Raw genomic sequence first — 123,363 nt, 5'->3', positions numbered from 1 at the left:
TGATTTATTTTGGATTTCCGTTGGCACTTATGGTAGTGCCATAAGTGCCAACGGAAATCCAAAATAAAATCAAGTAAAATAATCATTTTGGGCACTTATGGCACTAATAGTGCCATACGTGCAGCACAAATACAGAAACAAACATCATTTAAACCCTAAATGGAACATCTAAATTCTAAATGGATAATCTAAACTCTAAATGGAATATCTAAACCTCAAATGGATAATCTAAATCCTAAATGGCCGGAATATCTAAACCCTAGGGGGAAGTGTGCACTTATGGCACTAATAGTGCCATAAGTGTCATACGTGCAGCACACAGATCAGATCAGATCTGCTATGGCTGAAATCGAAGGAGGCGGAGATCGGATCTGCAGATGGAGGAGGCGGCGCAACGATCAGATCCACCGCCGCCGCCTCATCAGACCAAATCTGCCGCCGCCGCGCGCTGGAGAGAGAGAGAGGGAGATGAGAAAGAGAGAGGAAAGAGCGACAGCCGCTGGAGAGAGAGAGAGGGAGGATCTCCTCCACCACCGCCGCGAGAGCTCCGACGAATTCTCCAAGCTCGGCGCCGCTGCCGCGCAGCCGCTGGAGAGAGAGAGATAGAGGGAGATGAGAAAGAGAGAGGAGCCGCTGGAGCAGAGAGAGGGAGATGAGGAAGAGAGAGGAGTCGCTGGAGAGAGAGAGAGAGAGAGAGAGAGAGAGGGAGATGAGAAAGAGAGAGGAGAGAGAGAAGGGTAGAATAGTCATGACATACAAAAAATGGCCAAAATTTATGTTTTTTCAAATGATGGACAAAATTTGATGTTGTATGTTGAATAGGGCCATTCGGCCCTATTGTTTCTATTTTATATGTACATTATGATATTAACTATGTATACTTAATTAGGAGGCGTTCGATTACTGAGATTGAATTGGCCCAAAGTTATTCGAGATTGAGTTGGCCTGAGATTAATTTTATCATAAGAATAAGCTAAGACTATTCTTATGTATTGTTATTCTGAGATTGAATATCGGGCTGTATTTATTCAATCGAATAAGATATTATAAAATTAATCTAATCTAGTACTACTATTTAATTATTCAAATCGAACAGTCCCGTAGCATATAATGGATAAAATCAGACACAAGATTGGTAACCTTGTGTGGTTTAGAGGTGTTAAGTCCACTTCTGGCTTAATACTAGATTCAGATAATCAGTACTGTTTTTTTTTTTTGACTGAAAAAAAATCTCCCTTGTTTTATATATATATATATATATATATATATATACTTATTATAGAGATAATTCCTTCGTAAGTAAATTTGCTTAATTTCTTCAGATTGATGAAGACTGAAGAGCGATAACCAAGTATCGAGTTTCGCCGCTACAATACCTATTAAAAATTTAAAACTTTTTTTAAACAAAAACATTATAAAGCTTAAATATGAACTCTTCAGCAGCCTCAACCATCTTTGCTTCTTCTCGTTGAGATGTGAGAAGTTCCCTCCTAAACAAATAAAAATATATATATATATATATATATATATATATATATATATATAAATTTGGCAATTGTTTAAATAAATATGAAATTCTCCAAATCAATAGATGAGCTTTTTGCAGCAAATTGTCTTGAAATTACATAGAGTTAGTATATATACATATTTCTTTTGAAAGTGAGACATACTGAAACGAGCTATTATATTAAAACAAATATTTCTGATAATAATGAATCATGTTTAGGAGCAACTGAGCAAGCCTTGACAATTAACTCTTGAAATAAAAAATCAAGCAATTTTCTGTTTCAATTTGTACACTTGAAATCCAATCAATTATATCCACCAACTCAGTTTACTAATGTTATTTTTTTTTTCTTTTAAGTTTATCAATAAGTACTATTGACTTGCCCAACATAACAAATTTTAACATACACGACGAAACATTCTAATAAAACAAAAAAGTTAGATTAAAATACGAGGAGATCAACAAAATCCGTTTTTTATCTGACATTTTTCCATTATGCGGAATGGAATTTAGAAACATACGTCGAATAAATACATATTTTTACTAGATGAAGATCTTTAACTTTTTTTTAAAGATCTTTAAATATTAAAATAGAGTATCCAACTAAATCCAATATGTTCATCGAAATTTATTTATATACATTTTAATTCCAGTAAAAACTGTCTCATTTAAGAATCACAATCACAACAAATAGTACAAAATACAAACACAAAATCTTCAAGAGTAACCCAAATAAGGCACAGAATTTTGCTGCCTCAAATCCTTATAAAATCTCATAATAAATTCTTCAGCAGCTTCATCTACGTAACTATCTTCTTCACCGTTTCTTAACGGAAATGGAGAGTCCGTTATCCTCAGCTGCCTCACCATCGGGCTCGGGCCGAAGCCCGGAAGCTCCGGTGACGCCGCCGCGCTGTGGAATATCTCCACCGCCGCCGCCATTAGCTCTTCCTGGGTGGGCTGCGAGTGCTTCCTCTTGCTGAGGTGGAAGGGGATGTGGAAGCCACGGTGCGCGGGGGTGTTGCTGCACCTGAACTCGTATTCTAGGTGGTGGTCGGAGGCGGAGGCAGTGCCGCCGTGGTGGTGGTGGGACATGAGGCTGTGGATGGCGGCTTTGCCGGCGATCTTGCCACGCTTCATCAACATGCTGAGATCGGCTAATATTTTTCCTTTTGAAATGCCTTTTCTCAACATGAAATATAACACTTTTACTATTTTCAAGAATTTCTTGGCTATGATTGGTAGATTCTGCTCCATCTTCGGGGTGGCTTTTGATGTTTGTTTGCAGAGAGAGAAAGGTGTTTGGGTTGAGAGAGAGAGAGAGAGAAGTTGGAAGTAGGATTGTTTTGATTTGATGAAAATGGAGGCCTATGAGGGTGGTATATATAGAGGCATGTAAAGAGGGAACGAGGGTTGTACTTCCTACTTTTGAAGTTGTACTTTGAGGTTCATGTATTTTGATTAAACAGTCTTCACTAGGGAAATATCTTTCAAGTATTTTTACTCAGTGATTTTATTTGCTCTACAAAATAAGTATTATATAAAATTAATAACTAACAGGGCTCAAGGTTGGTTAGTAAATGCATTAATTCGATATTTGATATTTTAAGAATTAAGATTATAAATAATTATTTTAAATTATGTGGGAGTTTTGATCTGGTATATATGAACTATTGAAAAATAATACTACTAATTTATAGAAAGATAAAATGAGTGTAATTAATTCGTTAGTTACAACACCACATACTAATTGCACTGATATTTTTTTTAACAGAAAATTAAAGAACTCTTTATAGAAACATTAATTGCTGTTCTAAATTGGGACAGATAACAGATTGGTTATTAATTTTGATTGAGAATTAATGGTTTGGTTAGTCCAATCAACATTGCTTAAAAAGGTGGAGATAAAATTTGAATTGATCAAAACCTATGGGGCCGACCACTAATGTAATTAAATTAGTTTAAAATACTTTCTAATCCTCGAATTAAGTTGGATGAAATAGTAACTATTAAAGCTAATCAATCAAAACCTTGAACTTTTATTGAATTCTGTATACTCTTCTTCGTCTTTGAATAACAGTCTCCAATTGTCAAAAAAAATCGTATACTAAGATATTAATTTAATATTATTGTACCATGAAATTCAGAAATATAAAACTAAATTGAAAATAAATTTGATTTTTAAATTAACACTCTAATTCAAGAAAGGAAAATAATTATCTATCATACTCACCAGCCACTCCACACCATTGCTACAAAGCCTACAATAACATTGAGATGACTGATGTATGAAGAAAACATTAATGTGCAAAAAAAAAAAGTAGGGTGAATTTAATATAATTATATCGTTTTCAACCCGACCAGTAAGGAAAACAAGTGTCGCGTTAATTTGACTCCAACTTATATTTTGGAATAATTTAAACATATTATAGGTATTGTCCAACACCAACAGCATGGTTTACTTAGCAAGAAAGGTAGCTGAGGGACACGTGTCGGTTGTTGTCCAAAAAACAATTTCACCTAAAATAATTTAAAATTAATATTTGCCAGAGGAGAATGAAGAAGCCCATTGTCGGAAGGAGAGTACGTAGTATTTGGCGTGTTGCTGGTGAGAATAAACAGCCAATTTGTAGAAATACAACAAAAAATGTATAATTATATTATATATATATATATATATATAGGGGCGGAGCTAGGGGTGGGGCAGGGGGGTCACTGGGCCCCTCTGGGATTTTAAAAAATAGAAGGGGTATTTTCGTAATTTTATATTAAAAATAAAAAACATATAATTTTATCTACATTATTATTATGTTGAGCTTGTAATTAGTATATGCAATATTTAGAGTTAAGACGTTTTGAAGAAGTGAACGCATAATTAATTTATACATATCATGATTGGATTGGATTGGATTGGATTCCAGATATTTATTTTTTTAATTTGATATTGAAAGCTACTTTGTCTTACAAAGTTTTATGAGATTTTTGCAAATAAAATCACATTCTATTTCAAATTTGTAATTTTAACGTAACTTTTGACTGTGGCGAATTAAATCACTATTTTTTCAATTTTTTCAATTACGTCCCCTATTTTTTTTTTTCGATCGTCAGAGTGTTGAATTGCAGCTCACGTGGATTAGTAAAGACGACGTCGTTTTTGTGAGGCCTAAACGACGTTGTTTCGTATAATTTCAGATAATTTTTTTCCCAAATGAAAAGAGACAGTATCTTGTATTTGCACCATAATTTTTAATATGTAGTAATTTTATTGCAAAATACATCGTAACACGAATATTACATGGAGAAATAATTCACACAAACTTCAAGTTAATAATTCGACAATCGAAAAAATTGGGGGATGAAATTACAAAAATTAAAAAAGATGAGTGATTTACTTCGCCACACTTTCAAAGTTACGTTAAAAAGAATTTGGACCCCCTGAATCGAAAGTCTGGCTCCGCCCCTGTATATATATATATATATATATATATATATATATATATATATATATATATAACATAGAGTATAAACGACTAATTAATATGCCATATATCATTCGTGAGCACTTATTATCCTCAATAACGCTGATGTGTCATCTTAAAAGTTTTCTTTAGCATTATTTTAATTCTTATATGTTGAATTTATATGATAAATCAAGATCATTAAATATAAGTAATTTGTAACTTTGATCACCCTAATAACAATTCACGAGGCATACACGAAAAAAAACAAGAAAAAAATATTAATATGAACTACATGTCAGTATGTTTGAAATGCTAGGCTTGTGCTTGGAATGCTAGCACATCTTTTGAGCTTTGCTTTGTGTTTTGGAGTGTGGCCGTTCAACATTTTTTCAAGGTTCTAGTGCGCTAGTCCCTAATCCCGATCGGCTCAGTCTGGCTCTTTGCGTGTTTTCTCTCTCTTGTGTTGTACTCTCTCCGTCCCATTTCAATTGACACGTACATTTGCTTTTTTTGTTTGTCCCACTTCAATTGACACTTTCCTAAAATAATATGCGGTCCCTACTTAATTTCTTTACTCACATAAAATAAGTGGACTCTACCTACTTTACACTCTTACCCTTTATTTTTAATCTCCGTGCCCAACTCAAAAGTGCCAATTAAAGTGGGACGGAGGGAGTATGTGTTATCAGGCTTACTCGTTTGCATCACTTTTCTTGGGTTTTCTTGCTTTTTGCTTTGTAATAGATTGATACTCTTTTTCCTTGATCGATTTTTTTCCTTTAGATTTTTGCTGACAAGATTTTAGCGAGGTTCGACCCCTTAGTTAGCATCGTTGTGTGCTAATTGGATTCTTAGGTTTTTTCTTCTTTTTTTTCAATAAAATTTTATTTTATCTATCACATGAACTACATATATGTCAGTGACACTCATTAAAAATGCTCATGATTCGTGTATATGTGACATATCAGTCCTGTTATAACATGATACCATGGTCTTTAAACAAAATTTATAAAATATTGGATATGAGGCGATGTGATTTACTGTTGAAAAAAATACTTAATTAACTTGACTCTCAGTTGTTTCAAAAAGAGGAAAATGAAGATCTCGCGGAGGATTTATAATTAATTTTGAAAAATATTAAAGGAGTACTACTTTGTAAACATGTTATCCAATAATGTTTCAAATGTGAGAGACATGCACTTCTCGTATAGATGCACAAGCAACACGTATATACCAATTATTGCTCTATTTCAAATTTAATATAGGATAAAGCTAGCTGTACAATTGTACTCTTTTAATTATAAGCTTAATTATATCTTGCTATTGCACCCTAATTAAACAGCAACAAATGTATTGGTTGCAAATTTGGAATCAAGCATTTAATTAAATGCATATATGATTTGCATAAGTTGCTTTTTTGACGCTGATGAATATGGGGTATAAGTCTCGATCGGTTCACTTTGTGTCAATATTTATGCATTTCACCCGTTAAATTTATTATTTTTAAAAATAATTATAATAAAGAAATATTATTAATTATTAACTTATTACTATAAATTGAATAGAGAGAGAGAGAGAGAGATAGAGAGCTGTAGGCTATTAGTTCATGCATGAAATTCTGCAGCTCACAAAGTGCATCTCTAATGGAAACCCTACTTTTTTCATCGAATGGACTAATTAGAAAATGGGGTGGAAAGCTAGTTTCCAATCAGAACTCAGAAATCTTTCCACCAAACGTGGCCTTAAGAATCGCTTAATCAAGCTATTTTAAAAAAATGCTTTTAAAAAAGAATACAAAAGCATGGTTGGAAAATATACTTAGCATATACGAAAAAGTGAGGAGGAATACATATAATATAGGCATGTTTGGCTTTACGGAAATTAAGTGCTCTGAACTCTAACAGCCTTTTGCCCCAAGTTTTAATACTAGTGTACAGCTGTGATAAAGAAACATAAGTTGTACCACGACACACACACAAGAAAAGAAAGAAAACGAAAGTATTATCAAGTAAAGTTATACATTGCTCAATCCAGTGTTTTATTTATATTTAATTTTAATTAGCTATAAACAATTCAAGCTTTGTACACAAAAAATCTCGGTGTGTGAGTTCGCGATTATAATTTGTTATTAATTCATAGTCAATTAAGAACTAATTAAGGGTTAACTAAGATTTTAGTTATATTTTGTTAATTTTAAATAAAAATTTGTAATTAAATGAAATAAATAAATTTAAAAATAGAATATAAAACAAGGGCTGCACTGTCCGGATTAACTTACATCATTATACCACTCTATTTTATCCCATTAATTCGTTTTCATGTTCATTATACAATAATATTAAAGTCCAATTGACATTAGTGTAATATTAAAGTCTAATAAAATAACTAGAGAATAATGTGCTTTTTTTTTCTTTTAATGTTTTTATTATAGTGTCTTTATTTCTTTAGCACGGGTGTTACGGAAGGAAGGAACGAGGAAGTTGCACATAAAGTAAGGATTTGGATTTAAACAACATACATGCAAATGCAAAGATTCTGCTTGCTAAATTGAGCTCAAGCTGCAATAAATTACAACAAAATAATGTCATCGAGTATATATAAATCAATCATTAGATAAAAGGAAAAAATCAATTGGATAAATGATCTATTATTACAAATACTCATAGATAACATATATACCTTGGCACGGACATATTATGTTCTAATAGTTGATCAAATAAAAATGATGAAGTCACGTGTTTTTTAACATACGTAAGAAAATGTAAATCTTTTCTGTGTGATTTAGCTATAAAATTTTGGATTGAGAGATTTAATTTTTCTCGGAAATCCTATTCTCATAAGACAACAAAGAAAGAGAAAAGAAAGTGAAGAAACGGGGGGGGGGGGGGGGGGGGGGAACCAAAAAGAGAGAGAGAAGAAATGGAAATGAATTGTATATGCATTCTCCTTGGCCTTTCTGCACAAGTCTTGTTTATTTTTGCCACGTGAGTTAGAAACCTCCTCTGCTAAGTAACCTTTTGCTAGTTTGGTGCAATGGCACATGGGATCCCCTGTCCCACGATTTTGTGTGTATCACCGTGTGCTACTCTTAATTTATTGTAATTTTTAATTATATTTTTTTTAATTTTAATTTATTATGCTTTAATATTATAAAAAGATAATTAACAAGGGTTCACTCATCCAATTAGGGTTTATAATTATTTTTTATATTTATTTGAATTAATAATTGATTATTTGGGTTCATTAATTCAAAGTTAGGGTATATAATTTTTAAAAATTTCAATTTTTAGTGATAAATATTAATTAGAGTTCATAATATAATAATATTTTTTATTTTTATAAAATATAATTATAAAATAGATAAATTAAGAGTGGTACACGATGGTACACACAAAATAGTGGGACAGAGGATCCCATCTGGTGCAATGGGGATGCCACCAAAGTTCTCATTATATGTATATTAAAAAGAAAGATAAAAAGCAAAATAAAAAGAACTAATTGTGTTATATATGTATATATATTATCAACAAGATATTGATTTTTTTTAATTAATTTACATTGTTATTTCGATTCAAGATTTTGAAGTTTGTTAATTGTTATTTTTATTAATTATATCCGTGGATACTTTATTTAGATATATGTGCATCCGCGCTGGTTATAAATTCACAGTGCACGATATGTTGATTTTGAAAATTGTTAATTAGTAAAATTCGTAATTTATGATCGATTGTTCATCAATAAATATAGTACTCCTTACGTCTCACTCCAATAGGCTAATTTTTTTTCTTTTTGGGATGTCCCATTTTAATAGGCTCGTTTTCCATTTTGAGTAAAAAAATGTGTACTTAATTGGTGTGAACTACACCACTTTCCTACTAAAAAATAAATCATTTTAATCTCCGTGCCAAAAAAATTGAGCCTATTAAAGTGGAACGGAGGAAGTAATATATAATTGAGATTGAAACCTTTTATTTTTGAATTAAGAGGATATCCGGACATTTTGTACAGACATGACTTTGGTGATTTGGCATCAATCATTAGTAAAGTCTATATTATTCCTTACAAAAGTTTGAAATTAGGTGCAGCATGCACTATGTCTCATTACTATACAACAAGTTTCATGTGCCCTAATTTCGAGGTCTTTTTCCGTGCAAACAATATGATTTTGTATATAAAAGAGCTTCATTATCGAGAAAGAGAAAAGTATATTAGTTATAGAAAGACTCTAAAAAGATACTACTATTAGCTGTCAAATTTAATTTAATTTAATTCATTAATTATTCAATAGGTTGATGTGTCTATCATAACCTCATATATAGTTCATTAATTAGCATAACTATTTTTAGCTATAATTAGTTACCCATAAAATCGTGGAAGGAAGACTATAGTTGCGTTGAACGTTTGTTTCATTAACTTTGCTTTTATCTATATATATTAAATTACATAATGGCGTCATATATAAATTAATATATATATATATAGGGAATGGCTAAAATAAGAGCATTTCTTAAGATATAAAATAAGAATCATTTTCAGCCCTTAGATCATCAAGATCTACGGTTGATTCGTAATCCTATTGGATGGATTTATGGTCCTGAGTTCGAATACCAAAAGTAGCAAAAATTTATTTTTCACAATTCAAACATTTATACAGCAGATTCATACGTGTTCTACATCAAATTCATACATTAAAAATTGATCTTATTTCGGTAACCCATCCTAGGGGAGGGCTAAAATAAAAACACTTCTTAAAATATAAAATATAAACAATTTTCAGCCCTTAGATCATCAAGATCTACGGTTGATTCGTAACCTTGTTAGATGAATTCGTGGTCCTGGGTTCGAATCCCAAATGTAGCAAAAATTTATTTTTCACAATTCGTAATTATGTTGGATGAATTCGTAACCCTGTTGGATAAAATTCGTACATTAAAAAACGTTTATATTTATATTTTAAGAAGTGTTTTCACTGTAGCCCTCCCCACCCATCCTATATATATATATATAGGGGTGGGCTATAATAAAAACACATCTTTTTGTAAAAACTAAAAACGGCTGAATTCTATGTAGAATACGTATGAATTAGCTGTATAACTGTATGAATTCAGCCAATTCATACGTGTTCTACATAGAATTCAGGACCTTTCGCAATTCATATAGTTACACAGCTAATTCATACGTGTTCTACATAGAATTCAGCCGTTTTTAGTTTTTACAAAAAGATGTGTTTTTATTATAGCCACCTCTCTATATATATATATATATAGGGGAGGGCTAGAATAAAAACAATCTTAAGTGTATAAAATATAAATAATTTTCAGCCCTTAGATCATCAAGATCTACGGTTGATTCGTAACCCTTTTGGATGAATTTGTGGTCCTGGGTTCGAATCCCAAAGGTAGCAAAAATTTATTTTTCACAATTCGTAACCATGTTGGATGAATTCGTAACTCTGTTGGATAAAATTCGTACATTAAAAAACGTTTATATTTATATTTTAAGAAGTGTTTTTACTGTAACTCCCCCCTATATATATATATATATATATATATATATATATATATATATATATATAAAATTTGTAACTATATTTATAAGGAGAATATAATACATTTATCGTAAACACCCGATCTAGATCCAAATTGAAAAAGATCCTCGTTTAATTAGTCCGTTTACATTCTATCGTATTTCAGTTTCGTGCATTAATTGCAATTAAAACCCCTCTTTAACCAATTTATTATGAGAAGATTAAACAAAAAAGGAAAAGGAAAAAAAAAGTAGGAAAAGGAAATAAAATCATAGATAAAAAAAGATATTTTTGAGTCTCCCCGTGCAACTTATTGAAGTACAATTTCGTGTGTCATCTTCCTTCTTGCCTTGCCCTTTAAATACCACTCTCCTCCACCTCATCTTCATCACAATCACATTCCAACTCCTCTCTCTCTCTCTCTAAACCAACACCCAAAACTATCTCACAAATCACCATTGAAAAAAGGAATCAAAAAATGGAGCAAAATACAGCAAGCATAGCCAAAAAAATATGGAAAATAGTGCGAGTGGTGTATTTCATGCTGAGAAAAGGAATTTCAAAGGGCAAACTACTAGCCGACCTCAACATGATGATGAAGCGCGGCAAGATCGCCAGCAAAGCCGCCTTACACAACATCTTGTTCCACCACCACGGTGCCAGCCGCCGCTTCCACGACCGCCACGTCTCCACCTTCCCCGCTTCGCTCAACGACTACGAGTTCAGCTGCAGCGACACCCCTACCTTCCGCCTCCCTTTCCACCTCAACAAACGCAAGACCTCCCACGCGCCGCCGTTCGACAGCGACGCAATGGCGGCGGCTCTCGAGATGTTCAGCAGCGCGGCCGCGTCTCCCGCGCTGCCGGGGTTCGGGCCGAGCCCCTTGGTGAGGCAACTGAGGATCACCGATTCTCCGTTCCCGTTGAGAGAAGCTGAAGAAGATAATCACGTTGATGAAGCTGCTGAGGAATTCATAACCAAGTTTCATAACGATTTGAAGCGCCAGAATTCCAAGATTTTTTTGGATTATTATTGAGAAATTCTTGATTTAATTTGGAGCTAGAGATTTTCAAATCTGATTTTCATTTCCAAAGCCAGAATTTCTTCAACCCGTTGTTTGAAGATATTTGGAGAAGAAGACTGTACAGATTGAGAGCTTTGAATTGAAGAGTGCATGAATTGAAGCAGACACCTCTATATATCTTTATTCTCTTGGAATAAGAACAATATTTTCTATATATATGCAATATGCAATAAAAAATGTAGCTAGCATCTTCATCTTTCACGCTGCTGCAGGAAATTATAGAGAAGATTACTGTGTAAAATCTTGTTATATATGGACTAGGGGCATTCTATTTTTGATTGTTTGTATTAGGGATCTAAATGAATCGAGTTGAGCTGTATATACTCGAATTTTGCTAAGTTTTTATGGAGATTTATGAATAATTTGTTATAGCTTGTTTGGTTAAAGCTCCAGTTAAAAAAATTATTAGGGATAATTAATGCTTCCTTCGTCCTCATAAAATGTACTATCTAATTTGTCATTTTCGTCCGTCCTCATAAAATGTATCAAATATATTTTTGGTAAATTTTTCAATCATAATAAAATTATGAGACCCTTACTTTTTATAAGGACGAAAGGAAAACCCGTGCCATTTACAAATGATTACTTTTTATAAAGACGAAGGGAGTAGCTTGTAAGCTATTGAACTTTTGACTAAATTTTGATTTTGCCCACTAACTTTAAAATTTGATAATTTACTATTGATGAAATTTTAGTAGTTTATATGTATGTCAAAATACAATTAAGTGTCAATAATTTACGAGCGATCGACGTTTCGGTAAATTAAAAAACATCTTTTAATATTCATCGATCGATTTGGCCACCTCAAATTATAGGAAGCCATAAGCACAAACAAAATAAAACAAAGTTGGTGGGCAAAATTATACTCCCTCCGTCCCAACTTTTAGTATTCAACTTTTCTTTTTTGGCCGTCCCACATTTTAGTATCCATTTCTATTTTTGGTAAAAGTAGGTGGGGCACTTATTCCACTTTAATTATTTTAACTCTCACATAAAATGTGAGACCCTTATTCCACTTACAACACATCAATCACTTTATTAAAATTCGTGCCGTTCTCAACTGGACACCAAAAGCCGGGACAAAGGGAGTACTAATTTAGTCCAAATTCAATGATTGACAAGCTATTTTCCTAATAAATAATATGCATGTGGTTGATCAAGAAAAAAAATGCATGTGGTTGATTATTTTACTATTGTTTACTTGTCAAGTTGAGCGGATATTTAGGTTATTTTACAAATGGATATATTTATTGAATCCTAAAAAAAAAAGATATTGAATATATATTTTATAATAATTTATTAAATCAATTATCAAATAATTTATTTCGACCCTTATTCTTGTATGTATATACCGTAATACAGGCTCGTTTGTAGAAATGAAAATATTTGAGGTCGTCATAGAAAACCCTGATTTTAAATAGTTACTCCCTTCGTTCCCAATAGTAATGTCTTATTTCTTTATTGAGAGACGTTCCAATACAAATATCACATTCTATTTTTAGCAATATATTATCTCTCTATACCTAATATTTAAATAATTTCCATCAATTCACTTTATCTGCTTTTTACACATTTCTTAATCTCCGTGCCAAAAAGTTTTGAGACACTACTATTGGGATGAGTAGTACTGTACAAATATGAATGATTTATCCATTACACCTTATTAGAACGTATATAATTTTTTTTTAAAATCAGAAATATGTACATGATTTATATATATATATACATATATATATATATATATGTGTGTGTTATATAAAAAAATTGTGAGTTGTTCTAGAAATTAGAGGATTATTGAATTTGATTCCTGAGCTGTCTGAGATTCCATTATGGATGGTAAAGTGGATCTCTTATAGATCCCTTTCCCTTTAAAGAAATCTAGCTAAGTGACCTGTTTTTAGGTCTAGGTCTTTAAACTTTTCATTTTTCCTATTTTTCTAAGATTTTCAGCCAAGCAATGTTCCTTTTGTATTGCTTGTTGACATGGTAAACATTGGCACCAATTCTTTTAAAATTTTTGAGATTTGGATTTGCAATCTTTGAGGATTTAAAAATCAAGATTGTTATACGTACTAAAACAAGCTTATTTTTAGTTAACTTGAATTACTGAAAACCTCTTAAATTAATAAATAATAATACTCCCTCCGTCCCATTAGTAATGTCACATTTCTTTTGGGCACGAATATTAAGGAGTGTGTAAAAAGTAATAAAGTGGGTTGGTGAAAATTAATTAAATATTAGGTATAGAGAGATAATATTGCCATAAAGAGAATGCGACACTACTAATGAAACAACCTAAAAAGAAAAGTGGAACACTACTAATGAAACGAGGGGAGTAGTAATTTTTCTTGTCTCGATTGGGACACACATAAATTTCTCGAGTGTAGCTAGAGCCTAGGGACATGTGCGTACAGTAGTTCTAATATTAATTTATCAAAACTAAGTAATAATTGAAGTCATGAAATAAAAAAAGTCACTATTTAAAATAACTACTCCCTCCGTCCCATAAATAATGGCCTGTTTTCCTCTTTGGGTTGTCCCAAAGATAATGGCTTGTTTCCTTTTATAGAAATAATTAGGGCTTCATTCTCCTTAATTAACTCTTCCTAATTTAAAGTTGATTAACCGTAAAATAAATAAAAAAACAGCTCATCTCTTTTGCCCTCTATTTCTCTCTCTTCGGAATTTGGGGAGTCGAAAATCCCTAGTTTCGCCGCCGCCCCTTCGCAGACATCTCCACCGTGCGCCGTCCATTACCACCGATCTCCACCCTCTGCATCCACCGCCCCCGATTTCCTCTGTCTCTGCTTTCGATCTCCTTCGCCTCGCATCTCTCTCACCCTCTGCATTTTGGGGTTTTCTTGGTTTTAGGGATCTGGGTTTTCTCTGTGTAGAGTTTGGAGAAGTGGTGGGAGATGGTTTTGATGGTGGAGGGATTTGGGTGGCGGTGGCGGTGGTGGTGGCCGTTGCCGGAGGAAGGGTTGGGTTTGGGTGTTGGTGTTGCAGCGGTGGTGATGGTTCAAGGCTTTACACGAGCTGTCAGCTCTGGTTCTGGATATAATCAGATCTCCAGCAGATGACTCCGGCGGGTTTCTTTCGGCGGTGCGACTGAGGCCGCGTGAGGTGAGACAGCGTGAGATGCCGCCGGAAGGGGCGGCGCTGTCGAAGGCGAGACGCAGCTGACGCGGCCAGAAACAGATCTGCAGCGGCGATATCGTCGGGATGAAGGGTGGCGGCGTAGTTGGCTTAGAGAGAGAGAGAGAGAGAAAGTGGTGGTTGGCCGAATTGTTGAGGTTGGAGGAGAAGTGGTGGTGGGCCGTTCGTGCGACAGCTACTTCGACGTGGTGGTGTCGGCAGCGTTCGTGCACACGGTGGGGAAAGAGTTCGGGCAGATGTCGGCGGCTGCGTGGTTGGCTTAGAGAGAGAGAGAGAGCGCACCGATGAGAGGGGAGAGAGAGTGAGGAGAGATCATTAAAAATATTTAAAACTAATTAACAATAAATTAAACATGTGGTCCCTACAACTTTCCTCCCTAATTCAACACACGTGCCATTATTTATGAGACGGAGGGAGTATTTAAGTTTCCTCAAAAAAAAAAAAATACTCCCTCCGTCCCGCTTCAAATGACCCTATTTCTATTTTGAGTTGTTCACTTCAAATGATCCAACCTAAATTTAGAAATATTTAACACTACCTTTTGGATGGTCCCATCACTACTTTACATATTTATCGTGCCGAAAAATTTAGGGTCATTTGAAGCGGGACGGAAGGAGTAACTAGTCTCTGTTAATTTGTTTATACGAGTATATAACACATAACCTTAATTATATTAGTGTGCGATATGATCTACATGTAATTAAGTATATCAATCAACCCTTCGTATTTAATTGAAACGATAAAATTAACCAGACTTGTGTGGAATCAAAATCTCGTTTCTATTGTTCAATCTTCATTATTTACGTCCCATAGTTTTGTTATATTTCCTTCAATTGCACGTTTCATATATATGCAGATTGGATTTCCCTGCCTAAAAGAAATTTTCGTTTCCTTATTAGTCCTCAAAATACAATTCAACTTGGGGAAATTGACAATAAATCGAAAATTAATTATAGTTAAAAGCCAAAACTTTAGGTAACACTTTGTCATGCAAAAAGACTAAAGTGAGGAGAAAAACACATTAATGTTATTAAAAGATAGTGTAAGTTTTTGATTTTTGAAGCCTTTCGCTTGTCCTTTTTGTGTAGAGTAGTTCAATTTTGGAGTTGCAAAGCGGCCTTCGAGAAGTCACGACATTTTCTTTATTTATTGTAGCGACTTAAACCATACTTATATAAATATTTAATCAGGTGAATCACGCATCATTTAAAAGTATAAGTTAGATCAACGTCTATTAAAGCCATGCATCCTGATGAAAGCAGACCAAGCGATCGAGTATTTAGAATTATTGGTGATTGAAATTGGGTGTAAGTGATGGAAATACGTTAGACGTAAGATTTTACATAATACTTTCATTAATTTGAAATAAATTACGTACTTGGTGAAGCATGGTTAAATGGAGATGGATTTTATCGGAGAATTATTAGGGAATCGTGGACTGTACCTAGTTTTGATCGGAGAAGACAAAAGAGAGTAATTGAAATTTTAGAACACGAGAGAAAAGTTGCTGCTTGATAATAAAAGATCACCTAAAATTACAAGGAGCACGTAGGCCACTATTTATAGATTACACGTAGAGGGTAAAATGGTAGATTCAACATTGGAGCATGCGTCTTGCGTGGTCAGGGGCATAATAGTAAAATCGCCTTCACGCGGGAGATTTCCCCGCGCTTCCGGTGATTCCTCTGGTGAAGACCATTCCTCTGGCGAGTATGATTCATCTGCTAAATGTGATTCCTCTGCTGAGTGTGCTTCCTCTGATGAAAGCCATCTCGCTGCTCCCCGTGATTCCCCTGGTAAAGTCATTCCTCTGTTCCGCATATATTACTCCTCATCAGTACTTTTGCCTAGTCTGATCTTTTGATGCCTTATGTTACATATTAAAAAATTATTTTATCTCTCCTATTCTATTACTATAAATTATTTATTATTTATTATCTCTTAACATTCGTGCTCGATGTCTCTAGCCTATATTGAATTGGGACAATTGAAGTAATTAATATCAATGTCCATATATCTTGTGAAATTTAGATTCAAGACTTCAAAATTGCGTGTAAACTAAAACTTAAAGAGTACCACACTTACGTACAGAAAAACATTATACCTATTAAATAAATGCAGCAGCCGTGAAGATTTTGATTTTGAAAAATTCAATAAATCAGCCTCAAAATTTATTAAACATATACACCTAATATTTTTTATAGAAGCATCCAGAGATCCAATACAATCCCTATCAGTACATAAATAAAGATCAATTAATCATATCAATGATTAATCATACAAATATTTAATACGTTGGTCCCATTAAACTCAGATGGACCCCCTTTTTCGTTTTTTATTAAACCCTAGATTAATTTGAGGGTAATATTAAACCACATGTACAATCCATGTATCCGATAACATTGGATGTCTTTTTCAATAGTCTCAATCCTAATTTAATATTTCAAGAAACATATACTCAACTGTGGAACTATCTAATCTACGTAATGGAATTCTGATGAAAAATTATGAGCCAGATTAATATTCTAATTGCATGAATCATGATACAGTACTGAGTTGGCAGTTAATAAGTTTATATCACTTCCATCATATATAGATTAGTTCCATGTAGGTTTGTCTAAGCTCTAAATAATGACACTCCCAAAAAATTTATATATGGTAATACAGTTTTAAGATAAATTATAAGAGATTAAATAATAAGGGTTATTGTATACGTAGTTTATGATATCAACTTTGAAATTATTTGTAAAAGTAGTATGAACTTTAAAATAGCATGAATTTGAGTCATTTTTAAAATGATCCGAGCTTTATCAAAACATAAATACTCATGTGCAACCGATTGCACCGTGCAACTGGTTTTCAGAATGACATTATTTCATTTGGGGAAATGACACTTGAACATTTCTGAATGACATTACTTCAACATACAAATGTCACTTGAAGATCTTCAAATGTCATTTGTATGTTGAAGTAGTGTAATTCAGAAACCAATTATACGGTGCAACCGATTGCACGGGAGAGTGCCTCTTATAAAATTACAAAAAATGACTTAAACTTTCATAAAACTTGTAAAAATAGCATGAACTCAAATTATGACGTTGACTCTTGTAGTTTCATGAAAATTCTAATTAAATTAATTTGGAGCTAGGAGTATTTGTATGAGTTTTCAATATCGGGTATACTCGATCGACCTGATTCGATACCTGGTCATGTATTAGGGTACCCGATACCCAAAAAAATGGGGACAGTTCGGTACTGAGTATTGAGTTTGTATTGAATTTCGGTATTGAATATACCGGATTACCCATTTTTTAAAAAGTTTTAAATATTTTTAATGAATTTCTTTTTAAAAATACAAAAAATGACTTAGTGCATTTACGCATCTAATATTTTGTTTTCGTTTTTCAAAAACATAAATAAAATATATCTAAATGCTTAGGAGACTTCCAATTATAGGAAAAACCAACTATTACAAAAATGCTTGTTTCTTAATAATATTTTTATAACTATGGGCCTTCTATGTCATAATTTGAGCCTAAAAGTGTAAAAATCAATGTCATATTGTCATTTTGAACTTTCGTGAAAGTTTGGTCTATTTTTTTTTTTTAATTTTTAAAGTTTGGGTTAGTTTTATAAATGATTCCAAAATTCAGGTAATTTTTTGTATTTTTTAAAAATATGAACTATTTTTATAAATGACTCTATTTAAAATTTAGACTATTTTTATAAATACCACCAAAATATAGGTCATAAACTACTATTAATTCAAATAATAATGACAATAAAAGATCAAAACAGGAAATGGTCGGCTATAAGTGCGCAAAGTGCGAACTTGCAAGGGAAACTTTATTAAATGTTTTGATTTAAGAGATTTATTTATTTCAATTTGTAAATATTAAAAAATTAATTGCATAAAACATAACGTCAAATATTTATTTATTTTTTTGCTGTAAACGTTAAAAGTATATTTACTGGTTAATTAATCCTTATTATATTACCATTACATGACAAGCTCGTGGAGACTTTTGACAATAACAGTTTTTTTATATTTTTACAAGCAATTAAAGGTTTTCACGTTAACTTTGCATAGGAATTAGGTTTTCATCAAATAAATTAAAATTGACAAAAACGAGCTGTTAAGAAACTCAAGAAAGTGACTCAAAAAGACGGGATAAAAAATTAAATTGGAGTTGGTGATGGGTTAAGCACTCAATTAATTTTTTTTATCGCTAAGCACTCAATTATTGAACGTTTAAGAATGCTCAAATCAAATGTCTGTATTATTTTTTTGCCCGTTACTATCATAATCGGAAAAACAAACTCCCCGTGATTCATGTGCTCTTTCCTTCAATTTATTTGCAACTTTTTCATGTATAATTTAGAACTAGCATATAAAAATATTTTTATATTTATATAAAATTAATACTAATTCAATTATCATAGTAACAACATAACATAAAGTACTAAAAACCCTTTTAAAATATTAACTAATGAAGCAGGAATTACCTTTGGTGGTTTTATGAGCATGACATTATTGAATAGCTTGTTCATTTGATGATCTGAACTGAAACCGTAGCATCCTCTAACTTAATAATATATTGCTTCAAAGAATCAGGCTGAGAAAACAACAATTTAGAAGTACAAATAATTATAAATATAATTAAAAATTATTTTTAACTGAATATATTTGAATTGAATATTAAAGAATAAAAAAATAAAAAAGAATTCATAATTATAAAATTTGATATTATGAAAAGTAAAAAAATAATAAAAAGAATTAAAAAAATAGATTTATTCAAAAAAGATGAGAGAGGACAGAGAATTTATTAAAGTTTTAATATTTAAACATATATAATTTTTACATTTTAAATCAAATATTTATATAAAATATGAAAGAGTTTAGTGCCCCAAATTATCAAAAAAGTAAAAACTGTGTAAAACGTAGAGTAATGTTGATATGAATGTTAGTGTTATCAACACTCCTCAAAAAAAAATGTTATTAATAGAATGTTAATAACATTACAATCAACAGGCAGTGGAAATGAATAACACATAGATAAACTTTTTTCACGGATTATATCAAGGCTAACATTATATCACTATAATCCGCGAGTGCCTCAAGGCTAAAATTACTATGATGATCAATAATACAAAATACAGATTTGGATATCTTGGTGATCTATCTTTACAGATTGGTTGCCTAAGATAAATCAACCTATCTACTCATTGCACTAGGATGTCGAACCAACACAGAAAGAAAACACAGTTGTATAACAAAAGTTACACAACCCAAACAAACAACATGCTACGCTCCAATGGCCTTGTACTTCAACTCTTGCCCTTGACCTCCCATCAAACAACCTGCTACGCTCCAATGGCCTTGTACTTCAACTCTTGCCATTGACCTCCCGTCAAACAACCAGCTACGCTCTAATGGCCTTGATAAAAAAAATTTGAGAGAACATAAAATTATTTATGCGAGGTTAGAGTTCCTGGACAGATAATTCTTACATTCTATTTGCATTCTGGAAATGCACCAAGTGAACTTAAAATGTTCACATAATTTCCATATCAACTTCGTGCCTTCAACGTCATCCTAATTCAAGCCATTTTTTGTATTTTTGAAAGTTGGGTCATTTTAGATTTTTTTAAACTTCAGGTCATTTTTTACAAATAACTTGAAAATTCAAACTTTTTTTTTTTGTATATTTTAAAGTTTAGGCCATTTTTATAAAGGGCTTCAAAGTTCGGGCCACTATTACAAAGACTTCAAAGTCCGTCCATTTTTTACAAATGACTTCAAAGTTTAAGTTATTTTTCCATATTTTTTAAAGCTCTGATCTTTTTTACAAATTACTTCAAAGTTCATGCTATTATTTTGTATTTTTTAAAATTCGGGTCATTTTTATAAATAGCTTTAAAGTTCGGGCCATAAACTACATTAATCCAAAAAAAAGTCTCATTTTTTCCTTATTTTAGATGGGAACATATTATCACACTAATACACTGTAATAATATTATTATCATGAATCGAAATGAAAGGAAAATAGGTTGCTCGAATTATTATTACCATCTTGCCGAATAAAACGTATTATTTTTTATTATATACTCCCTCCGTTCCTGAAATAAGTTCATCTTTTTCCATTTTGGGACGTCCCCCAAATAAGTTCCTCTTTCTTTCTTTCTATTTTTGGACAACTACCCCACCACTAATAATATTTTATTTATTCTTACTTTTCACTTTTTCACCACTCCCAATACTAATTATAACACTTTTCACCTTTTCACCACTCCCAACACTAATTATAATATATTTTTCTCCACTATCAATATACTTTACCATTTTCCTTAAAACTCGTGCCGTCCCCAAAGAGGAACTTATTTTGGGGACGGAGGGAGTATAAAAAATAAAATTAATATGAAAATATATATTTTCGTGGTTTCCAAAACACACCTAGAAGTGATTTTTCACAAGGATTAGAGAAAACGTACTTTCAATGCCAACTTTTGAGCTATACCGTAAATCTCACATAAGAGCAAAATCGTACTACACAATTATGGTGTGATCAATTCAACGTAAAAACATTAATCCAAATGAAAATAATAATCTTTCAGTTCAAATTTAACCAACCCATCAACTATATAGGTAACTTGATGGGACGATTGGTCTTCAATTATTTGGTGGCGATGAGGGGAAATATGTAACCTCGGTGCACTTTGGGGTTTGGAAGATTTTGGTTAATATTTAATATCAAGAAAAAAATCATGTATGATTGATGATCTATATATAAAAATGTAATTAGTGAAAATCGAGTTTTTTTATTTGCCATTCAATATGATTGCTTTAGATCAATTGACAAGATTTGATCCACATAGCTGGAGTACTCATTATGAGTCGTTTATCTATAGCTTAAATAATTTCAATAGATTAACACAATCCATAACATCGAACAGCAAAAGCTGACTTCCTCAACAAAAAAAAAAAAAAAAAAACAGCAAAAGCTGAAACTTTTAATTCCTCACACACATTCAGCCGCGCGTGCGCACACACGCATATAGTAGTATAATTTTTTCTTCAAATCAATCAAAGATATGATCTACACAGTTAGAGCTGTCACATTAATTAGCATTAATTAAAACTCAACTTGATTATTAACACAAAGTTTGGGACCTCCATTACAACTCAAAGGGAGATTCACTTGTGGATCTTGTCATATCACTAATCTCTAATTAATTTAAGTTTGATACAGATTAATCTGTAAAATCAAATTAATAGTTTTGCTTTCTCCTTTTCTGCTTTAATAAATCACTGTTGTGTCCAACTAATAAATTTCTGCCCGCTTCTGTTCTATTCACATTCACGAATTCATTACCAAAATAAACCAAATATTTATGTGTAGGGCAGAGCATTGGCACGCTTCGATCTTAAATCCAACCAAAATCGAAAAATCTAAAAAAATGATTTTTCCTTATCCCACTAAAATTAACAGTTTGGTTCCGAGTTTCATGTCAGATTCAATTTTGGTGAGCCTTAATCATAAATTGCGCCATCTCCCGACCTAGTCTTCAAACGAACTGTGTCTTTCTTTTACATGTAATGTGGAAATCAAATGGTATTGTTCTAAATTTCTAATTGAACCATAAAGAGTCTATTATTTTATCTTTGTAAATTGGGCTAGCTCAAGTAGGCCAACTTATGGGCCTATCTTTTGCCAGATATTGAGTTTACTTGTTTCATTTAATTTCAATATGATACATTGAAATGGAGCTTTATTAGAACGAATGAATTATTTCGAACAAAATCTCTATTTTGAATTATTTAGTTTTTTTTGAAAAATTGTTTGAACTATTAACTTATAATTCACTTTTATTTTGAATTATTACCTTTGTTTATGTTATTTTTGATATAACAACAAACACTAGTTTAACATAAATAATAATATGAAATACATAATTTTAACATCTCCAACATTCAAAGATAAATTGTTGTCATAATAATTCTTTCAAGATTGAATGGCTTCTCTTCCTCTCTGTAATTTTCCAGCCTCTCAAAAATGAAATATGCCATCAAGAAATAAAGACAGATATGCCCTCAAGGTGAAAGACACGAAAACACTAAAGACCCGTGCCGTTTACTCCCAAATCAAGGAAGAAAAATCCCAGCATATTAACCATATCACCTCTGTTGCACTTGCTGCTTCCACAATCAGAGCTTCAGTGCTGCTTTCGCCATCGCAAGTGCACCCTCGTAGGTCTGACTTCCACCAATAAAACCGCTCATATGGACAAAAACGCCCCCGGGAATCCCCGACTCTCTAGACAGTTCATCATCTCTCAGGCCACGCCATTGAGCAGGAAGCGCCTTGCGGCTCTCAAATCTATCAGGTGCCATTGCCACTGCCTGGACTCGCCAACTTTTGCTTCGCTCATCCTAAAACATTTCCACACGATGTCATTGTGTATCCATAGTGTGATGCGGGATTATGTGTATATGCAGATGCCTCATTCAATAATAGATCAGTGGGCAAACGAAGAAAGTTATATGGAAAGGGGGAACACAGAATTACCTCATAAAGCACATATTTAATAGGAGGGTTAATCTTCATCTCCTCCTCGAGCTCAAATAAGTGAAGTTTCCACTGCAGAAAATTCAACTTTATTGAAATTGACAATAAGGCAGAAAACTGTAGGCATCAATACTTCATCATTACTACCAAGGGTCTGGCTCTTAACATGACACTATGTTCAATAACTTTATAATTTTATTCAGATGTACCAAACGGAAGCACTTGGACAAGTGCTCCTTTTCAAAGAACGAAAAATGAGTGAGAAGACCAAATGTTATAATGCTTAACAAGAAAATGTATATGTATTATGCAGCATCTAGAAATGTTGCAAGGGAGAAGTTTGACTTATCAAATGAAGGTGAAAAAAACAGTACAGGTTCTTCAGAAATGTTCGTGTATTTGTGTAAAGCAAAATTCTGGTGAGAATTGAATCTCTATGATAAAATGATAAGCAACGAAAGAGCTATAGTTATTGAACTTGACTACTTAAGTTTCCCAGACAAGGTTTGCTCCAGATTCATACCAATAGCTTGTGACTTGTGATGTTCTCATATTGATAAAAGGGTTATTTATTCAATTCCAAACATGATTATCCCATTCTCTTCAAAGAAGCATTTATCAAAAAACTAGAAATTTGAAGGAACTACAATATATATGCACATTCAAAGAATAATAAGATCTTAAATTGTTTGCTGGTTAAAGCTTGAATATGACCAGAACTATAAACCCACTGGGATCAGTGATGGACGGAAAATTCTATAACTGAAAGGGCAGGTAATTTACTCACTGGACAAAATCGATCCAAGACCATAATTTCTCCACTGGGATCAACATCAAGCCTTGCCTCAAGGCACTGCATCACAATTGACCTAGCTGGTAGCCATGATCGAGCGAGAAATCTAACATTCTGAACAAAGATAGTAACTGTTAGAACTACTGTCAAAAGTAATGTCTAGATTAGAGTGAAACAAAAGCCACGTGCAAATTTAAGATAAGTTTTGATGATCAAAGTCCTTAGAACCAACCACCTTTCTTGGTAGCATTTTTTCAATCAAAGCTGCTAACTGCTTACACAAGAAGGGTGCAATGTACATAAACAAAAAGGCACCATTCGGATGTACATTTAAAACTTACATCCATGAACTCACGGCCAGTCAAAGCCATAGCTTGTTCGAAGGCTCCATTTTCCTTCTCAGACGACTGATCAGGATCTGTCCAATCTAGATTCAATTTCCCAACTCGTGAGGACAAGTGTGTATTATTCACATATCTCGGTGGCTGGTCTGTGTCGTACTGATTGATTCCATTGTCAATGGCATCTATCGCCTGTTATCAACAGAAAGAAATGATAGCATGTAGAATCAGACAAGGCAAAGACAGGAAGGTTGTTCTAAGAAATAGAAAAATTGAAACTTTATAAACCCTGCTACTATTTCTATTGTATAGATTAGTCATTTCCATCGCCAGAATCTTTGAAATTATATTCCAAGGGACAACACTCCATCGAGATGCACTCCGCTACACCATCAACTTAAGATCAACCTTCAACCAGAAAAGCCCAAATATAGAGGAGAAATAGGCCATTCTCGAAAGAAACCACGAAAAGTAAAAGTTTAAGAACAAAGACAATGCTCAAAAATGCCAAAAGATGAAAAACCTCCATGAAGTTCTTGTAAACTGCCAGAAACAACCGCTGAACGTCAGGATGGTCTTCATCAACTTGAAGCTCCTTAGCAATTATCTCTTTCCCGAAATGCTACACATAAGAAACATATCCAAGTTACCACTAATGGCAAAAGTATAAACTGAAAAAACTAAGAGTGTTAGTCTATAAACAATGTGCAAATTGCTTTGTCAGCTAGAGGCAACCAACAAAAACGAAAGACTGAAGCATTATATTCCATATTGAAAACGACAAGTATGCAATGCCAAAACCCCTATAAAGGGCGAAATTACCTTGTAAACAAGACCAGCACTACTGAGCTTAGTATTAAACCCATGACCAAAAATCTCTTCAAAACCCTTCTGGTGATGATCGTAGCGGTCTTTGGCCGGGTCGTAGACCCCACCCACATCCAGCACAGCGTCCAGAGTTTCAAGAACCTAACACAGGCATTTCATCAAACAGGTTGCCTACGCACACATAAATCACACGAACAACAAAAGCCGAGTAATTATTCTGGAAAAAGAGGCCGTATTATCACCTTGGGATCGCGGGTGCGGACGATGTGAGCTTCGGAGAACTTCTTCGTGAGGCGGATCATGAAGCAGCCGAGGGCTTCGTCGCAGTGGAAGCTTCCGTTGTGAGTACCCACACGCTTAACGGCGGCAACTGACATGACTGCGAGGCTACGGCGGAGGAGGGACGGGTGTCCGGCAGGTTGGAAGCGGAAGAGGAAACGGTGGGTGTCGAGAAATTTGCTTGAAAATGCTTTGAACATGCCTTTATGGTTTCAACAGGCAAAGCGAAACAATGTACGAGTATAGGTTTTATTTGTTACCATTGTAACGCCAAGTATCTATTTTGGTTAGAGTTTAAATTGTTAATGGGCCAGATTTAGAAGGGAGGCAGCCCAAGTCCAAACCCATCAACATAGTGCTTATTTCAAACCGTTTTAAATGAACCAGCCCATAAAGTAATACGTAAAAGCTAAGAAAAAACACATCCCTCTTTTAGTCTGTCTATTCATATACTCATTCTATCCAGTGTCTAGGAGTGAGCAAAATCCGGTTAAATCCGAAAATCCGAACCGAACCGAACCGAAATACTAATTCGGTTCGGTTAAGTTGGTTTTCGGTTCGGGTTTGGTTTTGAATTTTAAAATTTTCAATTTTTCGGTTCGGTTATGGTTTTTATGAAAAAGTATTTGGTTAACCGAAAACCGAACCGAAATAATAATTAATTTAATAATTTAATAATTTATATATTATTTAAAAATTAAAATGATTATTATTACTACTATATAAAATAGTCAATAATTACTCTTAATCTCGGTCAATTTAAAAAAAAAAAACTTTTCAATAATTACTCTTAATCTTTGGTTAAGATGTTTTGAAATTTTGGATTATTATTTTTTAAGGATTTCGAATCTTGTATATTGAATGTTAATTAGTTATTTAAACTTTAAAAAATATATTGTGTATTTATTTCGGTTATTTGGTTTTAACCGAAACCGAACCATCATATTTCGGTTCGGTTTTGTTCGGTTTTAAGCATGTTCGGTTCGGATTTGGATATTTATTATATAATTCGGTTTTAATTTGGTTTATGTTATTCGGTTCGGTTCGGTGACCGAATAACCGAATGCTCACCCCTACCAGTGTCCATTCTTTCTTTTTTTAAGTGTATTCTTTCTAAAACAAAAAAATAGACACTATTTTTTACTTCAGTCTCATTATTAATGACATGTATTTTATTTTGAAGTATTCTAAATTAAATGACTTATTTCTATTTTTAATAATAATTTTACAGGTGATTTTATTCATAGCCTCCAAATATCTCATTATAGCCTTTTAACAAAAAATATAATTAAATTGTTAATGTATATACATTTTTACCCTCATGCAAATTCCACTAACGTGTTTGGGGTGGTCTAGTGGTTGGGGTGGTTGCCTGTTGTCCAAGAGGTCACAGGTTCGAGTACTCTCGGCCACAATAACCACTAGGTGGGGTGTGTGTGTGTGGTTTGTATTATTTATAATGTGATTTCATCAAAAAAAATTCCACTAACGTGTTGCCCTATTTCCCTGAAAAAATGCATAGCCCCCAAACTTGAAAGCTGGGACAAAAAAACAAACGAAAATGGCTTCTCTGAGCAGCAAAAATGGCTATTTCAACTAGATTTAGAACGCGGCAGCCATAGTTCCAGTGGTGCAGGCGGCGCCACCAGCAAAGAGAATGAGGATAGCAGCGTCTACTCCAATGTCATAAAGGGTTATTGCAACTTTCAATTCTATTTTATTATCAGCGAAAATGTTTCAGTGATTAGAATTTTATTTGTGGCTCATAGAATTAGAAGATGAGGCCGTGGAATTTCGGCAAGCTTCATCCTCTTATCATTCTTTCTAATTTTACTATTTGAAGATTCGAAAGGTGAAAATTTAAATATAAATCTCTCGTTTAAATTTATTGTTCAATCTTCTAATCTGATTTTTTAATTTCCCCAATTTTGAAGAAATGGGCGATGATTGTATGGTTGTTTGAATTTCCAGAAAACACTCAACTCAAGTTTAATTTGTCTTGGACATTTTGGCAGCTTCGTTTGATTTATAAAATTACTTTTCTTTTTCAATAACCTATGCTAGAGAGAAAAAACGGTGTTTTAATTTGCAAAAAGGGGCTATATATTTCATGGGAGTTGGAGAAATTTACGGTTACCGAATCACTTATCATTTTGCTAAAAGAGGCTATATATTAATTGTGGAAGTAGTGAAATGATAAGGGTAAAAATGTATATTAATTAGTATTTTAATTATTTTTTTAATAAATGGCTACAATGAGAAATTTTGGGGGCTATATATAAAATTACCCTAATTTTACACTACAAATCACATAAGCCCACATACCTTTACACATTTTTATACCACTAATTACATGGGTCCACATACTTTTACACACTTTTACACTACAAATCACATGGGCTCACGTATCTTTACACACTTTTATATTACAATCTTATTTTTTTTAATCTCCGTAACGAAAAGGTGTGTGCCATAAATAATGGGACAGATGTAGTACTTTTTAATTATCTCCACTTTAATTATGTTCCTCTCACAAAATAAAAGTGAGTTCCACCACTTTTTTTTTTTTATTCTTTAATCACATCCACCTAAATATCGGTATCGAAACAAATTATGACACTTATTTTGGAACAAATGGAGTATTTGTGAGCACTATTAACATTTAGTTTATGTCCACAATTTCTGTTCTTTTTGTTTACTATCTTACTTTTCTATTTAAATAACTCATAAATTATTTTTGGATTATAGAATTTACAAATGACACTTATATGAAGGAAATAACAAACACGTCCCATTAGATTAACAACTAAATGTGTATCGAACAAAATTGGAATGAAAAAAATAAAAAGAGAATTAGAGCCGAGTTAGAGTGTTTTTTACTAAGCTTATTTTAAAAAATTTATAAAATATTTCAAAAGCTTATAAGAGATTTCTCTAAAAAAAAAAGAGCTTATAAAAGATAGTTTTTTAAGAGCTTATAAATTGTGAAAATATTTGAATAATTAAGCTTATAAGATAGAAAAATAACTTTTAGTTAGAAAGAGACAATCTTTATTATAAAGAAGAAGTTTAACTTTGTTAAACACTTTGAGACAGCTTATAAGTTAACTATTTTAAAGAGTTTATAAGATCTGCCAAACACCGTCTTATATGAGAGCTTCAAGATTCCAATGTGTATTTACACTGTTAAATTGTTAAGAATCTCGTTATGCAATGATCAAAACAACAGGACGAGGTGAAAACAGATCAAAATGTCCCCCACCGATGTATCCCTTCCTATCCAATATATACAATGAAAGTGAAAAAATTTGATTCAACTCTTTTCTCTCCAACGTGCAAAACAAATATTGCTAGAAACTGTCAAAATTAAAAAATAAAGTCACTCTTTCCTCTCCAATGTGCAAAACAAATATTGCTAGAAACTGTCAAAATTAAAAAATAAAATCGCCCACCGTGGGGCTCGAACCCACGACCACAAGGTTAAGAGCCTTGCGCTCTACCAACTGAGCTAGACGGGCTGTTGTACGTATTGTCATATTTATATTATATAAAAGTGGGAAATAGAAAATGGACAGCAAAAAATATGCGCCGTTGCCGGGGATCGAACCCGGGTCACCCGCGTGACAGGCGGGAATACTTACCACTATACTACAACGACTTGTTGTTTATTGTTTCCAACTTTTTTTATTTCATATGCATTAAGGAAATCCGCTTTGAAAAATGCATAGCCACCGAAGCATGATTTTAATAAAATGTACTTGTTTATATTGATGTTATGACATAGTTATAATATAATATTCATGCTATGGGAGTTATATAATTATATATATAGTATATAATTAAAATTATTGTTCTACAATAAATTACATCTAATTTATAATTTTTTATATACTATATAATTTATATAAAATATCTAATTTTGATGAGGACAAAAATATGCATTCCTACAATATCAGAGGAAAGCAACCGAACGTAGAAGAGATTTCCTAAAGACAGCGCCGTCAGGTTCAAAACAGTGCTGATGGACCTAGGACATCTGTCGCAGCCCGATATAGCCAGTGATAGCGTATACCAAGTATCGTACGACTAATAAAAGAAATAGTGAAAGAAATAGGAATACATCTTGTTTTAGCGGAAGCAATTGCAAACTTTACTCATTTTAAAGAAGGATTTCAAGACCAAAATAATTACTAGCTTGGGTAAACATGATTAAGCCATTGAAACTTAGCAAGGGTCTGAGAAGTATTTCCCTTAAGGGATATTACAGACATAAGCAAATTAAATAAAGAGTTTCATCAGAGTTATGCAGCGAGATGCGTTACTATATGTGTGAAGACATATAGCAGGGAGTTCAAATTCTTATAGAGTCAAAGCTTATAAGGATAAATATGAGACATAGGAAAGACACAGCTAACTGACAATTCCAACAGCTTTCACCCATCCTCGCGCCAAGCCAGACCTGCATATTTAGAAATACATGCAGGGCTGAGTACCAAAAAGCACTCAGTGGACTCATGCCGGAAATAATTGAAATGTTGCTCTTAGAGCTATATGTCAATCTTGCCCTTTTCAATGCATCAATAGGATTTAACTGAGATTAAAAATACATGTTCGTGTTTTTCTGTCATAAACTCATTTGCATCATCATAATAATATCATTAGTCTGCAGACATTAAATATTCACGGTATGTGCCAACTATGAGAACTCATATAATATATATATAAGGTGAAGAGAAGGAGGCCTCCTTCAAATCACCGTGACCGGCCGACTAGAGACGGCTCACGATCACCTCTGCGCACAAAACCTTTACTGTCATATAAATCAGTCAAAGGCCGATATCTTGCATCATAATCATAATCATGTCTTTCATAGAGGCAACATACCATATCTCATTCTCATCAATAATAAATATGGCAAGTTGACAATTTTCATAATACTTATCAATAATGCTTCAACATGCTTCATTTTCATAAGAATTTGCATTTGAACTTATTATCATGGTAGCTAGCCATAATAGAGTTAGAATAAAGCCCACCTGTCTCAGGGGTCGATGACGTAACGCTCAGAGTCGTACTAACGCCGGCCGTCACTCGAACCTTTGGTGGCGCACGTGGTTTAGATTGCCATGTGACAAAATAAACTCTAGTTAGAATTTCATCTAACTAATATCTCAATACTTATACTTGCATCAATGCTTAATCTCATCTTATAACTTCTCCACTATTTACCCAATTGGACCTCCCAATTTAATCGGATATCTTATCCAATTAAAAGACTCTCAATCCTAGGTAAATAGCATTCAAAAATCACTTAATCATTCATGCTTCAAATAAACAAATATTTCACATAATATAAATGAATTATCTCAATAGTTAAATGACTTAAAAGTCATTCTATGAACTTGAAATCTTTTTCCTTGAAGGGAAATTCTCAAATATTCATGTAAGCCTTGAAAAATATTTATAAAACTTTCTAGTAGCATTTTCATGCCATATCATGGTGTATAATTCCACCAAAGCTCTTTAAAAATTCTTAACACAAAATCAAGGTAAAATTTTCGGACACTACCAGTTTAACATTCTGTTCTGTCTCAACTTTAACGAATAAACTGCTTTAACTCAGGAACCTCCTGGATTCGAGACTTATACCGATGAAAACCTCTTTGAGTCTAGTTTCGTTTAAAAAAAAGTAGAGTGAAAAACTCCAAGTGGTTTAAGAGATATGGGTGTTTTCCCACAGTCTACCAGATTCGGCAGTTTTGCACGATTGGAATCTAGGATTTTTGAAAAATAGTAAACGTTGGCTAAAGGGTTTGAAATTTTACATGAGGCTGTATGACACATGTATCTTTCTATAATAAAAATTTTGGAGGCTGAATGTTTTTGAAAGTTACTGAAAAGTGTGACTCTAGGGACTGCCTTTCTAAATTTCCGGCGGAAATGCGCAGTAAAACATTTATATTTTAAAAAGGTAGTAAACGAAGTCCAAATGACTTGAAATTTTACCAGCGTCCTCAAGACACATATATCTAAACTCTGTAAAATTTTGAAGATTTTTGGACGAGGGAAACCTCGTCGACTGATCAGTCCAGAACGTAAGAAAACTTCTCAAAATGGTTGAAATTATCACATATGCACATATCACCTTAGATCTACACTTTCATCACCATTCTCATGCATCTTCACACTAATAACTCATCATGCTTCACTTATCATAACATATAGCTCTCTCAAGGGTTTTCAAGAACTATCTTCCATTCTCATGCATCTACATGAAGAAGGGTATGAGCATATGAAAAGTAGTGAAAGTTTTGAAGGAGTTCATAACACTTTCTTTCACCAACATTTTCGAAAATCACAAGAGTAGAGAGGGGACTATCATGCTTCAATATGCTTCAATATACATGCCTATATATCATGAAAATATATATATATATATATATATATATATAACATAAGAGGATGATTGAGGTTGCTACCAACAAGATCAATGGAGGTGGAGTAGAGGATGATGCGTAGTATGCTTGGAGCTTGAGCTTGAAGATGAACACTTTAAGAAACCTTAGTTCTTACTATATTTGGTGGAACAAAAAAGAAAGTAAGGTGAAGTGAAGAGGGGAGGGGCTGCGAAAATAAAGAAGAAAAAGAGAGGGAGGGAAATGAGAGAGAGGTGTGCATGTGCTTGTGAGCTTAAAGTGTGTAGGAATGTGTTGGCTAGTAGATTAGCCTTTTAGGTGCATGTGATCTTCAATTATGGGAAAGAGAAGAATAATGTGGGAGAGTGGGGAGGGAGTGTTGCGTGAGGGTGAGAGAGTGAGAGAGAAAGAGAGATGCATCTATATCTATATATATATATATATATATATATATATATATATATATATAGGGTGTGGTTCTAGAGAGAACTACATTATTTGTGAGAACGGGAGAACCATCAAATCTAATGCATTCACTGTAACAATTAATGCATCCGCTGTTAAAATTAATGCACTCAAAAAAATAAAAAAAAATGCTCCCTTCAGGATTCGAACCCAGGATCTGCATTCATCCAACAAGATGATGCATCCATGACAAACATGGATTTCATACCTCAATATCACACGAATTGTTGTCATTTTTCCCCATGAATTAATTGCATATATGTGTTTGTATCCCAATTTTGAGTATTTATGAAGTTTTGATTGCTTGGTATAGTTTTTGAGTATTTTCAGGGCAAATCAAGAGTTGATTGGAGAATTGTGAGAGCATAGGATCGAAGTACGTCTCGAGAGGAATCCATGAGCGTGAACGGCGCCCGAATCGGAGCTCGGACGAGGGAGAACGGGGCCGACAAATTCAGCCGCGCACAGAGGCCGCGGCCGCGGTCACGCGTCCGTGGGGAAGGTATCGCCCGCGGTCACCACCCGCGGCCGCGGGGTGGGACCGCGGGCTAGGTGCTCAATTCCAGGGGTGTACCGCGGTCACCACCCGCGGCCGCGGGCTGGGACCGCGGGTCCCCCCCACGGTCACCACCCGCGGACGCGGGGCGGGACCGCGGGTTCCCTGAGTTTTGCCCACGTTTGAGCACCACGGGCGCGGGCCATGACCGCGGGAAAAGAGCGGAGTCGCGTTTTTCAGCCCTTAAACCCCATTTTTTCCCCCTTTTCTCTCATTATTCTTCTTCTCCATCACTCATCTTCCCCAACACTCCACACACTAAACCCTAGCCTCCTTTAACACACCCATCTACCATTGAAGACCATTGAAGAGAAGAGAAGGAAGAAGAAGCTTATAAATTGGATTTGTCATTTCTTACTCTCTCTTTCATTATGTACAACTTTAACTTTGATTTATTGTGTTTGAACATGTTAGGCTAAATTTCTCTTTGATTTGGGGATTAGGCTAGATGATTATTGTAATGGATTGATTATTTATGCTCAATATAAATCTTGTTTGTTCATTTGCACATTATCTTTTCAAACCCTTGATTTATTTCTTGTATGGATTGTTGGCCACATTCTATGCATTTCTAATTTGCACTTTGAATCGGGAGAGGATAATTGCAATAGATAAGGTGTTTGAAACATATCAATTCGATAACCGGGAGGTTGAGAGTTGGGTGAGAGTATGTCGATCTTTGTGTGCTTTTGGGAGTTATAGGTTAGAAGTTGACCGGGGATGGCAACTATGACCCGTAATCTACCGCTCTAGTCGTCCGGGAGGGGGCTAGAACTAGTTGGGAGATCACTCTAGATAATTAGGATTGTCAAGATTAATATTGAGCTATAATTGAAGTCTTTTGCTTAATCATCGATGCCTAGTCCCTAAATCGCCTTAATCATCTTATTAATCCACTTGCTTATTTGGTTTTATTTGTCTTTGCATTTGTTAAGTAATTAGTAGATAATCAAACCAATCACTCCATCGTTTAGTCTAAATAGCTATAGCATAATGACTTAGGATAATCACTAGATTGAACTACTAATCCTTGTGGGATACGACCTTGCTTCCATATATTACAACTACCCGTATACTTGCGGCGTGGTGAAAATAATAGCGAACAAGTTTTTGGCGCCGTTGCCGGGGATTAGTTTAGTTTCTTTGCTTGTGATATTTTGCTTCATTGTGCTAAACTACTTTAGACATTTTACTTGCTTTAACTTTTGTTTTCTATTTTAAGATTGTGATTTGACTCTTTGTTCTTGTTGGTTGATAGGTAGTGTATGAATACAAGGTCAAAAGGTGCACCTCTTATACCTATAGACCTTGAGGTTGAAGCTTTTTGCCGACACAACAAAGCAAGAACAAGAAGAGATAGAGAGTTTGAGGGAAACATGGCGGAACATCAAGAATTGATCCTCCAACTTCAAAGGCAACTAGAGGCTATGCAAGGGCGAATCAATGAGCAAGAGGCTCAAAGGAATGCACCACCACCACCACCTATTAGCAATATGTTCCAACCCATTGTCCAACAAGGAGGAGTGCATGCCCCGAGAGCTAACTATTGATGAGTTGGACGAGATTTTGGGTTGCCCCCAAGGAGGAGCATACGCCGGTGGGTTAGAGTTCAATCCCACCCGTATGTGGGAACGATGTCACTTTCGAGGCGTGGAGGAGATTGCAGGCTATGACTCCCGGCGATCAAAGGCGGCGTCATTGCGCAACCCGGTTATCCGCCTTACCCAACGGGCCTTCGGGTTCACTTTCCTAGGTCGGGAGAATGTGGGCTTTTGTCGGTCGAATGAGCTCTTACTCATTCAAGGCGCCCTCACCAACATCTCCTTATCTCTTGGGTGTCTTTTGGCCGACCAATTCGAATCTCAAACTCACACAAGAGGGGGCAAAATATGCATTGGAGGCATGATCACCCCTATAGCGACACATCTTGGGGTGGCTATTCAAGAAGACCCCATCTCCCGTGACATCCTCCTCGACCGACGTTGCCTAGTGCAACAACACTTTCTCGCCTCCGGGAGACGGCTTTTGTGGATCCTCAAGGGGGACAACGGCAATGTGTACCTTCCATTGCCCAATCCGGCCCTTACCACCATCATAGGCCCCGGGGAGGCCGCTAACCTAGGCATGCGTCAGCCCGCCCACTTTGCCGCCACCATTGCTCACCTCCAAGGCGCACATGAGCAACAACACGCCCCCGAGGGCGAGGAGGAAGAGCAAGCATATGAACAAGGTGGTGAGATACCTCAACCACCCCCGGCGTATCCCGGAGGGGGTGCCAGATTTGAGGATAGGATGATGGGCCGCTTTGACTCCTTCCAAGCCGCAAACATGGCCCGCTTTGATGCAATCCAAGAAGAGCAAAGAAGGCAATATGAAGCCTTTTTGCAATACCAAGAGGATGAGCGGCGCCGCTACGAAGAGCACATGCGCCACTTCCATGCCTTCCATGGCCCCTTCCCGCCACCGTAGTCGTGCCCGTACCATTGTGAGTCCGAGCCAACTTATCCTTCTCTTTTCCTCCAACCTTATTTCCACTTTGTATGAAATAAGTTTGGGGGGGAGGGGGAAGATGGATTAGTTGTCTCGTTTATCTTGTGTTTTTGCATGTTTTGTTTTTGTTATGTTTTGAATAATTGAAAGACTTTTTGATGTTTTGATTTTTGTTGGGATAATTGTAACAAATTTTGTGAGGATGATTTGTTTGTTATTGGGCTTATGATATGATTGTGTTTTTGAAAAGAAATTGTTATGTATCACTTGTTGATTTTGCATGAAGAGTTTGAACTTGTGATGATGAGCTAAATGTTGTACCTCCAAGAACTTGAAAAAGAAATGAGCTTGTGAGAATTGAGCCTTTGATTGTCATACATTTACAATCTCATTTTGTTCTTGAGTGTAAATCATTTGAGCATGTGTGTTGATCTCTAGAACTTGCCATGAGTCATCTCTTGAAAATAAAAGTAGATGTGTTGTTAATATTGAAGTGATTTAAGGCCATCTTTGTTAGCCACTTAACTCAAATTGTGTCCAAATTCTCATATGATCCTAGTTTACCCCTTTTGTGCCTTGTAGCCTTTCTTTGAATAACCAATAATAAAGGGGTAGAACCTAGAGTGTTGGTGGTTGCTTTGATGAAGAAAAGTTTGGGAAATGATTGAAAGTGCTTATCAAGCTTTGATTAAGTGAAAATCACTAGTCCCCTATGAGCTCAAAAAGAAAAAGAAATGAAAATGAATGTGAATAAAAGAGCATAAAGGGGAGTGATTTGCCTTTTGAATCATGGCCATGATAGATATCACTAAGGATGAAATGCAGGGATTGTGGTTTATGTTTGATAAGAGAAATAGTGAAGTCGATTTGTTCATTATGATTATTTGATCGTGGGATGAGTTACTTTACCTAAAAACTACTCACCTTACCAAAGAACCCTCATTACAACCCAAGGAAAGCCCTTTTTGATCTTTATTTATAACACATTGAAGTATAAAGAGTTAGGATAAATGGCAAGCTTATGGTAGATTGCATGCATTGTTTCAAGTTGAGTGCAAACACGTCCATTCTAAACACTTGAGAGTTGAGTGCACCATTGAAACATCCACCTTGTGAGGATTCAAGCTTGGAGGCTATAATGTTGAACTTACTATCACTTGTGACTTCTTGAAATGCATATCTACTTGTGATACACTAGTGAAATATTTTAAAAAAAATTGAAGCCTTTGAAATGACATCAATTCATGCTTACATGTTTGTTTACTTTTATTTCTTTCTTTTTGTCGTTTGGGGACAAACAACGCTTTAAGTTTGGAGGGTTGACAAACATGGATTTCATACCTCAATATCACACGAATTGTTGTCATTTTTCCCCATGAATTGATTGCATATATGTGTTTGTATCCCAATTTTGAGTATTTATGAAGTTTTGATTGCTTGGTATAGTTTTTGAATATTTTCAGGGCAAATCAAGAGTTGATTGGAGAATTGTGAGAGCATAGGATCGAAGTACGTCTCGAGAGGAATCCATGAGCGTGAACGGCGCCCGAATCGGAGCTCAGACGAGGGAGAACGGGGCCGACAAAGTCAGCCGCGCACAGAGGCCGCGGCCGCGGTCACGCGTCCGTGGGGAAGGTATCGCCCGCGGTCACCACCCGCGGCCGCGGGGTGGGACCGCGGGCTAGGTGCTCAATTCCAGGGGTGTACCGCGGTCACCACCCGCGGCCGCGGGCTGGGACCGCGGGTCCCCCCCACGGTCACCACCCGCGGACGCGGGGCGGGACCGCGGGTCCCCCCCACGGTCACCACCCGCGGACGCGGGGCGGGACCGCGGGTTCCCTGAGTTTTGCCCACGTTTGAGCACCACGGGCGCGGGCCATGACCGCGGGAAAAGAGCGGAGTCGCGTTTTTCAGCCCTTAAACCCCATTTTTTCCCCTTTTTCTCTCATTATTCTTCTTCTCCATCACTCATCTTCCCCAACACTCCACACACTAAACCCTAGCCTCCTTTAACACACCCATCTACCATTGAAGACCATTGAAGAGAAGAGAAGGAAGAAGAAGCTCATAAATTGGATTTGTCATTTCTTACTCTCTCTTTCATTATGTACAACTTTAACTTTGATTTATTGTGTTTGAACATGTTAGGCTAAATTTCTCTTTGATTTGGGGATTAGGCTAGATGATTATTGTAATGGATTGATTATTTATGCTCAATATAAATCTTGTTTGTTCATTTGCACATTATCTTTTCAAACCCTTGATTTATTTCTTGTATGGATTGTTGGCCACATTCTATGCATTTCTAATTTGCACTTTGAATCGGGAGAGGATAATTGCAATAGATAAGGTGTTTGAAACATATCAATTCGATAACCGGGAGGTTGAGAGTTGGGTGAGAGTATGTCGATCTTTGTGTGCTTTTGGGAGTTATAGGTTAGAAGTTGACCGGGGACGGCAACTATGACCCGTAATCTACCGCTCTAGTCGTCCGGGAGGGGGCTAGAACTAGTTGGGAGATCACTCTAGATAATTAGGATTGTCAAGATTAATATTGAGCTATAATTGAAGTCTTTTGCTTAATCATCGATGCCTAGTCCCTAAATCGCCATAATCATCTTATTAATCCACTTGCTTATTTGGTTTTATTTGTCTTTGCATTTGTTAAGTAATTAGTAGATAATCAAACCAATCACTCCATCGTTTAGTCTAAATAGCTATAGCATAATGACTTAGGATAATCACTAGATTGAACTACTAATCCTTGTGGGATACGACCTTGCTTCCATATATTACAACTACCCGTATACTTGCGGCGTGGTGAAAATAATAGCGAACAATCCACCGTAGATCTTGATGATCGAATGACTGAAAATGGTTCTCCGGTCTTCTTTTATTTATGGTTCTTTCCTGAACCTCTCCCTATATATATATATATATATATATATATATATATATATATATATATATATATATCTATCTATCTATCTATATATATATATATACTTGAATAATTATAACCTTATTTAGTATGTGGGAAAATATATTTATTCATGTGAGGAAATTTTTTTCTCAATTATGATATAACTAATATCATAATAACAATGCATCAATAAATCATATGTGAATATTCTACCAAGTAAAATATTTATATCACATAGACATTTTAATAAAAATATAGGGCGAAGATAGGTTTCTCAATAAGAGAATTTATAAGACTCGAGAAAATAATATCGCCTCCTATTAAACTCTAAAAATTTCTTATCTCATTTATTCGCCCACGTGCATAATTCCTCTAGCTACTATTTAAAACTCAATTTAAATTCAAGCTAGGGCACAAATAGCTTCTCAAAACACGGGGTGTTACAACATCGTTGCACAGAGCTCAATCCCAAGAAGCCCACTTTACTTCGAATAGCCCAAGATTCTCTAGGCAACCAACTATGTTTGGCTCCAACAACACTGTCTTCAGTCGTATAAATATTATAAATATTTTATAAAAAATAAATTCCCTGTAAAAACAGGGAAGTTCAGCTCTGGAAATTTCGGCTCTAACTTTACAAGTCAGCTCGACAGAGCTACGCTCGCAGCTCAGCTCTGGCGACAGAGCTATCCTAAAAACGCCATTCTTAGCCCAAAATCTCCAAAATTGCACTCTTCCATCTATAAAACCTAAATCTCCTGCAAAGCATAAAATAAACCATAAAATGCACCAATTTTCAGAAGATTTAACTTAAAAAATGCACATGCAAACCCCTAAAATTAGAACAATTAAGCATAAATTAATAACCTCAATTTCTTGGAGACGATCTTATCCCAAAAGAGACCAACAATCGTAACTAACCAAGATCGAAGCCAGGATTAGGATGAAATTAAGGAGATCAACACGAAGACGTAGGATAAATATGAAGAATTATAGTCATTTTTCTACTACAATTCATAGTTATTTGCCTATAAATATATGTAAAATCCTAGTATAAGATCATCTACAATCATTGTTTACTTGTTCTCCTAGCCTTACACGCAAATTAATACAAAGTTCTACGTCTCAATATTATTTCTCGTGTTTTTGTTATTTTTCTCACAAGGTAGTGGAGCTCAATTTCCTTTTTAAAAAAATAAAGACTTGTTATGAAACTACTTAATATATATATATATATATATATAGGCATTTGTTATGGAACAAATGCACTGTGTATTAAGACAGAAACGTAAGTAACGTATCAAAGCGGGTGGAAAAGGGTGTAGCGGGTCCGCATCTTGATGACCCACTTGGGATGTGCAGCGACTAAGAAACAAATATGAAGGAAAACTAAATAAACAAGCGCAACATAAAGAAAGATGATAAACGGGTCCATTAGACATGTCCTCGTCGTTCCAGAGTAGATAGGAAGTAGACTGATATCAAAGCTGCGACACCAACGATCGCAGACAAGCATTGCGCCAAGAGTCCGCATGTATACATATTTGGTATACACTCCTCGAAGCACTCTTCCTTCAAACTCGACACCAACGTCGTCAGAAAGAAACCATGATAGAGCAGGCCGACAGCAGCATAGTTAACGCTTCAAATATAACGAAACACGTGAACCAACTCGCCTTCATCAGAACAGCAGTGCCGGTTTTGTCATCGTATCCTCCTGGTACGACAAACATGGACCCCACCAACACACTTAATATTAAAGTTGAGATGAGGATGCTAGAATCTGTCGTGTTCCTCACCCATGTCCTGCTCTCATTCAACAACCACCATGCTCCTTTGAGAACAATTCTTTTGGTGTGTGCCCCTCTTTATTTCTCATCTCCAAACACAATGGCGCTACAACTTTACTTTCTGCATGTAAATATATATAATATCTCCTCGTCAAAAATAACTTTCTCAAATACTAATATGTAAGTCCTTACCATAAACCACAACATCTCCCATTGCATCTTAAAATGCGGCGTGGGGAGGATCCTGTAGAACACATATGAATTCGATGGGTAACTGTATGAATTGCGAAAATTATATTTTTTTGCTGCCTATGGGATTCGAAGGCGGGACCATAAATTCATTCAACAAGGTGATAAATCAACTGTAGATCTTAAGAGTTGAAAATGGTTCATATTTTATATTTTAAGAAGTGTTTTTATTTTAATCCACTCCTATATATATATATATATTGAAAGGATCAAGTGTAAACTCTATCTTACGGTGCAAACTAGATCCTATGACCAAATACTTAAAATACATAAACAAGAGATAATCAAGTTGTGAACTATTGTAATACATAAAATATATGTACAAAGATGGTTAAATCTCGTATACACGTGAACATTTAATTGTTCACGATTTGACTATCTTTTTTTCACGTATTTTATGTGTTTGTTCATAGGATCTAGTTTTCACCGTAAGATAATGAGAATTCAATTTTTCATCGGAAATGAGAATAATAAACAAAATAACTAAATTTTACGAATAAATCAATATAACTGATGAACAGACATATCTATTTAATATGTTGAAAATTTTGACATTAGAGCTTTCAACCCTAGACCAAAATATTTGTTCATAAAAATTACTTGTTGATCAAAATAGGAGTATTATTTGTTCACTAAATTACTTGCTTCAACCCTAAATTTTAAGAGTATTATTGTTCAAAGAGGCATTCTTCTGTGCTCCATAGAGCACCATGCTCTCGGGTGCAAAATGACATTAACACTATTTTGAAATGACACTAACGCTAACACTATCTTGAAATGACACTAACACTATTTTGTTTTACAAATGATACTGTCGCGAAATGACACTAACACTATATTAAAATGACACTAACGTTAAATGACACTATCATGTTATCGAAATGACACTGTACAACCGGGAGTATGGTGCTCCATGGAGCACGGAAGAATTTGCGTTGTTCAAATAAATTCTCTTTTCTTACATTATTTATGAATTCTCAATAAATCCATTCATCTGTATATATATATATATGTCAATAATTATTTCCAACACAAAGTGCAAGACTTTTCCATCCAAGTTGAATAATCATTGGAACTTAGTAGACATGGTTTGTGTTTGAACGTAGACACTTTTCAACGAATTGAAAGCAAATTTTTGTGCAATATTGTATTCAAATTTTTGTGTTTAAATTTTCATATTTCGAAAGAAATTTGTGTGAATAGGGCAGAGAGACGAGAAGAATTAGGAAAGGGATCTGTGTCAAATTTTTTCAACTAATAATTCCTATTTTTCCGCTAATTCAATATTACCGCAATTTTTAATTTTTTTTTTGTTATTATTATATTTTCCCACTATATCTAACCCTATATTTTCACTGACAACATACCGTTTTTCATTCTAAAAAAACTTTGCCTTTTTCTATTTCTTTTTTGTTATTTCCTTTTTCTTCTTTTGTTTTCTAAAATTTGTATATTTTGACTAATAATAAATATTTAGTAAATATATTAAATTAAAAATCACGTCAATAACTTTAAATTAAAATAATATTTAATTTGGTATAATTTGAAACGAATAAGTTATTATAAATTAAATTTTTAATGATTTTTTTTCTCCTTCTTCTCTCTCCTAAATTTAACATACAATTTATTTTCTCTTTGTTTTTCTTTTGTATATTAAATTTATTTAATTTACCATATTTTTTGTTAAATATCAATCTTTGTGTATTTTTTTACATATTTTTAGATTATACTAGTTTATAATGCAATTAAGGAGAAGCGGATTATAGTATTAGTTTATTTTAGAACTCTTTAATATTATGAATAAAATTTTAAAAAGAAGAATTTGTATAAATTTGTAGATAAACAATTAGTTAAATATTTAAAAAACTGCATTTGATTTATATATCTGAAAAACAAAATTTCAAATACGATTTAAAATTATTTAATTTATAGTTATATGTTGGGTAAAAATTATTTATTTATTTATTTATATAAACTTATGTGTTTATCTTTTGTTGATTAAATTTAATATTAGATTGACATTTATATAAACTTATTTATTTTTTTTATTTTTTTTATATCATGGGCCAAATCATGCAAAACCAAACATTTGACTAAATCAAATTATTTTATCAATTAGATCTTATCACTCAAACTAAATGTCTCTTAGATATGAGTCGTAAGGCAAAAGGTTATGAACATTCAAATTTACAGTGCATCCATTCTAATTACGATTTACCAAACCTCAACTAAAATTGAATAATTAGAATTAGAATTTAATCAGGGCAGATGTGCAGATGCACGAAAACGTGGGTCTCCGCTGAAAAGGCTTTGGGTATTTGGGAGAGACAGCATCCGCGGCAAAGATTTTGGAAGCCTCATTTTAAACCACAACTCACTAAAGCGCCCGCAAATCGCTAAAACAAGCATGACATAAATGAATAGAAGAAGGCATCTGACGAGCCACGCCCCTGGCCCTTCCCCGACGAACACCAAACAATACGCCGACATGAAGGCCGAGATTGCCCCTATCAACGACCCGAACAGACCGCTGATCCCGAATTTCAACTGATACGGCAATATGTCCAGAAACCGATCCTCTTCAAAACCCGACGACGTGATGGACCAGAACGTTATGATGCACAATGTGGACCCAAACAGAGCCAATGCTTCGAATATGAAGAAGCACGCGAACCACGCGTTGCCCACCAGTATGGGCAGCCCGGTCTCCCCGTCGTTTCCCCCGGGGGCAGTGAAGGCCGCCGCGTACACCACCGTCAGGATAATAGTCGCGATTAGCATGCAACAATCTGCCGTGCTCCTCATCCATGCTTCGCTCTCTCTCAACAACTCCTTGTGCTCCTCCGAGAACACTTCCCTTGGCTTCTTCTCCTCAACGTTTTTCATCTCCATAAACCATGATGGTACCATTGCCTCCACTTCCTGCATCAATTCATCCATGTGGGACAAGAACGACCATTGAATTAGAACAACAAATTTACTCACCTTAAACCATGCTAACTCCCTTTGCATTTGAATAGCTGAGATGGATACCATATTCTCCCTCGTGTTCAACGGTCCTAATTTCCCAGCTAAATGCAAGATGTTGTTGTTGTTTCCATCCATTCCCATGATAAGAAAGTTTTTCAAACCTCCTGTTTGTTTTATGAGGCCAAACACGTTGTCTTGGCGATGAAGAACAGCAATATGGAATAAAGAGTAATTGTTGGTGTCGGTGTGCCTTATAAGATCAGGATAAGCCCGAATGAGCATGACAATAAGCTCCACATTCCCTACTTTGGCTGCATCATTAAGAATCGGAGGATTTCCAAGTAGTTGGAGCGCACTATCTTCATCCATCGACTCTTCAATCTCAGCCAACAACTTCTCAGCTAATAGGCGGTAATCTGCCCTCATTTTTCCATGACCTTGCCTTCCTAATAATGAAACAAAGAGTTATAACACAGAATATTGGATGTTGTTTATGATGTAGAAGAAGGTCGGGCTTACCATAAAATGATGTGCCAAGAATACTTTTGAATAGTATTGCCGTTTTACTTGTGCTGACCTTTGATATATCCTGTCGAGCCAACACGTGCAACGCCGTTACTGCACTCCTCACCGTGGCCAGAGATCCATCTTTTTCTAATATCTTTAGTGCCACATCTGCAATACAACATCATGCATGTTACGAATTAATCAAAAGAATTTTATTAAGTTTGATTAGGTGCACACAACGCCAAGAGATCACACAAGACCACAACACTAAAGGCAATGTTTGATAGGAGTTATTAAATGAGATACACTATATTTCTCACTATTTCTCTGTGTTTGATAGGCTTCACCAATAATAATAAAGGTGCCCGAATTAAAGGCCAAGCCCGCTCCAAAAACCACTATTCTCCTTAGAAAATAAAACTTTCCCCCACCCCCAGTTACAATTTCTATACTTCAACAATGTTATAGATTAAATTTTGAAAGACAAAAATAACATGGCCTCCTACACCAGTAACCCGGCAGAAATGTTGAAGTCACTATTTAATCTAAACTATCAAACAACTAATTCATGTTATCATGATTTTAATCTTGATCTATCACACACTAAAATACATTACTAATATTATCAAATCTATATTATTTTAACTAGATTTTATTTATCCATCTTTATCTCAACTAGCTATCAAACTAGCCTTTATGTATAACAGATACACAATCTTAGAGACACTCTAGTTGCTCTCTCTTTCGTGATTCACGCACACCACTTCTCTTAGCCTATCTGATCACTACTACCCATCATACACCACAACAAAATACTAGCCATTTTTATTTAAAAACAATAATAATGAAACTCTAGCCACTTAATTTTGTGTTAAACGACATATTTAGCCTTAAGAAATTGATTATTTCTAGCAAAAATGAAATAGTCCGCCACTGTCCATTTCGAAGGGTGGGTGACCAGGTTCAATCCTAAATTATCAAGGTGTTTGGCTGCGCTTAAAAGTTGTTCAGGAGTTTATAAGATCTTTCAAAGTGCTTGACAAAATAAGTTTTTAATGAGATTATAAGTTGTTAAATATAAACTCTAAAAGTTTATAAGCTTTTTTAAAAAATAAGTACATCTACCTCAATTTATTTTCTATTTATTTTATAAGCAACACTTACTTTACAAACATAGCTCAATTATGATTTTTTATTTTTATCATATATCATTATAATTTTATCTCTTTTCGATTTTCTCTTTCTGACGAAGGTTTTCTCTATCTAATTAAAAACTATCTCTCCATATTACAAGCTTAATTATCCAAATATTTTAACAACTGATAAGCTCTTATGAAACTACATTTTATAAGCACCAACAACTAATAAGCTTTGTCAAATACTGTGAGTATCTCACCTCAAGTTGAAACAAAAAAAGGAAGAGGAAAAGGAAAAGCTATTTCATACCATACATTCTGCTGGCTATAGCTTTCAACAACAGATGAAACCATTCTGCTTGTGACAAACGATCAACTCCAGTTTTTTCCAGAAAAAACGAAATCATTTTCCTTTCCCCTCCCAAAATTGAGTATTGAAGGGGAGTATAATTATCCTTGTTGCGCGCAACCAGAAATCGTCCATTTTTTGCCACCAGAAGATTAGCGATTTGCACCGAGCCCGACATCGCAGCATAACAGCACGCGTTATCTCCACTCATGTCTGGCAACTCTAACTCGCTCGGACTCATCCACTCCACTAGCTTTTGCACGAATTTCTTATGTTTCATGGCGATGGCTAAATGAAGAGCTCTGTCGCCCCTCTCCGTTAACACGTCGCTTGCTAAGCTCCGATCTTGCTTCAGAAGCGCTTCCGCGGCTGCCCAGTCGCCTCCCAGTGCAGCTCTATACATTAACCAACTACGGCTTCCCCTTCTTTTCCCTGTTGAAAATTTGATCGGGGGATGTTTACATTCTTCCATAGAATAGAAACTCAGAAAAATCTATATAACCTTTCCAATTCTGATTTGTGTTATCTTCAGCTGTTGGAGAAAAGTTTGTTTCGATCACGGTTGATGCTGCTGATGTAGGTTGAATATTTGAAACGTCGTCAACAATTTCGGTTGAATCTGCTGCGTCTCGATTTGGATGACTCATCCTAGCTTATTAGTTGTTCAAGAATCAGCAAAGAATTCTCGGTCGGGACTTTTCACAAACACTTGGTGATCTTAGCTCTAAACCACCACATGTGAAGTGAGAATGTGTGCTGTAGAAATAAAATTGACTGCCATCAAGATTGAAAACTTCTCCTTATTTTTCTGTTATGGGCCCGACATGAATTATTAAGTATCGTTTTAACTTCTTGTATAAGCATTTCAAAGTACTCCCTCCGTCCCAATAAAAGTGGCCACATTTCCTTTTTGGGTGTCCGATTAAAAGTGACTACTTTCTAAAAATGGCAAAAGATTACTTTAATTAAGTCAACAATTGTAGGCCATTTTCTAAAAATGCCAAAATTACTCACTAATTTGGTCAACAATTGTAGGCCACTTTCAAAAAATTACTCACTAATTTTGGTGGGTCACACTCAATTAAAATATAACAATCCTCTTCTTAATTTCCGTGCCAAAAAAAAAGTGACCACTTGGGAGGGAGGGAGTATTTATTTTTTCAACGGCCGAAAAATTGAGATAGTGCCAGGTTGGCATGGAATTTACATACAAGTACGAGCATAGCATTTGATTCATTCCTACCAAAGTAGTTGGACACTTGGACTTGGACTCACCCTTATTTATAGCTAAAACAATATCGTCCATTCATTTCCCAACATTTAATTTATGGATTAGATTCGTTTGTCCAATAAAATTAATATTCTATTTTACATTTAGATAAAATAAAATACCCTATCAATTAAATGTTTGACAGCCCAACAGTGGTAGACTGGTAGACTCGCAAATTATTTTGAGCCTTATGGGAATTGACTCAAAATTGAGTGAATTGGTCTGATTAATTAAAATTTTCTAGTGAGTTGGTTTTATATTTCATTATTTTACTTTGTAAATTAGTGTATATATAAAAATTATAAAATCATATTGGAAAAAAATGTGTATATTCTTATCTCTCCTCTAAGAATTAAATATTAATTATTATATAGTTGTTTGATGTTTAAATGACAAATAATTTATTGAGCGCTTTTTAAATAGCCATTTTGAATAAGGATACACAATATTTGGCCACTAATTGAAAAAATTCAAAATTTGGTCATTTATTACGTGTTAAGACTGTTTTGCCCTTAATTAGGGCGGATTTGAATCAAATTCGAGTCGGATTCGGATTTGCGCGCGGGTTAGGCACATATGACACTATTAGTGCCATATGTGCCAACTGGAAAAAAAAAATCTAAGTATATAACACTAATGACACTAATATGGCTATAAGTACTATTCGTGCAACACTACATAAGAGAGAGTATATAGCACTAATGACACTAATATGGCCATAAGTACCATTCGTGCAGCACTGAGTATATGACACTAATGGCACTAATAATGTCATGTGTGCCTAACCCGCACAAATCCGAATCCGATACGTCCTAATTAAGGGTAAAACAGTCTTAAAACGGAAAAAATGGTCAGATTTTATATTTTTTCAATTAATTAGTGGCCAAATATTGTATTTTTTTTCTTCAAAATGGTCATGCGATTATATTGTTTCATAATTTATTTGTGTATTCGTGTGTCATAAAACGCCTTGAAGGTTGACCTAGATAGCGTATTCTGGCAATTTATTTGCGCGTATTCTAATTTTGTTGAGAAACTACAAAGTTTTCAACTTTGGCAAACTATGCATCTCGTTAGAAGATGTCTTATTGTAGTTGAGTAGCTTGCCCATTAGGGGCACAAGGGTAATGCACCGACACTCAGCGGCGAAGAGTGGTGTTTGATTTTTGCGAGCAGAGGAAACTTCTGTGTGGGCATACAAATATACGACGAAATAGAAAGAGATTGCGAAATTGAAGGAAAATTGTTGTCCTCTTGATGATGATCTATTTGATCCTTTATTATCTTTCTATTTTTATTATTTTTTCAATAATTTAACGATATTTAAGATTCAATGTATCACACTTAGTGTTATAGATTTTTTTTTTCTTGCGTCCTTTTTTCTTCATTTTCAGTTTTATCTGTTTATTTTGTAATTATTAACTAGAGTTTATTCAATCTAATTAGAATATATATATATATATATAGGGGCGCGCTCCAGTGAGACCCCCTATTTTTCAAGTAACATGAGTACAATGAATAAGACATATAATACTAATGAACAAAACGTATATCTAATTAATAAGATGTATATACTGATGAAAAATAAAATTTAAAAAATTTGTAATGAATAAGACATATAGACTTATGAACATGGCCGTATATACTGATGAACAATGCAGTATATACTGATGAATAACAAAATTTAAAATATTCTGCTCTCTCCAGGATTCGAACCCTGCGAAAAAAAATCACCCTCCAGATACAATATTAGCCATAGGATTGATAAAATAAACGCACCAGATCGTGCCCTAGATCTCACTAAAATTAGGGGGTCTCATTGGAGCGCCCCCTATATATATATATGGGGGCGGTTATTCAATAAACCACCCTTATTTTAAGAATTACGAACCAGCAAAAATGCATGAATTTTATGTATAACACGCATGAATAAACTGTATAAAGGCATGAATTGCGAAAAATAATTTTTTGCTACCTTTGGGATTCGAACTCAGGACCATGAATTTATCCAACAAGGTGATGAATCAACCGTAGATCTTGATGATCTAAGGGCGTTCCTAATTTATATTTTAAGAAGCGTTCTTATTTTAGCCTTCCCCTATATAGGGTATATATATATAATTATTTTTCATCATTTAACTTCACTTTTATTAATTAATACTATTATTAAGGTTTGATAAATTCAAAAAACTTAAGGTATAATAATTCACGTTCAAATTATACGAGACTTGGACGGTGATTCATTTCCAAATGGTTATTGTGGTTAGACAGTGTTTGTTTGCATGCATTTTGTAAGAGAACGATAAATTTGTAATTGGGAAGTGAAAACTCATTAAAACTTACAAATTGTATTTGCTCAAATATTTGATTAATTACGGATCGAGCTTCTCATGTGCAGTGCTGAGCTTCTCATGTGCAGTGCTAAAAGTCAGCACCACAAAATCCACACTAGATAAACAAATACAGAATTTTATTACAATTTCTGATTGATCAATCCTGATAATCATCAATCATACTTATTAAATTTTATGTTGTTGCTGATAATAATGTAGTAGCTAGTTATCGGAATGACACCATTCTTCGAGTGTTGGAGTTGCCACTCCGATGTTCTTCATGTCGAAAACATTCGCTGGAACACGAGATGAAACATTATTTATCAGAATATATACTAGCTAAAATGTCAAGTGAGTCGATGGAATATTATATTATACCGTTGTGTATTTCAGATGTGGCAGCAGCAGTTGCATCAACGATGACAGTAACCTCATGATAATCCAACGAAACCGCATCAAACACGGTCTGTCGTATACAGTTTGGAGTTTGAACCCCTATACATATAAGCTTATGCTTAATTATGTATAATATATCATTTCATTTCCCTAATTAAGAAAATTAAAATTGGAGTTAAGTTATATTACCAATTACTACTAAGCTGTTGATTCCAGCTCCGTGTAGATAGGAGTGCAGGTGCGTGTTAAGAAACGCGCTAAATCGCGTTTTGACGAGCTTATAGTCGTGGGGTTTGATCTCGAGACCTTCTATTAGTTCTGCACCAGCGCTACCCTTCACAACAAGTTTTGTTTCATCCGCGGCATACAAATGCCTGCGGAATAATTCCACGTCTCTTCCCAGAGAATCGTGCTCACGAACAACCTTAATTAATTACATTATTAATTTAATCAATCCTTAATCATGCTACCAATTAATATTCTTATCTTACGACCTCATATCCTTCTTCAAAAGAAACAAAACTTAATTTTCAAAACGATGATGCAATTATCATGAACGGAAAATATATTAATGTAGCACTCGAACAGGTAAACTAAACATTAATTTCCGAAATCGTAGGAGACAATATAATTTAATTAATTATATTTTTCATAAATTAATAATTAAATTAAAAGTTCACCACAATGAATTCGAAAGCATTACCTATTACTAATTGTCTTTTAATAATGAGCGCAGAATAACTTTGGAACGGATAGAGAATGGACATATAACTAACTTTTTACTACAGTGAACTACTCCGATTCCTCCGTCCCATCATTTTAGTCCCCTCCCACTTTTCACACATATTAAGAAAATGCATTTAATTTTTATATTTTTATCTTTTATACCCTTATTTATTATTTTCACACATCCTTTTCACATTTAAGTAAAGCATTAAATAAGGTTAATTTAGTAAAAACAAATTTTTTATATAGTATTAATTAGAAAAGTGGACTATCTTTTTGGAACATCTCAAAATGGAATAAGAGACTAAAATGGTGGGACGGAGGGAGTATTATTTTAACTCAAAGCAAGTAATTCGATTTCATTTAAGTTATTAAAAGTTCAAAATTTGTTATTTGAGATTTCAAAACCGATGTAATTAACTGCAATTCGACTTGTTTATGATTTTGCATTTCGTTTTCAATTTCTTAATTATGTGCACACTGCTAATGAATAATCTATCATAGTAAAATCAAATGCAAAATTAAATTGTATTTTGATCTTGCAAAACAGTTCAATATTCCATTGTACAACCAATGTCCAAATATAAACCCTTTTTTTTTAAATCATACTATATACTACTATATAGCAACATCCTTCTGATCTGGATAGCAAGTCCAATAGTGGACCAAGAGATGTATGGTGAATTCACCTCAATTAAATTTTAATAGAAAATTAATAACCTTAATTGAGAATAAATTAAGTCAAATTGAAATTAATAAGTGCTAATTAGAATTAATTAATACTGATTGTAATTAATTAAAGTTTAATACTTAGGGACGGCCACAAGCAAAGTTTTGCGAATAATAAAATTCTTGGGAATAGAGATGCATATTAATATAAAAAGATCGTACCAATTTGAGGTTTGAACTTAGAGACTTGACCAAGAACAACATAAATACATAATGTTGAAGTAGAGAAATGAAAATGTTACCCAAATAATAGGAATTTGACGGCTCCGAGCTACTTGGACGGCCTTGATAACATTCGGCACAATAGCTTCACCACCTTTTACAGAAGCCCGACTGTAAGGCAAGATCAAACCTCTCTACAGAGAGGTAAAATTTAGAGAGATAGATGCATGGACTAAACAAAACCAAGCTTCAAATCACTCAAATTTGGAAGTAAGAAATTTGAACAACCTGCATATCCATGACAATAAGTGCAGTGTGCTTCCACTTTAACTCCATTTCTTCAATTCTAGTATTACAAACAACGTCCGTAGGAGTTCCTTTTATAGATAATCAGCACTACGCGATCGTTCTGGAATTTCTTTTTCGGTAACTTATACATTTGGCATTGACTATTAATTTGTTTGTTTCTACATTATTCCATACAAACATACGTGGAATTCATTGACAGTATGTGGGGCAGCAATAACAATGGAATGTGATTGTCGGTTGTATAATGTTTGTATACATGATCGAGTTTTTATTGTGCTGTGTTTTTAGGAACAAAAATCATCCACTTTGATGAGTTATAAGCGAGAAAAATATTTATTTCTATACAAAATTATTAAAACAATAAGTATTTAATTAAATTAAAAAAAAATAAATTAATTAAGTATTAATTTTTTATATAATTTGTAAATGTGATGATATATCTCTCAATAACAATTTTCGAGATATTAAGATTAAAAAAAAAAAAAAAACTTAGGATAAATACGAAATATCAATGATATGTGTGCATTATTTAAAGTCATAGTAATTATATATAAAAGAAAAACCACATTTAAAGGTTTTTGTACTTCGATTTTTAGTTTCAATAATTTTTCAGGTGAGTGTTCAGCCAACAAGATCAAGAGATTGAAATCGCAATAACTTCTATGAGTAAATCACTAATCAAATTAAGATTCTTAAATTATAATTATAAGATTCTTCCTAACAATCTTGAATTCTTAGTAATAATATTAGATTAGTGATGAGTGATGAGTAAATCACTAATGAAATTAACATTATTAAGTTATAATTATAAGATTCTTCCTAACAATCTTGAATTCTTAGTAATAATATTAGATTAGTGATGATTGATGAGTGAATCACTAATAAAATTAACATTATTAAGTTATAATTATAAGTTTCTTACTAATAATCTTGAATGCTTAGTAATAATATTAGATTAGTGATGATTGATGAGTGAATCACTAATCAAATTAACATTCTTAAGTTATAATTATAAGTTTCTTACTAAGAATCTTAAATTCTTAGTAATAATCTTAGATTAGTGATGAGTGATGAGTGATGAGTAAATCACTAATCAAATTAACATTCTTAAGTTATAATTATAAGATTCTTCCTAACAATCTTGAATTCTTAGTAATAATATGAGATTAGTGATGAGTGATGTGTGAATCACTAATCAAATTAACATTATTAAGTTATAATTATAAGTTTCTTACTAATAATCTTGAATGCTTAGTAATAATATTAGATTAGTGATGATTGATGAGTGGATCACTAATCAAGTGGATCACTAATCAAATTAACATTCTTATGTTATAATTATAAGTTTCTTACTAGGAATCTTGAATTCTTAGTAATAATCTTTGATTAGTAATAATCAATGTTTAAATTTTCACTTGTATTTCAATATATATTTAATTTTAATGTTTTTGTATTATTATCTTTGACCAATTTATTAGATGATAAATGAAAAAAATTAAAAAAATTAAAAAAAAAAATTACCGACGGCGTTTGCCGTCGGTAATTGGAATTTGCCGTCGGTAATTAGCGGCGGAAAAATGCCGTCGGTAATTTTGGCCGGACGGCGGTGGTGCTATCGCCGGATGTCATCGGCGGTGGTGATTAGCGGCGGCCTCTTGCCGCCGGTAAATAGCGACGGCAACGCCGTCGGTAATAAATAATTTGTATTTAAATTAAGATATATTTAAATTAGCGACGGCACAACCGCCGCTAATTAGCGGCGGTTGTTTTGCCGTCGGTAATGTGCCGGTAATAGGCAAAAGGCGGGTCGCCGTTTTTGCCGCCGCCGTGCCGTCGGTAATTGCCGGAGGCGGCTACGCCGTCGCTAATTTTGGCCGCTATTTTCGCGTTTTTTTGTAGTGATTAATTTAGGTCATGTACCCTTATATTTATGCTTTCATTCACAAATTATTTACAAAAAAATTCATCTCACAAACTATTTGTTAATTACCTAACAAATCAATTTGGTGGGTCTCTTTCTTTACTTTATATACATCTTTCAATATTTTCTTAAAACTCGTGCTGATCTTCAATCCATACCAGACTTATCATGGATGAATGGAGTATTTTACAATGTGATTGCATGCAAGCTTTAGAGTTGAATCAACCACTACAAAAAAATTGAGTTTTTGCAATGAATTTTTTTGTTACAAAATGGCGTATTTTCATTACAAAAGACTATATGTGAGGAAATTTTGTCAAACTTTTCACGTTACAAAAGATTTTCATTAATGATGTGTTAACGTTTTTGTTACATAAATTTAATTATGTAACAGAAAATATGCCCTTTTGTAACAAAATGGCATATTTTCTGTTACATATTTTTTGTTACACAAAAGATTACCTAACAAAAGATTTTTTGTTACAAAAGGGCATATTTTCACGTTAACGTTTTGATCAAATGAACACATAATTAAATTTATGCATGTCATGCTTGGATCCTAAAAAGATTTCCTAAAGGTTGTCATCGAAAACTCGAGCCACGAGCAAACAATCCTTTCAAAATTCTTCAACGTGTTGGGAAAAAAGCTTGCAAAGTTGAGCTCCTAGGAGATTATGGTGTTTTTGCGACACTCAATATGTAACTAATTTATCTCTTTATCATGGTGAACAAAATGATGAGGATGAGTTTTCTTTCCGTGGAAGCGATGATACGAAATTTCAGCATGAATATTCAGCAATCGAGCCAACTTCGAACATTAGCCGACTTTGATTGAAAATGAGTAGGCCCATAAGCTTTATATGGTTTCAAAGCTATGTGACTCTAGTTTCCTATGCAATAAGCTAGAGGTAAGAGTTTTTTAGAAGGAATTATGATTACTTTTACTAGAGGGTAGCAGTACAGATCAAAAATTAATGAATCAATGTTTTTTTTATATTATTAGTCTTGAATTTATGAGTTATTCATGTATCTTGAAATATGAGTGGGTTTGTATATAATGGGGGTAGTGAAGGATTGTATGAGATTAGTATATATTTCCTCCGTCCACGAAAGAGAACTTTCTATTGTTCTTTTTTGGGACGTCCACAAAAGAAGTTCCTACCTATTTTTGGACTATACCTCATCACTCTCAATATTAATTAAAACAATTTTTCACAATGCACAATACACTCAACAACTTTTTCTCCACTTTTAATACACTAAACAACTTTTTTTCTTAAAACTCGTGTCATTCCCTCATAGGAAATTCTTTCTTGGACGAAGGAAGTATATGTGTAAGTGGGAAAGTGAAAGCAATCAATTTAAAATAAAATTACTTAAATTGAGTCTTTAAACTTATTTGAAGAAGGATTTTTTCTTATTTTTCTCTTAGCCTTTTGGTGGATTTCTTAGAGTGAAGAGTTCTTTTGGAGCTACTCACTTTTTCATTTGACTGGAATAAATAATAATTATTTTTAAGTTAATTATAAATTAATTTTGTTTAAAAAAAACTCCTGAATTAAAAGTCTGACTCCGACATTGATTAAGATGATGCCCTAACCATGCTATGTATAAAAAGAAAAGAAGTGGTCTCCTATGAAATCGATTTTATAAGAAAATCACTTTCACAATAACACTATATCAAAATACAAATGATACTTTATTTATAATAAAGTATCATTTGTATGTTGAAGTAGTGTTATTGTGAAAGTGATTTTTTTAAAAAAACGATTTCATGTGAGTTTTTGTGAAAAGAAAATAAGTAACATAAATAATTACGTGGTTGGCATGATGTCTACGTGCAAAAGAAAAAACAAGCAACACAAACAATTATGTGGTTGACAAGATGCCTACATCCACCGGATGGTGACTTATAGATCTTATTACATGGAATGGGCCACAAAGATACAATCTCCATATGCATCTCGTTAGAAGATGTCTTATATTTTGACTAACTTGCCCATTTGAGGCCTTTAATCTCGTGTTTTGCGAGTGGAGGAGACTTCTTAATAGTTAATTATACGGGTATACACATACGACGAAATAGAAAGAGATGGCACTCAATCAAGAACTTGATAAATACTGGAAAAATAAAATTGTTGTCCTCTTAATGTTAGAGCATCCACAACAGATTTCTCGAAAATAATCCTATAATTTTAAATTTGAGCTAAAATAATAAAAGATGAGATAAAATGATCATCCAACAGATCACCTATATTAAGTTGGGCCCACAAAAAAATTTACACCCCCTTAAATCTAATCCTAATTAAACTTACACCCCCTTAAATCTAATCCTAAATTTATAAAATAGATAATGAAAAATAGGAGAGTTGCTGTGTGCAATTGTAAAATAGGAGTTAAAAATAATTTAGGGAAGACTTTAGGAGTATTTTTAGGAGTAAAATTTTGAGAGATCTGCTGTGAATGCTCTTAATGATCTATTTTATCCCTTATTTATCATTCTATTTTTATTATTGTTTCGGTAGTATAATAATATTTGAAATTCAATGTACCACATTTACTGTTCTCCTTAAAAAAAATCATTGCATACTTTTCTCTTCAATTCCAATTTTATATGTTTTAGTTGAATTTTTAATCATTAATTAAGATTTATTCCATCCAATATACATAATTTTTTTCATTATTCAACTTTACTTTCAAATTCATCCTTGTAAAATCTAAAACCTCTCATTCAATAATGCTATTTGTATATAATATGTCCATACATAAAATAATCAAATAGATAAAATTATCGATTTATTTTTAAAAATTTAATTCAAAATCTTTAGTTTTATTATTTTGTCCACATTGTAGTTATTTTTGTATTTTTTTATATAATTTTTTTAAATTTTGATTATTTTCTCCATCTCAATTCAATAGACCATATTTTCTTATTTGAACGTGTGATTTCAATGTAGGTCACTTTCTAAAATGAAAAATCAATACATAACAAAAACTCTGGCATAACTCATTATTTACACTAAATGCATTATAGTGCACACAATTATTTCTCCTTTCCCTTAAAAAACTCTATCTTCATTTATCTCTCATAATTTTTGGACAGATATATATCCTCAAAAAATCTTACTTTCTCTCTTTTGTTTTATTATTAATTTGTTTCTTAACATTCATGCTCAGACTTTATGATTTAATGAATTGGAATGGATAGAGTATTTTTTATGTACAAAAAAAATACAAAAATTTAGAAAAAAGTACAAAAAATTACGAAGATATCTACAATGTGGACAAAATAGTAAATTTAAATAAATCCTCTTTTATTTAAAAAATTTTAAATAAATTTATTCATTTATGTTTAGACATATTATATCTAATCACTACTTAAAATCACTACCCTCTACACGGTCTTAAACTGTGTTCCCCTAAGTTCAGTTGTGAGTAGGCAATGACACAGATAGTTGAGATTCTCACCGTTTAGTGTGTGTTGGGGCGAAGGTGGTTAATGTCTAATGAGGTTCTGAGTTCGAGTTCGTCGTCGTGCGATTTTTAATTTTTTTTTATTTATTCGTGTAATTTATATATATATATATATATATATATATATATATATATATATATATATATAGGGAATGGATCAATGAAGAATGCTAAATGTAGAAGGAAACAACGAAGGCTGAATAACTCAATACATTTACTGAATAAATCACGCGAGCGCATGAACGAAAAATGTACGTGTTTATTCAGTAAAATAACTATTCGTGCGGTCGCGTGATTTATTCGGTAAATTTATTGACTTATTCAGAACGAAATATAGTTACTTCTTCATAGATCCCAACCCTATATATATATATATATATATATATATATATATATATATATATATAGGGGAAGGCTAAAATAAGAACGCTTATTAAAATATAAATTAAGAACCATTTTCAGCCCTTAGATCATCAAGATCTACGGTTGATTCATCACCTTGTTGGATATATTCATGGTCATGAGTTCGAATCCCAAAGGTAGCAAAAAATTATTTTTTTAGATATTCATACCTTTATACAGTTTATTCATGCGCGTTATACATAAAATTCATGCATTTTTGCTGGTTCGTAATTCTTAAAATAAGGGTGGTTTATTGAATAACCGCCCCCTACTATATATATATATATATATATATATATATATATATATATATATATAGGGAAGGGATCAAAAAAGAAAGCTAAATGTAGGAAGAATAAAGAATTAATCACAAGCTTCCATTTCAATTAATCAAACGGTCCATATATTTAGGGATTAAATTATTATATTAATTTCAAAAGGGCTATAGTGTAATCCTTTAGCTTGAGTAACAGATTCTGCATTGATTCACAAAAGACCATATCTTTTTTATATTAAGTAGGATTAATCTATCCATAAATATATTTAATTATTATTATAGGTCAACATTAGTTACTTTCTTTCACCGTGTGCCATTCAGAAATTTACTTTATTATTATTATTATTATTATTATTATTATTATTATTATTATTATTATTATTATTATTATTATTATTATTATTATTATTATTATTATTATTTTGTATATATGTGCATTGCTGTATTTTTTTCGTTTTTATGTATTTTTCATATTAGTATTTAAAATTCGTGAAATAATATTTATCTAATTCATCATAATTATTTATTTATTTAGCTGAATTCAAATTATTATTCGCACAACTTGAAAGTTTATTCAGTTTAATATGTTAAATTATTCAGATTAGTTAAATGTTAATTCAATAGAGTCTGTATTTCATATTTTGTAATATATTCAGTACATTTTTCACTTTATTCACAAACATTGAAAGTTTATTCACTAAAATTATTCTGAATAATATTGAAAATTAATCGAATACCACTTTATTATTAAACGAATAAGTTCTGAATAACTATTATTCAGTTATGAATAAGTGAGCAAAAGTAATCGAATATCTACTTCATCAACACTATGAATAGTTGTTCAACTCATTCTGAATAATCTAGTGTATGTTTCGAATAACTACTATTCAGTTATGAATAAGTTCTAAATAACTATTATTCAGTAATGAATATCACACAATAAGTTCCAAACAATAAGTTAAATTAAATAAATATATTACAGATTTTTATGAATGAACATATTATGAATAAGTGAACAAAGTAATCGAATATCTACTTCAACACTATGAATAGTTGTTCAAGTGATTTTGAAGCCACAAATCTTGTTTGCATATCACTTTCTCGGACGAGCACCCATCCCACCTTGACAACTTTCACTAAACCAATCATCTTGTCTTGCTCACGGAATCAGACTCTTCCATACACCAAATGCAGCCTAATCAATAAATCACAAATCAGAAAATACATAATTCAACTTCAACTTAGCAATGCCACTAAAATACAACAAGAATTATCATCTTCTTCAAACATAGCAATCACAACATATACTACGAATTCAATCAAATGGCCAAATCAAGAATTGATCAGCTGTGCAAATGTGTAGTTTATACCTCAAATAGCTTGCAGATGAAGTGCTAGTGAAAATCTCGAATGCAAAGAGGTAAGACACAAAATATTGGATGATATTTTAGAATATCGTCGTAGATGATTGGAATGGTAGGACAAAACAAAACCCCAACAATCACATAGCTTGATAATTTTATATTCTGAGTTTAACACGTGAGAACCCCAATGATGGATTGATAGACAATACAAAATGTAAATTCAGTCAATCAATAAAAATTAAAACATCCCAACACGCAAATTCTAAATGTTCTAATCCAAAATTCACAAAATCAAGATCCAAGTTTCAATAGAAAAGGTGGGTCTTTAAATCTTAAACCCTCAATATGGACCAAATTAAATCATAAAACTTACCAGATAAAGTCCAATCAAATCAGAGCGAGAGAAAGAGCTTCATCGAGGAGAGTTAACCGATAGATCGAATAGAAGATGACCGAATAGTCACGAAAATCTGATTTTCGAGGAAACAAGCGGATGAGAGAAGGAGAAGGGCGGTGATGCCGTAGGCGTATATGATATTCAACGTCGAAACACTGAAGCAATCATCGTCGAAATCCAGTCGCCGCTGCTGTAGATGGAGAGTCAACATCGTGTGCTCTGTTGAGACGTGTTTCTTGGAGTGGTAAATGATTAATTACCAGCGTTAATTTCGGATGGTCTGTTCAGTAAATAGAAGAAACACCAATTATACCCCTCAGCGAATTTTCAGCAATAAATTTTGATTATTCAGAAAATTTAAAAATTGGATTAATTAGAGAACGGGTGTAATCTTGACCGTGAATCATGACTGAATTGATGGTTAAGATTAATTCTTTAATCTTTACACTAAGGGGATTCTCTATAGATCCCCACCCTATATATATATATATATATATATATATATATATATATATATATATCATGACCTTTTTAAAATTAAAGCCGACTAACAATTAAAAATCGGGGTCCCAAATGCATTATTTAACGGTAAAAACGGGGTTGGGTGGGCCGAAAGGCTTGTGAGTGTGAGAGGGACGGCTAATTGAATTTGTAGCTAAAATAGGCCTAAAAGAAAACAACAGTCCCACTTATAAAGCCCAGTATATTAATTAGTTAAGATTTGGGCCTTATTTATAGACAAAATAGGCCTAGAAGAAAACAACAGTTTATAATATTAGGTTCATTTGGATTTATGAGTTTGAATACAATGTCAATATCTCTCCAGCACTGCTCCCTTTTAATTCATCTTTTATTTTCTATTTTATATTATTCTTAAATTATTAGCCTTTTTTTATAAATTACATAAGTAAATAAAGAAATTTAAGACCGCACGACGATGGACTCTAATCTAAGACCTCAGTCCTTAGGCATTCTCGACCTTTTCTTGATTAACACCCGCAGAACAACACCATTTCTGTTAGAGTTAATATTATTATCTCTATTGTCGATTTTCTCCTAAGTTTTGTCTTCTTCATTTAATTATTATTAGCATTTACACCTAGTATAATGCACAAGAAATATTTTTATATTTATAAAATTGATATTAACTCCATTATCATATTTTAATAAATATAAGAAAAAAAAACTAATTGAATATATTTTAGCTGCACATTATGAAATGGCAAAAAAATAATTAAAAAATTATAAATAAAAAATAATAAAATATATTTATTTAAAAAAAGATTGAGAGAGGAGCTAGAGATATATTTTTTTAAAAAAATTAATCTTTAAATAAATATTTTACATTTTAAATCAAATATTTACATAAAATATATCAAATTATAGCTCTTCTCATGATCTTTAACGTGATATGCATACTACGTATTTTATAATTAGTCAAATTTCACAATTTTAAAAAGAAATAAACAAAAATAATAATAAGATAAATAAAAATAAAATAAAATAAAATAAAATAAAAAGAAAAAATATATTTTACAACTAAACCTTTAATTTTATTATAAGTACAAAATAGTCATTCAATTTCAAATCAATTTAAAATTAATTTTAAATTGAAATCTTGCCTTTTTAATATGTAGTATAAATTTGTGGAGATCATAGTTGTTTTAATTGTGCACATTAACGGCTGGAGGATTAAAGGGAAAAACAACCAAGACATAGTCAGAGTTTTTTTTTTTTTTTTGATAAATTACATAAGTAAATAAAGAAATTTAAGAATTGCGCGACGGAGGATCGAACCCAAGACCTAAGGTCTTGGGCATTAACCTCCTACCACTAGGCTTGATTATAGAAAGAGTGGTTACAATGCTTGTTAGCCAAATTTTCTTTGGTTTCAAATTTTCAACTAAACTCCACATTTTCAGCCACGTTTCCTCAAGCACGTTCTCAGCCTTCCATCTTTGATTTTCAAGCTTCAAGAAGTATATAAATAAAGAGGAAGCTCACTGCATTAAGTACCAGTTTAAAGAAGTAAAAACACAAGCAGGGGGCAGATCCAGGATTTGAGGTTGGGGAGGGCTGAATTTATTGATCTACGACGTTCGAAGATATTTACACGGGGGTTTGGGGGCGGGAGCCCCCGAAGCAAATATTTTTGAGCATTCCGTACACTTCATTTTCATGCATTTTTTTTAACAATCACTTAATATAATAGATAATTGTTTGCAATTCAATTAAATCAACATCAAGTAGATTGAGAGCATACAAAAATATACTTTTATGCATTCTTTTAAAAAAATATACTTATTTTCTAAACAACTAAACTAACTTTCATTGTTAATAATTAGTAATTTTACTTTTAACTTTAGAATGGACTCAAATTCAACATTAAAAATTAAATAAGATCAGAAAATGGTGCCAAAATGGGGCATGAATCTGGGTCCCCGTCCAAGCTTAGTCGCAGGCGCCAGTGGTGGTGGTAGGAGGCAGCGCCGACGGTGGTGGCGGTAGGGGGAGGGGGCGGCGGCGGCGGCGGGGTGGGGGTGGAGGGGAATTAGAGTTTGGGGGTGGGGGTGGGGGAAGAGAGAAGAAGAAAGAGGATTTTTGTATATATATTTTTTTTATTCCACATGTGAAAAAAAATCAAAGTCTCAATTTCCAGCTGCCACAGTGTGAACTCTGGCTGCCATAGTGGCATTTCCGGCGCCAGTGTACGAAAAAATCGGTGATTGGATAAATTTTAGACAAAAACTAAAGGTTAGGTATTTAAAAGAAGAAAAATAAAAATAGGTGCAAAAACCAATTCCGTGTAAACGTTATGAATTTAGAGGCAATTACCCTTTATAATATATTTGTGTATATTTTGAAATATTTTTGAAGGATCTGGCGCGACAGTTTGGAAGAAAATGAATTGGTTTGGTATTTTATTTTAAAATCGACCTCGTGAAAAAAGAAAATCTTGCATACGTTTGATAAAATTATTTAAAAAGTTAGAGTTAAAACAAAGTGAAACAACATCACAATATAATATCAACATTCAAATATGTAATTCTTGAAGCATAATCTATCCGTTTGAAGCACAACAAATCACATTTTCGCAAGAACTTAAAAATCCAAGACCTTGTGCGTGATCTGGTATTTCTTAGTGTTACTAGGCGTGTAAGCATGTCGCTTGAAAAGAGAGTAGCGATTCCGCTTTGGGAACAAATACCTGGAAAGGCCACGGTTAAATGAATAGTTTTGGAGAAAAACTACAGAAATAAGGACGGTATAAAGAAGAATAACAAGAGACGTGACGAGCGGTGCCCTTTCCTCAACATAGACCAGAAAATATGCGGACATGAAAACAGAGATGACACCGAAGACGGACAAGGAGAGGTACATAAGCCCATTTCTAATCATAAGCGGTAGTAGGTCCAAGAAGACTTCGCTGCTCGCCATCATGGTGCGTGAGAATTGAAGGACAGAGAATGCTGAGAAAAACACAGCCACCGCTTCAAATATAACGAAATATGCGAATCGCTCTGACTTGAAGAGTAAGGGAATCCCCGTATTTTGATTGTACCCTCCTGGTACCGCAAAGCCAGAAGCGAACACCACAGAAAATATCAAAGTCGAGATGAGCATGCAAGAATCTGCCATGTTCCTCAACCATGTTGTGTTCTTTTCCAGCAAGTTCTTGTGCTCTTTGTCAAATAATTCACTTGGAGTGTGCCCGTCTTTATTTCTCATCTCCAAACAGAATGGCGGTACAATTGACTTCACTTTCTATACATATACAAATTAGCTCAGAATCATACAGGTATAGTAGCGATATGATTAAGTTTCTTCACTAACTTTCTTACCTTAAACCACATCGTCTCCCTGTGCAATCGAAAAGTTGGAAGCATTCGGATCCTCCTGACCCTCCGGTCTAGAGGCCCTAGTTTTGCAGCTAAATGCAAAATGTTGTTCCCATTCTCATCTTCTGAGACTGCAATCAAATCTTTCCATGCCCCTATCTCTTCAATCAGTACAAACAAGTTCGCCTGTCGGTACTTAACGGCGATATGAAAAATAGTATATCCATTGCTATCAGTGTGCCATACAAGGTCAGGGTAAGTGTGAGTAAGCATAGTAATAAGCTCGACGTTCCCTACTTTCGCTGCATCGTGAAGAATCGGAGGATTTTTCATTAGCTCAACCGCGCTTGCGTGTCCCAATCTTTGAATACCTTCCCACAGCTTATTAGCCAACAAGCGAAAATCTCGTCGCATTACTCCTGTTTCCCACTGCATTCCTAACATGCATTATCATCAAATATGTCGCTTAGCTTTCATTGAATTCAATTGGATCTTTAAACATTGCAACTTAAACAAAATCAAGATCCGATTGCAAAATTTAATAACTTCATTGACATATTCAAGTTTTTAAATATGGGAGATGGAGGTCAATTACTATCCCCGAAGAGACTCTGTTTAGCCAACAAATGCAAAGCTGTTCCTTCGTCATTCCTCATTGTAGCAAGTTGTTCATTACTCCCCGAGATTTTTAAAGCCACGTCTGCAGGAAAATGCATCTACTATAATTCAAGATAATTACATAATTGGCTTCACGAACTAGCTGAAAAGATTATTAGGACATATTTTGAATGAGTTTATTATATAACAATACCTATAAGGAAAAAAGTAGCCACTTTTTAAGCTTAAATACTATTCCCTCCGCCCCTCAAACATCTTCCTCTCTTTCTATTTTGATCCGTCTCCAAAACAATTTTCCTAATCTATTTTTGAAAACAATTTCACTAATTATTACTATTACAATTTCACTTTTTGTGGGATCCATTCTCCACTTTCACTAACTATTACTCTTACAATTTCTCTTTTAATTTGTGGGACTCATTCTTCACTTATCAAATACACAACTAACTTTTATTAAAAATCTGTATCATCCTCCCTTAGGAAGATGTTCCAGGGATGGAGGGAGTACAAAAAAAAATTCTATTAGTGACATAAAATTTAATAGCTAATATTCGTATCATAAAATTAGTAACGTTTGAAAGAGTAACTATTAATAATTAGCTATATTATCAAATATAACTAATTTTTATGACGCATATAATAACTACAAAATCTCATGGCATCAGTGATTTTTTTTTTGGATAGTGAAAGTACGTAAAATCACCCAACTTATAATAGGTTTGATTGCGAACTGCCCTTTAAATAAGGCAATTAATAATAAAACCTATTATTGGTTGTGAATTAAAAGGTAAAATATCTTTTTTGAGAGCCAAAAAGGTAAAATATTAAGAGTAGTAGTTATACTTTATCTCTTTTATATTGGTGACTACCTTTTATCTTTATTGTCTAGAATGGGTGCTTTCTTAGTTCACACTATCTTGAATGAACTATTAAAAAAATTTAAAACTCAAATCAGTCAATTAAATAAATTACTTTCGCCTAAAGAAAATGTCATGTCTTAATTGTTGATTGAACTACCAAAAGTTAAAGTCAAATTTAGTAAGATGTGGTCTTGGGTACACCCGGGCGTACCGTACAATCGTGTTACATCTTTACTTAAACTTTGATCTATATCCTAATTTGAACCTATATCCTGATTCAATTCATATAAATAGTACTCCATCCGTCCACGAAATGAGTACCCATATTTCCTTTTTCGTCCGTCCACGAAATGAGTACCCATTTCCCTTTTTGGCAAGTGTACCCCACACATCTCTTTAATTAATACACTCAAAAAGTGGGACCCTTAAACTATTCACACTACACTCCATACATTTCTTAAAACTTGTGCCGTCCACAAATGGGTACTCATTTCGTGGATGGAGGGAGTACTATTTTGAGTACGGATCAACCCGATTGTACGGTACATCCAGGTGTACCCAAGATTTTGTGATTTAGTAATATGTAAGATTAAAATCATTTTATGACAAAAAAGAAGGATTCAAACATTGGTGCAAGTTCCGGAAAAGAAAAATAGCCAAAGATAAGCTGCACTTCAAAACTAATCATTCACAAGTGATCTTTGAATGCCTACTGTAGTAATTAAGTTGCCTGAGCAGGTATAGTTTGTAGGGCTGAGCAAAATCAAACCGGAACCGCCAAACCGAACCGAACCGAATCAAACCGGGCGGTTTGATTCGGTTTATGTAGAGAAAACGGTTCGGTTTGGTTTGAAAATTTTCAAACCGCCATAAAACGGTTCGGGTTCGGTTTGAGAAAAACGGTTTGGTTTATAAACCGAACCCGCCCGATTTAAATATAATTAATAAATATTTATTTTTAAATAATTAATTAATAAATATTTAAAAATTAAATTTAGAATTTTACACTTTACATTAAATTCAAAAGTACATAAGATTTTTATTATGTGCTTGTTCTTTAATTTTTACAAACTCTTGATTGTAGAAGTAAATGGATTTATCGAGATGTGGTAATTTTTACTTATTCATAGTACTTTAATTTTTGCTTATAGCTTTAAAAAAAAAAAATGGTTTTGGCCAAACCGAACCGAACCAAACCGAAAATTTACGGTTTGGTTTGGTTCAGTTTTGACCAGTCAAACGGTTTGGTTTGGTTCGAAATTTTTTAGGCGGTTTGGGTTTCGGATTAGGTATTTCGGTTCGGTTTCAACCCAACCCGCCCGAATGCTCACCCCTAATAGTTTGTCTCTATCATGTAGAGCGCGAGAGGGTTTAAGACAGTATTTTAGAATGATTTGGAAATTATAATAAAAAACTTTAAACTTGTAAAAGTAAAATACTAATTAATAAGTAATGCACTTAGAGGACAATTCTCGGTCATTTTTAATTAATGTCCCCAAAAATTTGATTTTCAGTTCATTTTAGTTTCGAGTAAGCCCGTAAATTTTAAAATGAGCCGAAAATTATCATGCAGGTGCATTACTTATTAATTAGTATCTTTTTGCAAAATCCAAAAATTTTGTGTTAGTTTCCAAATCAACTAATTGTCCTAAAAAACTCCTATCATGTATGAGTTTCTCACTATACTTGACTAAAATAAATATACGGACACACATAGAAACAAGGAACGAAGAGAGACGATCATACCGTACATTTCGCGCCGTATAGTCACAAGTAAAAGATCAAACCATTCTTCTATTGACAAATCCTCAAGTTTAGCAGATCCAAGAAAATACGAAACCATCTTCGCATTTCCACGGAAAGCTGCCTTGTATAGGGGTGTCGTATTTTCCCAATCGCGAGCAGTGGCAAGACTTGAATTCTTTCTCATCATTAAATCAACAATGTCTACTGTTCCCGATAGCGCGGCATAGCAACATGCTGTGTAGCCATGCCCGTCCAGCAATGCTAACTCACTTGCACTCAGTTTCTCGACTAGTTTTCGCACGATTTGTTTGTGTTTGATGGCAGCAGCTACATGAAGAGCTCTATCTCCCTCTTCACTTATCTCATCACTTGCTAATTTCGGATCTCCCTCCAAAAGCATTTCAACAGCTACGCAATCACCCTCTAGTGTAGCTCTGTACATTGATTCATGACTATTTGAAAGACAATTAATTCTTCGTCTACTAATCCCTGTAGAAATACAATATAAATTAATAATGTCACGAAAGATTCCATTTAGTAATTTGATTGACTAATGAACAAGAAAGGAAACGACGTGGTAACCTTGGGGAGTTGGAGTGAGGGGTAGCGGTGGTGCAGTAGTTGTTTGAGTGGAAGCTGAATGAAGTGCATCATCATCATCCTTATTTTCGGAACTAGTTGATGATTCCATATTCTGCCATTTGGGGCCATACATTTCCCTCCCACTCCTACTTGTCAATATTCTCTTCATCTAGCACCACAAATTTCTTTTTTTAATTCCGTTCGTAGCCTATTATATAGGATAGGAGCGATATTTATCGTCGAAAACAAAGATGTGTGCTCCGTTATTACTTCTCTCGTATTTATAAGGAAATGGGAAGATTATATATACAATATATAGTGAAAATTGTCAGTTGCAGTGTCTTCCTTCAACTTCGTCGTGGTTGCCCCACAGCTTCCATGAAAATTCTAAAAATAGCTGAAATTACACGGGGTTTGACTTGCAGCTTCCATGAAAATATCAATATATATATTTGTTGAATTTTAATTGGTGTGCATTGTTATTCTACTTCTCTTATATATTTAAATATTGACAGTTGCACTCTCCGCGGTCTCCCCTTTGTTTATTTGCTGACGAAATATTTATGGCATCTTTGAAAAAAAAGGAGACAGGGATCAAACTAAATCTTATCTGGTGAGCCACTGCATATGAGACTGGTGCGTCGTTTTACACCAAAAATATCCGGCGGTCAGCCGGTATGTCCATACTGTGCAGACAGTAGCAAGCAAAATCGTCTCCCAAATGATCGGCAAGAATTCTCCTAAAATTCAACCTGCAAAGTAACTCAACAAACGAGATTTATGTAAAAATATAAGAAAATACTAAATCTAAAAATAAATAAATAAAATCCAAAAGAATTGCAAAGGTTCTAATATTAAATAAATAAATAGAAAATCCAACAATTAATAAAGAATTTTAGCAATCAATTAAGTCCACCCTAGCTTAATTATTCTGATCATTGATGCAAATATAACTTTAATTCATGCAAGCAAACCAGTTATAACCACCGAAGACGCTTCTGACGTGATCTTATTTCTCCTTAATTATTCGGTAACCAGGAAGACGCTTCACTAATTACTATCATAATCGACTGATAACCGTAAGAGACGCTCTATAGGTTTAATGAGCCGACAACATTAATTACTAGAGAAACCCGATTCAAAACCAATAAACTATGACGCTGGATTATTGAATTAAGACTGTTTTTCCCTTGACCCTGATGTGTCAATTTACCACTAATCAAATCTAAACCACAATTACGGATGGCCGATTCAATTGGCTGTATAATTAATTCTAATCCACTAAATATTGCGCACTATCTAATGGATTAAAATAATTAATAACGATAAACATGGATAATCACAGATACAAGCATAAAAATAAAGTATAAGAACAAATTAGATCTCACAGAATAATCTTGTTAGTGCTTCCCTAATCGTTGCTGGAATAAACGAAATTAGCTAGAACACATAAATAAAATAAATCAAGAAAAACAAATAAGAAATTGCGAGAAAGAATAAAAGAGAGATAAAACTTGAATAATGAGAAAGCAAATCTGATCCAGCAGCTTCTGTTCCAGAAAAATTGGCGTGAATGTGTGTTTCAAATTTCAATCTATATACATAAACTAAATAAAACCTAATTTTGATGGAAATTGGAAAAGAGGCGCATAAGCCCATAAAAGCAAACTTAAGTCCACTAGAAGACAAAATAAGAGTCAGCCCACAAAATCAATTTCTCGCCAATCTTGAATTTCGGACATCTCAGACGGTATGGCACGCCGTCCAACTTGCACGCACAGATTCTTTATTCACAGCTTAAGACTTCAAAACTCTTCTCAAAAGCAAGTCTTTTCTCCAAAACCTATCTATAACCATCAAAAAGATTTATTAGTTCCACAATTAACTCCAAAAAATAATAATAAGAGGAACTATGCATTAAAATCTACTAAAAGTACTCAAAATATGCGTATAAAATACGCTCAATCAGAGACATTTAAATCAAGTTGGTCTTGAATAGGCGGAATCCACACCTCGATGATTCATCAGACCACGGAAAAGAATTTGAATGAGCATGCAAGAATCCGCCCTCTGCTCTTTCCCAAACCCCATCAAGTTTATGTGCATTTAGGAAAACCCTCCAATTTTTACTAACTGTCGGAAATAACACAACCATATTAACTCTAAATTTGTAATAATAATTAGGTCCAGAGCATCATTTCAATTTCTTTCCGTAAACTTTGTAGACGTATGCATATTTGACTTGTTCGCTTAATTTCCTACTAAAGAAAGAGCTGTCAGCTTTAAAAAGTGCCTTCTCGGTCGGTTGGCTGGTCCTCTGTCAGTTATCTCAGCAGCCAACTGCTACTGCCTACTTGAATCAAGTTAAGGATTTTTTTTTTACACCTTCGATTATACATCCCTTTTAATAATTTTTAAATTCAAAATAAATAAATTAGTTAGGGATTTTTTATCCGCATGCACCCAAGTTTTCGTGACTTTCTTCTTGCATACCCCTAACTTGTAAATAAACAATCAAGCACTATCTCATACATGATCCTGTCCAAAAATAACAATGCCCAGTAGAATCCACAGGAGAACACATAAATCAAAATGAACAAAACCATACCAAGATGTAGGCCAAAAGTGACTACATCCAAAACAAACTACTCCCTCCGTCCCGCTATTCAAGTCCCGTTTCTTTTCGGCACGGGTATTAAGGAGAAGCAAGTTAAGTGAATAAGGAGTGTGGTGTTTGTGATTAAGGGATTATTAATTATTTCTATTTTACAAAGACTTTATACTTGTTACAATTTCGTTCTAATAATCTGAATAGCTTTAGATTCGCATTCAATGACTGAGCAAAAACAAAATCAAATAAACTGAGAAATTAGAGATTCGTAGAACAAAATTAAGAAGATCGCAACAAAATCGAAATTCCAAAATCAACAAATTCCTGAACCAAAAATCGACAAATTCAAGAACCAAAAATTCCAATAAATTTCAAAACCAAAATTCGACAAAAATCACAAATTCCAGAATTAACAAATTCTAGAACCAAAAATCAAAATTCATGAACTAAATTCACGGATCTGTAAACGCGTGGGTTGCGGCGGTGGATCTGTAAACAGCGATCCGGCGACGCGGCGTGGCGGGGAGGCGGCTGCTGGCGGCGCGGCATGAGAGGAGGTTGTTGGCGGCGCCTCTCTGTAAACGGCGAGTGGGCGGCGCGACGAGAGGCGGAAGACGAAGAGAGGGGGAAATCAGACACCAATGGGTCAGGGAAGGGAGAGATCGACATGGGGGTGAGAGGTGAGGGGCAAGATGCTGGTCGCGGTAGCGGCGGCAGTTTCAGAGTGAGGGAGCGTGAGTTGAGAGAGAAAGGAAGAAAAAGAAGAAAGAGAAGATGGGTTGGGGGAGTGAAGTCCGAAATTAATTAGTGTTAAGTGAGACAATTAGTGAGTTAATTTATTTTAAGACACCCCTTATTATTTCCTAAAAAGGAAACGAGACATTATCGGTGGGACAACCCAAAAAGGAATACGAGACTTGAATAGCGGGACGGAGGGAGTACCTATTATCATGAAATCTAAATCTAAAGTTAGGATAACCAAACTGATCCATCCTAACCAGATCAAGAAGAAAAAAAAATTATTGGGTTGGTTTGGCTTGACCACTCGATAGAAATTGAGTTGGGCTTACTATTTTGAGGCCCGATCATATTTTGGGCCGGCCAAATCCGACCCAGTATAATTCAAAAATTCAATGGGCTAGGGTCGGGCTGGCCTGAACCGGCCCATTTGACAGCTCTACTTCGAGCTACCGCTAGCCATTACTATTACTATTAGGAAATTGATAACATTTTTTTAATGATAAATCCAATTTATATTCATAGGAATTATCTAAATTTGTAATAATTATACGGTTTTTCATTTGTTATGGAGTTATAGTCCATCTTGATCAGCTTGGTTGACTTGTGCGCTTCCCTACAAAAAGTACATTTCATCACATGCCTGCGATCAATTTTTACAGTTTTTCGGTTGACTAAAAACTGTCATCGCTTCTTGAATCAGAAAAAGTCCTTTTTATTGTAGCCATGCCTCGGTGCATTTGTTTTAATTTTGATCAATAAAATTTAATTAGTAAATTATACTTAAAATATTCATAATTTTAAGTAGGAATTGAATTAAGTGCATCCGGCCGATGCATCCAAATCTTTGTAATACTATTTTTTTTGGACATTTTAAACATTGCCAGTTGCTTCATATAATAAAAATAAAAATTTAATACTGTTAATTTCATTGTTTGAATAATAGTAGCAATAAAAATACAAATTATTTTGATATAATAAATCTTAATTAACATTACTAACTTATATATAAACTAAAAATGTGTTAATCAACTCTAAAAATTACTCGTACTAATTATTAATTAAAGAAGTTAAAAGATAAATATAAAATTAATTATAAGTCCTAATTGAATTAATAAACCTTGATTAAATCTCTAAAACAGATTGAACTTCAATAAAAATAATGATTAAAAACAAAAAACAAAATGGGACACCGTGGCATAGAGAATCCCATGTGAATTTCAGCCTCGATAGATGAATAATGAAGCTACAGCCTACCAATGGGATCGCAATTCCTCTTCTAACAACCACGAAGAAACACATTTATAACGGATGTCAAATCACCGAAGGTCCTTTAAAAAAATTCAAACTGAAGAAGGTCATTTTTTTTTCTCACAACTGCAACGTCTTCTAGCTAATACATTATACATACAGTAAATAAATAGGTAATAAAGTTGAAGTAGAGATGAACGATTCAGCAGCAGCAGCATCAACTCAACTTGCTCCAACACCATCACTCGCTACGCCTCATGATTGTGAAATTCAAATTCTGAAAGGTCAGTACATTTTTCTTGTCTGTTTATGTATGTGATTTGAGATTGTAATTTCTGAAAATTTAAAAAATCTCACTTCTCGGATTTACTGTAACATTATCGATGAATAATGAAGCTGGAAATGAGGTCACGATTGATCTTATACCAACAACCACTGAAGCGGAGGACGTCGATGATGAACATCAGACTGCAAAAGGTTCATTCTCCCTCTCTCTCATTAATGATATGTAAATCAATCTCGAACATGTACATTTTTTCTTGTCTCTTTATTTCTTAAGTTACTATAAAGATCGATAGCGTTTTTGGTTGAGATTGTGATTTTTCTTAAAACTTTAAAAAACTTACATTAATTTTCATGCGGATTTGTTGGAATATTATGGTTGAAAAATAAGTGAAGCTGGAAATGAGGTCGCAATTAATTGGTTGGTGTAGCAGGAGATGCTGCAACAACGGCAGAAGCGGAGGATGAACAGCCGCCAGGTCAATTTTTCTTCTTCTCTATGAAAACATTAATGTGCTAAATTAAAATAAGTAGTCTTTTCATAATTGAATGTATGACTTGAATATTAATGATGGTTCATCAGTACTTTAGTTACTATCAAGATAGACATAATTGTACGTGCAAATACTCACTTTTACTTAATAAAAACTTGTTTTAGCCACATATAAAGAACATTGTTTTTAATTCACTCTATGTGTATGTGAAAGGGAAAATATATACAGTTCCTTAACAAAAGAATAACCTAAATTCAATATCCACAAATATATGTTACTGTTAGGGGAAATTCCGAAAATAATCTAGTTTACACAAATATATGTTAAATTATATGTGCATATACCGCTCTACGTCACACATGATAAAATATTAGTTTAAATTAGAAGGATAAAACGTGGTTAATGAAAACTTATATAGTAGCATATCGAGATTCACAATTTATCAGGATGCCTAATTTCAAATTATTATATAACTAGCGTTTGACCACTATATATAACTAACACATGGGGGTGGGAGAAGTCGTTTTTTATCTTTTCAATTTCGTTTTCAGTATAGACAAATTGGACATTCACCTTAAAGAGTATTATATTTGTGAACATGCATGTTGTCATTTCTTATTCAAAGTAGTTAGTTTTCACACAATTTGTTGGGACTTTAATTATAGGTAAGTAAGATGAGCGATATTGTTCACCTTCCATGCATACCTTTTGTGAGCATGTCGATCACGTTAGCATTATATTTGTCTGGACAAAATTTGTTATTTGTTAGCATGAATTAGAGTAGTGTTATTTAGACAAAATTTGTATGGACAAAAAAAATTAAATAATTTAAAAAATTTGATACAAATTTAAAAATAATTTAGTTAGTTTTAATGTTTTCGCCACATTGTAATTTTTTTACATATTTTTTAAATTTTATAGTATATTTTTTTGTAGGTTTTGTATTCTAAAAATAATAAAAATTAAAAAGGTTATTAAAAAACTATAAAAAAATTAGAATGTGGAGAAAACAATAAAACTAACTAAAAATTCTTTTTTATTTTGAACCAAAAGTTTTAAATAAATTTATTTTTAAAAATATTTAATCATATTTTGTCCAAATATTATTATTATTATTATTATTATTATTATTATTATTATTATTATTCATGTGAATAATAATTTTTCTATATATGTATCAGTATGAAAATAATAAATAAACACTAACTCCTTATTTAAGTTTAGAATTAAAATTGGTAAATGAATATTTGATGAACGACAGAGAATCCTCATCACCAATCAATGTATAAAGCTGCAAGAGAAGGCGATTGGGCAGCAGCTGAAATGCTTTTAGAAAGAGACAAGGAATTAGGTTGGAGAGAGATAACGGAAGCAGGCGATAGAGCTCTTCATCTAGCAGTTTCGAGAAAACACACAGAATTCGTAAGCAGACTAATAGAAATGGTGGGATGGGAGATGTTAGAGTTGTACGACGGCGATGGCTACACAGCATGTTGCTATGCCGCAATGGCCGGTAACCTTGAACTGGTTCGCATAATGATGGAGGCCAATCCATTCATTGCCAATTTACAGAATTGGTATGGGACGACGCCGTTCGAGCTTGCAATTTCCTATGGAAACGCACACATAGTTGAGTATTTTCTGAGGGTCATTGAGATTAAAGGTTTATCTGAAAAACACTGGTTTAATATCTTGCTTGTCGCTATAGGCAGCAAAATGTTTGGTACGCCCTCTCACTTCTCATTATTTTCAACTCACATAAAATATCTTTCGGTGTCTATTAATGTTTGTGTTATCTTATTGTGCAGATGTGGCTTTGATCATACTGGAAAACAAAGGAAATCTGGCGGTAATGCTGGATGATGATAATCGTACAGCTTTGCATGTCTTGGCTCAGCTGGATATCCCATCAGGCACTCACACTACTCACTATCATTCATTTCTGAATCATAATAACCATTTTTTCTTAATAGATAAACATACAATTGCAAATTAAATCTCAAACATTGGGACCTTGTTGATTAGATCCAGATATTAAATTGTTTCGATGATGGTCTTTCGTATAAAATTTGTCTTTTTAAATTATTTGCACGAGTTTGTAAATGATATTTAGATATATATCCAAACAATTTCTTTTAAGCATATCTGGTGATTTATGTTATGGTGGAACACAGGAGATGATGGAAAAAGGCAATCTAATGTTGGTGTATTGGCTAAGAAGCTGTGGGATAACATTCAGAATTTGGGAACGAAAACAGTGGTGGAGCTGATGAAAAATCCTCCGATTCTACATGATGCAGCTAAAGTAGGTAACCTGGATGTTATAGAGATGATTACATTTGATTACCCTGATCTTTTATCACACGTCGACCCAGACGGATACTCTATTTTTCACATCCTTGTTACGCATCGAAAACGGAACACCCTCGAACTCGTCAAGAAAGCAAGAAATGTCAAGAATTTCAATGCACTCTCACAGGACAAACATGGTAATAACCTACTGCATTCGGCTGGGGCATCCATACGTCCAAAGGGGCTCGAGATCATTGCCGAGCAAGATGTTCAAATGCAGAGAGCCTTCGCCTGGTTCAAGGTGAAAATCTCAGTATTGATTAATTAATTTAGAGGAGGAGTTGATGTATAATTGAGTATGAGCAAATGCAGGCCGTGGAGGAAATTGTACCACCCTTTTATAGGGAGATGAGAAACGTAAAAGGGTATACACCTGAAGAAGTATTCTGGAAGGAGCACGCCAAACTGTTAGCAACAAGCCAAGCATTTATGAAGAGCACAGCAGAATCTTGCATGCTAATCTCCACCATTGTTCTCACATTGGTTTTTGCTGCTGCGTTTGCTCCCCCAGGTGGATTTGATCAAGTAACAGGGATTCCTATACTCTTAAAGAAGGAATGGTTCGCAGCTTTTATCATATTCCAAGTGTTGGCGTTGTTTAGCTCGACCATGAGCATTATAGGTTTTTGGTCCATCATTTCATCCAACTACGAAGCAGCACAGTTTTTCGCGTTGCCGCATTACTTGAGGCTTTCGATGTGTGCTCTCTTGCTGTCCGTGTTGTTCGTCATCTCTGCTTTCTTGTCGGCCTTCTTTCTGGTGTTCGTGGAAGAGAGGACAGCGGTCGTCGTATCATTTATGGCTCCGCTTTACTTGCTGCTTGTGGTCGGAATTTCGTATCTGCTGTATAAGGTGTGGCGGAAGAACAAGAAGCTACAAAATTATTCTCGGATGGGGGAAAAGATCAACAAACTACAGTAGCTTGTGTGTGTGCCGTTTCTTTCTACCGATCTTGTCTTTCAAACTCATAAATAAATGTGTTGTGATTGCGTCAACTGTTGTATTGTTGTGTTCAATTCAGGGCTGATGAATTACATTTTTGTATATAAAAAGTTAGGGTTGGCTTGCTTAGGCACGACGTATATGGTTTCCAATCATTCATTGTCCATTTAGTGCCTAAGAGCATCCGCAGCGCCGAGTGCGAAGGGGGGATTGACCCGGGGCGAGCGAGGAGGCCGCGCGCTGGAGACGCGCCCAGATGCGAGGCGGGGTCGAGGCTTCAACCCGGGGCGAGAGAGGAGAGGAGATGGCGCGGACGCGCCCAATTTAAAAAAAAAAATACAAAAATCGGTAATTTTGGCAAAATTCGACCGTTGCTATTTTTGTTTTTGTTTTTTTTTTAAAAAAAAACGACCGTTGCATTCCAACGGCTGTTTTGATTTTTTTTTTTCTTTTTTTCCCCTTCTATAAATACCACTCTTCCTTCCACACTCTTTCAAATTCACCAACATCTTCAACTACAATTCTCTCCCAAAAACAATTCTCTCTTCTACATTTCCAAAGATGGATCGTGAGTTCGATGAATACATGGAGCAACAAGGCGGATCGAGGGTTCCAATGATGGGGTTTGCTCCATTTTCACAAGCCTCCAATGTCTTGGCTACGGGAAATGTTCCTACGCCGGCGGCGAACGCCAACGTTCAAGAAGAGCCGGAGGAGGTGAAGTCGAAAGCCAAGGGCACCCGCGCTGCATATTCTAGCGAGGAGTCCGAGCTCGTGGCAATATTGTGAGCGGAGGCAACCCACAATCCTGTTTTGGGGACCTCCCAAAAGTTGCTCCAATATTGGGGAGCAATCGCCGAGAAGTTCAACGCGCTCAATACGTCGGGAGCGCCGCCGCGAAAGCCGGATCATCTCAAGTCCCACTTCGCCCGTGTCCAAAAGGAGACAAAATTCTTCGAGGGCTTCTACAACACTTGCAAGGAGAATTGGGGGAGTGGTATGAGCGACGATCAAATCTTCCAACAAGCCCAGACGATGTTCGAGGCGAATTTTAAGAAGCAATTCTCCTACGTCAAAGCTTGGAAAGTGCTTCGTGACTGCCAAAGATTCACGTTGCAAGCCGAGGATGTCCACTCCGCCAAAAAGTCGAAGGGCTCCGATGGTGGAGCAACCACTACTTCTTCGGAGCCGAGTGTCACGGCGAGACCCCAAGGCCAAAAAGCGGCAAAGCGAGACAAGGGCAAGGCGAAGAAGGGAGAAGGGTCTTCGGGAGGAGGATCGGCGTTCTCCGACGCCCTCGAGAAGGTGGCCGAAAGCATGAAGGAGCATGCTCTCAAAACGGGGGAAATCGCCGAGGTCAAAAAAATGCAAGCCGAGATGAAACGAGAGGAGATGGATATGAAGCTCTTGAACAAGGACACAACGGGTATGACGGATGCACAATTGGCTTTGCACAACCACCTAGTCCAAGAAGTGCTCAAGCGTCGAGGGCTTATTTAAATTAGGAAATTATGTTATTTTTTATTTTATTATCGTATTTTAATTATTTTTTTAATTTTATTTAAATTATTGTAATGTAGAATTTTAATTTTAATGAAATTTGAATTTTAAAAATAAAAGTGTAGAAATATGAATTTTGTGAAAATGGGGATTTAAGCACCCACCTAAGACACAATGCATTGAAGAGGGGTGTGTCTTAGGTGGGGCCACTCCTAAGACACCCCCATTGTGGATGCTCTAATGAGAATTGAACTTCTTCATAACAACTTGTATCGCTCATATCCGTGTCAACTCTCTCTTTCTGTAAAACCCTAGCCGCCATCCCCATTGGCCTCTCAAATTTCGGCAAAGGGGCAATCAGAATTGAATGTTCGTGGGATAAATTTGGCTTCAAGACGAAAATGATTTAGGAATTGGGCTTTTTTGTTTGTCTGCACAAAATATAAAAGATTTTGTGCATATTGTATGCGTGCAAATTTTGGCATATCTTCCTCTCAATTTTTTTATTTTTTGGCATATCTATAGTTAAATCCTAATTCATTAATACTTTAACATTTGCAACTTCGTCCCGAATAAAATATACTCCCTCCGTCCACGAAATGAGTACTCATATTTCCTTTTTCGTCCGTCCACGAAATGAGTACCCATTTCCCTTTTTGGCAAGTGTACCCCACACAACCCTTTAATTAATACTCTCAAAAAGTGGGACCTTTAAACTATTCACACTACACTCCATACATTTCTTAAAACCCGTGCCGTCCACAAATGGGTACTCATTTCGTGGACGGAGGGAGTATTATCTCCATCCCATTACAAATGTGCCACTTTTCAAATGTCTCATTTCTTTTTTTGGCAACATATTCTCTCTCTATACCTAATATTTAAATTATTTTCACCAACTCATTTTATCTACTAATTACACATTTCTTAATCTTTGTGCTAAAAAATAATGAAACATTTGTAATGAGACGGAGGGAGTAATACTCTATCTGTCCTTAAAATATCTTTTTAAATGAGTTTTAAGAAAAGTAAATTGTATATTTGATTAATGGAGAACGGATTCCATAAATTAGAAAAAATAATGATAATTAATATGGTTATTTTTAAAAATGATGAATACATTAATGGCAATATATATAAATACGTGGAAATGGTAATAGTGAATTAGTGGAATCATTTTGAAAATGAACTAAAAAAATATTTTATAAATGAATAAAAAAAATTAAGAAGATACTTTGTGGGATAAGGAAGTATTTGTTTTCCTTATATTAGCGGCTATGATAAGTGATAAGAGAGAAAATGACTATGCATAGAATCAACTTTGGGTAATTCTACACACAGCCCCCAAATTACTCTTTATAGCCCCTGTTTACAAATAAAAATAAAAATGTTAATAAAACTACAATATTGTCCCTATTTCCATCTCTATAGCCCCATTTAGTGCAAATACTCAGAAACATGATAGCTTTACGGAAGAAAAAATCAACAAATTTTCTCTCCCTTCATCAACCACAAGTTACCAATCAAATGTAAATTTACAAGATGCATCACATTTCAGAATTGGAGAAAATGAACAGAGAAGGAATTTGCTCTGTGGTTGATTGTTATATTCATCTTTTCCTCTTTTTTTATTACCTTGTTTCCAACCTCTTAATCTTCATATTCACTTTCGTTGTTTATTCCGCACCACTAGTTTCACAAGCATTATCACCTCGTGCGAATAAGGCTTCCTTTTGAGAGATAATTCTTCTGCAATGACGTGAATTGGGACCCTTTCTCAAATTCTCCTTAATAGTCATTACCCCTCACCATTGCTTCAACAATTCGAATGTGTTTATCAAAATTATGGTGATATTCATAATTAATGTTGTTTCCACGTGTTTGATTTTCATTGTATTAATTAAATTAAATAATGTGTTTATCGAAAATTTTAAAATCGTTCAGATGAATTTGCAGAATGAAAAATGCATTATAATGGCCTGTTAATGTCGACCAAAAAAATAAACGAAAAGATAATTAATTTAAATGGAGAGGTATTGGGATATAATAGTATATTTGTTAATATTATTATTATTATTTTTAATTAAGGGCTATGAAGAGTAAAATAGGGGTTGTGTTTAGAATGACCCATCAACTTTTCTACAAAAGTTTGAGAGGTAGCCCAAAATCAGTTAAGGCCTAGCTATAGGTATGCCCAGGGTTATAAATTACCCAATGTAATCTTACTCTTTTTTATTTTATTGTATTGTTTTATTTTACAATAAACTTTTTTTCTTATGCAGGTAGGCCTCAAATGAATTTTCTTGCGTTCGATAAGTTGACAAACATGGGCTCTTTCTAATTCTCTACATTACAAGCCCAAATCATTACTCTTGATTTTAGGGAGTCCGCTTGAATACATATTGTAATGGGTGATTCTATACATACCCCCCATTTTATTCTTTGTAGCTTCTTACTTAAAAATTAATAAAAATAACTAATTAATGTACTAATTTACCCATATAATTCTTATTTTAAATTTCAATAATCTATTAACTAAAAGAATTACAAATAAAATTTTGTTCTAAAAATAACATCATAGCCCCCACTAGCTCCCACATCGAACATTCATGGGCTATATATCTGTACATTTTCTTTTATCGCCATTGTTGTTCTTCATATTCTCTCTCTTTCACAAACACACGTCCACACAGTCAGGGATGGAGCCAGGGGGCTGGCGGGGGGGGTTGAAGCCCCCTCCCAAATTTTGAGATTTTGTTTTATTAATTTATTTTCAAAGATATATATAAATATATGTCTATACCTATTATAAAAGAACTTTGTTATACAAAAGTTGATTTGCTTGTTATATTCACTCATATACTTAACTTAAGGATAATTTTAAAACTATATAATCTATGAAAATATTATTCATTATTATTATTACTATTATTATTATGCTTATCTTTTAATAGAAAATGTATGAAATACCCAAAAAAAAATTATTTATTATTTAGATTATGCTTGTCTTTTAATAAAAAATGTCTAAAATATACGAAATGTTCAAAAACAAAATTTGTAATGTATTGAAACTAATTTACAATATATTGAAACTATATAATCTATAAAAATATTGCTCGTTATTATTACTATTATGCTCGTATTTTAGTAAAAAATGCCTTAAATATATGGAATGACCAAAAAAAAGCCCCCGAACCCCCGTACAAGGTCAGCACCCTCCCCTTCCCCCCCGGCCGAACTTGATTCCTGGCTCCATCCCTGCACACAGTTAATCATATATGTTAGCTATATTCATCAACATTGACTACCTCTTCTGTAAAACAAAATAATCTATCCCTACGATCAAATCTCATGCCTCAATTTCAACATATTATACATGTTCACACGAGTGTTATTGTACTCCCTCCGTCCCATATACATAGGCTGATTGAGATTTTTACAAAGATTAAGAAAAATCATTGGAAATGAAAATATATAAGTAAACTTCCTAATATGCCCATATTTATTATTCAATGATATATTAAAGTTAGAGTAAATTAAAGAATTAAATAGGGATACAATAGTAAATGAATAAAAAAACGTTACTTTTTTATAGAAATAGGCCTATATAAATGGGACATCCGAAAAAGAAAAACAAGCCTATATATATGGGACGGAGGGAGTACTTCTCAATTTGAGATCAGTTAAGATAATTTGTAATCGTATCTAAGATATTGATTGCCAACAATATTCAAAGTGAACTCGTTATTGACCCATTTTGTCAAATATGTAGAGGACGAAGGTGTATTTTTTTTTAGGAAGATGACAAAGGTGTATTACTTTATATTTACAACAACATTTAAAAGATTGTTGTACATACAAACATAAGGATGCGACTACATTATTGAAATACTTTGAAATACTCCTATAGCACCGTCTAAGTTATGAACACGATTGTCCCTAAGGGGACACCAAGCGTTGCGACCTCCTGTGTGTGAATAGTGAGATCTCGGGTTCAAACCCCACTGCTCCCCCTCCCCAACTCCCCCAAGTCAAAAAAAAAAAGTTATGAACACGATTAAAATCTATTTTGAGTGGCTGGTGAAAAAGCCCTATCACTACAAAAAGTCCTGTCGTTATTATTATTATTATTATACTTATATTTTAAGAAAAAATGTCTAAAATATATGGAATGCCTTTTTTTTGATAATGTATTGGAACTATATAATCTATAAAAAATATTGTTCGTTATTATTACTATTATGTTTTTTTAAAAAAAAAATTGACTAAAATGTACATAATGTCCAAAAAAGAATTCCCGAGGGCTACCTCCGTACGAGTTAAGCCACTCCCTAATGTAAATTCCTAACTCCGCCAGTGCCAATTAATTCTTGGCAAACCCTCTCAATTCTCAGTGGCGAATGTTGAACGCATCCTGCGTTATGTGGGTACTCTTGACCATGGCATTCATTTGGACAATCTCACCTCTGGTTGGTTTTTTTTTACTCTGACTGGCATCAGATATTGATAGCTAGGCACTCTGTTTTAGTGAAATGTTGAATAGCAGCATGGTGAATACAGCAATGAGTTATATTTTAGTGAAATGTTTGTCTTTTATTTTCGTTCAGTATAGAGAATCCCATGTGAATTTCTGCCGCGATGAATAATGGGGTCGCAATTCGTCTTCCAACAACCATGAAGAAACACAATTTAATTATAACGAATACCGAAGGTTCTTAAAAAAAATCAAACAGAAGGTCATCTTTTTATTTTTTTTCTCTCAGAACTTCAACGTCTTCAAATACAGTTTATAAACTTGAGTAGAGATGAATGATTTAGCAGCAGCAGCATCAACTGAACTTGCTCCAACACCATCACCCGCTAAGCCTCATGATTGTGATTTGTGAAATTCAAATTCTGAATAAAGGTTAGTACATTTTTCTTGTCTGTTTATGTAATTTGAGATTGTAATTTTCTAAAAACTCAAAAAATCTCTCATTACTCGGATTTAATAACATTATCTTTTTCTTTTAGCGGATTTAATAACATTATCGATGAATAATAAAGCTCGAAATGAGGTCGCAATTCATATGCCAACAACCACTGAAACGGAACATCAGATTGCAAAAGGTCACTCTCTCTCTTTCATTAATGATATAATGTAAATCAATCTCGAACATTTTTTCTTGTCTCTTTATTTCTTAAGTGGCTATATGGTTACTGTGATTTTTCTTAAAACTTAAAAAAAAACTCACATTTTCATGCGGATTTGTTGGAATATTATCGTTGAAAAATAAGTGAAGCTGGATATGAGGTCGCAAAATTAATTCATATTAGCAGGAGATGCTGCAGCAAAAGTAGCGACGGCAGAAGCGAAGGATGAGTAGCCGCAAGGTCAATTTTTCTTCTTCTCTAGATATACTATGAAAACGTTAATGTGCTTATAATTAATTAAAAAGTAGTCTTTCATAATTGAATGTATGACTTGAATAATAATGATGGTTTATCAGTACTTCAGTTAAAATTCTATATGCTTCCATGTAGTTAATTAGTATCAAGATACAGATAATTGTATGTGAAATAGTCACTTTGACTTAATAAAAAACTTATTTTAGCCACATATAAAGAAAAATTGTTTTCAATATATATCTCTCTCTATGTGTGAAGGGGAAAATATATATAGTTCCGTAAAAAAGAACTAAAAAAAAAAATCAATGGACCAAATCTGATCCACTGCCCCTTTGTTATTATTGAAAATAATCTAGTTTACACAAATATATACTATATGTTAAATTATAGGGTAAATATTATATTTTAAATCCAAACTACATCCACTCTATCAAAAATATCTCGAATTATATGATACTTTTCACTTCAAGGATACTGGATAATATTATTCATCCTTGAAGTGAAAATAAGGAAGGAAAAATAATGAACTTCTTTTTTGTGTCAAATGTTGAAAAATAAATGAGATATTTAAAGGCATAAATTTTTGTTATTCATCATTTTCTATTGAAAAATTTATCTATCAAAATAAACGCAACCTTAGTTTTCACAACTAGTTGGGACTTTACCAGTAAGTAAGATATATAGAGGAGAAGTGATATTGTTCCCTTCCATGTATACCTTTTGTGAGCACGTCGATCACGTTTAACATTTTTTATATATATACATTAATTTTTATTCATGTCAATAATAAATTCTCTATGTATCATAATCAAATGGTATTAAATATTTAAACAAAAAAATACTCTCTCTGTCACATAATAAATTATTTTTTTGGCATGAAAATTTAGATGTATATGATTAAAGTGTAAAAAAATAAAAAATAGTGAAACTCGTTTTTATTTTATAAGATTAATAGAATTTAGGTGGAAATTACTAAAAAGTGAAAAGTGGTGGAGCTCATTCTCCTTTCATTTTTTTTATTCAACCGCATGTGGAACACGTGAATGCCATTTCCTCCACCGGGTTGCGACTCTCCACAGCAAACTCAAGTCGTGCCGCAACGGTTCTCCAGTGCGCGCGGCACGCCCTTGGCCCGCCTCGATTCGGCTCTCCAACCTTGCGCTGGAGATGTTCTAAGGTGGCCCCCACCTTAACGTCTCCTTTCCTCTATAAGAGGTACTAAAATCTCAAATTCCATTTAATCCTATTTTTACTCTTCTATTTTAAAATTTAAAATTTTATTAAAATAAAAAATTCAATATTACATTAATTAAAATAAAATATAAAATTTTAAAATTAAAAACATTACAATAACTAATAATTAGGTGAAAAAACTAAAAGAATTAAAAAAATAGGATTTTAAAAATAAAAAAATCAAAAATAAAAATAAATAATTAAAACCAAAATAAATAAATAAAAACAAACAAAAAAAGTTAGCCTACCCAACCCCCCGCGGCTCCACTATCCTCTTTCTTCCCCAATTTTTCTCCTCCCTCTCTCCTCTCTCTTTCTCTTGCAACTCAACTGATCTAATTTTTTTTTTTAAATTTCTGCGCGTTGAATGTACCGTTCCGCTAAAATCGCCAAAGTGCCGGGCACTATGAGAACCACCGAGCACGAGCTCTGGAGGCACTCCAGCGCACGCGGCACGCCCTTCGTCCGGATTGAGTCGGCACTCCAGCCTTCCGCTGGAGATGCTTTAATGGGACGTCTCATTTTGAAAAGTGAAATATTTGTAATGAGACAAAGAGTAATAGTAATAAATAAATTATTTATCTTTTTTTTTCTGAGGGAAATTATTTGCCTTTAGAATTAAAATTAGTAAATGAATATTTGATGAACAGGGAATCGTAATCATCAATCAATGTATAAAGCTGCAAGAGAAGGCGATTGGGCAGCAGCTCAGTTGCTTTTAGAAAGAGACAATGAATTAGGTTGGAAAGAGATAACGGAAGAATAGAGCACTTCATCTCGCAGTTTCGAGAAAACACACAAAATTCGTAAAAAAACTAATAGAAAAGGTGGAATGGGAGATGTTAGAGTTGTGCGATGCTAATGGCTACACAGCATGTTGCTATGCTGCAATGGCTGGTAATCTTGAACTGCTTCGTATAATGATGGAGGCCAATCCATTCATTGCCAATGTACGGAATGGGTATGGGACGACGGCGTTTGAGCTTGCAATTTCCTATGGAAACGCACAAATACTTGCGTATTTTCTAAAGGAAATTGAGATAAAAGGTTTAGCGGAAAAACACTGGTTTAATAAGTATCTTGCTTGTCGCTATAGGCAGCAAAATGTTTGGTACGCCCTCTCACTTTTCATTATTTGGGGTTAATTAATTTATAAATTAAATCTCAATCTTTTGCTCTCTCCGTCCCATTATAAGTGGCTCAAAACTTTTCGGTATGAGAATTAAGGAGGTGTAAATGTGTTAAAAGTGGTAGGGTCCACACTTTTTTAAAGGGTTAAACTTTGTCATTTGTGGAAATAGGCCACTTATAGTGGGACGACCCAAAATAGAATACATGTCACTTTTAGTGGAACGGAGAGAGTAGCATTTTTTGTAAATTAAACTCAATATTTAAAATTGCAACATTATAATTTGTAGTAGTAACTTTGTCCCTTCTAAAATTTGCTCCACCCAGGTCCTTTTAAAGTTTTCAACCAATTTTGAAATTTTAATGTCAGATAAATGTTAAATCTCATTTATAAATTCATGCAGAAATTTAGGAGGGACAAAGTTTCTACAAATTGAATTTAAAAAAATGATTTAATTTACAGAAATGCTGAAAAATTGAGATTTAATATGCTATCAACCCTTATTAATTATAATTATGATTATTATTTTCAACTCACATATCTTTCGGTGTCTATCTTTATCTTATTATGTAGATGTGGCTTTGATGATACTGGAAAACAAAGGAAATCTGGCGATAAAGCAGGATGATGATAATCGTACAGCTTTGCATGTGTTGGCTCAGCTGGATATCTCATCAGGCACTCACACTACTCACTATCATTAATTTCTAAATCATAATATTTCAAATAACAACCATTTGTTATATATATACAGTCAAAATCTCAAACCTTTTGACGTTGTTGATTAGATCCAAATAGTTATTAAAGTGTTTTTGATAATGGTCATTCGTTTTGTGGAGTATAAACTTTGTCTTTTTAAATGATTTTGCACGATCGAGTTTGGAAATGATATTCAGATATTGATCGAACCAATATTTTAAATCTCATTAGCTAGCTGGTGATTTATGTGAACACAGGAGAAGATGGAAAAGGGCAATTTTGTGTTGGGGTATTGGCTAAGAAGCTATGGGATAATATTCAGAATTCGGGAACGAAAACAGTGGTGGAGCTGATGAAAAATCCTCCGATCCTACATGATGCAGCGAAAGTGGGTAACCTGGATATTATAGAGATGATTACATTTGATTACCCTCATCTTTTATCACACGTCGACCCACACGGATACTCTATTTTTCACATCCTTGTTATGCATCGAATTCCGAGCACCCTCAAGCTCATCAGTAAAGTAAGAAATGTCAAGAAATTCGATGCACTGGTACAAGACAAAGATGGTAATAATCTTCTGCATTCGACTGGGACATCCATACATCCGGGTCATCTCGAGATTGTACTCGAGCCAGATGTTCAAATGCAGAGAGCCCTCGCCTGGTTCAAGGTAAAAATTTCAGTATTGATTAATTTAGAGGAGGAGTTGTTGTGTGTATGTATAATTGGGTATGAGTAAATGCAGGCCGTAGAGGAAATTGTACCACCCTTTTATCGAGAGATGAGAAACATAAAAGGGTATACACCTGAAGAACTATTCTGGAAGGAGCACGCCGAACTGTTAGCAACAAGCCAAGCATTTATGAAGAGCACAGCAGAATCTTGCATGCTAGTCTCCACCATTGTTCTGACATTGGTGTTTGCTGCTGCGTTTGCTCCCCCAGGTGGATTTGATCAAGTAACAGGGATTCCTATACTCTTAAAGAAGAAATGGTTCGCAGCTTTCATCATATTCCAAGTGTTTAGCTCGACCATGAGCATCATAGGTTTTTGGTCCATCATTTCATCCAACTACGTATACAAAAAAAACCGTCAGATATCCACGCTGCCGTATTACTTGAGGCTTTTGATATGTGTTCTCTTGCTGTCTGTGTTGTTCGTCATCTCTGCTTTCTTGTCGGCCTTCTTTCTGGTGTTCGTTCATGAGAGGAAAGCACTTGTCGTATCCTTTATGGTTCCGCTTTACTTGGTGCTTGTGGTCGGAATTTCCTATAAGGTGTTGCGGAAGAACAAGCAGCATTATTCCCGGATTGAGGGAAAGATCAACAAAGGACAGTAGCTTGTGTGGCGTTTCTTTCTACCCTTCTTGTCTTTCAAACTTATAACGGTGTTGCAATTGTGTCAACTGTTGTATTTTGCGTTCAATTCATCACAACTTCTATCGCTCCGATCCATGTTAATTAACTCTCTCTTTCTGTAAAATCCCCATTTGGCCTCTCAATGTTCGGCAAGGGGCAATGAGAATTGATCATGTTCCTGGGATAAATTTGGTTTCAAGATCAAAATGATTTTGGATTTGGGCTTTTTCGTTTGTCTGCACAAAATATCAAAGATTTTGTGCATTGGCATATTCATAATTAAATTTTAGAGATGAGTTTACTTTAATGGATAAATTTATCATGAGAAAAATATGGATAACAAAAATTTATGATTTTAAATATTTTTTTCTTTTTCCACACTTTACACAAAAGAGAAGTTTACCATTTTTTCTTTATTTATTTTCACTTCAAGGATGGATAATATTATCCCTCCTTTTCATTTTTGGAGGGATAATATTATCCATCTTTGAAATGAAAATAATGAAAGAAAAATGGCGAGCTTTTTTTGTATAAAATGTGGAAAAAAAGAAGAAGAGGCATTTAAAGGCATAAATTTTTGTTATCTCTCATTTTCCATGATAAATTTATCTATCAAAGTAATTAAATGCACCCTAATTCGTTAAAAAATTAACATTTGGAGTTACGTGTTGAGTAAAATATAATACTTCATCTGTCACAACACATTGTGCACATAGGTTTTAGAAAAAAATAAATTGTATATTTAGTGATTGGTGAAGAGAATAAGTCTCACAAATAAAAATATGGAAATAAAACATTTCTGACCAATATACCCTTTTAGTGTGTAACAGTGTAAAATACATTATTACACACTTTTTTGCTTTTAAAAACTGTGTAATATAGTGTATTTTGAATTGTTACACACTTTTTCACAATTACACATTTTTACTACTATTACACATTTTTGCAAAAAATTGTGTTACAATATTCACCTAACCTTCCAATTTGTAGTAAATTCATTCCATTTTGCACGAATTTATAGCTAAGATTTATACATTCATCTAACATATAAACTTAAAATTGATTAAGGGCTTTTGAAATTCATTATCTAGGGTCATCATGACGTTCAGCAAGAGTTAGAGCAATTGAGTTGGAGCTTTTGTATGTTTCTAATTGCAATTTTGTATATTCAACAACAAAAATGATGACAGAGGACAACCTAAGCAAATGGACTTCAAAACCCCCTAATCAATTTAAATTTTGACATTCGGTTAACGATAAATCTCAATTCTAAATTCGTGCAAAAAGATTAGTGGAATGAATTTGCTATAAATCGAATAATTAAAATCATCAAACCCCCAATAAATCACAGTCCTTAATTAAATCGTCGTCTATTCTGCCCAACACTTGGCTTGAACAGAGCGTGACGAGTCGGCTTCATGAACATACGCTTGGGAAGGCGAACCACAAAGAAAATGTTTTGGAGGAAAACTAAAGAAACAAGCACAACATACACAAATATAATCACGGATTTAACAAGCGCTCCCTTTTCCTCCACGTACACCAGAAAATAAGCTGACATGAAAGCTGAGACCGCCCCAAACACAGAGAAGGAGAGCGCGATCAGCGCCACCGCAAACACGTTCGGCACCAGATGCATGAAGTCCACTTCCTCGAAACTCGACATCATGATGCGCAGGAAGAAAATGATAGAACACGCTGAGGACAGCATCGCCAACGCCTCGAATATAACGAAGCTGCTAAACCACTTGGTCTTGACGAGCACAGGAATTCCCGTTTCTTGATCGTATCCTCCCGGTACGGAGAAGGCCGACGCGAACGCCACCGTGAAAATCAAAGTCGAGATGAGCATGCAAGAATCCGCGGTGTTTTTGATCCATGTTTTGCTCTTGTTCAACAAGCTATGATGCCTCTTGGAGAATAGCTCTCTTGGGGTGTGCCCGTCTTTATTTCTCATCTCCAAACTCGATGGCGGCACCGCCGCCTTCACCCTCTGTGTATATCAATATACGGATGGTCGCTACGTATGAAGAAATTTGTAAAATACTAATTGAGTCTATATAACTTTCTTAATTACCTCAAACCACAACATTTCCATGAGCATTTCAAAACCTGGCATTGCTCCGAGCCTTCTATCTGTAGGAGCTGATTCCGTTGCTAAATGCAAAATGTTGTCACCATTTTCATCTTGTGACATCGCGATCGAATCCTTCCTAACTCCTATCTCATTAATCAGATCAAACAACATCTCGTGTCGACATTTAACAGCAATATGAAAAATAGTATATCCATTGGCATCAGTGTGCCATATGAGATGAGGATAAGTTTGAGTAAGCATAGTAATAAGCTCGACGTTCCCTAGTTGCGCTGCATCGTGAAGAATCGGAGGATTTTTCATTAGCTCAACTGCGCTTGCGTTTCCCAATTTTTGAATATATTCCCACAGCTTCTTAGCCAATATCTGCATATCTTGTCGCATAGCTCCATTGTTCCTCTGCTTTCCTAACAGTATATATTACCACTAACATTAAATCTCAACTTCCTGTGTTATTCTTAAACACTTGTAATTGAGCTCTCAAAACTTCAAGATCCAATCACAAATCGAGAAAGTTGAACAACTATTTGTGCATTAAAGTTTTCAAATATGGAAAGTGGTGAATTACTATTCAGGAAGAAACGTTGTCTAGCCAACAGATGTAAAGCTGTGCCTTCGTCGTTCCTCATTGTAGCGACTCGTTCTTTACTCCCCAATATTTCTAAAGCCACGTCTGCAAGATAATGCATGTCCTCATTAAATTCATATTCTAATTAACTACAAATCTCAATCCTTCCATCTCTCAATTCAAAAAACTAATACTATAATTCAAAATAATTACATATATAATTCATTGACATGCCAAAAAAGCTATTAAGACGTATATATTTTCAATTAAATAAATCAACTTCCTCCCTATTAACTTAGCATCTAAAATAACTCACAAAAGCCGTGCAAGAACATATATATATAAGATGAAACACTCACAACTTCACAAGCAATCTTTAGATGCATGCCTCTAGTAAGTGGTATATGAGTGAGCTTAAGGATGAAAACATAAACATATTTTTGAGGTAGCTTAGTGCAGCTTATTTCTCTTATATGATTTGCAGATAGTAAGTTTCTCATTGTAACACAAAAAAGAAATATGTGCAGGGACACACAAAAGTGACATGATAATATTCATACCATACATTTCCCGGCGTATAGTCACCAGCAAAAGATCAAACCATTCTTGTATCGACAAATCTTCAACTTGAGCTGATTTTAAAAAATACGAAACCATCTTCGCGTTTCCACGCAAAGCTGCCTTGTATAGGGGTGTCTTATTTTCCCGGTCGCGTGCAGAGGCAAGAGTTGGATTCTTCCTTATCATTAAATCAGCAATGTCTACCAAGCCCGATACCGCGGCATAGCAACATGCTGTGTAACCATGCCCATCTAGCAATTCTAAGTCAGTAGGACTCATTATTTCGACTAATTTTCGCACGAGTTGTTTGTGTTTCATGGCAGCTGCTACGTGAAGAGCTTTATCTCCTTCTTCTGTTATCTCGTCAATACATAAACTTGGAAGTCCCTCCAAAAGCATTTCAGCAGCTACACAATCACCTTCTAGTGTGGCTCTATACATTGTTTCATGCCCATGTGAAAGTGAAGCACATGCCCCTTTATTCATTTCTGTTAAGATACAGAATTCAATCTCGAATTCATCATTTAGTTCATAAATTCATAGTTTTTCATATTTCAAACCATGTATTGTAGGCAATTTATCTTCCGAGTCATAAATCGATAAAACTTAGTGTTTATCACTTAGCGCTTATGGATAATACTTCTTTTCTAGATACTATTAGCAATAAATGCACCACAATAATTCTCCATGGTAGAAATTTTCCTTGTTATTTTTGTAAATCCTTCACTATGTGCCTTCTTATCCCATTCTGACTTTACAGACATTCCATTAGTTGAAAACTCAAGTGAATAAAAGGATACTTGAATTGAGTTTTCATTAGACTTCCCGAATCCACAACTGTAAATGTAATAATAGGGGAAAGAGGAAGGAGACACGTACTAACCTTTGGGAAGATGAGTTTTAGGTTGATTATCTGCGACGTTTGTTTGAGGTGAATGAATGATAAGAACATCCTCATCTTCCGAGCTACTTGATTCCATATTCTGCCATTTTGGGCCATACCTTTCCCTCCCACTCCTTCCTCTTACTACTCTCTTCATTAATTATCGTTAATTCATTAATTTTCCAAAGAAAAAGGAAGGGGCCGGCAAAGAATTACTCTGAAATTGGGTGTGCTCCATTATTCTACTTCTCTCGTTTTTTTTTTTTTGGACAAGTACTTTTCTCTCTCTCTCTCTCTCTCTGAAATGGGCAGTTTCTATATATAGTGAAAATTGTCTATTCCTGCCCTCTTCGTCGTGGAGTCCCCTTTTGTTAATTTCCTTGAAAATTCTACAATTTGTGTAAATGAATCCAGCATGACTTGTAGGTTCGTGAATTAGTATCAATTAATTAATACTAGTATTCATTGAAAAACTCGACTCATGAGCTCGTGATGAATCGATATCATATTTTGTGTGTTCGATTTTATGTATCACTAAATCTATCCATCCACTTTATGACAAATTAATTTAATAGGAAATTTATTTATTTATTTATTTTATTTTTTAAAATAAAATTTTAATTATTTTATTGTATTTTTATATTGTATTTATTTAAAAAAATTGTATTTTTATTTTTTTATAAAAAAAAATAACTACAATGTAGACAATATAATAAAATGTGGTAACTGGGCAAGGGAGTATTTAGTTTAAATTTGGGCCTCCTTTATGTACAAAATGGGCCAAGGAGAAAACACAAGTTTAAGGTGCATTTGGAATTAACGAATTCGAATACCATGTGACTGCATTTGAAGTAGACTCCAAATATACACAACGAATATAGTGGATGTTAAATCTAATTAATTCACTAAAAATAGGCTGAAAAGAATGATCAAATATACATTATAAAATGAACTCATTCAAATAATCTTAAAAGATTTCCTATTGATTTCTGCTGATCGCACTCAGGAAGTACATGATAATGATATCTCGATATATAAAGCGTAAAAGTGATTTAATCGCACAAGGGTAATCTTATGAATTTTATAAATTATTTATATGACACTTTTAGGTCCTCCGATTAAAATGCATATAATGCATTTGAAATGTACTTCTTATTTAACCATTCAGAAATTTTAAATTTTTTAGTATAATAGAGGATGTAATACTAATAATACAACTTACAGGTTAATTCTAAATTAACTAATTTGAAGTTCATCTAAATTATTCAATAAAATCTTGAATATAAATTAAAGCATTTGATTTCGTCTTGTTACATATTAATGTGACAGACACTCATCCAAATAATCCAGATAGATTTGTTGATGTAAATACTGTATGTAATGATTATGAACCTCTTTTTAGTTTTTTTATCCATATGTTTTATCTCTTATTCACAATATTATGCATTGAAAAGTTAACTTTACCCCAAGACATGAAGAAATCCGAAGCTTATAAAACGTTTTCATCTGGTCTGCTTCGCTGTTTTCAGTATCAGGCGGGCACATTTTTTCCTTATTAATATTTTTCCCTTTTGAGTTTCTATTAAGAAGATTTTAACGAGGGTGACTTAGTTTGCGTTTTGTGCTCTCAATAATTCTTTTTGTCCTTTTTTTCCTCCTTTCAATAAATCTGCATTTTAATAATGCAAATCGCTAAAATGTTTATTACTCCACCTCCCAATAAAAATATACACAATTTATCAGTTTAGCATGTCTCATAAAAATATTTACTTTTCATTATCGAATACTATTCATCATAAATTCCATATTTTTGTTCTTAGTTTCTCAACTTATTTACAAAAAAATTACACATAGTCTACGTCCACCACTTCATTCATAATAAAATTGGACCCATTCTTCAATCATAACAGACTCACCTAATAATTCTTAAAACTCATAATATCAAAAATACCATATATTTTTATGAGATGGAATAAGTATATTAGAAAATGAGTGATAGCAGGGGCGGATCCAGATTTTATCGATAGGGGGCTGAACTTATTAAAGTATGAAACTCGAAGGTATTGTACGAGGGTTTGGGGACGGTAGCCCCAGAGCCTTTTTTTTGGACAGTCTGTACAATTCATTTTTGTGTCTAAGTAGAATTTTAATGGATTTAGGATTAAAAAATTAATCACTTAATATAATACTATATAGTTGTACTCTTTTTATTGATTCAACGATAGGTATATTTGAAGCACGTAAAGAGCTACATCTATACATTTTTAAAATAAAGTTACTTTATCTTCAATAAAAATAAATTAATTTGTATTATCACGTTAATTTTTTTTAATCTTTTTGAAGACTAGACTGAGCTATGGGTTGGGCTATGTAAATATTAAGCTAAATATAATACATATATATAGAAAAAAAAGTTTGGGGTTGCACTGGGCTGGAGGCTTGGAGCCCAGTGCAACCCCTAAGTAAATCCGCCCTCTTTCGGGTGATTCATCCTTAATTATGTTAACATTCAATTTTTATTTATCATTTTTATTTTCTATACATTTCACATTAAGTAGTCTATTTCTTGTCCACCTATTGCTGCAAATAGGTTACTACAATATTAAAAATGTAGTTAAACTACAATTACGTGTATACCAACCCTCAGTTTTAAAATTATAATGCACCGTACCCAGTCACGTTGAATATGATACAATTAATCTCATTCCTATATTTTAGAATTTTTTGGATGTGTTTTAAGTATGATTTCTCTATTGATGGTACACAAAAATTTGGGTACAAACTCAACTGCACCCTGGTTTGCATTCTAATTTGAGCCGGCATTATGATTTAAATCGTGTAAATAATACAATTCGATACAAATGACACTGCTTATAATTGACACTATTCAGTTATACAAATGATATTATTTATAATTGATATTATTCAGTTGTACAATGACACTGCGTATAAATGACACTATAACACTGTAAATGATAATGTCATAGTGTCATTTGTATAAGCGAATAGTGTCAATTATAGGCAGCGTTATTTACACGATTAATGTAATTTTGTATAATCGAATAGTGTTAATTATACACAATGTCATTTTACAATTTTAATGTCATTTATACGCAGTATCATTTGTATAACCGAATAGTATCAATTACAGACAGTATTATTTGCATAATTAAATAATGTCATTTACACGGTTAGGATCAAGATACAAGTTCGAATTAAAATATGCAATATGTAATTCGATTATACGGTACAATCGGTTCTACCCAAAACTACTTTTGATTAATTTTATCGAGCGTAAGATTGCATGTGGCAAATAATTTACCATTGTTACAATAATTGAGTCGAGCCCAAGTTAAATAAATTGGTCAAAAAAACATGTGTATATTTTACAATTAAGCCGAATCAAACTTTTAACTATCAATCTTAAGTTGACTACTCATTAGCTTTTTGTTATTCGACTCTACCTACATTTAGGTAGTATTTTTTCTAAAAATAGTTCAGTAAATATTTCATATTCATTAAAATAGTATATACTGATTAAACTTATTCGATTTATAGGTACAATTATATATTACGCTGTATTCATCACATGTACCATCTAAATCTAAATATTCCTTAAGTTCAACAGTATCACCTCACGGTACGAAATTATTGATATTTGTTAGAGTTATTTTAACTATAATAATTATTTATTTATTTTATGAATAAATTTTAATTTTATCTTCTTCATTAATATCAATTTAAGAGAATTATTATTTATTTGTGATGAGCTTAAAAATAATCCCAATAGTAAAAAATAAATAAACATGGAAAATAATATAAGAATATACGTGATTCGATCATAATAATCTACGTCCACGGAGGTTACCCGAGTTTTCACTATATGTGATTACATTTTACATGTTGAGAAATGAAAAAAGAGTCCGCTAATTAATGATTAAAGCCCTATTTATAAGCTATAAAGTAAACCTTGACCCATTTAACCCCTAAAGCTCATTAACTCAAGTCATTAGGCCCAAGCTTTACTGACCTTCAACTTGAAATCGAGTCGTCAGAGCTGGCGCATGATATAGCTAGAAGGCGGAGTTAAGCTTTGCCATGGTGAGAGCTAGGTTAAGCTGCCACGATAACTCCCGATTGATAAAGTCAGTCCTGTTAAGTCAGCGTTGCACCAAATATTTAAAATAACAATAATAGTAATAATAGAGAGGAATATTTTAGACCTGTTATTGCACAACGCTGGTGCGTATTTTACTTCTCATCAATTTGATTTTCGAAAACCACAAATCTTAGATGAGAGGAATTAAATCAATTCAAGGACTTAATCAAATATATGGATCGACTGACGAAAAGATGAGGGAGTAAAAGCTTGAAGAATTGGTCTTCCTTGGATTTAGGCAATGTTGGTTAAATCTCTTAACCAACACCTAAACTTTGGCTTCAAGTTTAACCTAGAAGACGCGTCCACTAACCATGTTCTCAGCCACGTTTTTCTTGCCCATTAAGCATATATTAGATCTATAAGTAGGGGAATAGCTCACTACATTCGACACCAGTTCATACAAGAACACATACAAGTGCAGGAGTTCGAAGCTATTGTTCAAACATCTCACCGGACATCTAATTCAAACACACCTTGAGTGGGAGACTCATGTGCCTAACAATCCTTGAATGTGAAACTCGTTTGTCAGGGCTAGTTGATAGGTTTGTATGTTTGATATTCATTGAATAGCCTCTTTAAATTGATAGGATTAGAAGGGATCGATTTCTTTTCTTATCAATACCACTCAATAAGAGGGATTTTATTGAATGGCTTTAAGTTTCTTCATTGTAAAAGAGATTTTTATAGTGAACATACACTGCAATTAATTAACATTGCAGTATAAAATTATTCCATTGTGCGTATTTTATTTTATGTTGCTTTTTATTTTTTATGCGATAGTGTTGGATTGATTGTTCCATAGTTCTATCCAACATTTATGTGCTTTTTAGAGCAACACAACTTTCAATATCTAAATTAGTAATTGTGTTAAAGTAAAAAAAAAAAATATATGTTTACCCGGAATATTGAGTGGAATAATTCTTCAATTAATTCTAATTAATTAATTGAGATTTGGGGGTTGTTGGCTTATTTATTATTTTCAACTTCAACAAGATGTGAAAGACTAAACTGACCAGCCGAAATTGTGAAACAACTGCAATTATGGACTTTTATGGGCTAAAAGTCAAACAAATCCCAACAACCGTATGTTGAAAAATCAACACATTATTTCTTTCAATATTGACCTCTCTCGATTCAATTTTTGTCCACTTTTTTCTTAATTCACACAGCTCCTACTCAAGGGTGGATTTTCAGTAGGAATGGTGATGGATTGACGACATGGATAGTATCCGCAAAAATTATACTCCCTCCGTCCCGCGAGTCTTGACACGTTTGGGTTCGGCACGGGAATTAAGGAGTTGTAGATTAGTGTTTTAAGTGTATAATTAATAAAGTATAAAATTGATAAAGTAGGAGAGAGAAGGTAATAAAAGTGATAAAGTATGAGAGATAATATAATAAAGGTGATAAAGTAGGAGAGAGAAGGTAATAATTATTACCAAAAAAGGAAACGTGTCAAGATTCGTGGGACGGCCCAAAAAGGAAAACGTGTCAAGATTCGTGGGACGGAGGGAGTAGTACATAAGAATATATAGGAGAATTACTATTCAAGGGAGTTTATTTTTTATGGTTGATATGTATCCTTATTATTAGAAATTTTTCAATTCTACCTTTTTAATGGGATGTGAATCAAGTAAAAAAGTTTAAAATAGAGAAATTATCAAGTGTAATTAGAATATTTCAAAGTTTCAATCTACTTTAATAAACAATGATCAATTGGCATATATACTATTTTTATCTATTTAGGGTAATTATCAAGAATAAATACCCCATTAATCTATGAGCACAAACATAGGTAATTATATTGAACAAATATATGTGCATATTGGCTTAATTAGTTGTACAGTGATTAATTCATGAAGTCAAAAGCTTCAATTTGAATACACCATCACATGATTATTCAATTATATTTATCCAACGAAAAATATATATATTTATCAAACAAACGTAATTACCAACAATATGTAATGGACAGTGGCAGTGCACTGACACTGCCCTATGTATATACACACACATATACATATAATAATATATGATGATCTATGTTATAAACTAAGTATATACTCCAATAGTAAACTTATTAAATTGCACATCATATTCTTGTTAGAAACTTGATATATATCATCTCTAAATCAAATAAAAATTACTCCATCCGTCCCACGAATCTTGACACGTATTTTTTTTTGGGACCGTCCTACTAATCTTGACACATTTCCAAATAAGGTAATAATTATTACCTTCTCTCTACTACTTTATCACTTTTATTAGAGCATCCACAATGGTTACACGATAGCCATTACACGATAGGGCTATCGTGTAACCGTTGCGGGAGAGGTTTACACGAGGGCTACACGTTCTATCGTGTAGCCCTTTAAACGGTGAATTTTTTTTTATTTTTTTTTTCAATTTTTCTTCTCTTTATAACTAATTCTATCATGTAAGCTATCATGTAACCCCACTGCAGCATCTTTACACCATGTGGTCCCCCATCATAAAGTAGGCTATCATGTAAGCTACTCCTCATGTAACCCCATTGCGGATGCTCTTACATTCTATCTCCTACTTTATCACTTTTATACTTTATTACCTACACACTTCCTTAATATCCGTATCGAAATCAAACGTGTCAAGATTCGTGGGACGGAGGGAGTATTTTTTTTTTAATTTCTTATCTGCACAAAAATGAACATGGACGCTGCAAGCCTGCAACCTCGATGTAGATTAGGTTGGATGTTTTTGCGTACAAAATATTTTAATTTCCAAATTTTTATAGTCTTATACTATATTTTATCTTTTCTTCTCTCGTACTATTATAAGAAATAAATTAATTTCCACGACTGTTAGTTACATGCTTGAAGGATCATGAATGTAGACCCTAGCAATGTTTGAAATTTCTCTGGTTTACGACAATTAATGAGGCCAGAATATTTTTCTTACATCAATTTTAAATTTTCCCGATATAAGCAATAAGTGAAATTATTACATCATTAAATAGTTCAAATTTTAGTGTTGTCTTCAGCATTTCTTATCAAATAGTGTTACGTTGGAAAGTTGTTGGAAATTTTAGTGCCTTGATCTTTGGATGGAGAGAGAAGCTATATAGCGTTATCTTTTTTACATAAATTTTCTCATGCAATCGTTTTATGATGAAAAATAAGTGTTATTAAAATATGTAAATGCTCCGCGTTATACGAACATCTGAATAAAAGATCTTGTTTGTTATTTTATTTTATTTTTTTTGGTTTAGGAAAGATAGATTGTGTTAGATTAAGTGGGATGGAAGTGTGGCCCATTGATACCCTTTTTTTATTAGACGTATTACCAATGTAGTGTAATTTAATTTCTTTCGGATTTGTTTACGATTGAATTGAGTTTCAAAATATTTGCTATGTGTCATGATTAGATTCTTACGATATTAATTAGATTAGCGTTTGCAGCGGTGCAATGTATAAAAAAATATTTTTATATTTTTCATATAAAAAATAAATAAATATTTCTTTCGTCATAACTTCCTCCGAAAAAGATGCATAAATTTTAAAATAAAATTATTAAATTTATTGAAAATATTTTAAAAAATAATATGGAGTATTTAATATTGAAAATGATGAAAATGTGAAAAGTAAGAACAAATGAGTATTATTAATGATGGGTAGAGTCCCAAAATAGATAGAAAGTTATTTGGAGGACGGCCCATAAAAGAAAGATAAGAAGTTATTTGGAGAGGGAAGTATTAATTATCATATAAAAAAATAATAATAATAATTATTATTATTATTATTATGAATATTTAATACAATATCATATTCACTTAATTTAAAGGGCAAATGGTTTTTAATACCCACTTTTATAATACATCTATCAAATCTACCCACCTATATAAAACATCTATGAAAAATACCCACTTTATTGTGAAATGCCATTTTTACCCTTATACTTAATCTCTCTTTATCTCCCATCTTTTGCCTAATTAAGCTTGACTGGTATATCGGCTGGAAACTTTCCTCGTGCCCGATAGGTTACTTCGGTAAACTGGGTCTGGACTGTGCGACAACGCCACGTACTGTTAAGCAAAAATGATTAAAATTGGTAATTGTTCAAATTGATCCCGCGCTTCTCAAAATGGTATCAGAGCGGGTTTTTATAGAGGAATTATATAATTTTTAGTTTATTTTATTATTAACCCATGTGGGAGGAGACTCCAGAAAAAGTTTATGGATCCGGACGAGTGTCCGAGATGTGTACCATACAGGAACACTCTCCAACATTTGGAGAGCGAGATGACCCGTCTATTAGACGGACTCAACTGGAACAATCGAGCCCTCGTTACCAACGTACGACGAGGAGAAGATGTCGAGATTATTCGTGATATTATCACGAGTATCCAATTCTACCATGAGAACCTCATGGGACTCGCCGCCACCAGAACGGCGATTGAACGAACCAGAGACGAGGCCCATCAGTCACACGATTGATGGAACAAAAAGACAAGGCGGGAGTAGCTTATCCGGGCTACCACAAGATCGAGCCAGATTCTTCCGACAACGTCAACTTGCGGGAGATTCAGAAAACGGTGGAATATTACGGCAACAAGCTGTATGAACTACCGATGGAGATAAGCAGAATATCACTCAAACAAGAGGAAATCCTTACCCTCTTGCGTGATATCCAGAGAAGAATGGAGGAGATCGAAAGGCGAAAACCATGTTCCGGAAAAATTCGGAATCCATGGTCCAAAGACCCGACGTCTACATCTCTATTCGATGCAAACCCTAAGGAGTTGCAGCCGGAGGACATAATCCGAATCATGAAAGGCAAATACCATGAATAGCCTTGACAGAATCAGATTAGAAGATCTACAAGAGTTAGCAGAATCTTTTGCTAACCTCAATATGGTTGATCTAAAGATGAACCAAGGAGATGAAGGCCCCAAAGTTGAGCCTCAAGAAGAAGAATCGTCAGGAAAAGGGTCAGCCCAAGACGATGCAAGCCAGTTCCAGCGAACCCGACGACGGAGGCCTCAGATGCAGAATACTCCGGTTGGAAAGGTCACACTGGAACCAGTCCATCCATATGGATTGATCCTCAACCTTGACGAAGCCAGCTTCAAAGAATGGGAAGGTCTCATCGACGAATGGGCTTCATCATTGAAAGTCGTAATCGCTACAATCGATTACGATAAGAAAGAATTTGCCAGAGTCTTCGAAGCCAGTTTGGCAGGAATGGCAAAACAATACTGGGACAAACTTGCGGTTCCAGTAAGGGAAGAAATGTTTAGTAGTACATCCATGTATGACATCATCAAGGAGATTACTAAACAGGTTAAAATCCATTTCTTGGGAATGGGTTTTTTCGAAGGATCCGCGGAGGAGAAGCGCAAGAAATATCAATAGGCACTTCACAATCTGAGATTGATGGTGCTAGAGCCAAAAGCTCTCGATGAATTTCTGCGCCTTTATACCCTATATGTCCATATGGGGGAAGTTGAAGATCAGACGGCCATGGACCTATTTTTCCCAAAATTTCCAAGTCCATGGAGGGAGATGCTCATCAAGGAGTATGTTTCACCTGGAACATATCCCCTCGATAGTGCTTCAAGGAGGATGTCTTATGTCCACAAGAAGCTGTCCGAATGGTGCCAGAAGGCAGCGGACCAGAGGAATCTCAAGAGATTGAGAAGACTCAACAAGAGATCCCCATTGATGTGCGACAACATTGATCTTCCAACAGAGATTGGTGCTGAGTTGCTGTATCAAAGGAGGAGCCGAAAGAAACATAGGTACCAACCCTATGAAAGAAAGTCCAGAAGGAGTTCTTGGAAACCAAGAACTATGTGGACCAGACAGAAGGCACGCTCCTACAAATCAGGCCAAAGGAGCGGACCATCTAGAAACCGATTCTCAAATCAAAAGAGAATCCCGGCGAGGAAAACTTTCAGGCGTACCCAAGCCAAAGCAAATGAAAGTTTCAAAGATTGCAACTGCTGGTCATGCGGTGCAAAGGGGCATATATCAACCAATTGCCCAGACAACGAGAAAAGGGAGATAAGAAGATTCGAATCTACACCGGATATCGAAGACGCTATCTACCACCAGAAATTGATACCCGTGTATCAATTCGAAGATATATCCTCTGATGAGAGTATATATGAGCAAGAAGAGGTCTTTAGTTCTGAGGATTCAGAGTTGACCGATGGATCAACCGGAGACGAGTCAGACTAAAGAGGAACGCGAGGTTCATCACACCCAGAAGGAGGATCAGAATGGATTTACCAGCCATTTTCTGATTCCACAAAAAGAAGTGGTGAAGCAGCTCGTGAAAAAGCTCAAGAAGGAAACCGAAGAGGTGCAAACCTACCAAGGATTTTCCAATGGAAGATTGAATCGAGTTTTAAATAGCTTGATTCCAACCAAGAGGAAGCACCATGTCTATTTTGGCGTCACAAGCCAAGAAACGGCGCTTCCAATTGAGATCACAAGTAACCAGGTGGAAATTCAGCTGGTTCCGGCCGAAGATATCAGGCAGGATCTCAAGAAAATGAAGCCAGAAGTCGCAAGTACGATGAAATGGATTCACATTGGAGCAATTCAGTTGGTGATCAAATCTTCCCTCTTCCCAGGGACAGACCAACCAATTGATGTCGCACTTTGCGACAAAAGGGTCAAAGATGCCAGAGAATCAGTTCTTGGAGCTTTTTCGGGCAATCTCTATGCCAAGAAGATTATAACCGAGTTCTATCCACAAATCGCTTATAATCTACAAGATTCATCCTTCAGCCGAGCCCTGACTCTCTATCAGGACTACAAAAAGAAGGAGTATATGACAGATGGAAACAGGCCATACTCACTGACTTATCAAGTCTCGTATGCCCTATCAAATTCCCATCATACGGAGTTATTTCTGGGAAAAGAATTTATTGAAATTCCAGAGATATTCAAGGAAGTTGCCAAGGCAGCCCCTCCAAACCGAGTGGAAATTCCCCGGATCAGGGAAATTGACATCGATGTTGGAGACAAACCGGTGCTTAGCCATACCCAGAGTCTCAGACTGGGAGCACCAAGGCTATCATTCCAAGGAAATAGGCTAACTTCAGGGCCTATTACAAGAAGTTTCTCTCATTCGTATGAGAGAAGGGCGATCCAAGAAACACCAGTCTCAGACATGAGGGTCAAGTTCAAATGTCCCGAAGGATGGAGACAGGTTTCCACAAGAATTGATACAACAAACATGGAAAACAAGTTTCCTTGTAGTATGTTGTATTATTTGGCAAATCCAGGCGACAACCGATACATCGGAACCCTGGAGGTTGGAGGTTTTGAAATTCAGACCGAAGGCCAAGCCGGACAAGAAGCAGATGTCCTAATCTTAGGACGAAATTTCCTTGACAAATATAAACCATGGTCATGGAAAGCAGGAGGAATGGAGATCACCATTGGACGCCAGAGAGTGATGATCCAATGACAAGTCCATTCTCGATATACATCTCTGTAGGGATGTTATATGAGAAATACAAAGCAGAATATTTTGCTGCTTATGTGGATTCGGGAGCAGGAATCTGTACAGCAAAACGAGGAGTTTTTCCAGTAGATGTGGAAGAAGATCTACCTCGAATTGCAGGAAGGGATTTCTCCAAAAAGATTTTACTCTTAGCAAAGGGAGTAAAACAGACGGAAATATTGATCGGCGGAGCAGGACAGACACCTTGGTACAAGGTCAAAACTCCACCAATTTATTTCCATGATACCGGAGCAGATATATTATTCGGAAATAATTTTCTGCAAAGCTTCAAGCGGTACATACAAGACAATGAGGCCAGGAGGCTAGTGTTCACAACCAATTGTGACCACAAGATCATTGTGCAAAGGCTCAAAGGAGCTTTTCATCGTTCGATGCCAATCAACTTTCGCAGCAAGCGTGGTGATGATGGCAGACTCCGGAGACCCCAAATGAAGGATCAAAGGAGATTCGGAGAAGTTTTGCTCAAATGCAGAACTGAGGGATTCCCAGATCTCTCTGAGGAAGAAATCCAAATCCTCAAAGTATCCCTGATATCACACAAAGATATCAGGGAGGAAGAACAGGTGTCCATAGCCGACGTCAAAAGGAGAATCCAGAAGTGTTACCACGAGGATCCTTTGGCATGGTGGGACAAGAACCAGCTCAGAGCAACCTTGAAAGTTAAAACTGGAAAGGAGTATGAGTTCGTAAGGTTCAGACCTATCCTGATGAACCCTCAAGATCAACAAGATATGATGAGTATAATCAAGGAACACCTTGATTTAAAGCTAATCGAAGAAGGAAGATCACCCTACAGCAGTCCGGGATTTCTAGTAAGAAATCATGGGGAGATCAAGCGAGGAAAACCAAGATTGGTCATTAATTACAAAGGGATTAATGACATTCTTGAGTTTGACGGATATTTCATCCCAAGCAGAGAACACCTCATTAACTGCATCCGAAGTGCAAGGGTATTCTCAAAGTTCGATTGCAAATCGGGGTTTTACCAGATTCGCATGGAGGAAGGGAGTAAGAAGTTCACAGCCTTCTCAACTCTACAAGGACATTATGTCTGGAATGTCATGCCAATGGGGCTAGCCAACGCGCCTCAGATATTCCAAAGGAAAATGGATAATCTCTTCAAAGATTATTCTTCGTTTATGTTTGTTTATATTGATGACATCCTTATTGCATCAAAAAACATTCATGAACATGTCAGACATCTGGAGATCTTTGCGGATGTTTGTCAACAAGAAGGACTAGTGCTGTCAGAAAAGAAGGCAGTCATAGCCACCCAGAGGATGGAGTTTCTGGGGATTGAGATCGATGAATCTGGGATAATTCTACAAGATCATATTGTGGAAAAAGTCCAGGGATTTCCGGAGGATCTCAAAGAAAAGAAGCAGCTCCAAAGCTTTCTCGGAGTTGTTAACTTTGCAGGAATGTTTATCAAAAATCTTGCAGAGTACCGGAAAGTCTTCAGTCCATTGCTGAAGAAAGATGTTCCATTCATTTGGAAAGAGGAGCATCGGGAGGGTATAAAGAAGTTAAAAGAGATTTGTAAAAATCTCCCAAAACTTTCAATACCACAAGATGAGGATGACCTTGTCCTCTATACAGACGCGAGTGATTTCTGGTGGGCAGCAGTGCTTACAAAGATCACCCCCTACGGAGAAGAACCTTGCAGATACTGTAGCGGTCTCTTTTCCGATGACGAAGCTGTGCGATGGCACATCAACGAAAAGGAATTCTTTGCAGTGCGAAAGGCGTTTAAAAAATGGCCGCTTTTCTTACTTGCTAAGAAATTTGTTCTGAAAGTAGATAACACTAACGTTAAAGCTTTCTTAACAAAAAAGATTGAATCTAAGCCTGAAAAATCTAGATTGCTTAGATGGCAAGCCGAATGTCAATATTATGATTATGATATTGTCGTTTTGAAATCTGATCAGAATGTTCTTGCAGATTTCCTTACAAGGGATGGAGCTCCCTGAAGTGGAGGCCATCGAGGCAATACAGGGGCAGCTCTTTGCAAGTCTAGAGCTGCTACAACAAGAATGGCAGAAGTGTGTACTACACACTAAACAAGCTGGAAAGATACAAGCGGCTGACGAAGCCCAAGTATCCAACCAAATCGATGATTGCTTCATGAAGATGTTCAATCTTCAGGAAGTACTCAGCAAGCCGCTCTTGCGCGTTGTCCGTGAAAACCGGGCTAAAGCAATGCTTTCCGTACAGGGCGGATTACCTGTAGCAGGGGATTCAAGTACCCCTAGCACAAGTCCTGAGAGAATGGCTTCACAGCCGGACGCTCGAGGAAAAGATGTTGTTAAGGGGTCACACCCTGAATCAACATGTCAACCCTCCACCTCTGGGGTAAAAGAGGAAGAGATCAATCTTAGGCCCATGACATGCCAAGTTAAGGTTGATACTAATTTTGTTGATATTTCTCCTTCCTGGCAGATGTATCAAGACCGGTGGGAGAAACTCATTACGAGAAAGGGCATTAATCCGGGAAATTGCCGGGTTGATGTTGCAGGGAGATACCCTAGGATCTGGACAACTCCGGGAGCTAATCCAGACCACATCAAGGAATGGTATGAGTTTGGGGCTTTGGCCTCAGTTTATACCACTGCTCCAGCCTTCAACGAAATCAAGGGTCTACCCAAGTGGATCCAGAGAACGGTGTTTGAAGCCTGGGAGAACAACGAGTCCCTTAAACGGGGAGACGTTCTGGAACTGTACTTCTTCAGCGCAGCACCAGAACCCGTCGGAAAAGGAGTCTATGAAGCCTTCCATTTCATCAAGCTTCGAAGACCAGATACAGGAGCCTTGAACCGAATCAAAGTTCCTGAATTTCAAGTCCCAATCGCCTCAACATTCACGGAGGATCAAATCTCCACGAGACGAGCATGGGGGTTATGGGTCTGTCTTACAGAGATGGACAAAATGAAGTCCAGATTTAAGTTCTTTCAAAGTTCTGATCTGGGAACGTTCCTGGTTAACACAATGACAGGAACAACCACTGAGTTTGCCGAAAAATCTTTCGAGAAAAAGAGGCAAACGATTTGGGGAAACAGGATAGCGGGGAGCCAGGAGACTCGTCGCAAATTCTGCAATATGGCTCATTCGGGCCAATGGATCGAGAAAATCTGCGATCAATGTTCGTCGCAGAAGGAGCCAGAATTCGGCAAAGGTTTCTTCCCGAAACCTGACAGAAGGAGGTTCCGGTCTGATGAACACGACAAGCATCAGACTCCAAAGGGGAGGACCCCTCGGGCACCAAAAAAGTAAGGTGGCCGACAAAGCAAAGTGAATCATGTGATTCACAGCAAGGATCGCACCCACAAAAGAAACGACAAAAGTGGGTGGAATGACAGGAGGACCACTCACCAAAAGCTCCAGGACAAAAGTGAGTGGAAAGTAAAGCAGCCGGCCCCTACCAGCATTATCACAAAGCGATAAAGCAAGGGCCCAGCACATGTGACAACACCAACAAGTGTCGGCAATAATGGCCAACAAAAGAAGGTGGCTGTCAATCTCAAGCAAGCTGGCCACGAAGAAAGAATCCGAGGCCAACAACCAAGTAATAATAGAGGGTATCAGACCTCTATAAAACCACAAGTGCTGGAGAGAAGAAGATCATCCGAAAATTCACAACATTTTCACACACCACTTCCTCTCTCTAGAATTTAACCTTGTAATTTTTTAAATTTTGTTTTTCAAAGTTTTTCGTTTTAGTTTAGTTCCTTTTTATTTTTATGTACACAAGTATTAGCTACTATGAGTAGCTAAAACAAGTTGTCTCCTCCCTTGGGGGATTATTTTATGAAATAAAATTAATTATTATATAATTCCTCTATAAACACTTAGTTTTTGTCCAACTATTCCGGTTTAGTAAAAATATTTTCTTTTCATTTTTCAACAAAAATATTTGGAGTCGAGACACAGTGAAGGAGGGATACTGATTCCTGAAGGTGACCATTCGGCGAAAGCCGGAACACAGTGAAGGAAGAATGTTGCAACCATCACTTGCGAGTGGGTGGTTGGACGAAGGCCGAGGAGGCAAGAAGTCCGTAAAACGCGATTAAGCTCCTGAAGGTGACCCTTAGACGAAAGGTATACTGTTGATTTATGATTAGAATTATTTCGAAGTTGTACGGAAGCATGTTGGGCCTGATTATGTCTTAATTGAATTATGATAATTTGAACATGAAATGGTTTAATGATGGATTTGTTGAGGATTGGTTGAGGGGTAGTTTTGGCATTAATAATAAGTTGAGTATGGTTGATATGTGTTTTGTGAAAGTGGGTATTTTTGATAGATAAGTTATGAAGGTGGGTATTTTAAATTTTGACCCTAATTTAAATACATATTTGAATATTAAGTATAATTAGTTAATTTCTTTTAATTATTGGGATAAATATATAATTTAAGTTATTATATTTTTTAATCAAGAATTGACTCAATATAAAATACGACAAATCGACTGCACAAATGATCAAACCCACATTGTGATAAAATGTGAGTAACATAGTGTGCATGGTTGGCCTAGTGGTAGGAGGTTAATGCTCAAAACCTGAGGTCATGGGTTTGAGTCATCCGTCGCGCGATTTTTAAAATTTATTTATTTATGTAATTTATCCAAAAAAAATATGAGTAACAGATGACCAAGAACTCGTAGTGATATGGAAAAAAAACTACGAGCATGCCAAAAGCAATAATAAAATAGACAAACATGCACAACTTGGTTACCCAATTCGGTGTAAACACATTTACGTCTAGGGGGCACGCCTAGGGGAAACTTCCACTGCTTGAAGACGAGTTACAGGGGAAACTTACACAAGAACCGACTCCTATGCCAAAGCAACTCCCCAAATCCCCACCAATGATGAATAGCTAGCAATGCCTAAAGTAGACACCTGCTTGGGTGACATCACCGACATAACACCTAACCCCCTCCCCCCCAAACAAACGAATATAAAGTCTTAAAGTTCCAAACCAACATATTACAACTCTATTGTGAAACACATAAGAGAAATAACTTTTCTTTCACAAGTGCAGAGTATGCAAGTGAGAAAAACATAAATAAAGAGTCAAAAAACCGCAACCACAACTTCGAGTCTTCCAGCAATATATACTTAGGATTGTTTGGAGAAACCCTAGATATATATCTCTAAAAATAACGAGTTGCATATCTCCAGTGTTGGAAATATTCCGCATGAACCAGCTCCATGAAATGGAAGATAATCTGAAAGGATAAGCATGCTTAGCTAGAGATCTTGTAGGGATCCGAACCAAGGATCTTTACCAAAACCAATAACGTCATACAAGGAAAGTTTCCATAAGCACCAACTGAAAACAACGAAGTATTCGCAGTGTCACTCAAGATGTGAAGAGATCTCTACATACTGAAAAACATGTAAAAAGACATGCACTTACATGTAATACGGAACGTCTCTATATAATGAATACTAATGATCATGTCATTAGAACAATAGGATACAATGTCGCATATGTTTTTTTTTTTTTCTAAATTAATTATCGAATCACAGTGAATTTGAATTTGAGGTATTTAGCATCAGACATTAATCACTTTATCGTTAGGTCAATATACGCATATTTGAAGAATCTCACAGCATCTAATTAACAGTTAAATTTAAAAATCATGTTGTAATGGACTAGAACCTAATTTGACATCAACCATTAACCACCTGAAGAATTATCACAACAATCCTAATAATACATTATCGATTAATAAAAGTAAAATTAAATAATAAAAATATTTTTTTGTAATTAGATGGAATAAAACTTAATTAATACTTACAAAACTAAATCATTAATTACTTATAAAATTAAAATTAAAGAAAGAATGATGAAAAGAATAAAAAAACTTGTTACATTGAATTTGGGCCTAAATTGTTCATTACGTAATGCTTACATATAATGAAAACACTCTAGTTCTCTGACATTACGTAATGCTTGCATATAATGAATACTACAAATTAAAGTGAATTTAAAGCCAACTACCTAAATTTACATTTGACTACCTGGCACAGTATAGGCTTTAAAGATGGGTGGTGGACTGGTGGGGCTCTCAGTTCACAATCACAATTCACAAATTAATCACAATTGTAGGGGTATTCTTTTTTTTAGGCGGATCAAAGTTGTAGTCTTTTAAAAGCAAAATAGAAATTTTACTAATTCAAATAAGAAAGCACAGTATTGAGAAGTTAAGAAGGGAAATTAAATTTTCAAATTATATTTTAAATAACAATAACGTAGCAGATCAATTCATGAACCATCTAATTATAAATGCCGGTGATCTACACATTGAAATTTGATTAGTATATTAATTATGCTTTAATAAATTTTTAATCTTTATTTTGCAAAACCAAATATTTATATATAAAATTAATGGAGAGTAGGTGGAAATTTCAACCAAAATCTACTAAAATTTCAACGAGAGAAGACTCCAAGTGGTCTAAAGATAAGACGATCAGTTCCAAGCTTTGCTGGCAGATTTTCACCTACTTTTCACATTTTTTTAAGAGCTAGTCTGGGATACAATCGATTGTATCTAGGGGTGTAATCGAGCCGAATCGAGTCGAATAGTGTCTTGTTCAAGCTTGGCTCGTTTAGCTAATCGAGTTGTTTGATTAATTATCAATCGAGCTTTAATCGAGTCGAATACAGTGCCGAGCCTAATCGAGCTTTTTAAATTTAAATTTTTATTTAAAATTTTAGTTATTTCCTAATACATAAGTTAATTTTCAAATATATAAGTTATTTTATTCACAAAAATATAATATATTTACTATTTTCTTGTAAATAAATGATATTAATTAGATACTTAATCCAAATATTACTACATATAGTATAAAATATAGTAAGACATTTAATGAATAATCTTATGTTTTTAAGATAAATCACTTCACGAGCTTGTTCACAAGCTAACGAGCCGAGCATCGTCATGCTAAAGCTTGGCTTGTTTAGCTAAACGAGCTGTTCATTAAATTATCGAACGAGCTTTTATCGAGTCGAACGTCGAATAGCTCATGAGTAGCTTGGCTCGTTTACAGCCCTAATTGTATCATACAATCAGATATTACATCCTGATCCGCATCATGATTCGCACCTTAACTCGAATCTTTATTCTGATTCGAATCATGTAAATGACATTATTCGATTATACAAATAATATTGCATGTAATTGATAATTTTCGATTATACAAATGACACTGCATTTAAATGACACCGTGTATAATTGACATTAACCGTGTAAATGATACTATTCGATTATTCAAATGACACTGCCTATAATTGACATTATTCAATTATACAAATGACACTTTAACATTTTAAAATGTCATAGTGTCATTTATATAATTGAATAGTGTTATTTATATGCAGTGTCATTTGTATAACCATATAGTGTCAATTATAAACAGTGTCATTGATATAACTAATTAGTTTCAATTATAGACAGTGTCACTGGTATAACCGATCGAATAGTGTCATTTACACGGTTTGAATTAGGATGCAAATTCGAGTCAGGATACGGATCAGAGTGTAACCGATTCTACTTGAGTTTTTATATATTTTTTAATTATCAACTAGTGTATTACCCGTCGAAATTCGACGGGTACATATTTTTTGTAATTTATATATTTTATGTTATTCTTATGATAATTATATAAAATAATTTTTTATGTAAATTATTTATATAATTAATTAAATTAAATTAAATTAGTAATACATTTTAAATTATATTAATCTCAACAACTTTTAGCAATTAAATTATTAATTTTGTTGAGATCATAAAAATACTCATTAGTTTTCATATGAAATTTTATAAAAAGTTAACGCGTAAGAAAAAAAAGAGTAGAAATACATATAAATTTGACATAGGTATGATGGCAGATTGATTTGTTGCATTTGCTGTTACAAGATTTATTAATTTTGTTCAATTTTTTTTTTGCCTTTTGACCATAATTTTATATGGAGTTTGAAAAATCATAATTGAATTGTGAGTATCATATAATTCCGAACTTCTAAAAGCATAACTAATTATGAAAATAATCTCGTCTGATATTTAAAAGACCATAACTGATTTATCGAACATCGTATCATTTGGAGTTTTAAGACCAACCAAGTTGTGGGCATCATCTCGTCGCAAACTTGACAGGTCATCTCTAACTTCTGAGCATTATCTTGTCTGAAACTTGAAAGAGAATCATCTCGTCTAAAACTTGAAAGAGCATCATCTCGTCGGGAGTTTTGAGCATCATCTCATCTAGAGTTTGAGAGAGCATCATCAAATATGAAATTATATTCAACCATGACTCCAATTGTCAACTATCTAACAAACATAACTCTAGCAATTTAGAGATTTTATTTATATATGTAATTTTAGTAGTTCAAACTCTAGAGAGAAAGGAAAGAGAAGAGATCTTAAAGCAGTAAAAGAGAGAGCGTGTGCTTTATTTCATCATCATAGGTATTTATAGGCATTACAGTCGGGGTAAAGTAGTAAATTCGTTTGGTCATCTATTCCGCATGCTCGCCATTAAACTAATTAAGGCTATTATTAGATTATAACTTGTCAGGTCGTTGTCCCCTAATTACATAGCTGGATTATATCCTCATCATCTCGCTCTGTCTAGTAGCTCTGGATTTCCTTCCTTGGGGCAGACTTTTACTCTTTGGCCCCGCTCTGCTAAATAGCTCCGCCTTCTGGCGAATTGTCTCTGGCGTGTGGCTCCGCGCTTTGGTTCCAATAGCTTAGCTCTGACTCTGGATCTGGCGATTTGGATCTGGCTCTGACTCTAACGACTTAGCTCTGACTCTGGATCTGGCGACTTGGCTCTGGCTCTGACTTTAATGACTTAGCTCTGGCATCTGATCACTAAATTATTAGCAACAAATTACCGCAACTAACACGGTGCAATTGTAGCACAAACTGGTAACCAAGTATCGTATCCACAGGGACTGACACAACGAAACTACTCTAGCTATCTCCTAAACAGACTAAAACAGTAGACAGGCAGACGAAAGTAGAGATTGATTTACTTAAACTAAAACGCAATTAACGATAAATAAAAGTATGTAGACGAATTCAAATATGAAAGACAACTGATCCTAGGGCAGTAAATTCATTAACTAAATCTATGCAATAAATCTATTAATCCTATGTACCAGTTTAATCCAGCTATGATGAGAGATCACACAACTATTCACAAGCTTCTCTAACGAACACCTATGAAAGTAGATTAATTTACCCCCCCTTCACATTCAAGACTCCAAGGAATAAATTAACTCCCAAGCGTACACAAAGAGTAGCTCCCTATAGCTTCACCTATCGCATTCAAGACTCAAGGCTAACACTATATCATGCATTCCTGAATCGGCTGAACAATTATCGCATTCAAGACTCAAACTGAACAGCTAGACATGTAAATTATTGGCCAAATAATTCACAAGAAATTAAGCACCAGGAATCATGAATCATAAACTGGAAGGCACAAAGGTATTAACAAATAAATCACATAAATTCAATCAACTATTTACAAACCCTAGAATCAGCTAAAGGAAATTAGCCAAACATAGCAAAATAAAACTTAAACATAATTAAAAAGAAAGCAATAATAAAAACTGAATTAAATAAAAATTGAATTAAAAACGATTGTAGCGACTTGAATCTTCAATCTTGATCCAAGCCTTTAAAACTGGAAAGCTAAAATATTCTAAAGCTATAAAACTGTAAAATAAATGTTTGGATCTGAAAAACTAAAGCTGGGAACCCTGAATAGGTGCAAGGAAGACCTATATATAGTGTCAGGGTAAAACTACAGAGTTTGAGCTCGAAAAGACTTCAAAAAACGAGAAAAAACGCGGAAGAAACGAAACACGCGCCCCGTTCGGCGACCCGTTCGGCGATCGCCGTCTGGGTCGCCGAAAATCAGCCTTTTTACTCTAAGATTCGGCGATCGCCGAATTTTCCACCGGAGGCCAAAATTGAAACAGGGAATTCGGCGACCTGGCCGGCGGTCGCCGTTTGGGTCGCCGTTTTGCTTCTTTAAAATGCCAAAATTCGGCGGTCGCCGTTTAGGTCGCCGAATTTTGACTGCTGCGCGCGACGTTTTTGTTTCGGCCATAACTTTCTCGTCCGAACTCCGATTTATGATCCGTTTGCTCTCACGAACTCGAATCGAGACGATCTACAACTTCTATTTCAGCACAGTTCTCCAAATTCGAACTCAATAAACTTGAAAAATCCTTCAAAGTTCGAGTAAGAATCATGTTTCACAAGATAAAGCAATTTAAGCACAAAACAATCATTCAACACTCAATTTCCTATAAAATTAACATCATATGAACATTAAAAACCATGGAAATATGAGTGTTATCAACTCCCCCAAACTTAAGCCATTGTTCGTCCTCGAATAATGAGAAGAACACAATCAATAACACGAATGGGTAAGAAATCTAGCTCATCGATGCCTCCGAAAAATAAAGAATGATAGAATTCTCAAATCCTCAATAATCAAGCACAAAATTCACCAATAAACATAACCTATAGTAAAATCAACCTCATCATTCCAAACAATTGAATCTCACAAGGTATGTGTATCACTCAACTCTCAATTTGATGGAATAGGACGTGTATACTCTCATCGAAATTCAATACAATGCAGATCTCTTACCATAGGCTTGCCAATCGTCTACAATCTCCATCGCTAATAGTGTGCCAGGACTAAGATCAAAAAGGTCTTTTTCTTCGGGTTATAATGTAGGGACATTGGTTAAGGTAGGGAAATATAGGTTAAGTGACTCAAATAAATCAAGAACACCAACCTTATGACTTCACAGATCAAGTATGGAATAAATTCCATCTTCCACCCAACTATATCACCATAATCAACACAACTCAAGGGATTTAATCATCACAATGCAGAACTAACCACTCTTTTATGCTCTCAATTTATTTCCAACACACAAAGTCGATTTTCTAACCAATTTCTCAATAAACACTCGACTTTACATTTTTTTCTCTTTCTTTCTCTTTTCTTTTTTTTTCTTCTTTTTTTTTCTTTTTCTTGAACAATTTTTTTTTTTTTTCTTTTCTTTCCACAACTTTTCTAGAGCTCATAAGAGTAAATAGTATCATAATATCATCCCTTCTTTTTCATGAACCACTATGATATTCACCACACAAAGATTCTCATATACTTCATCACCCCCTATCATCCGGCTAAAGAATAAAAGCTAAATAGGCTCAAAGTGGATAACAAAGGATAAATTTTTTTCGTTAAGGACAGTGTTTGGGAAAATAATGAGGCTAACAAAAGATGGCCTAAAATCATCTCCTAATCCTGGGCACAACAGCAACCTCGACACAGAAACCATGGCAAGTTCTAGAAGATCACCACATGCATGACAAAACTCACAACAAAGAATAAACTGTGTATGATAAACAGTTATGGCTCAAAATCTCACAGGTTTATTCAACGTCCAAAAGTCAAGGTTAAAATCACTCTAGAATTATGCAAATTAGTTCCAATTATGCTTAAATCATCAAAGAAAATCAAATTCAATTTTTTTTTCACAGAAATCATCATTGGCATCTCACCAGAAATCTAATGGAGTAAAAACCAACTCAAAAACAATCACACACCACCAACCAAGCAGGATAAAACAATAAAGCTAACAAAAAAAATAAAAGTGATACACATATCTACTCTCACCCCCCTCCCCCAAACTTATTACAGAACATAAGTTCGAAAATAAGTTTGGAGGGATGATGATATGTGTGTCACTACTCACAGAAAAAACATGCTCCATGGTGGTGGTATGAACCAAGCGCGAGTTCCCGCATCTTCCAAGCTCAACGCTGCACTAAAAAACCCAAACAAAGAAACAAAGAAACAAAGAAACAAAACAAAAAAAACTAAACGAAAGGAAAACAAAACAAAGAAAATGGTTGGGCTACCTCCCAACAAGTGCTTAATTTAACGTCTAGAGCTCGACGATACCTCAAAAACTCATGGAGGTCGGAAACAGCACTCTAACCATTGGAAAGCTTTTCTACTCTTGGGTGCCCTCTCCACCAAAACACTTCTCTTGGCTCGGACATCCTCCACAAGCATTGCCCCCTTCTCATTCTTGTTCCGAAAAATCCGGAATTTCACTTTCTTCTTCTTGGGGGTATGGGTTTTCAAAGACCCCCCATCATACTCCAAAAACATACACTTCTCAAAAGTCAGAACTTCTTTTGGTTTTGGAGTTTTTTTCTTGGTTTCAAGCTTGGGGAGTTCATTCTTCTCAACCTCTTCATCCTCCAAATTTGCTAGAAAACTGTCAGCCAAATTAATCTCTTCATTCTGGGGAACTTCCTTTGGTGGAGGTTTCTGTGTGATACACTCCTCCAAAGGATCATCTACAGCTGCAGGAAAAGCTATCAGAGAGTCGATCATGTTGCACTCATCCAGCGGCGGCTCGGCTGGTTTTTTCATAGCATCATAGATAGATAGAGTCAATTTTTCATCATTGACTCTAAATGTGAGATCTCCATCCTGCACATCAATAAGAGCACGGCCGGTAGCTAGGAACGGACGTCCTAAGATCAATGGAGTATTCTTGTCCTCCGGCATGTCCAGGACTACGAAATCTGCAGGAAAAATAAACTGCTCCACCTGCACTAGGACATCCTCCACAATTCCCTTGGGATATGTGATGGAACGATCTGCCATCTGCAATGCAATGGAGGTAGGCTTGATATCTCCAATCTCCAACCGGTTGAAAATAGAGAGAGGCATCAAATTGATGCTAGCCCCCAAATCACAAAGAGCACGAGCGAAATTCTGTCCTCCCATCATACAAGCGATGGTAAAGCTGCCAGGAACCTTTTGCTTCAACGGCAGCTTTTTCTGTAGTACTGCACTGCACTCCTCTGATAAATTGATCGTCTCATATTTCCCCAACTTTTTCTTATTGGAAACTGCATCCTTGAGGAACTTAGCATACCCTGGCATATCTCTCAGCGCATCAAGTAATGGAATATTGATTTGTAACTTTGAAAATATCTCCATAAACTTGCCCATCTTCTCATCCAACTTCGGCTTTAGCAAACGCCCTGGAAACGGAGCTACAGGCTTGTACTCCGGTCTAGGGAACGAAGGGGTAGGAACAGGCTTCTTAACAGCAGAAGAGCTCGAATCATTCTTAGGGGGAGGAGTCTGTTTCGCTGCAAGCTCCTCCAAGTCATCATCATCGTCCTCCACTACTTTGCTTTTTCCCTTGTCATTCTGCAGCTCTGGAAAATTCTGGTACTCAGTCCCGCTTCGAAGATGGATCGCATTACACTGATTTTTGGGATTTATTTCAGTGTTGCTAGGAAACTTCCCTGGTTTGTGCTGCGCAGCTGCTTGGTTGGCCATCTGACCAACTTGAGTCTCCAACATCTGTACTTGCTTGGAAAGTTGTGAAAAATTATTTCCAATATGACCCACTTGAGACTCCAAATTGGTCATCCTTGTATTAACAGTTGTCTCTATCCCAGTCATCTTCATTAACATCTGCTGCATCATATCCTCCATTGATACCTTCTTCGGATCATTTATAACTCCTCCGCTAGACACAGAAAATCCAGGTGGAGGCTGCAAAGCATTGTTCGGATTGCCGTAAAAAAGGTTAGGATGCGGGCGTGCTCCTGGCTGATATTGCTGCTGAAACTGCTGCCCTCTGTTGTACATTCCTGGTTGCACCTTCTGAAAATTTCCAAAGTTTTGGCCATTGACAAAATTTACGTCTTCTATGCATATGGGATCTCTCACAGCTCGCTCCTGATTTCCAATGGTCAAAGCATTAATCTTAGTAGTCAGCTCTGCCAGCTGCGTAGCAATCGCTGCCATAGGATCAGAGCTGGAAGCAGCTGCTACCCTTTGCAATTGTACTCTTTCTACTGGCCATTGATAGCTTGTAGCGGCCATACTCTCTATGATGTTCCAAGCCTCTGAACTGCCTTTCTGAAGCAGAGAACCTCCTGCAGCTGTGTCCAAATGCATTCTTGTACGCTCTCCACAAGCATTGTAGAACATGATAATGAGCGTGCCTTCATCAAATCCATGGCTCGGACATTTTCTCAACTTCTCTTGATATCTCTCCCACGTATCTGCCAGCTTTTCTCCCTCAAACTGCTGGAACTGCACAATGTCCATCTTTAATTTCAGGGTCAGGCCAGGAGGATGGAACTTGCGTAGGAAAGCTTGAGCTACATCTTCCCACGTAGTAGTTGCACTCAAATTCAATGTATGATACCACGACTTCGCTTTATCCCGCAGTGAGAAAGGGAAAAGACGAAGACGGATAATATCATCAGATACTCCATTCATCTTTACGGTGCTGCAAAGCTCCAGAAATTGCGCCAGATGCGCATTAGGATCCTCTATAGCGTGTCCTCCATACTGGTTCTGCTGGACCATCGTGATCAAACCAGTCTTCAGCTCAAAATTATTGGCATTAATACGTGGAGGTTCCTGGTAAATATACCGAGGAACGAACATCTCTGCAATCGGAGGCTGATTCTGAGCTTCTTTAGCAGCTTGAGCGTCCAACAGCTGTTGCAGCTGCTCCTGGAGAGCACGAATTTGTTCATCGGTAGCCATCGTAAGCAGTGCCTAAAAAAAATGAGAATTAAAAATAAAAAAAAAATAAAAATAAAAGCCTGAAGTACTACTACGTCCTATCAGAGATATTAAAGAAACTTCTAATCAGTCCCCGGCAACGGCGCCAAAAAGTTGATCACTAAATTATTAGCAACAAATTACCGCAACTAACACGGTGCAATTGTAGCACAAACTGGTAACCAAGTATCGTATCCACAGGGACTGACACAACGAAACTACTCTAGCTATCTCCTAAACAGACTAAAACAGTAGACAGGCAGACGAAAGTAGAGATTGATTTACTTAAACTAAAACGCAATTAACGATAAATAAAAGTATGTAGACGAATTCAAATATGAAAGACAACTGATCCTAGGGCAGTAAATTCATTAACTAAATCTATGCAATAAATCTATTAATCCTATGTACCAGTTTAATCCAGCTATGATGAGAGATCACACAACTATTCACAAGCTTCTCTAACGAACACCTATGAAAGTAGATTAATTTACCCCCCTTCACATTCAAGACTCCAAGGAATAAATTAACTCCCAAGCGTACACAAAGAGTAGCTCCCTATAGCTTCACCTATCGCATTCAAGACTCAAGGCTAACACTATATCATGCATTCCTGAATCGGCTGAACAATTATCGCATTCAAGACTCAAACTGAACAGCTAGACATGTAAATTATTGGCCAAATAATTCACAAGAAATTAAGCACCAGGAATCATGAATCATAAACTGGAAGGCACAAAGGTATTAACAAATAAATCACATAAATTCAATCAACTATTTACAAACCCTAGAATCAGCTAAAGGAAATTAGCCAAACATAGCAAAATAAAACTTAAACATAATTAAAAAGAAAGCAATAATAAAAACTGAATTAAATAAAAATTGAATTAAAAACGATTGTAGCGACTTGAATCTTCAATCTTGATCCAAGCCTTTAAAACTGGAAAGCTAAAATATTCTAAAGCTATAAAACTGTAAAATAAATGTTTGGATCTGAAAAACTAAAGCTGGGAACCCTGAATAGGTGCAAGGAAGACCTATATATAGTGTCAGGGTAAAACTACAGAGTTTGAGCTCGAAAAGACTTCAAAAAACGAGAAAAAACGCGGAAGAAACGAAACACGCGCCCCGTTCGGCGACCCGTTCGGCGATCGCCGTCTGGGTCGCCGAAAATCAGCCTTTTTACTCTAAGATTCGGCGATCGCCGAATTTTCAGCGATCGCCGAATTTTCCACCGGAGGCCAAAATTGAAACAGGGAATTCGGCGACCTGGCCGGCGGTCGCCGTTTGGGTCGCCGTTTTGCTTCTTTAAAATGCCAAAATTCGGCGGTCGCCGTTTAGGTCGCCGAATTTTGACTGCTGCGCGCGACGTTTTTGTTTCGGCCATAACTTTCTCGTCCGAACTCCGATTTATGATCCGTTTGCTCTCACGAACTCGAATCGAGACGATCTACAACTTCTATTTCAGCACAGTTCTCCAAATTCGAACTCAATAAACTTGAAAAATCCTTCAAAGTTCGAGTAAGAATCATGTTTCACAAGATAAAGCAATTTAAGCACAAAACAATCATTCAACACTCAATTTCCTATAAAATTAACATCATATGAACATTAAAAACCATGGAAATATGAGTGTTATCAGCATCTCTGCTCTGGCAACCTGGCTCTGGCCCTCTGGAAGCTCTGCTCTAGTTAGCTCTGGCTCTGGCAGCTTTGCTCTGGCAGCTCTGCTCTGGAAGCTTTGCTCTGGCATCTCTGCTCTGGTTAGCTCTGGCTCTGGCATCTCTGCTCTGGTAGCTCTACTCTGGCAGCTCAACTCAGCGGTGACTCGGCAGCGAACGAACCGCAAGCTCAGCGACGACTATTTCGCCGGAGTTTAGAAGAAAGAACGGCAACGGGTTATAGGAAAAAGAAATCTTAGGGCTCTTGTATTAATTGCTTCGAATGGAGAATTCTCATGGGTTTAAGAAGTGGAAACAAAATCGAACTAATTAAGGAATGGAAGAGGAAGTCAGAGATGAGGCGGAGCAATGCCGCCCTTAGGACGGCGGCGACGCCTGAATTTAGAGGGAGAGAGAGGCGGGCAGTTTAAGGGGGGGATTAGGGCTCAATTTGAGTGTGCAATCGACTTTAGAGAGAGAAAAGGATTGAGAGAAGAGAGAGACAGTGAAGGAGGAGACGACGCCGACCTGATTCAGGGACGGCGGCGATGGGGTGAGGAAAATGGAGGCGTGAGGAAGAGGGAGGCCTGACTTTTGTTTTAAAAGTGAGAATGGGAATATATAAATTGGATTCTCAAATGCCACGTTGCAGATTGAGATTGAAAAGAAAGAATTTGAGGCCTGCCACGTAGGCTAAGGCCTAATCGTATTATAGAATAGATATTATTATTATTATTATTATTATTATTATTATTATTATTATTATTATTATTATTATTATTATTATTATTATTATTATTATTATTATTGTTGTTGTTGTTGTTGTTGTTGTTGTAGTAGTAATGGACGAACAGAAGCAAATAAAGTTTGCAGAAATGAAAAATATATTTTTCTTCCCTATATAAACAAAATGTATGGATTTATTTTATAAAAAATAAAAATAAATTTTTAATTATTTTGATAGACATATAATAAGATTTTGTTTTAAAGTAATCAGTTTATAGAATTTGTGCCTTATTATGCAAACATGTAAATCAATGACCGGACCCGTTTATAATTTACATATACGTGCATGTCTCAATTCAAAATTAATTCAAAATTAATTTTATTGAAAATTAAGAATATAAATTTTATATATATATATATATATATATATATATATACAGTATAATATATTGCAACATATACATATAATATGTACGCTATTGAGAAATATAAAATTAATAACAAATATACATCTAATCACTAACATTCAATTAAAATAATTTATCGTATATAGATTATAATTTTTTTCTTATCAGACATGTAAATCTAATTTTTATCTAGAAAAAATAAATAATAAAATTTATTAATTTAGATTATATGTAATGTTAATATTATATATATATATATATATATTAATTATATTTATTATGATTAATGAATCTTTATATAGAATGTAATAGTTAATTAATTAATTAATAAATGATGAAGATTATATATGATAAATTTTGAAATTGTGAGATTTTAGATATGCCACATAGGTTAAGGCTTAATCCTATTATATAATAGATAATAGTATTATTAGGTATTTATATATAAGGATTAAATGAAATCAAACTCTCGATAACCACTGAAGGATACTGATGAGGAGTAATATATGCGGAACAGATGAATGACGTTACCAGGGGAATCTCGGGGAGCAGCGAGATGGTTTTCGCCAGAGTAATCATACTCGCCAGAGGAATCACACTCGCCAGATGAGTCACACTCGCCAGAGGAACGACTTACACCAGAGAAGTCGCCCTTGCCAGAGACATGGTCTTCACCAGAGGAATCCCCAGAAGCGCGGGGAAATCTCCCGTGTGAAGGCGATTTTACTATTATACCCATGATCACGCAAGACGCATGCTTCAATGTTGATTTTACTATTTTACCCTCTATATGTAATCTATAAATAGCAGCATACGTGCTCCTTTGTAACTAACGCTATCTTTTACTCTCAATACAACAGCAGCTTTTCTCTCGTTCTAGCATTCCGATTACTTCTCTGATCAATCAAAACTAGGTATAACTCACGATTTATTCACAATTCACCGATTAGTTAGATACCCACCCTCTTATGTTTCACCAGATACTAAAAATAAAAGCTTGTTCGGTCTCCCATTCATGAAATATGAAAGAATAAATATAAATATATCTCAATTACATGAAATTTAAACTTATTTAATTTAAGATTTATTTTTTATTTTTCTCAAATTAAAGCTGACTTGAAATGCCTGAATCTTGACGTGGATAATTCGGTGCTGACATACGATGACGTCAATTTTTATTGGAGGAAAATAATCCAAAACTATAATATGAAAGTAAGCGATAAAAATTTGTCTACAAATTTCACATATTTAGAAAGCCAATTTTGTCTTTAAGATTTGGGGATTTCACAAAGCCAATTTCGTCATTCAGAAAACCAATTTCAAAAACTCAGAATATAAAAAACGGGCCAAAAATTGAATCGTGAAGATTAATTTTTATAGCGAGAAATTGTCCACGTTAAGATTCAGGCATTCCAAGTCACCTTTAATTTGGGAAAAATGAAAAACGAGTTAAAAATTGAATAATTTAAAGTTCGTGTATTTATAACTATGTTTTAAAGTTTATGTTAAATACCAAAAGTGAGTAAAATTCATGTATTTATAATTAGGATTTAAAGTTCATAATAAATACCTAAAAGTGAGTAAGTTCATGTATTTATACATCAATTATCATTTTTATTTTTATCTTAAACTATTCTCTTTACCCATGAATACGTAAATTCTTGAAAATTATACAAATATATTTATGAATAAACTGTCTAGTCAAAAAGCTAAATAAGATTTAGAAACGCATGTGTGTTGGCTTAGGGGTAGGATGCTAATGTCAAAGATCTGAAGTTTTGGGTTCGAGTCTTCTATCGCGCGGTTTTTAAATTTCATTATTTACTTATGTAATTTTTCAAAAAAAATAAATAGGATTTAGAAATTTGATTTTGATGTGGCTTGGAGTGAAAATCCAGCAATGGGAAACTACTTCCAAATTTATCTACCTGCGTGAAAATTCGACGATTTTATGCAACATTTAGGTACATAATAAATTATTTAATAATGATAAAAATTTAATGACATAAAAAAGTGAGTTAATATATGGAAAATGGTAGTGGTCTCGTCCGCTTGCCGAGACCGCGGCAGTGACTGCAGCCCACAGAGCACTTGAAGTTTCGTGTAGTATTTTTATTTTGATCATTTTTTTTTGTTTAAATTTTGATTTTTGTTCTGTTTGCAACCACGAACTCGTATCGAGATTAACATCAACTTTCGTTCATATTATTTTATTAAATTGAACCTTAATAATTCTGCAAAATCCATCAAAATACGAGTAAGTATCACATTTCACAAGATAAAATAATTTGAGAACAAAACAACTATCAAACACCCAATTCGTTCCCTACAAAATTGACATCTTAAAAACACCAATAACATAAAAAATTAAAAAAATGAGTGTTATCATTTATATTGAATTAAAAATTATGACATGATCTTTAATTTCATGTAAAAATAATCAAAAATAAGTTTAAAATAAATAAGATATGATTATTTAAATTTTCCGAATAATTTTTTTCCTCGTCGTCTCCTTTTTATTTAATGTTGAACATACTAGTACTCCCTCCGCCCCACGAAGCATGATACAGTTTTCTTTTTGGTTTGTCCCACGAAGCATGACACATTTCTAAAAATGGCAAAAAATTTATCCTTTATTTACATTTTCACTTTTTCACCTACCACACTTAACACACAAAATACTAATTTCTTAATTCCTGTGCCGAAAAGAACTGTGTCATGCTTTATGGGACGAAAGGAGTATTATTTTCTCTCAGTGTGGGATTCATCCAAAGAGCACCTTTGAATAGCCAACATAAAAGGTAGCATTTAGAAACAACATCCAAGTTAAACGTTTGGCCATTTAGTAGTCGAAGTGGGACCGAAAACTAACAACAATCATATTACATTTCATTTTCAAAAAAAAAAAAAAAAAAAATCATATCACATTTCACTCTATCAATCTGTTGGTGAATTCGCATTGTAATTTATGATACCAACATCATATATCACGGTTATATGAAATTCGGAAAGCTACTTTGAGCACATGCAGCTGCCCAATTTTAATAAGCGTAATGTGTTGACCAGGGTCGATCAGACAACTCATATTTGATATTTCTGCCACTTGATACTTTCAATTAATTATTTTCCTGCCAATCATCTTTGAATGGTACGCCATTTCTAATATCGTACACCTACCGTTTCAGTATTAACTAGTACGTCTACTCGTGCGTGCGAAGCACGGCGAACATCGAAATTAAATATGTTAAATATAAATATACGTAATAAACAAAAATGACATGTTAAATAAATATAAATATTTAACATAATTAAATATAAGCAAATGAAATTATTTAAAAATAA

At 34.5% G+C, this 123,363-nt stretch overlaps 10 protein-coding genes, 2 long non-coding RNA genes and 2 other non-coding genes across 18 annotated transcripts; 3 read left to right on the top strand and 11 right to left on the bottom strand.

Annotated features, from left to right (window-relative positions):
• Window positions 1-2,224: 2,224 nt before the first annotated feature.
• LOC131009905 (uncharacterized) lies at window positions 2,225-2,764 on the bottom strand. Its single transcript, XM_057937305.1, has one exon. It carries the CDS (start codon window positions 2,762-2,764, stop codon window positions 2,225-2,227), a length of 540 nt encoding a protein of 179 aa, XP_057793288.1.
• An 8,108-nt stretch (window positions 2,765-10,872) lies between these two features.
• On the top strand, window positions 10,873-11,965 carry LOC131013194 (uncharacterized). The gene has a single exon (XM_057941258.1). It carries the CDS (start codon window positions 10,974-10,976, stop codon window positions 11,529-11,531), a length of 558 nt encoding a protein of 185 aa, XP_057797241.1. The 5' UTR covers window positions 10,873-10,973; the 3' UTR covers window positions 11,532-11,965.
• A 10,693-nt stretch (window positions 11,966-22,658) lies between these two features.
• On the bottom strand, window positions 22,659-25,870 carry LOC131013193 (uncharacterized). The gene is made up of 7 exons (XM_057941257.1): window positions 25,507-25,870; window positions 25,259-25,405; window positions 24,960-25,058; window positions 24,437-24,628; window positions 24,090-24,209; window positions 23,303-23,374; window positions 22,659-23,166 (listed from the first exon to the last, which is right to left on the bottom strand). The coding sequence occupies exons 1-7, from the start codon at window positions 25,741-25,743 to the stop codon at window positions 22,942-22,944; spliced, it is 1,092 nt and encodes a 363-aa protein (XP_057797240.1). The 5' UTR covers window positions 25,744-25,870; the 3' UTR covers window positions 22,659-22,941.
• A 3,118-nt stretch (window positions 25,871-28,988) lies between these two features.
• On the bottom strand, window positions 28,989-29,061 carry TRNAK-CUU (transfer RNA lysine (anticodon CUU)). The gene has a single exon. It is a non-coding gene; the product is annotated as a tRNA-Lys (tRNA).
• Window positions 29,062-29,129: 68 nt separating this feature from the next.
• Window positions 29,130-29,201, bottom strand: TRNAD-GUC (transfer RNA aspartic acid (anticodon GUC)). The gene has a single exon. It is a non-coding gene; the product is annotated as a tRNA-Asp (tRNA).
• Window positions 29,202-29,738: 537 nt separating this feature from the next.
• Window positions 29,739-32,184, bottom strand: LOC131013192 (uncharacterized). Its single transcript, XR_009097592.1, has 3 exons — window positions 32,023-32,184; window positions 30,580-30,640; window positions 29,739-30,002 (listed from the first exon to the last, which is right to left on the bottom strand). It is a non-coding gene; the product is annotated as an uncharacterized LOC131013192 (long non-coding RNA).
• Window positions 32,185-42,554: 10,370 nt separating this feature from the next.
• On the bottom strand, window positions 42,555-46,253 carry LOC131013191 (ankyrin repeat-containing protein ITN1-like). Of its 3 annotated transcripts, none has more exons than XM_057941256.1 (5): window positions 45,897-46,253; window positions 45,356-45,826; window positions 43,922-44,077; window positions 43,466-43,848; window positions 42,555-43,354 (listed from the first exon to the last, which is right to left on the bottom strand). In XM_057941256.1, the coding sequence occupies exons 1-5, from the start codon at window positions 46,039-46,041 to the stop codon at window positions 42,692-42,694; spliced, it is 1,818 nt and encodes a 605-aa protein (XP_057797239.1). In that variant the 5' UTR covers window positions 46,042-46,253; the 3' UTR covers window positions 42,555-42,691. The 3 variants fall into 3 exon arrangements, with proteins under 3 accessions (XP_057797239.1, XP_057797238.1, XP_057797237.1); XM_057941255.1 differs by having other exon boundaries at window positions 43,418-43,848; window positions 45,897-46,251; XM_057941254.1 differs by having other exon boundaries at window positions 42,555-43,848.
• Window positions 46,254-48,969: 2,716 nt separating this feature from the next.
• On the bottom strand, window positions 48,970-51,412 carry LOC131013190 (probable inactive nicotinamidase At3g16190). Its single transcript, XM_057941253.1, has 5 exons — window positions 51,299-51,412; window positions 51,091-51,204; window positions 49,583-49,817; window positions 49,376-49,492; window positions 48,970-49,293 (listed from the first exon to the last, which is right to left on the bottom strand). The coding sequence occupies exons 1-5, from the start codon at window positions 51,344-51,346 to the stop codon at window positions 49,220-49,222; spliced, it is 588 nt and encodes a 195-aa protein (XP_057797236.1). The 5' UTR covers window positions 51,347-51,412; the 3' UTR covers window positions 48,970-49,219.
• Window positions 51,413-58,337: 6,925 nt separating this feature from the next.
• On the bottom strand, window positions 58,338-59,647 carry LOC131013189 (uncharacterized). Its single transcript, XR_009097591.1, has 2 exons — window positions 59,131-59,647; window positions 58,338-58,588 (listed from the first exon to the last, which is right to left on the bottom strand). It is a non-coding gene; the product is annotated as an uncharacterized LOC131013189 (long non-coding RNA).
• A 2,609-nt stretch (window positions 59,648-62,256) lies between these two features.
• On the bottom strand, window positions 62,257-63,437 carry LOC131009904 (ankyrin repeat-containing protein NPR4-like). Its single transcript, XM_057937304.1, has 2 exons — window positions 62,997-63,437; window positions 62,257-62,919 (listed from the first exon to the last, which is right to left on the bottom strand). Exons 1-2 carry the CDS (start codon window positions 63,435-63,437, stop codon window positions 62,257-62,259), a joined length of 1,104 nt encoding a protein of 367 aa, XP_057793287.1.
• A 136-nt stretch (window positions 63,438-63,573) lies between these two features.
• Window positions 63,574-67,063, bottom strand: LOC131013188 (ankyrin repeat-containing protein At5g02620-like). Its single transcript, XM_057941252.1, has 3 exons — window positions 66,800-67,063; window positions 66,218-66,706; window positions 63,574-63,693 (listed from the first exon to the last, which is right to left on the bottom strand). The coding sequence occupies exons 1-3, from the start codon at window positions 66,966-66,968 to the stop codon at window positions 63,581-63,583; spliced, it is 771 nt and encodes a 256-aa protein (XP_057797235.1). The 5' UTR covers window positions 66,969-67,063; the 3' UTR covers window positions 63,574-63,580.
• A 4,352-nt stretch (window positions 67,064-71,415) lies between these two features.
• LOC131013187 (ankyrin repeat-containing protein At5g02620-like) lies at window positions 71,416-75,579 on the top strand. Of its 3 annotated transcripts, none has more exons than XM_057941250.1 (7): window positions 71,416-71,683; window positions 71,796-71,876; window positions 72,116-72,160; window positions 73,437-73,898; window positions 73,984-74,088; window positions 74,350-74,768; window positions 74,840-75,579. In XM_057941250.1, the coding sequence occupies exons 1-7, from the start codon at window positions 71,593-71,595 to the stop codon at window positions 75,446-75,448; spliced, it is 1,812 nt and encodes a 603-aa protein (XP_057797233.1). In that variant the 5' UTR covers window positions 71,416-71,592; the 3' UTR covers window positions 75,449-75,579. The 3 variants fall into 3 exon arrangements, with proteins under 3 accessions (XP_057797233.1, XP_057797232.1, XP_057797234.1); XM_057941249.1 differs by having other exon boundaries at window positions 71,470-71,683; window positions 72,113-72,160; XM_057941251.1 differs by lacking the exon at window positions 71,416-71,683 and having other exon boundaries at window positions 71,768-71,876.
• Window positions 75,580-84,429: 8,850 nt separating this feature from the next.
• Window positions 84,430-86,922, top strand: LOC131009903 (ankyrin repeat-containing protein At5g02620-like). Its single transcript, XM_057937303.1, has 4 exons — window positions 84,430-84,637; window positions 85,293-85,397; window positions 85,676-86,094; window positions 86,170-86,922. The coding sequence occupies exons 1-4, from the start codon at window positions 84,430-84,432 to the stop codon at window positions 86,761-86,763; spliced, it is 1,326 nt and encodes a 441-aa protein (XP_057793286.1). The 3' UTR covers window positions 86,764-86,922.
• A 1,183-nt stretch (window positions 86,923-88,105) lies between these two features.
• LOC131013186 (ankyrin repeat-containing protein At5g02620-like) lies at window positions 88,106-91,306 on the bottom strand. The gene is made up of 5 exons (XM_057941248.1): window positions 90,890-91,306; window positions 90,006-90,494; window positions 89,446-89,550; window positions 88,860-89,284; window positions 88,106-88,775 (listed from the first exon to the last, which is right to left on the bottom strand). The coding sequence occupies exons 1-5, from the start codon at window positions 91,044-91,046 to the stop codon at window positions 88,137-88,139; spliced, it is 1,815 nt and encodes a 604-aa protein (XP_057797231.1). The 5' UTR covers window positions 91,047-91,306; the 3' UTR covers window positions 88,106-88,136.
• Between the last annotated feature and the right edge of the window lie 32,057 nt (window positions 91,307-123,363).

This window comes from Salvia miltiorrhiza, chromosome 2 (genome assembly GCF_028751815.1).
Source record: "Salvia miltiorrhiza cultivar Shanhuang (shh) chromosome 2, IMPLAD_Smil_shh, whole genome shotgun sequence".
NCBI classification, from domain to species: Eukaryota; Viridiplantae; Streptophyta; class Magnoliopsida; order Lamiales; family Lamiaceae; genus Salvia; species Salvia miltiorrhiza.
The sequence above is the reverse complement of the archived record's forward strand: the minus strand, read 5'-3'. Positions and strand labels throughout refer to the sequence as shown.

Coding starts and splice junctions, on each gene's coding strand:
- LOC131013190 (XM_057941253.1), bottom strand. CDS start 51,346: ATGGAGTTAAAGTGGAAGCACACTGCACTTATTGTCATGGATATGCAG. Junction 49,493..49,582: donor CAACAGCTTAGTAGTAATTG/GTAATATAACTT, acceptor TTATATGTATAG/GGGTTCAAACTCCAAACTGT. Junction 49,294..49,375: donor CACATCTGAAATACACAACG/GTATAATATAAT, acceptor CTCGTGTTCCAG/CGAATGTTTTCGACATGAAG.
- LOC131013194 (XM_057941258.1), top strand. CDS start 10,974: ATGGAGCAAAATACAGCAAGCATAGCCAAAAAAATATGGAAAATAGTG.
- LOC131009904 (XM_057937304.1), bottom strand. CDS start 63,437: ATGTTAGGAATGCAGTGGGAAACAGGAGTAATGCGACGAGATTTTCGC. Junction 62,920..62,996: donor GGGAGACGATGTGGTTTAAG/GTAAGAAAGTTA, acceptor GTATATGTATAG/AAAGTGAAGTCAATTGTACC.
- LOC131013188 (XM_057941252.1), bottom strand. CDS start 66,968: ATGAAGAGAATATTGACAAGTAGGAGTGGGAGGGAAATGTATGGCCCC. Junction 66,707..66,799: donor CCTCACTCCAACTCCCCAAG/GTTACCACGTCG, acceptor GTATTTCTACAG/GGATTAGTAGACGAAGAATT. Junction 63,694..66,217: donor TATACGGCGCGAAATGTACG/GTATGATCGTCT, acceptor ATTTTCCTGCAG/ACGTGGCTTTAAAAATCTCG.
- LOC131013187 (XM_057941249.1), top strand. CDS start 71,593: ATGAACGATTCAGCAGCAGCAGCATCAACTCAACTTGCTCCAACACCA. Junction 72,161..73,436: donor GGAGGATGAACAGCCGCCAG/GTCAATTTTTCT, acceptor GATGAACGACAG/AGAATCCTCATCACCAATCA. Junction 73,899..73,983: donor TATAGGCAGCAAAATGTTTG/GTACGCCCTCTC, acceptor CTTATTGTGCAG/ATGTGGCTTTGATCATACTG.
- LOC131013193 (XM_057941257.1), bottom strand. CDS start 25,743: ATGTTCAAAGCATTTTCAAGCAAATTTCTCGACACCCACCGTTTCCTC. Junction 25,059..25,258: donor GTGCTGGTCTTGTTTACAAG/GTAATTTCGCCC, acceptor TCTTATGTGTAG/CATTTCGGGAAAGAGATAAT. Junction 23,167..23,302: donor TTAAATATGTGCTTTATGAG/GTAATTCTGTGT, acceptor GAAATGTTTTAG/GATGAGCGAAGCAAAAGTTG.
- LOC131013191 (XM_057941254.1), bottom strand. CDS start 46,041: ATGAGTCATCCAAATCGAGACGCAGCAGATTCAACCGAAATTGTTGAC. Junction 45,827..45,896: donor CACAAATCAGAATTGGAAAG/GTTATATAGATT, acceptor AATTTTCAACAG/GGAAAAGAAGGGGAAGCCGT. Junction 43,849..43,921: donor TCTTGGCACATCATTTTATG/GTAAGCCCGACC, acceptor TTTCATTATTAG/GAAGGCAAGGTCATGGAAAA.
- LOC131009905 (XM_057937305.1), bottom strand. CDS start 2,764: ATGGAGCAGAATCTACCAATCATAGCCAAGAAATTCTTGAAAATAGTA.
- LOC131009903 (XM_057937303.1), top strand. CDS start 84,430: ATGTTAGAGTTGTGCGATGCTAATGGCTACACAGCATGTTGCTATGCT. Junction 84,638..85,292: donor AAAGGAAATTGAGATAAAAG/GTTTAGCGGAAA, acceptor CTTATTATGTAG/ATGTGGCTTTGATGATACTG. Junction 85,398..85,675: donor TCAGCTGGATATCTCATCAG/GCACTCACACTA, acceptor ATGTGAACACAG/GAGAAGATGGAAAAGGGCAA.
- LOC131013186 (XM_057941248.1), bottom strand. CDS start 91,046: ATGAAGAGAGTAGTAAGAGGAAGGAGTGGGAGGGAAAGGTATGGCCCA. Junction 90,495..90,889: donor TAAAACTCATCTTCCCAAAG/GTTAGTACGTGT, acceptor GTATCTTAACAG/AAATGAATAAAGGGGCATGT. Junction 89,285..89,445: donor ACAACGTTTCTTCCTGAATA/GTAATTCACCAC, acceptor ATATACTGTTAG/GAAAGCAGAGGAACAATGGA.